This window comes from Culex pipiens, chromosome 3 (genome assembly GCF_016801865.2).
Source record: "Culex pipiens pallens isolate TS chromosome 3, TS_CPP_V2, whole genome shotgun sequence".
Classification (NCBI taxonomy): domain Eukaryota; kingdom Metazoa; phylum Arthropoda; class Insecta; order Diptera; family Culicidae; genus Culex; species Culex pipiens.
In genome coordinates this window covers 136,766,122-136,909,742 of record NC_068939.1, presented here as the reverse complement: position 1 = coordinate 136,909,742, position 143,621 = coordinate 136,766,122, and the positions used below count along the sequence as shown (strand labels likewise).

The window sequence follows — 143,621 nt, the reverse complement described above, 5'->3', positions numbered from 1 at the left end:
CCCTGTTACATGTTGTTTAAAAATACTTGAAGATTCTCTCTTCGCCATACTGGACGCCATCTTGGATAACACGCTCCTGGGTCGCCGTGACCGTTTTTCATGGTCATATTCGAGTTCAACGACCCCAAATTAGTTAAATTTGATCGGTTATAAGCATGTTACATGTTGTTTAACAATTTACTAATTTTCTCCAATCGCCATATTGGACGCCATCTTTGATAACAGGCTCGTGGGTCACCGTGATCGATTTTCATGGTCATATTCTAGATCCATTAAAACCTGGCCTATTACACGATTTGCCGTGAGACATTTTTTTAAGTATCCTATAAGTTATTGTGTTCCATTTATTTACAGGACTTTTAAAAAAAAATCCCAGTTTAATCAGAGGAAGTTTTTTTTTTTTTTTTAATTTAAACCGAATTTCGCACTTCACAGCGTTGATTGCTGGAAATATTCACCTACTCTTTTTGAAGAGTTAGGCTCGGAAGCTACGTATTTTATTATTTTTAACAATCATTACTGTTAGCACTTTGCAGGTTGGCAAATCCCAGTGAGCTAAGCTCTTTTAAGGGATTTTGTTGCCATTTTTTACAACTAAATTATTACTATTCTTTTACTATTCTACTGTGGTTGCGTATATGGTGTGTTGGGCGACTGTTGATGGGTTGTTTGCGGTGGGTGGTGTGTGGCGGGCGGTGGGTGGTGGGCGGCTGGTGGCAGGCGGTTGTTGGTGGGTGGCTGGCGGCGGGCGGTGGTTGGCAGGCGGTGGGTGGCGGACGGTTGGTGGCGGAAACGAAAAAGCATAATATTCTTTTAGTGTGAGCTTCTTGGTAGATAAAGTGACACTTTCGACTTGAGGTGGGCGCGCAGGATTTTTTTAAAGTTGATAAATGTAGGTGAGTCTTTACAGGACTGTGGGAGGGCGTTGTATAGCTTGCTTCCGATGAACGCAATCTTCTTGCGGCCGAATTCGGTTCTGGCTCTGACCAAATAGAAGTGTCCAGCTTGTCTACTCGCACGACCTTCATGCATTCTTCTCCGGACAAGTGTAACGTCGGGAGAGTTGATGTTTTTCCTAATGTGCAATAACATTTGGAGCTCGTGCATTGCTTGTACAGGAAGTATAGAATCTTTCGGATCATTATACAAAAGGCGGGTAGGATAGAGGAAGGGTCTTCGGAACACGATTTTGAGGCATCTGTTTTGGATTACTTGCAGTTTTTGAAGGCACGATTCTTGGGCATGTCCCCAATTGGCGATTAGGTATTGCAATCTGGAGTGGATCAGCGCAAAGTAGAGCTTTTTCAGCGCAGATGTCGGCAAGAACGATGATGTCTTCCTAAGCACGCCGCACAGGGATGACAGCTTGCGCTTCAGAAGATCCACGTGAGCTGCCCAACTCATGGTGCTGTCCAGCGTTAGTCCAAGGAATTCGAAGCTGAAGACTTCCTCGACAACTCGGTTACAAACAATAACTGGTTCGTGAGCGGGGATCGGTATCCAGGGCGATGCATTTTCAACTTTTTTCGTGTACATTTGGGGTGAAATGACCAAAAAGATTTTTTTCGATGCCCCACCTAAGTGTTAAGAACACAACAAAGAATTGATTGTTCTTACCTTGGACCATATCCAACTATGATCTTTCGACTTTTTTTGAAATTATGTCTAGACGTATGGAATGTACACAAATACATCAGACTGGAGAGCTTTTTTCCGTTTTTTGAGATAAACACGGCGAACAATTGGTTTCATTTGATCTATGAACATTCTGCTAAAGATGAATGAATTTGTATTGTGACTGATTGTTCTAACCTTGTTCTGTAGAGGACGAAATTGATCAATGCAACGGATTATTGAAATTTGAAAAGACACTTGACAACACAGCTGTTTGATTTCCGTATTTCATTTCATCAGTTTTTATATTTTTTTCTATGATGAGAGAAACATTTTATTTGCTGTAGATTTCGTTATAAAAACGCTGAACAACGCAATGATCTTAGCAGTTGCTCCCAAAATGAACAGCTTAAGCCTAATAGTGATACTGGTCGTGTTGGTCGGACTGGGGTTGACCCACGACTACCGTATTCCGATCAGTAAAAAACATCGCCGTGGTGAACGAAATTTTGCGACCAGACCGTACGCAGAAGTTGGTTAGTTGGATAAAGTGTGGCTGGAAGAATGACCATGACTTATGGATTCTTGAATCCGTTCACAGGACGTCGTCATCGCACCTATAAGCGAGGAGTGAACAAGACTCATCCGTTCGAGCTTGGAATCGGTTACTACTACCAGATGGATATTATGCTGAAGCCGGAGGTTGCCCAGAACGCTATTCCAAACATCTACACAAACATTAGATGGCCGAACGCCATTGTCCCTTACGTGATTACTGGAAACTTTTGTAAGTTCATGTGGATTGATATGGAGAATTTGAGTTACTAAAAGTTGTACATTTAGCTGCCACCGAAGTCTCCACCATCCAGCAGGCAATGACCCAGTACGCTCAAACAACGTGCGTACGGTTTGTGCCCTACACCAACCAGGCTACCTTCATCACCATTGACAACAGTGCATCCGGATGCTGGTCGTACGTGGGTCATAGCACGAACAACAGCTACAACCACGTGAACCTGCAGACCCCGAGTTGCCTGACTACGGGAACCGTCGCCCACGAGCTGATGCACGCCATCGGATTCTACCACGAGTTCACCCGGCCGGATCGTGACGACTGGGTGACGATCGACACTGGAGCATTGGCCACTCAGTATCAGACAAGTATGAACTTTACAAAATGGGATCGAAGTTTTTGGTAACAAGATTTCAAAACCAATTTCAGCTGCCTTCTACAACGCAAACTTCGCCAAAATGTCGGCAGCGCAGGTTGAACTGTACGGAATTCCGTACTACTACGGTAGCGTGATGCACTACTCCAAGTGGGGAGGCGCCGTGAACTACAGCAGACCGGTGATGAACAATATTGTAAGATTTCTTTGATTGAACTGAGTTCAAGTAAAAGCGAGTTATTACTTCTTTTTTTTTTCTTGTGATACCAGCAACCGTGGACCGGTGACTTTGGAAACAAGACCGGACTGTCGACGCCCGACATCCTTGCAGTCAACTACATGTACTGTAACAACACTGTAACAACCACCGCTGCGGTAAGATCTTTTCACATTCGATCTCTTATCAACACTGCATAAAGTATGAAGTATGAACAACTTCATTATCACTCAAACAACAAGCAATGATTTTTAAAAAAACGGCTTCTGAAAAATACCTTGTTGTTGTTACTATCACTAAGCTCTGATCTTTTTCGCAACACTTTTTTACTTACGTTTTTAACAGTCAAGACCCGAAGAAAAAAATTTCCCTGTACAACCCGAAGCCTGCAAAATGCGTTACAGTAAATTTTCGCAGGCTTGGGAAATATGCAAAATAGCACCAAACTTCAATGTTTTATAGTGTTTTGGAATCGTCAGAATGTCTTCTTTAAGGAAAAAATATGCAAATTAGTGGATTTTTGGGCGGGGCTCGGGGGGGAGGGGGTGAACGAAAAAATATCCGAGCAAAATGCGTTACAGTAAATTTGTAAAATTTATTTCTTATGCAAAACATGACCAAAACTCAAAGTTTTATAGTGCTTTGGAAAGGTCTTCACATGAACTTTATGTTAAAAATATAAAAAGACTACGTTTTCCATAAAGTTTTACTAAAAAAGTTATGTAAACATTTATTGTTCTATATACTAATATCAGTAAGAGAATAAAAACATGACTTTTCATTAGAAACATAATCATGCGACATATCTAACTTCTCCAAATTTCATGAACAGTCATTCTGCAACAAAATTGAACCGATTCAGCTGAACCGGTTCACCCAACCGGTTCAATAGTTGTACCGGTTGAACATTTCTGGCACAAAATGTATCATGCGACATATCTGACTCTTTCAAATTGCCTGAAAAGTCATTCTGTAGCAAAATTGAACCGATTCAGCTGAACCGGTTCATCCAACCGGTTCGATAGTTGTACCGGTTGAACATTTCTGGCACAAAATGTAGCATGCGACATATCTGACTCTTTCAAATTGCCTGAAAAGTCATTCTGTAGCAAAATTGAACCGATTCAGCTGAACCGGTTCATCCAACCGGTTCGATAGTTGTACCGGTTGAACATTTCTGGCACAAAATGTAGCATGCGACATGTCTAACTCTTTCAAATTGCCTGAAAAGTCATTCTGAAACAAAATTGAACCGACTCAACTGAACCGGTTCACCCAACCAGTTCGATAGTTGTACCGGTTGAACATTTCTGGCACAAAATGTATTATGTGACATGTCTAACTCTTTCAAATTGCCTGAAAAGTCATTCTGTAACAAAATTTAACCGATTCAGCAGAACCGGTTCATCCAACCGGTTCGATAGTTGTACCGGTTGAACATTTCTGGCACAAAATGTAGCATGTGACATATCTAACTCCTTCAAATTGCCTGAAAAGTCATTCTGTAACAAAATTGAACCGATTCAGCTGAACCGGTTCATCTAACCGGTTCAATAGTTGTACCGGTTGAACATTTCTGGCACAAAATGTAGAATGCGACATATCTAACTCTTTCAAATTGCCTGAAAAGTCATTTTGTAACAAAATTTAACCGATTCAGCTGAACCGGTTCATCCAACCGGTTCAATAGTTGTACCGGTTGAACATTTCTGGCACAAAATGTAGCATGCGACATATCTAACTCTTTCAAATTGCCTGAAAAGTCATTCTGTAGCAAAATTGAACCGATTCATCTGAACCGGTTCATCCAACCGGTTCGATAGTTGTACCGGTTGAACATTTCTGGCACAAAATGTATTATGTGACATGTCTAACTCTTTCAAATTGCCTGAAAAGTCATTCTGTAACAAAATTGAACCGATTCAACTGAACCAGTTCACCCAACCGGTTCAATAGTTGTACCGGTTGAACATTTCTGGCACAAAATGTATTATGTGACATGTCTAACTCTTTCAAATTGCCTGAAAAGTCATTCTGTAACAAAATTGAACCGATTCAACTGAACCGGTTCACCCAACCGGTTCAATAGTTGTACCGGTTGAACATTTCTGGCACAAAATGTATTATGTGACATGTCTAACTCTTTCAAATTGCCTGAAAAGTCATTCTGTAACAAAATTGAACCGATTCAGCTGAACCGGTTCATCTAACCGGTTGAATAGTTATGCTTCCTTAAATTCTTAAATTTTTTTAAATTCTTTATATTCTCTAAATTCTTAAAGAATTTAAAGAATTCAAAGAATTTAAAGAATTTAAAAAAAAATCAAGAATTTAAAGAATTTAAAGAATTTTAAAAATTTAAAGAATTTAAAGAATTTAAAGAATTTAAAGAATTTAAAGAATTTAAAGAATTTAAAGAATTTAAAGAATTAAAAGAATTTAAAGAATTTAAAGAATTTAAAGAATTTAAAGAATTTAAAGAATTTAAAGAATTTTAAGAATTTTAAGAATTTTAAGAATTTAAAGAATTTAAAGAATTTTAAGAATTTAAAGAATTTAAAGAATTTTAAGAATTTAAAGAATTTAAAGAATTTAAAGAATTTAAAGAATTTTAAGAATTTAAAGAATTTTAAGAATTTAAAGAATTTAAAGAATTTAAAGAATTTAAAGAATTTAAAGAATTTAAAGAATTTAAAGAATTTAAAGAATTTAAAGAATTTAAAGAATTTAAAGAATTTAAAGAATTTAAAGAATTTAAAGAATTTAAAGAATTTAAAGAATTTAAAGAATTTAAAGAATTTAAAGAATTTAAAGAATTTAAAGAATTTAAAGAATTTAAAGAATTTAAAGAATTTAAAGAATTTAAAGAATTTAAAGAATTTAAAGAATTTAAAGAATTTAAAGAATTTAAAGAATTTAAAGAATTTTAAGTATTTAAAGAATTTAAAGAATTTAAAGAATTTAACGAATTTAAAGAATTTTAAGAATTTTAAGAATTTAACGAATTTAAAGAATTTTAAGAATTTTAAGAATTTTAAGAATTTAAAGAATTTTAAGAATTTTAAGAATTTTAAGAATTTTAAGAATTTTAAGAATTTTAAGAATTTTAAGAATTTTAAGAATTTTAAGAATTTTAAGAATTTAAAGAATTTAAAGAATTTAAAGAATTTTAAGAATTTTAAGAATTTTAAGAATTTTAAGAATTTTAAGAATTTTAAGAATTTTAAGAATTTAAAGAATTTTAAGAATTTAAAGAATTTAAAGAATTTAAAGAATTTAAAGAATTTTAAGAATTTTAAGAATTTTAAGAATTTTAAGAATTTTAAGAATTTTAAGAATTTTAAGAATTTTAAGAATTTAAAGAATTTAAAGAATTTAAAGAATTTTAAGAATTTTAAGAATTTTAAGAATTTTAAGAATTTAAAGAATTTAAAGAATTTAAAGAATTTAAAGAATTTTAAGATTTTTAAGAATTTTAAGAATTTTAAGAATTTTAAGAATTTTAAGAATTTTAAGAATTTTAAGAATTTTAAGAATTTTAAAAATTTTAAGAATTTTAAGAATTTTAAGAATTTTAAGAATTTTAAGAATTTTAAGAATTTTAAGAATTTTAAGAATTTTAAGAATTTTAAGAATTTTAAGAATTTTAAGAATTTTAAGAATTTTAAGAATTTTAAGAATTTTAAGAATTTTAAGAATTTTAAGAATTTTAAGAATTTTAAGAATTTTAAGAATTTTAAGAATTTTAAGAATTTTAAGAATTTTAAGAATTTGAGGAATTTTAAGAATTTTAAGAATTTTAAGAATTTTAAGAATTTTAAGAATTTTAAGAATTTTAAGAATTTTAAGAATTTTAAGAATTTTAAGAATTTTAAGAATTTTAAGAATTTTAAGAATTTTAAGAATTTTAAGAATTTTAAGAATTTTAAGAATTTTAAGAATTTTAAGAATTTAAAGAATTTAAAGAATTTAAAGAATTTAAAGAATTTAAAGAATTTAAAAAATTTAAAGAATTTCAAGAATTTTAAGAATTTTAAGCATTTTAAGAATTTAGAGAATTTAAAGAATTTAAAGAATTTAAAGAATTTAAAGAATTTAAAGAATTTAAAGAATTTAAAGAATTTAAAGAATTTAAAGAATTTAAAGAATTTAAAGAATTTAAAGAATTTAAAGAATTCAAAGAATTTAAAGAATTTAAAGAATTTAAAGAATTTAAAGAATTTAAAGAATTTAAAGAATTTAAAGAATTTAAAGAATTTAAAGAATTTAAAGAATTTAAAGAATTTAAAGAATTTAAAGAATTTAAAGAATTTAAAGAATTTAAAGAATTTAAAGAATTTAAAGAATTTAAAGAATTTAAAGAATTTTAAGAATTTTAAGAATTTTAAGAATTTTAAGAATTTTAAGAATTTTAAGAATTTTAAGAATTTTAAGAATTTTAAGAATTTTAAGAATTTTAAGAATTTTAAGAATTTTAAAAATTTTAAGAATTTTAAGAATTTTAAGAATTTTAAGAATTTTAAGAATTTTAAGAATTTTAAGAATTTTAAGAATTTTAAGAATTTAAGAATTTTAAGAATTTTAAGAATTTTAAGAATTTTAAGAATTTTAAGAATTTTAAGAATTTTAAGAATTTTAAGAATTTTAAGAATTTTAAGAATTTTAAGAATTTTAAGAATTTTAAGAATTTTAAGAATTTTAAGAATTTTAAGAATTTTAAGAATTTTAAGAATTTTAAGAATTTTAAGAATTTTAAGAATTTGAGGAATTTTAAGAATTTTAAGAATTTTAAGAATTTTAAGAATTTAAAGAATTTAAAGAATTTAAAGAATTTAAAGAATTTAAAGAATTTAAAAAATTTAAAGAATTTCAAGAATTTTAAGAATTTTAAGCATTTTAAGAATTTAAAGAATTTAAAGAATTTAAAGAATTTAAAGAATTTAAAGAATTTAAAGAATTTAAAGAATTTAAAGAATTTAAAGAATTTAAAGAATTTAAAGAATTTAAAGAATTTAAAGAATTTAAAGAATTTAAAGAATTTAAAGAATTTAAAGAATTTAAAGAATTTAAAGAATTTAAAGAATTTAAAGAATTTAAAGAATTTAAAGAATTTAAAGAATTTAAAGAATTTAAAGAATTTAAAAAATTTAAAGAATTTAAAGAATTTAAAGAATTTAAAGAATTTAAAGAATTTAAAGAATTTAAAGAATTTAAAGAATTTAAAGAATTTAAAGAATTTAAAGAATTTTAAGAATTTTAAGAATTTTAAGAATTTTAAGAATTTTAAGAATTTTAAGAATTTTAAGAATTTTAAGAATTTTAAGAATTTTAAGAATTTTAAGAATTTTAAGAATTTTAAAAATTTTAAGAATTTTAAGAATTTTAAGAATTTTAAGAATTTTAAGAATTTTAATAATTTTAAGAATTTTAAGAATTTTAAGAATTTTAAGAATTTTAAGAATTTTAAGAATTTTAAGAATTTTAAGAATTTTAAGAATTTTAAGAATTTTAAGAATTTTAAGAATTTTAAGAATTTTAATAATTTTAAGAATTTTAAGAATTTTAAGAATTTTAAGAATTTTAAGAATTTTAAGAATTTTAAGAATTTTAAGAATTTTAAGAATTTTAAGAATTTTAAGAATTTTAAGAATTTTAAGAATTTGAGGAATTTTAAGAATGTTAAGAATTTTAAGAATTTTAAGAATTTTAAGAATTTTAAGAATTTTAAGAATTTTAAGAATTTTAAGAATTTTAAGAATTTTAAGAATTTTAAGAATTTTAAGAATTTTAAGAATTTTAAGAATTTTAAGAATTTAAAAATTTTAAGAATTTAAGAATTTAAGAATTTAAGAATTTTAAGAATTTTAAGAATTTTAAGAATTTTAAGAATTTTAAGAATTTAAGAATTTTAAGAATTTTAAGAATTTTAAGAATTTTAAGAATTTTAAGAATTTTAAGAATTTTAAGAATTTTAAGAATTTTAAGAATTTTAAGAATTTTAAGAATTTTAAGAATTTTAAGAATTTAAAGAATTTAAAGAATTTAAAGAATTTAAAGAATTTAATGAATTTTAAGAATTTTAAGAATTTTAAGAATTTTAAGAATTTTAAGAATTTTAAGAATTTTAAGAATTTTAAGAATTTTAAGAATTTTAAGAATTTTAAGAATTTTAAGAATTTTAAGAATTTTAAGAATTTTAAGAATTTTAAGAATTTTAGGAATTTTAAGAATTTTAAGAATTTTAAGAATTTTAAGAATTTTAAGAATTTTAAGAATTTTAAGAATTTTAAGAATTTTAAGAATTTTAAGAATTTTAAGAATTTTAAGAATTTTAAAAATTTTAAAAATTTTAAGAATTTTAAGAATTTTTAGAATTTTAAGAATTTTAAGAATTTTAAGAATTTTAAGAATTTTAAGAATTTAAAGAATTTAAAGAATTTAAAGAATTTAAAGAATTTTAAGAATTTAAAGAATTTAAAGAATTTTAAGAATTTTAAGAATTTTAAGAATTTTAAGAATTTTAAGAATTTTAAGAATTTTAAGAATTTTAAGAATTTAAAGAATTTTAAGAATTTTAAGAATTTTAAGAATTTTAAGAATTTTAAGAATTTTAAGAATTTTAAGAATTTTAAGAATTTTAAGAATTTTATGAATTTTAAGAATTTTAAGAATTTTAAGAATTTTAAGAATTTTAAGAATTTTAAGAATTTTAAGAATTTTAAGAATTTTAAGAATTTTAAGAATTTTAAGAATTTTAAGAATTTTAAGAATTTTAAGAATTTTAAGAATTTTAAGAATTTTAAGAATTTTAAGAATTTTAAGAATTTTAAGAATTTTAAGAATTTTAAGAATTTTAAAAATTTTAAAAATTTTAAGAATTTTAAGAATTTTTAGAATTTTAAGAATTTTAAGAATTTTAAGAATTTTAAGAATTTAGAGAATTTAAAAAAAATAAAGAATTTAAGGAAGCTCAACTTTTCAACCGGTAAGATGAACCGGTTCAGCCGAATCGGTTCAATTTTGTTACAGAATGAAGCTCAACTTTTCAACCGGTAAGATGAACCGGTTCAGCCGAATCGGTTCAATTTTGTTACAGAATGACTTTTCAGGCAATTTGAAAGAGTTAGATATGTCGCATGATACTTGTTGTGCCAGAAATGTTCAACCGGTACAACTTTCGAACTGGCTGAATGAACCGGTTCAGCTGAATTGGTTCGATTTTGTTACAGAATGACTTTTCAGGCAATTTGAAAGAGTTAGATATGTCGCATGCTACATTTTGTGCCAGAAATGTTCAACCGGTACAACTATTGAACCGGTTGGATGAACTGGTTAAGCTGAATCGGTTCAATTTTGTTACAGAATGACTTTTCAGGCAATTTGAAAGAGTTAGATATGTTGCATGCTACATTTTGTGCCAGAAATGTTCAACCGGTACAACTATTGAACCGGTTGGATGAACCGGTTCAGCTGAATCGGTTAAATTTTGTTACAAAATGACTTTTCAGGCAATTTGAAAGAGTTAGATATGTCGCATTCTACATTTTGTGCCAGAAATGTTCAACCGGTACAACTATTGAACCGGTTGGATGAACCGGTTCAACTGAATCAGTTCAATTTGGTTACAAAATGACTTTTCAGGCAATTTGAAAGAGTTAGATATGTCACATGCTACATTTTGTGCCAGAAATGTTCAACCGGTACAACTATCGAACCGGTTGGGTGAATCGGTTCAATGTTGCTACATAATGACTTTTCAGGCAATTTGAAAGAGTTAGACATGTCGCATGCTCCTTTTTCTGCCAGAAATGTTCAACCGGTACAACTATCGAACCGGTTGGATGAACCGGTTCAGCTGAATCGGTTCAATTTTGCTACAAAATGCCTTTTCAGGCAATTTGAAAGAGTTAGATATGTCGCATGCTACATTTTGTGCCAGAAATGTTCAACCGGTACAACTATCGAACCGGTTGGATGAACCGGTTCAGCTGAATCGGTTCAATTTTGCTACAGAATGACTTTTCAGGCAATTTGAAAGAGTTAGATATGTCGCATGCTACATTTTGTGCCAGAAATGTTCAACCGGTACAACTATTGAACCGGTTGGATGAACCGGTTCAGCTGAACCGGTTCAATTTTGCTACAGAATGACTTTTCAGGCAATTTGAAAGAGTTAGACATGTCGCATGATACATTTTGTGCCAGAAATGTTCAACCGGTACATTTATTGAACCGGTTGGGTGAACCGGTTCAGCTGAATCGGTTCAATTTTGTTGCAGAATGACTATTCATGAAATTTGGAGAAGTTAGATATGTCGCATGATTATGTTTCTAATGAAAAGTCATGTTTTTATTCTCTTACTGATATTAGTATATAGAACAATAAATGTTTACTTAACTTTTTTAGTAAAACTTTATTGAAAACGTAGTCTTTTTTTTATTTTTAACATAAAGTTCATGTGAAGACCTTTCCAAAGCACTATAAAACTTTGAGTTTTGGTCATGTTTTGCATAAGAAATAAATTTTACAAATTTACTGTAACGCATTTTGCTCGGATATTTTTTCGTTCACCCCCTCCCCCCCGAGCCCCGCCCAAAAATCCACTAATTTGCATATTTTTTCCTTAAAGTAGACATTCTGACGATTCCAAAACACTATAAAACATTGAAGTTTGGTGCTATTTTGCATATTTCCCAAGCCTGCGAAAATTTACTGTAACGCATTTTGCAGGCTTCGGGTTTTGACTGTTAATAACCTTTAACAATATTCTTTCAGCCAATCACTACTACCACAATTTTGCCAACCGTAAGTATCCTTTCTATTGCATAGCGTTTGTATTTCGAATGCACTTTCATAACATTTCACAATGCAGACATTTGATCGGTTCCACTATTAAGTCGAATTTACTGTCCTACTAATAAAATATTTTATGCATTCAAAATAAATAACATCAACATCGTTATTTTTAAAATAAAATTACTGCCTTTCAGACCACAACGACTGCATCTACAACTACTACTACCACAACTACAACTGCCAAGGTAATTGTATCCGTTTAAGAATCGTATCAATTATTCTAATTGGTTGTTCTTTCACAGCCAACCACTACAACAGCAAAGGTAAGTCATGTTCTTAGGTCATTTCAAATTTTACTTATACTAAGTTGGGTAATTCTCCGCCAACTCACACAGCAGTTGCCCCCTGATCACGAATCCGAGGTCCGTGACTGATATCTCGTGACGGAAGGGCGGTACGACCCCTTCTATATTTGAACATGCGAAAAAAGAGGTGTTTTTCAATAATTTGCAGCCTGAAACGGTGATGAGATAGAAATTTGGTATCAAAGGGACTTTTATGTAAAATTAGACGCCCGATTTGATGGCGTACTCAGAATTCCGAAAAAACGTTTTTTTCATCGAAAAAAATACTAAAAAAGTTTTAAAAATTCTCCCATTTTCCGTTACTCGACTGTAAAAAATTTTGGAACATGTCATTTTATGGGAAATTTAATGTTCTTTTCGAATCTACTTTGTCCCAGAAGGGTCATTTTTTCATTTAGAACAAAATTTTTCATTTTAAAATTTCGTGTTTTTTCTAACTTTGCAGGGTTATTTTTTAGAGTGTAACAATGTTCTACAAAGTTGTAGAGCAGACAATTACAAAAATTTTGATATATAGACATAAGGGGTTTGCTTATAAACATCACAAGTTATCGCGATTTTACGAAAAAAAAGTTTTGAAAATGTTGGTCGTCATCGATCATGGCCGTTCATGGTCACCCGCGACAGACACGGACGACGAAACAAAGAGAAACGCAAAAAGTAACTTTTTCAAAACTTTTTTTCGTAAAATCGCGATAACTTGTGATGTTTATAAGCCAAATATATTTTTTGTTATACATGGGGTACAGAAAATCGCTGATCACAAAAAATGGAATTCATTGAGAAATTTGGCTAATTAATAACTAATAGTGCAGCTACCTACAAAACCTACAAAAATATGATTACTTTTTATTCGTATTTTTTTTAATACGGAAATGTCCTAAAATTGGCCTGGAGGTTAATAGGCACACATAATTAGACACGTATTTTTTTTTTGGTCTGTGGTCCAAGCCGGAATGGGATGGTTCCAAAAATTTGAATTTTCGAAAAAGGTTAAAAAAATCAATATATCATAACTTATCGTCGGTTTAACCGATTTTTTTCTGTTTTGACACAAATGACATGTTATTAATTCGTTTTTTTAAGGAAAAAAAAAAAAGTTGGATGATCTTAAAACCTTGAAAAGGCTAACCGTGTCTGGACCAAAGATCCTATGTCATTTTGGTATCGTACCCGGGGAATCGTTGATAGGATTTTAATTTATTTTTTTAACATTATTCAAACCGCAAGACTTGTCTCAAAATTTATACTTTTAAAACATGTACTGGGGTAGGCCACACAATATTTTCAATAAATCAATATTTTTTTAAACATTAGGATTTTATAGGAGAATTGTAACTGTGAGTTTTGCATTAAAACTTCTATTTCCCTTTCTTTTCATTATGTAGCCCACAACAACGGCAGCACCAACAACGGTAAGTTGAAGTTTTTAAACAACTGAAATGTTAATTAATGTGGTCAATCATATAGAGTCTGTTGCCTTTACAGCAACACACCATTTACTTTAATTTGTTTTCCAAGGCAATGGATAAATTGAAGACCGTCCAATTTTACCTTAATATATATTTTTTTTGTCATTTCATCATTATTTTGACAGACAACTACAGCGAAGCCTACAACCACAGTGTCGACCACCACCGTGAAGACTACGGTGAGCATTTTGGCAGTATTTCTGTTGAATCCACTAGTTAAAATATTCTTTTTTTTTTTGTATATAGACCCCGAGGCCGAATGATTGGTGTCTTCGGTTCTGAGGATTTTTCTGAGCCTTCTTCTGAGGAACCTGTTACTTTGTTCTGGCAAAAGGCAAGTTCTGTAGAAACAAATGCAACAAACGAATCTTTTTTTGTTTATATGAATAAAATCTGAAATAAAAATAATAATAGAAAATTTCATGATATTTGTTTACTATCTCATTTCCTGTGAAATTACTTTTCTTCGATACCAACTCGCAGCAGCAACTGGGTTAGATTTTCCATGCATAATGAATCATCTGGTCCCATTTCCAGCCAGGTAGGCCCTCCAAATCACATCATCTGGGATGAGCATAATAGAGTTGATTTTCCTGGCAACCTTTTTTTCGAGGATGTTGCCACCCGTTAGTCAAAAGCCAAACCCTAATGGCCATTTCGGGGTCGTTCCCCTCTGTAGGAAGCCATATCGTCCACCTTTTGTGTAGATTCAAAAAGGATCCTACCTTGGCCCTCACCTCTGTGTGTTTGTGTGATAATAGGAAGCAGATAAAAGTCAGACAATAAAATTCCAATTACCAATAAATTATTTCTAATGCGAAGGTTGTTTGCTCCTAGTGGTGGCAATAAAAATGTTAGAATAATGAACCCCGAGGCCGGACTGTCTGACCAGATTCCAGTCATCCGGAATGGAACGAATCGAGTGATTCAGGTGCTTTACCTGGGATTATGTGAACATCTTTCTCGATGCAAAATCTGTGACTTTTTCTCCTCATTTCGTATTCTAAGATCTAGTCAATTTGTCCCATCATACTCGATCCCTGAAAGCAATCACAAAGCCCTATAATCCCATCCAAAGTCCAAGAAGCAACCCCGAACTTTTCAATTTCGATCCCACCGCCAATCTGTCCACCTTCCGTCCGATCCCACTCCCAGTTTGGTCAGTTAAGCCATATTGACTTTCGGGGTAGCCCAGCGGGGCATCGATGATGCACTTGCTCTGGACACTCGATTCCGGGATGACCATCTGCCAACAGACAAACACAGAGAGAGAGAGAGAGATAGTCTGCGGTTAACACCAGCAAACTTTCCGTCCAGCCGGTTCAACCTTTCCCCCCGTATTGTGGCCATCTATATATGATTTCAATACGGGCTCAATCAAAACCCGGTGCAAAGTTGGAAAATTGAAACGGTGAGAACTTTTCCTACAGTTCGGATGGGCTACGTGGGTTAAAAAGGGGTAGCTTTTAGAATTTTATCTCCAATCATTTTGATGCTTCAACAAAGTTTTTTTTCAATCAAATGGATTTTGTACACAAACTTATTTCAGATCAAGTTTTTGAAAGTCATGTTATCTTTTTTAATTTATTTAAATATTTTCAAGAGATATGCTCATTTATCTACACAGAGAAAAATCAGTTCTTAAAATCAAATTCATGAGTGCTTGTTCATGATTTTGGGAACTGATTTTTCTCCGTGTATGAAATGGAACAAAAATGGTAAAAAAATGTTGTTGTTAATTTGATTACCGTAGAAAAATATAAAAAAAAAAACAAAGATATGGACTATTTTTTGCTCGAGAATCAGTCAGGGCAGTGGGGAGGGAGGGGTGGATTTTATTGATTTGGTAAATGGATTACGTTGGGGAGGATATTCTTAAAAATGGCAAATTTTGTAATATTCACTATTTTACGCTTAACCCGATCCGTCCTCAAATCCACCTAGCTCATACAATACTCTAGATGAAGTGAATGTAGGAAACCTCAGACGAAAAGTCAATCAGATCAAATTTATAATCACCAGCCCAACCTAGTACTTTATAGAAGAGTATAGAATGCAGTTGGTGTGCGGTTTTTGGTGTGCACGTGTGCATATGTGTGTGAGTATGACTAAACCAAATACCGATTTTTTCCCCATGAACTAAGAGCTCTCTCAGCTTTATCATTCTCCCCTTTTCCCCCTGGGAAAATCTGCAAGTGGCGTCATCGGTTTCACTTCAATTTTCCAATCGTGCAGATTTGAAGTACCCATTTCCAATCAGCGGATGGCCAGAGTTAATCGGCTTACTTTCGATGCCTGATTTAGGCAGATTTGAAACATATTATTGAAGCCCACTGATAGCGTATGTAGTCGATAGAGTCGTTTTGGAAAGGATACTTTATTATTGTTATAATGAATACATGTTAAGATTAAACACATTTTCATATTTAATTGAATAGTTTATTAATTTATTTAAATTGTAAATGTTGAACCGCCATAAAATTTCAAAACGTAAAAGCAATCAATCCATGGTTGAACGTCTTCAATCGTTCTTTTCCACAGATTATTACATTCCTCCCCCACGCTGAATGAGCCCGAAATGACGTCGAAATAATTTCCAATCAAATGTGACAATTGTGGGCTGCCCGGTGATATTTTATTCTATTCCACCACGGTAGCATGACCCCCCGAAGAACCTGTGCAACCGGAAACCGGAAACAGAACAAGGAGTGGTGCGCCTTAATGGAATTCCGGATTACTTGGATTGCGATTGTGACGACGCTCGTGGCACAAAAAGACGCTGCTGATGACGGAGGGTGGACCGCGTGCCGCAACAATCGAACTCTATTAAAAAGTACCACCAGCACTTCCGGCCACCGACGTTCGTTTGTTACCACGCCGGAAGTCATGCGCTTACCGTTTGCTTTTAAGAGGGTGCACCGTGGTCTTTGATTGCGCGTTTGGAAATCTTTGACGGTTGAGTTTTTTGTGTTGCTCCATTAACCTTAAACCTTAAAATGTGTGTTCATTGTTTGGGTGAAACGATACATCGATCAAGAAGTTTTAATTTTTTTATTGGTTTTAACAAAATGATGATCAAGAAAGACACCAAATCACATATTCTGTTAAAAACGCTAAAGGAGGCTTGTACGATGAAAATAATTATATAAAAAACTATGGATCTTTATCAAAAGAAAATATGTTGACGCCCACCAAGAGAAAGGATCAGAAGGGATAATAGCTCTTCTCTCTCGCGCACGAAAGATCAGTTAACGGAATCTCAATTCCAATTCAGTTCAATTAGTGGTTATTAGAATTTAACAGTTCTGTTCCAGGATGTTACATTTGCAATTCAGAGATTTGGAGAACCATTCAACTGAGATCAATTCATAAGCCTTTACAGGAAGGGTATATATTTCTAAGTTTAGATTTTTCCAGCTGAGTGCTCTTTTAGGGAAAATACATTTCGAGAAAAAAACCCCTAGGTCTAAAAAAAATCATCATCTTGATTTTTCAGCAGAAAATCTTTTTCACTACTACATGGGCTATTTTTGTAAACAAATCGAAATAAAAAACTTTAAGTGGTGCTAATAAGGAAAATCAGAAAAAAAACATCTTCGTCAGATTGATTTTATTCGAGTAGTTTAAAATTTATTTTCTTTTGCGTGTTTCGCCTCCTCTCTTTTTCGCTTGGATGAAATTTCGCTAGCGAAAATATTTTTTCATCATTATTCAATCCCTGCGAACTATTATTTTCCGAGATACAGCCTCACAAAGAATATTGGACCGATTTTCAATGTTAGAAATTGAAACTTTTGCGCAACATTAAAAATATATTTGGTCTAAAATATGATCAAGCAAAATTATCCGTTTCTGCTCCTTTTCGAACTATTGGCTTGATTTAAAATAAGTTTATTTTTTTATTGAAGAGTTCGGAACATTTCCCAAAAGAAACATTATTTTATCATTGAAATTCTAACTAATACTTTCAGAGATATCGTCAGTTGAAAACAACAGATTAGTTGGGTCCTAAAATGAAGCTTAGATTGCTGATATTATTGTTCACAGCGATAAAGCTTATTTACAATGACCCTTTGTACGACCACAAAAAGTTTAAAATGAATTTTTAAATCAATTTTGACAGAAAAGCTCCTACTTGACAGCTCGTTCCAAGGGGACCATAGTTGATCCATCGAAAAAAGGTTGCCTTGTCAAAAAAATTGCATTAAAATGAAAAAAGTGATCAGAAATGGTTTTTAATCGTGTTTTTAACCGTTGTGCATAAAAATTTACATAGGTAGTACCCAATTAAGTGAAAACAAAAAACGCATTGTCATAGGTTCGAATTCTTTGTGAAGCTGTCCGATTTTTAAAGTCCCAGAGAGAAAATGGTAGGATTTTTTTTAACTTTTCCATAAAATTATTTCTGGGATGCGTTTCTTTCCAAAAATATTTTTTTAAACTTAAAACCTAAAAAATATATTTTTTTTTACCTGAAATTACACTATTTGAAAAATAGAATCTATGAAATTTCCCCGAAACCCACATTCCCGAAAAGACATTTCCCCGAATGCCACATCTCCGAAAAGACACTTTCCCGAAATGTCATATACCCGAAAATCATTTCCCCGAACAATCCATTTCCCCGAATGGCCACATCCCCGAATGGCGACTTCTCTTAAAAACCATTTTCCCGAATGGCCACTTTCCCTAATTTTCCACATCCCCGAAAATCATTTTCCCGAATGACCATATTCCCGAACGGCCATTTCCCCGAACGCCACTTCCCCGAACCCGGTCAGGCGGGTATGCCCGTTGCCCAGAACCGCGCGCGCGGTTCTGGACAACGGGTATACCCGCCTGACCGGGTTCGGGGAAGTGGCGATCAATGAAGTATCATGTCCACAATTGAACGTTCAAAAAATTACGAGTTTTTTTACGAGCGTTTTATTCCAGCTTCTCTTAAATTTTGAATATTTTCCTGGTTTGTGAAGTTAAAGGATTCGAATTCCGGATTCTGAGATTTAGTTACTCCAACTGCCTTTCAAAAAGAACTGACTCCGCCGAATCCAACAAAAACTCCGACTATGACAAATGATGTACACAGAAAAAAAAATCATGGTAATATTACATCTGGGAAGGGGTACATCTTTTATGTCAGAAAAAAGGTGTAATTTTACCTCTGGAAATGTGTAATTTTACCACTTTTCTGTTGTAATGTCACTTTTTCAGTCTAAATTGAGGTAAAATTACATCATAAAAGAGGTAATATTCAACCTTCCAAAATTAAAGCTTCCAAATTTACATTGTTTTTTCTGTGTACAGAAGGAGAACATCTTGAGCCGAGTACATATTTCTAATGAACAAATCTAAATAGCTGCGTGATACTAACTTGTCATACGTCGATTTTGGGCCAAATTGAATTAAGAAAGCCATTTTGTGCAGCTCACAATGCCTCTTCTTTTGACCTACATTGATACCCAAATTCGATTTCAATTCTGAGATATTCAATAAAAACCAAAAAAATTCGTCTCGTGCTAACTTGACACACTCTGAACATTTCTATAGGTGCGACAACAGGCCAAAGAGGTTTCAGATCAGAATGCGTTTGACACACGTACATGTCCGACTACCGTGAACGTTCGTAATTATAACTCGGGACCTCAGCTACCAAATTCAAACAAATTTCAGGACAATGCGCCGAATGGTCAACCAAATAAAACGTGTTTGTTATTGTTTACATAGCGTGCTCTATTTTTCGTTTATTCAAGGTCAAACACTAACACGCGTTTTTCTCGGAACGTCAAAAAGCGACAAACGACAATATAGCACGACAGCGTCGATTTGATACATTGATCATTTCGCTTTTTTGCATTTAGTTGAAAATCAAAATACAGTCCAGACTCGGTTATCCAAAGGCCTTGTCAAAAGATCACTTCGGGTAATAACCCCTAAACTACTTTAAAGTGATTTAGTAATTTTAAACCCAAAATAGCGGTGATGAAATATTTAAAAAAAATGCATTTTGTAATTCAATAATCAACTATTTAGATTTAACTAAAAAGTTAAACTAAATCTAGAACAAACTGATTCCTGCGCTTCAAGTCGTCGCATAAAGATATCGTTGCTGTGCAATCCTTACCACGTGGATACCGTTTTGGAAAATTGTGCTTTGCTGAAAATTGCCTATACAAAAAAAATCTTTTTTATTGAACGCTTTCTTGATGTTTTCACGTAGTTTATGAATGGCGTTCTTCGGTTATTTGTTTTTTTTTTTTTATATTTAAACACACCTAGGAGAGTTTAATATTAAGGTCAGACTTTTGTAAAAATATCCGTAAAAAAAACAATTTAGTTTATATCTAAATTAATATCATTCGGGAAAATGGAACTTTCGGGAAAATAACCATTCGGGTATGTGTAAATTCGGGAAAACGACAGTTCGGTAAAATGGCCATTCAGGTATATGACATTCGGGGATATGGAATTTTCGGGAATTTGATTTTCAGGGATGTGGAAATTTCGGGAAAATGATTTTCGGGGAAATGGCACTTTCGGGGAAATGATTTTCAGGAATGTGGAATTTTCGGGGAAATGATTTTCGGGGATATGGGATTCGGGAATGTGGGATTCGGGAATAAGGGATAAAATCGAAAAATATCTCTTCGATTAGATTTTGCCCCAAAACATGTATTTTTTAGTTCCCTCCTTTTGGAAAATCAACAGTTAGTCATAAAAAGTATGATAAAAATATGAGATTTCCCGTGTACCTATTTTTCTGAAAAAGTCCTAGCAATCAAGACACCACATCGGAAAATCTCTTCTAAAGATACGGAATTTCGTACATTTTTATACCCATTTTGTATGACCCCAAAATTGTATGGAAACTTATATGGGAAACCTAATGATGTTAAATTACTTGCATAGCACAACTTTAAAAACAGAGAATTTTAGAGTAATGATAAATTTTCTTTGAAAATGATCAACGGCTCCATTTTAAGTGCGAAAGGGTTTTGAAGTGGTTAAGTTTACTAAATAATTCATGCAAAAAAAATAATATTTTGAAAATATTTTTTTTTATTAAATGTTTGCTAACGTTTTTTTATTTCACACGTTTGATCTAATAGAGCTTTTATAGCCAAATATAGCAATACATGCTGAGAAATCAACCGCCTTAAAATGAAAGTAATTTACAGATTTTTTTTGATATCAACGTTTCCAAGTTCCAAGTTTTAGAAGTGCATGTCTCGGATAAGTTTTCAAAAAGCCGTAAGAGCCAATGGTAAACAAAGCCTTTTTTTCTCGGTATTCGACCTACTTACGAAAACCCAATTTCAAAAATGCTTAAGATTGTTCATCTACGCGTCTTTCAAGCACCCCGGATTAAAAAAGAATGAAATTTTGTTACAATTTGGAGACAAACGAATATTAGTGTCGGAGGTCACGGTGGCTCTTACGGATTTTTGAAAACTCATCCGAGATGTATAACAATCCAAATTCCAGCGGGAACAATCGTGCAAAGATGACGTGACATAAATTTATTTACTCAACAATGCCACCCAATCTGCCATCTGATGTTTGCATTCATAAATCGGAACCAAAGATTCATAAAAGTTTCCTTTTTTCCACATGAATAGTTCCCTGCAAACGAGCGGGTGTGATGTGGTACTGTTTGTGCTTGTATTATCCCCAGAGGAATGGTGATGGGAGCAAACTTGACTGATTTTCCTGAAAAGCACACCCCCGGAGCCGAACATAAGTTCAGCGATGTATGCAAATAAATGCCTTTCGCCAAGAATGCCAGAGCAGAACAATATTAGATTTTCCGCACGAACGTTCGATGAAGTGTTGTGTTGTGTTTTGCCTCCCCCAGCTGCTCTTGCAATCCAAATACATCTTCATCAACCAACCGACAACACTTCTGCTGCTGCTGCTGCTGTTGTTGGCGAGGAGGAAAAAAAATGGAAAATCCATCATAATGCTTTTGAGCGCTTGGCTGCAAAAAGGAGGTTTTTCCTTTCACATTTCGGTTCGTCGCTGAGGCGAGAAAAGTGTTTATTTTTTGACAGCGTCGTGTCAGAGCTCTTATCGTCAGCACCCGGGCAGAAAACAGTGCAGCAGCAGCAGTGTTGCCAGCTGATGGAAGCTCGCTGGGTTGGACACGATGCTGAGATGCTGAGGATGCTGCAATAACAAATTGGAAGATTTTTCCTTTTTTTTTTTGTTTGAAAAGGACCCTCGACAGCAGTGTTGATGCAGGTAGCAGCTACAAACATCTTAAGACCTCTGAATTTTTATTATGCAAACGAACACAAATCAGTGTGACAACAGCACTTGTTATTTTTTATATTATGTGGGGCTCTGTTGGGTTTGAGCGATTAGATTCAATTCTATAGAAAACTCGTCTGCTGTGGAACCCATGTTCTACCAAATAAAAAAATACTTTATGCACCTCACCAGGTTAATGTAAACCAAATTCACTCAAATTTGGCACAGCGTATTATTCTAAAAGGGTGAATATTTCGATCAAAATAAATAATTCTCCTAGCACGTTTTTCAGAAAGGTTCAAGTTATTGCAAGTGCTTATTTTGACATAATGCATGGGTTTGGTAACGAACCCACCTAGAAGTCAGATCCATAGAGTCTTCAGCAAAGTTGTTTCTGTGACTAATACTAACAACTTTGTCGACGACACCAAAATTCGAAATGTTGACGATTTTGGAAACATTTTCATTTTATCGAATTCAACAACACAGCTTTACCGGATTAGCCAACAGAATTTCTACCCGTGTAAACACACTTCAAGACGTGAATTTTAGTGAATTTCCTACTAATAAATAAATCAAAGAGTTAAAAAATGCTACCGAATCAGCTTTAGCAATCATGCGCACCCCTATTCATCTGTAAAGAGTAGAGCGTCCCGGGTTTTAAATTACCCGGGAAAACGGGAAAAATATTTTATGATCCTGGCAATTCCCGGGCTCCCGGGAATTGTTTTGAAACAAATATAACATCTATGTTTTTTTTATATTTGTTGTGTCTTTCAAGCTTAAAATCATAGAATTAACACAATGCTAATAATTGGTGATAATCATCACTTTAATCTAAACAAGACAGCAGTTTTTGATAGTAAAAAGGAAATTTAAAAAAGTTTTTTAGTGTTCCTTGTTTTGGTTTGGATTTTTAATGAACCTAAAATTGGAAGCCAATGTGATTTAAATTAAATGATTCCCTTACGAATATATTGTTCATTTATTTTATTAGGAGTCATGACAAGAGAAGCTTCAAAAATTTCTTTAAAAATGTCTAAAAGAAACAAGAAACGTCAACAAATATTTATACGTACAACAGATTTTAAAATAATAAATTTGGAAATCGGTTTACAAATTGTTTTGTTCTGTTTCTGTTTTAACCGAAATCAATCAAAAAATCAAACCATTATGCGAAAAATTTGGCTTTAACAGCTGTCTTAATTCGTTACATTTGTCCTGATTTATATCACGGAAGAACGTATATGACACGGGGTTTCAAAAAGTGAAGCAGGTTTTCTTTTAGTTCTTCTTGACGAAAACCTGCGCAAGCGATATCGCTTACGTCAAAATCTTCGCGCCACGTGGATTAAAACGGAAACAAAGCTAGCTGATGAAGCAAACTCATTTTTTTATATGGTCGTATGAATTGACATATATGACAACAATGCACGGAAATTTTTTTTTCGTTTTTTCTAATATCTCAGGTTCGAAATCAAATTTAGGGATCTGTAAAGGTCAAAAGGTGAGGCATTGTGAGCTGCACAAAATGCCGAAATGGTATTTTTAATATGAAAGAAGATTTAAAAGGTCAACTATTCAAATGTCTTGGGTTACGCATTTGATAATTTATCATTACACTCAAACCTCGATGGTTTGACACCAACTGTTGTCAAACGAACAGGGTCACTTTAGTTTGACACCCCTTTTATACGGAGTTCACACACACTACCAAACGTGTGTTTTGACAGTGTGCGTGAACGCCGTGTAAAAAGTGACAGTTCGTCACTTTTTAGTTTGACTTTGACCAACCAACGGAGTACAAATAGCACGACAATGGCGAATTGTAAGGATCTGGTCTATAGTCCTTAGATGTATAAAAAAATGCCAATGCGACATTTGTTAGAAAAATCTTTTTTTTTCATATTTTTTCAAAAGTGACTGCTTTTGCCTTCCTCATCTAAAGAGGAAAGGCTATAAAATCACTCGAAAAATTAAATTCTCAATTAGACCTACGGATTTTGTCCGTTTTGGCCTCATTCAATCCGTCTTGGGGTCTCATAAGTCGCTATTGAAAATTATGCAATTTCGTTTAGAGGTACTTCAAAAATTATGCTAAAACAACGATTTTGACTTAAGTCCGGAAGATTGTAAAAAGGATGGTTATTAGGGTGCCTTGAAGTTGTATGGGAAAATTTCAAAATGGACTGATTCAATCAGAACAGGCATTTCCGGTCCCATTTGGGCCCCCAAACAACCCCCCAAAATTTGGGAGCCTAGAGGTCGTTGACTCAGTACAGGTCGTCTACACAGAAAAAAAAATCGGGTAAATTTACATCATTTATGATGTACCAAAAGTGCACGTCATTAATGATGCAAATTTACATCAAATTCATTGGAAATTTACATGCCATCCGATTTAAACGTGCGGTACAAAAAGGGCTTTGAAAACATGTAATTTTCCGATGAAATCGATGTAAATTTACCAAAGCAAAAAAAAAATTTCCTCGTTGAATTTAGAATCCGATGTAAATTTCATAATATTTGGTTTTATGCGGTACTGCGGGCAGCATACACATTCAAATATTTTGAAATGTATATCGAACTCTAAATTCAACGAGGTGAGAGAATCTTTGGCTAAAAATGACAATTCATATTCATAATTCCAAGAATGAGTATTCACGATTTGTTTTCCCATCGTCATCTGTTGACCCTTGATCGAGTTGATCGAATTATTCCATCGGCTAGCCGGTGAACAGATTCAGTCCGATGAGGTCCTCGCTTAGACAGCTTTCCTCCTGGTAGCGCACGACGGTGACCTCTGCATTAAAACCGCAGCCGTTCCTGAAACCAGTTTCCGTCGTTGATCTAGTCCGTCACGGGTGTCGTCTTAATTTGGGTGAAGTGGTAAACTTGTTTTCGGCGCTTGTCCGAGGGAAGATTTGTCCATTTGGTCAAACGAGTTGAGGGCGATTTCACCGCTAGATGATCCATGTTGGGACGCATAATAGACCCCAGAATATCAGGTCAATGCACTTTTGTGTAATGACGACGAAAGTTGTGCGCGAATTACTTACGTTTCCCTGGCTGTTCGAAGGACAGGTCCACCAGCCTCAGCAATTCTCCCGTAAGCAGCACTGCCTTGGTCGATCCGTGGCCGGTCTTATTTTGGTGGCACAATTGTAAACATTCTAAAACGAAAAATAAATTAAAAAACAGCTCATCCAAATCCAACCGTAATTTACCTTATCGTGCACCAGCAAAACTAGTGAAGCTTTAATGGCACTATTTAAACTCCTACGCCAGGTTCTGGAGGCAACGGAATTTGTGCGGTTGCCGTTCATCAGACAGATGACGATCTCGATGAGGTACCCGTCGATGTCGATGCGGCACTTGCCGGGCAAACCTCCTGCTTTCCGCTCCCGGGCTGAGTCCGGCACACAGCAACACCTTGTCAGTATGTCGATCATTCCCAGCACCATGGTGATGGACAAGATTGCCACGTTCATGTTCGGGAACTGAAAATGGGAAAACAAAATTATTTAATAGGTTTTTTTTCCAAATGATTTAAAATTTCGCAATCACCCACCTTACTTTTTGAGGTGTTTTCGTGGCCGCAAAATTAAACTTCTGACGTTTTGGCTGTCGGTGATCTGGTATACTGTTATACACATAGGAGCAGCTGTCAGAGAAGTCTGTACCATGGAAAATTTACAGACAAATGCTACAGACTCTTCATCCCGAACATGTAATAGGGCTCTAAAGCCATTTTTTCAAGAACGGGTATTGCGGCGTTTTTTTCCCTCAACGACTACGGTAGACGATTGACCCATTTCATTTCTTGAGTTTTTTTTTGAAAAGGTCCAATAAGCTATTGTCTTCCATATGTGTATAGAACCTATTAAAAAAAATCTGGATTTTGAAATCGCGATTTTTTTCTGTACGGTAAGGGTTAAAACAATTTACAGGCCCTGAAAGATTTTTGATAAAATAAACTTTATTTGATATTTTTCCATGGTTGCCTCAAAACCCAATTAAAATTAAGTTGTTTTATTTATAAATCTCATATTTTAAACCTTCTTATTATTGGGCAATACGGAAACTTAAATTGTAAATCAAACATTGCTCAAATATGTAGTTTAGAGTGTCTCAAAGTTTATTCATAAGAACTTTGATAGAAATGTACGTAAATCTACCGATTTTCAGAAAATTTTCAAAATTTCAAAATTGAAAAAAAAAATGCCCTATAACCTCTATGAAATACTTTGATTCACACCGCAAAATGTAAGGAAAGATCTCATCTTTCATGGTGCCAAATATGAGACTTGTCGATTTTTTGTATCTTAATGTTTCTGGACAAACACACCGTGTATAAGATAATTCTAAGGCCTCTGCAAATTAATTTCAAGTTTTGGTCCCCCAATCCCCTCAAAATTTACTCAAAAAATCGAGCGACAAACAAAATTATTTCCATGTTGTTGATCAAAAAAACTTTATAAATCGATTGTAGACTCACGTTTATTTATGGCTTTCGAAATATTTTTATAAATTATGAATTTTGGGAACACATATCGGAAAAGACGTGAACCAAAAGTATTAAATTATTTTCACAAATTCATTGATATCAACTCAATCGGAATTCTGAAACGGAATTAAATTCGAATCGTTAACGAATTCCGTTTCAACCGCAACAACCGGTGCGTAGATGGAACCGGTTGTTTAGTTTGAAACGTATTTCGTAAACGATTCTAATTGTTTCAGTCGTTTCAGAATTCTGATTGAGTTGACTAGGACAAAAAGTTTAAATAATATTTGTACCAGATTTACTAAAAGTTGTAACCTCGGTTGTAACGTTCTATTAAAATATATCTGTTAACAAAATCGCGCGAAACGTTTGAATCAAAACTGTTATACTGAAGGAAACCCGACTGGAGTGGGTCAACTATAGTCTTCTCATCAAACGTGCACGCCATAGAGTAATCTACGTGCGCATGTATTGCGTGTACGTACATGAAAAAAGTGAGGTTAAATTTTGTACCGACTAGCAAATCAAATGGTGTGCTAGTGTGCGTGAGAGCGGGCTTAGATAACTCTATAGAGTTATCTAAGCCCGAGCTCACGCACACTATCACACCATTTGTTTTGCTGGCCGGTACAAAATTTAACCTCAATCTTTTTCGTGTACGTACACGCAATACATGCGCACGTAGATAACTCTATAGAGCTATCTAAGCCCGATGTCACGCACACTAGCTTACCATTTGTTTTTGCTGGCGGGTACAAATTTTAACCTAGAAATCCTTCGTGTACGTACACACAATACATGCGCACGTAGATAACTCTATGCACGGCATGCCAAACTGACAGATTACATAAGATAAAAAAAAACTGCAGGACGGAACGGAAGGGAGTGGAAAAGTCGATGGCTTCGAAGACGATTCGGAAGTGGCAATTCGCGAGCGGAATTGATACGACATCAGGAGCGAGGATGGTCCGCCGAGGGTGCGCAGGAGAAGGCGTTATACGTGAGTATTTTGGAAGGAGGTTTGTTGTAAAGTGTTATTTTTAAAACTGAAATTCCCCTCCAGCCGCGGTCCCAACAAGTACACTCGCAACTGGGAGGACGAGGACGTGTACTCCAAGTCGAACAACGTGAACAAGCACACACGTCCGCGCAAGTCTCTCCCGCGGCCGGAGGAATTCTCCGAGCTGGGCGGTGGCGTCGGCGGCATGAACAACAGCAGCAACAACAACCAACAGCCTCAACAGCAGTGGCAGCGTTGGCAAGCCGCGCTCTAGCCAAAAAATGCACCGCGCCAGTCGGCAGTCCCGGTGAGCGATCGATGAGCGGACCGGTGGAGGTCGTCCGAGGCCGCCGGCTGACCAGCGTCGGGTTGATCACGATCGTGGTGGCATGGAGAGGGAGTACGATCAACAGGTGCAGCAGCACGATGGTCAGTATCGGGATGGTCGTAACGACGGAAGTCGGTACAGCTCGGACAGGATGGCGAACAATAATAACAAGAACAAGCTGTTGAACCAGAGGAGTAGCAAGGAGAAGGATCGTAGAGGTAGTGACTGCAAGGTGACCACGTCGCTGCAGTTCAAGAACCAGACCAGGAACAAGACCAACCAACGAAGGTGGTTTGCCGATGGTTGGTCCGGGAGGTGTTGCCGGAGGTCAGGTCGTGCACAGCAACAGTGCAGGAGCGCTGTCCGGAAGTGTCCAGAGCAACAAGATGAACAACGCAATTGTTTTACCAGTAGGTGGAGTTCCGGAGCGAATGTTGGACCAGCGACCGGTTCAGCAGCGTTCGAACCAGCTCAGATGATTCCGCAGCAGCCTCCGCCGCATCTTCCCCAACAGCAGGCCCCGATCCAGCAGGCTCAACCGCAGCCGCAGCAGATCCAACAGCAGCAGCTCCATCAACAGCAATCGCCCTACAACGATCACCACGATTCGTACGGGGATTCGAAGAAGCCATGTTCCCGTACAATCCGCCTGCGAACGCCACCATCCAGTCGGTCGAGATTGGAAAACGGACATTCCTAAGTACCCGCCGCCGCAGCCGCAGCCGCAGGCGCAACGCCCCAGCAAAGATTGTCAGCAGCCGCTTCCGGCAGACTTTCCGGCAACCCGCCCCGCCAGATCTTTGCGACGCCGCAGCAACAACAGTTGTACCAGCTTTTAATTATTATTCTGTAAGTGCAATCACAATTTCTAATATAATATAATTTACAGATATAATTTTCAAGATCTTTAAAATTTGGTGCTGCTCCTGACGGCACCCGCAAATGAACGCCTCAACTTACCAGCTTGATAATTCCAATCGTAAACAATCGACGTGTTCGTCAATCGTAAACAATCGTCATTTACTTCAATCTCCAATCACTAAACACACCACTTTTATAATTAAGAAAACTTCAAAACATTCCTGCACTCTTCCTCGGAAGCATCATGAAAAATGAACTGTCATTGGCAACAACAATCTCTTTGAATTGAAATTTACGCTTTTAAAAACATTTACATTGAGCAAATTTTACATTTAATATTCAAATACATGCTTTTCAGATTTTCAAATTCATCATTTGACAGGAATAAAAAATCTATTCGCATGAGATTCATAAGATACGTTCAATCTAATTTTACATGAAGGCTCTTTAAATGCAATATAACTTTTTACAATGAATTTCAAATTTACATTGAGCATGTTTACATTGAAAACATGGTTTCAGTGTTGGGTAAATTTACATTTTTTTTCTGTGTACCTGGGTTGGCAGTTGGACTCACAATCCAAAGGTCGTCAGTTTGAATCCCGGGCTGGGTGGAAGCTTAGAAATAAAAAAAGGTTCAGATTATCTCACAGTTTCAAACCTTCGGACACCAAGTTTCGAGTAGGAATCTCCCAATAGAGAACGTCAAGGCCATAATGTAGAGCGAACAATTTGATTTGAATTTTTACTTCTGGCTAGACTAAACCGGAGTTTAGTTTGGAATTGTAGAAATTTGCTTCAGCTATAAAATTTTAGATCGAGCTCTTATTGTGAAGTGAACGAAGTACAGGGCTTCAAAAAGGAAAACTTCCATGTCTAAATTGTGATATTTGACTTTAATCAATTTAACTTTAATTTGAAAATCAAGTGGATGCACTTTTCGACTATTTATTCAAACCTTCTGTACTGGACCATCATTTCGAGCATCTTTGCAGGATATTTGCCCATCTATCCCTTCACGTAACGGTCCCTTTCAGCTTGAGTCAATATCACTTATTGAAAAGCGCCCATTCGTTCGTATATGCTCTGCAACCGTCGTCGTCGTCATCAGTGTAGAACAAAGCAACTCAAACACAAATCCCACTTTGTTCAGCTGCTCAACCTCCTCGTGGTGGCGATGGCCATATCTAATGACAACAATGTGGTTTCTTTCGGGCCAATCCCAAATGTAAACCACTTGCGAAAAGTACCGCAAAAACCAGCTGCTGGATGCTGAATGGAATTGGCACACATTTGCATAACTTATTCAATTGGTCTTTGTGTTTCCGAAAGGGGGGGGGGGGGGGAGTGGGGATTCCCTCACTAAAACCAATTGAGTGCTCGGCATGGAGTTGGCGAACGTTCAGGACGTCCTTAATCATAATTTCGAGCGAAATTTTAGAATACTCTCTTTCTCTCCCTATCTGGATGGATGCAGCCATGCATGGAAATTTCGAGTGGGACGAAGGATTTGTTAGTTCGGAAAGGTTAGGGATTCAGCGAAATGCATTTGCCGAAACCGTGAACTGAGCATCCTTTACGAGAAATCGCAGAAAAGAGTATGTAAATCTACGTTTTACGCTACAGCAATAATCTGGTTGCACATCAAATATGGTTTTTCTTCCGCGTAACTCACCGTCTTATCCCAGGCTCCCCTCAAGCTCACGTTCCTTCATTCTGCATCATAAAACACTAAAGTAAGTCTAAGGAAAACCTCCGTGAACAGAGAGCCAGAAAGGAAAGCAAAACCATCGGTTCACGCATTCGTGAGATAAGCAGCGTAAAACTTAGTGTTCCATACGGTTGAGCGTAGGTTGCTTGAAGGGATCGTTCCAAAATTACGTAGCACGTTTAGCTGCTATGCCACATGATTTAAAATTAAAATTTGCAGCAAATTTTATTTGATTATAAGACAAAGGAAATCAAAAAATATCAAGATCAGCGTTGCGTAATACATGAACTACCCCCTAAAGAGACCATACCCAAGAAATGAATCTTGAGCGTGCCGGAAAAGTTCCACGGAATAGCACGGCCCACGGCACTTTTTCCTCTTAAAGAGGGGTCCCTTTGGGCGCGTGGTTTGGGGCGGAACAAAGCTCAGACCGACTTGTTGGAAGAGGGCTGTGTGTATCAAAATCATCTCTTCGGAAGAAAGAAATCTGACTTTCCTTGGCCGGATCTGGAAATCTCCGGGAAAGGCCATCAAGTTATTTCACCTCCACAGTCTAAGATGTGAATGCTGCTACTGATGGCATGTGCACGAGGGCTACTGCACCGTTGGGTGGGGGTACTTTGACCATGTCCATGGACTTGAAAGTTGGAAATAAATAAATAAATTCACCATTAGAAAAAAATAGATTCGGAAACTTGGATATTTTCAATCATAACTAAATCCGTTGCAACTTTTTTTCAAAATTTATGTCACCCCAAAATTATTAGACTAGTTAAATCATGCTTAAAATGATTACTAACGCAGAAAAATGCATTTTAAATTGTACGTCATACCAAAATTGCCAATATTAATCCAACGTCTGTCCCAGTGGCAGTGGAACTCGCAATGAAAAGGTCTTCAAATCGAATCCCAAAGTTGAAGATCCATGATCCTGATCTCGAGCCAAACATTTCATTAGGGCACAAAACCAAAACGTAAACATTCGGGATTATTCCACTATTCCATTCATTAGTACACTCCCTACATGTCCTCCAAGAATCAGATTGATAACAAACAATTTCCTATTGAAAAAATCAAAAGCATGAAAGGGCACATAACCATGATCACTGCAAACCAAAAAAAAAGTTCAAATGTGCCCTTTTATTTTTCGTTAGGTTCTCGTACTTGCGGAACTTTTTGTGCTATAAAGTGAACTTTTTATACAATCTTAACACTAATTCACTTCAAAAAAAAGTTTGGTTTACTTTTCACCTAGGATTTCTGCAGAGAAAAACTTCGTCAAAAAACAATACTTAATACGGTCCCGCGGCTGCTGTTCAGTACACTTTTGAAGAATTTTTATGTTTCACATACCTTATCTACACTATTCAATCACAAAACTTCACCAATAATCAAAATTCCTACTGAATTCCTCATTATTTCTCACTAAACAAAAGGGCCCGTAAATATCATTCAAAACAACAATCCGGTGACAGCGCATTAGTGCCCTTTCAGCTCTCTTCGAAATTGCAATTAGAAAGGGCCCATTATGAACAACAGCTGGAAAGTTAAAAGGGCCCAATATCGATTTTTTTTTAATTTTAATTTTTATTGAGAAAATCAACAAAAATTAAGAAGCATTTAATAATGATGTGTTTTATCGTATCATCAGTAAAAATACCATCAGTCAAGCTTCTTTTTTTAAACAGCAATTGAAACAAGTTGTCCACTTTTTGCAAGCGATTTTCTCGAATAGCGGTTTTTGGTTTTGTGCCCTAATGAAATGTTTGGCTCGATCTATCCGAAGTAAGAAATTTGAAGCCCTTTGCGTTAAACAAAAAAATGCTTAATGTTAAGACTTTGATAATTATTTTCAACCTTTGGAAAAAGCTTAAAATTTCTTAAGAATAATTTAGCATAAAATTTGCCTAGAAATAATAGATGTTTGGTCCACTTTTCTCATGGCTCGTTTTTGAGAAATTATTTTAAAAGATAATAGAGATTCTGATTTTCGTATAAAAACTAACTGAATTGACAACGGTGTACTCTATCAAAACTGTGTAAAATAATGCAAATATATAAATTTTATGAAAAAAAATACTATAAAAACGTTACTTAATCCACCTTTAAGTGGTTGGTGTCTTCCTTGCATTCATAAAATGAATACACTACATAGCCTCAAAAAAGTGTATAAATAACACTTATTTTTATCAAAATATCTGAGATCCGGGTTCAAAAAAGTGTATTAAAAACACTAAAGTACCTATAAATTTGGATAGGGTTGTCAGATCTTCAATCTTTTGTGCTAGTTGGAAAGGTCTTTTGATAACCTATCCAACGATGGGTCGCATGATAGATCCGGACAACTTTTTCATCAAAATATTTGAGATCCGGCCTCAAAAAAGTGTATAAATAACACTTAAATGCTCATAACTTTTAAAGGCGGTTGTCAGATCTTCAATCTTTTGGACGCGTTGGAAAGGTCATTCAAATACCTATCTAACAATATATAGCATGATGGGGTTTCTTACAAAAACCACCCTTTTTACAATCCGAAGTATAGCTAAAATCGTTTTTTTAGCATAACTTTTGAACTTCATAATATTAACTAGGGTCTTGTGGGACCCCAAGACGGATCGAATGAGACCAAAACGGTCCAAATCAGGCATTTGTTCAGAATTTGATTATGAGTCGATAGGTATACGTGAAGGTGGGTCTAGGAGGTCAAATAAAGAAGTTTATTTTTCAAGTGGTTTTATAGCCTTTCCTCATTGAGGTGAGGAAGGCAAAACCATTAAACAATGTCAGGGATAATTGCTCGGTTTGGCGTACAAAAAAAAAACAAAATTTCCGAGTCAACACCTTTCCCCCCAAAAAGTCTGTGCTAAAAATAAGTTTCATTGGATTTCACCTAAATGAAAAGTTTGAAGCATGTTTCGAAAAAAATGTGATAGTTTGAACATGTTTATGTTTTGTTTTTTCTACAACTTTTTAGAACATTGTTACAATCTAAAAAACATAACAGCATATTCAAACGAAATTTTGAAGAAGAAAAATGTAATTCTAAATGAAAACATGACCCCTTTCTAACCCTTCTCGGTTATTGCAGATTCAATGGTAGGAGGGAGCGGGGAGACTTGATCTCTAGCCAATCCAATCAATTGGGTCCTAAAATTAAGCTTTAATTTGTAATATTATTGTTCACAACGATAAAGTTTATTTTTTTGAGTACCGTCAGTGGGGGTGACTATGGGTCAAAAAACAATACAACTCTCGTAATTTCTTAATAACAAAAACAATTTAAACAACATTGAAAATCTTTCAACGTAGATTTGTTCTTAGATAGTTTACTGACATTTTCCCAAAATATGGTGGATTTTGATGAACACTACCTTGAATGCCAATAGTTTGAAAATTGACCCAATCTCACCCCTTAGAGGGGGTGACATTAGGTCAAATGAAACTAAAATGATGCTCAAATACAACGATATGGTAAAAACAAGTCATCCAACGGTGTTTCTTGTTCGAGGGAATCGTATTGACATGCTACAATGTTTGAAGTGGAGATTTTCAAACATTTGGGTAGTTTTCGAGCAATTCTAACAAACGTATTAGAAAAATGATTTTTCGAGAGGTCATTTTTGGCCAAAAACGTACCTCAACTTTAGACAGCTGCCAAAATAACAGGATTTGTTCTAGGAACGAGATTTTTTCAGCGAAGTCATCTTAAGATGTCCCCTACACAACCCTTTTAACAGAATTCAGTTTCAATGAAAAGAACCTGAGAAATAGTAAAATCCGTAAAAAATCACTTTGACCCAATCTCACCCCCCAGACCCAATGTCACCCCCACTGACGGTACAATGACCCTTTGAACGAACTCAAAGGATTTAAAATTGAGTTTTAATTAAATTTTTAAAAATTAACTTCGCAGCCCTTCTCAACAGAAAAGGTTCTACTTGACAGCTCGTTCTAAGGATATCATAGTTGATCCATCGAAAAAATGTTGTCTTGTCAAAAAAAATTGCGATTAAATGAAAAAAGTGATCAGAAATGGTTTTTAATCGTGTTTTTTATTGTTGTACATAAAAATTTACATAGGGCTTTAGTACCCAATTGCCTTTTGGGAGACTTGACCCCTGCATACAGTCACTGAAATTAGCTTTAAATTTCAAACGGAATCGACGTAACACCTTATAATGTGGCCCTCTTAAACCTTGCGGTTTCGTCAACGGATCCACAGGTGTGTATCGTTTTTTTTGCGACAAGACTCCGCCTCCCGGGTCTCCTAAGTGTGTAGGTATGGCACGGGGAGAGGGCACCGAATACCTATATTTTACACTTAGAATTTTTTGTGTCCGCCTCGGGATTCGAACCAGCGACCTCTGGATTGTGAGTCCAGCGCGCGGACCGATTGATCCACACAGGCAGGCAGCTTTAAATTTTAATGATTGGTTTAGTTATTCGCAAAATGATTTTTTAAGGTATAGTTGACGATTACTTACTGCAGTTTGAACCATTTTAGAAAGCCTTGTAAACAATAAAACAGCTTTTGCAGACATGCAAAATGATGGTCCAAATAAGAATACTCTAGGTTTTTCTATATTTTTTATACTAAACTCGGAATATTTTGAAAACAAACGTTTAAGTACGTACAATGTTTAGGGGAACCAAGTTACACCTAATATTTTGAAAATTACGGATTAAAATATTTTTTACAAAGCTTGACATGATTCGAAGAACTCATCTGATTAAAAACTCTTATCAGCCAAACATAGTTGATCATTTAAGCTTTGAACTCTACACAAAGTTCACAGTTTTGTGACAAATTGAGAGAGCTATGCTGCTCATGTTCGCATAAATGTCCCATATTCAAAACCATCAAGCCGAGATAAACGCAACACAATTTTGTCCCACTCATAAGGATTTCCTCTATATTTCGAGAACAAGGCACAGTTTTTTTTTGTTTTTCTGAAAGAGTAAACGATTTTTAACCACAATGCATCAATAACTCAAATGTGATGAAAATGCACATGGGATATTTATGCGAACAGGGACAGTATGTGCGATACAAAAAAAGGGATCAAGTAGTCTTCCCACTACCTCATACTTTGAATTTCCCTTATAGTGACATGTCCCAAAAATTTTAACAGTTGAGTTATGAAAAATGGCAGATGATGAAATCTATTGTTTGTAGGTATTTTTTTAACGAAAAATAAAAAGTTTAAAAAAATGATGGTGGTATTACATCTCGGAACAGATACATCTTTTATGTCAGAAAAAATGTGTAATTTTACCTCTGAAAATGTAAATTTTTACCACTTTTCTGCTGTAATGTAACTTTTTCAGTTTTAATTGAAGTTCCAAAATTCAATCTTCTAAATTTACACAAGTTTTACTGTGAATCTTTTTATCTGAATTTTGAATACGCCATCATATCGAGCGTCCTTTGAACATAAAAATAATCAAATCATCATCATTTCCGATTGCAAATCTCTTTTCGAATGTTCAAAAATTGAGGAAGTCGTGCCGTTCCCCCATCCCAAGATATCAAAAAAGGATCTAAGGTTCGTGATTAGGGTCCAAAATAACCCCTTAGGGCAAAGTTTCATTAATATTTTTAACAACAACTATCATACTTGCACTATGCAGTTTTAAGCAAAACTGAAAATTGCCTAAAAATGAACCCAACGTGTCTTCCCTTAAAAATCAAAAATAAAATGAAGAAAGAAAAACAATTTCCATCAGCAGGCCTTTGAAATGTGTTTAAGTTGTTTTATATACTTCAGCTTTTTTACAGTGAAATTTAAAAAAATGTGCTGAATATTCACGGAAAGTTTAAGTTGAATGAATATCAAGATTTTTTTCTGTCCAATCTCACCCAACACCACGGCGAGGCTGCTACCTCCACTTTCGAAGCATTTCTCATATATTCTCGAGCCCGACACAGGACAGGACGAGCCCTGGCCCGGAAGTATAGCGAATAAAGATTCCTTCCAAACTACCGGCGCCACCACCACTGCCTGGCAAACTCGACGGCAGCGACTAAACGTAAAAAATTCAATCCGCATACAAAGCATTACTCATTTTACTTATTCACAATTTTCTTGTTCATAAGGCTCAGAGCCGTAACCGTATGTGTGTGTGTATGTGTGTCTGTGTGAAGATATGCAGTATGTATAGTGTGGTTTTGCGAAGAGAGCGCGAAAATTATAAAGCTCACAAGTTTATGGCAAAAAGTGCACTTAAGATTTACGGAAACCACGGAAAACCTGCTTGAGACGCAAGGTGGGTTTTAAATGTTTGTTCTTGGTTTTTTAAACAAGTATTATTTTTTTTTATTTGTAATTTGTAACTTATTGGAAACGACAGCCTATTAGTATAACACTTTGTATCAGATTAAGGAAGGATGTTTTCTAATATAAACATATTTATTAATAATCCAACCCACTGTAAAAATCGGCAACCTAAATAAAGAATGCCCGAGCCATCCGGCGCAAAAGACACCTACACAATGTGGTTTGATCACGTATTGAGAACCAGCCGTCCGGAAGTCCACCCCCTTTAAAATTTTATTTGACGTCGAGGAATGTCTACCCCCTGAAACACGATGCGCCAGATTTCCGGGAAAACTGCATTATGCGAATAAGAAAAATTTAATCATACTTTTTCCCTCGTTTGAATATTTATCATTCCTGCCGCCTCGTCAGAAATTGACTGCCAATAACTCGAACTCGGAGCGGAATTTGTAGTTTTTTTCCTTCGCCATTCCTCATCACAACATATCGTAAGTTCAAACCGGTGCAAATATTTACGATAATGGAAGCAAAATGTAGAAGCTTTTTAGAGCTTTTCATGCGAGGCAGATAAAATGAGCGCAGCTCACTGCTGAGTGATGGGTATTGGCTTTTTAAATCAAATGAAAACGAAAAAATAGTGCTGAGCACTAAACAGGTGAAGGAAGGTATTTTTATTCACAACCAACACTCAAACCCCTCAACGGAAACGGGAAAAGCAATTTTGAGGAATTTTATACTCTCACGTTTATTTTCCGCAACCGGAAACGGCACCTACAATTTAAAATTGGGGTTCTGTGTGTTGTTATGTATGTGCATATACTTAATGGTGGAAACGTGCCGTTTTCCCACACAAAATTACACTTTCCAGCAGTTCCGAGTGTGTAATGGAGCCGGGTGTCTTCCGGTAATGCCACAATATGCACTTTGCCGTCGCCGCCACACCTCCGGAAGTGACAGTACTTTGCGGGGGTGGAAATAAATCAAAATACCAGTGTGATGGAAAGCATTCTTTCGACCTGGGAAATTTTCAGTGGTACATAGAAGATTGTTAGTATGTTTTTATTGCATTCTTACTTTTTTACTTAACATTTGAAACTTGATTTTTTTAAAACTGCAATGATACGGTGGCTTGGAAGGCAGCATTTCTCTAAGATTTCGGTCATTTGATTTTTTTTGTATTTTTCAATCCGGCTTAAACCCTTTACTACCTTCGGTATATCCAAAGAAGCCATTTTACATCATTAGTTTGTCCATATAATTTTCCATACAAATTTGGCAGCTGTCCATACAAAAATGGGGTGGGTCTCGTGGCGCAGGGGTAGCGGCTTCGGCTGCCGATCCCGATGATGCTATGAGACGCGGGTTCGATTCCCGCCTTATCCACTGAGCTTCTATCGGATGGTGAAGTAAAACGTCGGTCCCGGTTTCTCCTGTCTCGTCAGAGGCGCTGGAGCAGAAATCCCACGTTAGAGGAAGGCCATGCCCCGGGGGGCGTAGTGCCAATAGTTTCGTTTTTCCATACAAAAATGATACATGAAAATTCAAAAATCTGTATCTTTTGAAGGACTATTTGATCGATTTGGTGTCTTCGGCAAAGTTGTAGTATTCGAAGATCGAAAAATTTCACGAATGTTCCATATTTTAAGATTGAAATTTAGACAATGGTGGGTTGTTTGTGTGAGACTTAGAAAACATCAATTTTCGTGTTTTTAAACCTTTGCATGGCAGTAACTCAGCAACTAAGGGGCATATTGACAAAGTTAAAAATAGCAAAATAATGATAAAAAAAATGGCGAATGTTTCATATATTAACATTGAAAATCGGACCATTAGTTGTTGAGATATCGTCATTAGAAAATGGTGGGCTGTTTGGGTGAGACTTAGAAAACTTCAATTTTCGTGTTTCTTTTTCTTTAAGCCGCTGTATCTCAGCAACCAAAGGTCCAATCTTCAATGTCTCTTAGACAATTTTATAGCAAATTTTCTGAACTTTTCAAAAAATATATTTTAAGAAATGGTCACTCATGGTCACTATTTTTAAAAATTGAAAAACTGCAAATATTTCGCTAAAATCAAACTTTCGGTGGCTATATCTAGAAAACGGAGCCCTTTATCAAAAAATATGTAAAGTACTTTTTGATTGTAAATTCAATTTTGCATTAAAAAATAATGTCAAACTTGTTTTTGCATGAAACTTCGATTTTTTCCAAAAATCACTATTTTTTCAAAAATTCATAACTCGGCGGCAGATTTTTTGACCATGTTTCTCTATGGCTCAAATGTTGCGGATTTTTGTCCCCTAAAACATATCAAAAAATCTCGAAAATCAAAAAATACGTATTTTGGGAAATTGAGTTTTAGTGAAAAAAAAGTTGATAAAAAATTCCTCAAATTTTTTTTTCCGTGTACCTATTTTTTTCTCAATAGTCCTCAACAATACCTACAACTTTGCCGAAGACACCAAATTGATCAGAAAATTCACTCAAAAGTTACAGCTGTTTGAATATTTACATACCATTTTTGTATGGACAGCTGCCAAAATTGTATGGAGACTTGTATGGGTGAACCAATGACACAAAATAGCATATTTGGTCATAGGGAAGGCCCCCACAAAGTGTGAGTCAAATCAAAAAATACAAAAAATAAAATTGGTCGAAATCGGCCGATTTCGTAGAGAGTTGCTCTACAGTACTTTTTGGTTGCAAATTTGATTTTACATCAAAAACTGAAGCTGACAATTTTTTGTGTCCAATATTTCGATTTTTTAAATAAATCAGTATTGATTCAAAAATTCATAACCTAGTCAAAGATTTTTTGCACAACCTTAAAATTTTTGAAAAGTGAGTTCAATTAGTTGGGTGGTGACGCGCGGTCAATTATGTGGCATTGTGTGTGAAAAGAAAAGAATTTTATTTCGTGTTTCATCCTGGTTGGCTTGCCCACAAGCAGAAGAAAATCAGTTCAATTAGTTGGGTGGTGACGCGCGGTCAATTATGTGGCATTGTGTGTGAAAAGAAAAGAATTTTATTTCGTGTTTCATCCTGGTTGGCTTGCCCACAAGCAGAAGAAAATCAGTTCAATTTGTTGGGTGGTGACGCGCGGTCAATTATGTGGCATTGTGTGTGAAAAGAAAAGAATTTTATTTCGTGTTTCATCCTGATTGGCTTGCTCAAGTCCTTCCTACATCATCGTTGATCGGGAGGCACGACGTCGTGTGAATTGTTGCAATAAAATAAGTTTAAGTGTTACTGTAAATGACTGTAGAAAAGTCCTTCCTATATCATCAATGTCGTCTGGGTAATCGTGATGAAAAATTACATTTATTCAGTATTTAAATACCTGTGCGCGAGTGTTTTGGTGTGCTAATTAGAAAGACCTTCCCATAGCATCGTTGCTCGGAAGGCTCGCCGACGGGTTTGTTATGAAAGTCCTCCCCATAGCATCGTTGCTCGGGAGGCATCGAAAAGCCAATACCTTATCCTACTAAGACAAAAAAAAAATAATCACGTGATGCTTGAAGGAGATGCTGTGGATTCAACGGTCTCAAGCGGTATCAACAAGTATATAGCGAAAAACTATGTGCTTGATGAGTCTGCAACTTCAACTATCGGACTAACATTCCTCCCTTTTGTTGAACTGCAAGCTTCTTGGGAGGGCGCCGGTATTGACTAATAAAGTCGGGGTCTTCAGGGGTTAAACAGTGAACGGATGGTTGGCTCCCACTGATCATTTTTGATTCATTGTTTAACTTCAGCTGATCTGTCAATAACGAAGTAGCAGCTCATTGGCAGTCAACCATGCTCATGCTCATGCTCATGCTCACAACCTTAAATTTTTTGAAAAGTTGGCATTTGATGTCCCCTGAAACATATAAAAAAATTTAAAACATTGTTTTTTTGCAAATCAAATTTTAGTGACAAAAAGTGAAATTAAAAATCACCAGAAAAATATTTACCGTGTATCTTTTTTTTCTGCGTAGTTCTAATCTATACCTACAACTTTGCCGAAGACACCAAATCGATCAAAAAATTCTTTCAAAAGATACAGATAGAGCGTCCCGGGAAAAAAATTCCCGGGATTTCCCGAAAAAAAAATATTTCCCGTTTCCCGGGAAATTTGTAAATTTCCCGGGAATTCCCGAAATTCAAGCGGAAGTATACATTTTCTTAAATTTTTGGAACTATTTTTTGAAAATGTTCTGAAAAAATAATAAATTAACTAACTCAACATGATTTTGTTCTATGAAATGTATTGTTTGGTTTATATATAATTAGGTAATCAGATTATTAAAAATTATGATATCAGAATTATTTCTGATAATATTAATTTTTGAATCAACTAGGAATAGATCTTGCTTAATGAGTATTAAATTATTACAACTAGGTAAGCTTTTAACAGGTTGATGTTATTTTATCAAAACAATATTAACTCGAAAACGAAACTATTGGCACTACGCCCCCCGGGGCATGGCCTTCCTCTAACGTGGGATTTCTGCTCCAGCGCCTCTGACGTGACAGGAGAAACCGGGACCGACGTTTTACTTCACCATCCGATAGAAGCTCAGTGGATAAGGCGGGAATCGAACCCGCGTCTCATAGCATCATCGGGATCGGCAGCCGAAGCCGCTACCCCTGCGCCACGAGACCCACCATTAACTCCACTATTAACTCCTTACCTTCAAATTAAAATTGAGATTTTTTTTACGTTTTTGTTTATCATGATCAAATGAGATGAAAATCGAATTTGTGCAAAAAGAATTGATTCAATTGGTTGAATACCTAGTACTAAAGAAATTTCAATTTGAATAAAAGAATTATGGAGTGCTGGTGCAACTTTAGGTTAGAGGGTTAAATGTGGAAAATAGAAGATTTTTTGTGGAATGATGTTAATTTATCGTATAATTTAAATCATGTGGCATACCAATACAAAAAAAAAATCCTTGAAAAATTACTTTCTATTGTTTGTTCTCAAAAAATGCAAAAATATTATCAAAGCTTGCTTCAAATATTTGAAAACATTGGGTTGTTTGGAGGAAAACTAACACTAAAAGGCTTTACCATTTGTTCAAGAGCTGAAACCAGTATTGGTCATGAAAAACATAATTTCTACATGTATTTTTTCTCACTTCAATAAACTGGTCAAAGAGGCAAGTTTAAAATTTCTCATCAAAAAATACCAAAATACATTTTCTTGTAGTTGAATGAGTTTTTCATGCAGTCAAGCTGTTAATTGATCTTGACATTTATTTAAACCATTGATGTTGATGTCCTATACAATTTTTTTGCATAATATTAATTAAAACCAAGATCATAACAATTTTCAATAAATTTAAAATTTCCCGGGAATTCCCGGGATTTCCCGGGAAATTGACTGAAAATTTCCCGTTTCCCGGGAAATTTGTATACCCGGGAAATTGGACGCTCTAGATACAGATTTTTGAATTTTCATATATCATTATTGTATGGACTGCCAAATTTGTATGAAAAATTATATGGACAAACTAATGATGCAAAATGGCTTCATTGGGCATACCAAAAGCACCAAAAAATTATAGCCGGATTAAAAAATACAATAATTAAAATTAAAAAAATACCGATTTTGTAGAGAATTGCTCAAGAGTAGAAGGACATGACATTCCACTAAGCATACCCGGGCAGACAGTAATAACAAAATTCATGCCATTTCTATAACAAATATTGTTAAAATAACAGAAAGTGTTATGGAATCTTCTTGAAAAATCCATTTTTGCATAAGGGTTTCATAAAAGTTTATGTTATAATAACAAAATTTGTTATTGGTCTGATTTTGGTTGTAAGCCAAAACAACTTTGGAATAACATTTTTTTGTTATGGAAGAATACCTAAAACTGTTATTGGGATGATCGGATTAGTTGTTAAAATAACAAAAAATAATAGCAAAGTTTTGTTCGAAGAATAACTAAAAATGTTATTAGTCTGTTATTACAATAACAATCCAATAACAAAAAAATCATAACGACGAATAACAAATCTTGTTATAAATAACATAAAATGTTATTGGCCTAGTATTTTCAAATATCAAAAAATGTTATTACCAAGTTATTTCCGTCTGCTCGGGTAAGAGTTGGATTTTTTTTCTCTTCATCCATGATTCCATTTTTAATCACATCAAATTTTAAATTTTTCCCAAAATAATTTTGTTTTGTAATAAAATAGTGTTTTACTGCGCAACCTTTATTACATTTTTTTATTATTTCAAAATGGTACAAAACCACGATGCAATAACGCAAAACCACGATTTGGTTACCAGGAATGCAATTGTACATTTCAGCTTAATTAAGCTAAAACCATCGTCCAAGCACAATCATCACTTTTTGTGCAACTTTATGACTATATCAAATAAACTAACGAGAGACAAACAAAAACCGAACTTAATTCGCCCACATAGCAAACCATCAATCAACGCTGTTTTTTTTTAATAATTCACCAATCATTCCACTAACGCACTGTAAAATCACATCAGACAAACACACGCACCGTACGTGAAACGAGCCAAAAAATTTATGCAATTTTCCGGACTGTCTGCTGGCAAAAAAAGGATCGATGACGGCGGTGGAGAGCGTGTTTTCACCGTAAATAACCTAATCATAACGGATGGTAATGATAACATATTTGGCAATGAACATTTTACAAGGGCGTATCGATAATGTTGACGAAAAGAGAACCCCGCTCACAAAAAAAAATCAAAAATCAAACCATCCACATTAACGACCCCCGGGTCTTTTGTGGTCTCTATTGCCAGTTTCTGCTCGAACCTAGGAGTCCGAAGGCTTGAATGGGGAGAACACCCAAACCTCTTTTTACTCCAAGGAACCTTCCACCCCAGTGTTTAAACTGACGACTTTTGGATTGAGAGTCCAACCGCCGCCATTGATTCCACCGGAGTAGGCTTGGTTTGGTGTGCTGTTTGTACTTATGACATGGAGACAACTCCTACACCTGGAATGACTTAACGGCCTAACAACCAAGGCCGGGACCGACATTTTACTTCGTCATCCGATGGAAGGTTACAGCAGATGGGAATCGAACCCAGAATCATCCGCTTGCAAAGCGGACAGCGTAACCATTCGGCCACGCACTGCCACTGTCAACCCCGCTCACAGCCTATGTAAAGATGCACAATTTAAAAAAAAACTAACTTAATCCACCTGTGTGGTTGGAGCCTTCCTCACTCATTACCAACAATGGCTGATTTGATGGGGTTGTACACAAATTTCATCTATTTTTTAGATCCGGAATAAAAAAGTACATAAATATCACTCAAGTGACCATATCTCGAGACAGGATTGCCAGATCTTCAATGTTTTGGACTCGTTGGAAAGGTCTTTCAACTACCTAACCAACGATGGGTCGGATGATGGATCCGGACATAGTTTACATACATTTAAGTGAGATCCGGCTTCCAAAAAGTACATAAATATCACTTAAATGGCCATATCTCGAGACAGGGTTGCCAGATCTTCAATGTATTGGACTCGTTGGAAAGGTCTTTTGATAACCTATCCAACGATGGGTCGGATGATGGATCCGGACATAGTTTACATACATTTAAGTGAGATCCGGCTTCCAAAAAGTACATAAATATCACTTAAATGGCCATATCTCGAGACAGGGTTGCCAGATCTTCAATGTTTTGGACTCGTTGGAAAGGTCTTTTGATAACCTATCCAACGATGGGTCGGATGGTGGATCCGGACATAGTTTACATACATTTAAGTGAGATCCGGCTTCAAAAAAGTACATCAATATCACTTAAATGGCCATATCTCGAGACAGGGTTGCCAGATCTTCAATGTTTTGGACTTTTTGGAAAGGTCTTTTGATAACCTATCCAACGATGGGTCGGATGATGGATCCGGACATAGTTTACATGTATTTAAGTGAGATCCGGCTTCAAAAAAGTACATCAATATCACTTAAGTGGCCATATCTCGAGACAGGGTTGCCAGATCTTCAATGTTTTGGACTCGTTGGAAAGGTCTTTTGATAACCTATCCAACGATGGGTCGGATGGTGGATCCGGACATAGTTTACATACATTTAAGTGAGATCCGGATATATGTGAAAACACATTTTTATACATAACTTTTGAACTACTTATCGAAACTTCAATCTGTATAAAACTCGATCTATGGGACCCTAAACCAAGTCGAATGCAACAGGTTCGGGTCAAATCGGTTCAGCCAGTGCTGAGAAACATGAGCTAGTTTGTTGGTCACATACATACATACACACACACATACACACAGACATTTGTTCAGTTTTTGATTCTGAGTCGATATGTATACATGAAGGTGGGTCTACGACGTTTTTATACAAAGTTCATTTTTAGAGCAGGATTATAGCCTTACCTCAGTGAGGAAGGCAAAACTGATGTGCCCTTATGGAAAGTTCGTCGCGATTTGACCATCAGTGCAATTTTATGCGTGCAGGACAGTTTTATGACGATGTGACCAAGCCGCAAGGTAACCGGTCAACTAGTTAGTTTTTGTTCAGGTTTTTGGCATTTGCCAGACGACCGGAGTTCAACCAATGCACAATGCATTTTTGTAGAGTCCAATGTTTATTTAATTGATTTTGATAAACTTTTTCAACTTAAAATCTTAAATATATATTTTTTAGTACTTTTGACTTAAATCTTAAAAATAGCCTAAAATAGCGATTTAATGTCCAAAGACCCAAAAAATACTCAAGAGCCCAGTAAAATTTATGGACATTCACATTGTGAGTAAAATACACTGAATGTTATTTAAAAATAAAAGTCCATCAGAATTATTTTTGACTCACGATCGGATATAACTCTCTCTTTTTTGTCCGAAGTGAATGAGATGCCTTAGGGGCTGTTAAAACCAACAAAGCACAAAAATATGAACAAACAACAATTATGCAGCTGTGGCTATCCCACCTTTTTTATTATTTCCAGCTGAACGTTGGCAGAACGATGTAGCCTATAGCGCTAACGCTTCCGCCGCGTAAGCAGAAGATCGAGAGTTTAATCCTCGGTTCGATTCAACACAACTTTGGAACTGAACTTAATCTAGACATCTATCAGATGAAAAAAGTTCGAACTTGTCCAAATCCTCATCGAAGTGACGACTTTCTTTTCTAAAGTCTAAGTATCACCCCGCGTTCTCTGTCGGATCAACTCAGCTCAGAAGCTAGCATACTTATTTTAATGAGAATTTTCCCAATTTTTAAATCAGATGGCAAAGCAGCTCTCCCTTTCAGGATAATTAGACCAGCTTGACGTTAGAGTCCGCTATTTTGCGATAATGGAGAGAGGGAACACCATTATCCACCCTGTTCGATAAGTATTGGTTCCTTCGAGAAACTAATGAGCAAATACTGCTACGCTGTCCTGAAAGTGGTCTAAGCTTTTCATTGCATGGGTTTTCCATACCGGAAAGAGCTTAGTAAGATAAATTAATTCACGGCGTGTTTTCTGGGCAACCTTAAGAAGAAAAAATAGTCATCGCTACTTTCAAAAGTATCTTATAGGAAATTTTCTCAGCTTTCCAATGCTTCTTAGAGCAAAATGTTTCATCGGGAAATTTCTGAGATATCTTTATTTTAAGTTTTTTGTTTTAAAATCCTTAATCTTTTATTGGAAATTTTTAAATAACAATCCAGGAAACTTGTCAAATGATGTGTTTTATGTGTCATTTACTCATGAAAATGTGCAAAATAAGACAAGAAACAACTTTGTAGAAGGTTGCAAACCGCTAAACATTTTGAAAATGAAGTTTTAACCGAATTTTTGAATATGTGGGATTTATTCAGAAATTAAAATCATAAAACCGCATATTATTTTTACAAGAACAAATAGATTATTACATAATTGTTGTGTACAAATAACACCTGTCTGCTCCGTCTGCTCTGATTCAGCTTGGAATTAGCTGATATAGCCGAAATTTTCACAGGGTTGAGATTGATAGGGTATTACAGGACTTTTAAAAATAAATAACATATTTCCTTAATCAAGTATTAACCAGTTTCATGGATACAAAGCATGTTTAATATTCGAAATTGAACTGCAAACTACTGTTGCAAGCTTTAGGAGAAATACTTTTCATTAGTATGAAATGATTGGTTTAGTATTTTTTTGTATTAAATGATCAAGGAATCAGCAATATTTTAGAAGTTTATAAGACTCTAATGTTCTATTTCTTGATTTTTGTTCAAATAGTTTGGAAAGACTTTGTTTTGGTTTTTCTAGTTAAAATAATAAATAATATTGCTCAAACAAAAAAAAACAGTTTGTGACGGTGTTTTCAGCATTCTGAATTGAAAGACTCGAGTTTAATTGCAATTTTCAAGTGCATTTTCAACAGTAAACATTTTATAAAAATTTATATTTATTTTATACTCATGAAAATATGACTTTTGAAGCTTGCAACAGTAATATGTAGTACATTTTCGATTTTAAATCATATTTGTATTTATGTTCCTGGATAATGTTTGCATTAGAAAATATCAAATTCATTCATCAAAATTCAATAATACCATTAACAATCACAAACCTGCCAAAGTTTTGGTTGAACAAGCTAAATCAAAACAGACACGTGATATTTGTACACAAAAAATATATGCAATAATCTGATAAAAACATATTTTTGCATTGTTCTTTGATTTTAATTTCTGAATAAATTCCATATATTCAAAAACTAAGACAAAACATAATTATCAAAATGTTTAGCGGTTTGCAACTTTCTACAAAGTTGTTTCTTGTCTTATTTTGCACATTTTGATGAGTAAATGACACATGAAACACTTCATTTGATATGTTTTCTGAACTGTTAGGATAAAGTTTCCAATAAATAATATAGAAATTTAATACCAAAAAACTTAAAATAGAGATATCTCAGAAATTTCCCGATTAATAATTTCGCCCTTAGAAGCATTGGAAAGCTGAGAAAATTTCCAATAAGACACATTTGAAAGTAGCGATGACTATTTTTTCCTGAAAAGTTTGTTCTAGAAAACAGGCCGTGAATTACTTCGATTTATCATTTTTGTTGGATTGGATGTTTGGTAAACTTGTTTAATCCTTTAATCAATAATACTATAGTATACTAGAGTATACTCTTTCTGCTAAACATGAACATTACTAAAGCAACACGAGAAAAGTGCGGATGGGCATGAGCTTGAGCAGAGCGTGAGCATGGTTGACTGCCAATGAGTTGCTACTCTGTTTTTGACAGATCAGCTGAAGTTAAACAATGAATAAAAAATGATCAGTGGGAGCCAACCATCGATTGTCCAAAAAAGATTTTATTTGTATGGAAATTGTCCACGATGGGGGGAGGGGGTTGAGATTTCCAAAAAAGTGTCCACGTGGTTTGTGGATGGTCCCTTACCCAGACGACTAAAACCGACAGCGTGCCATTCGATCAACGATGATATCTAATGGACTTCTTACAGTTATTTAAAGACTTCAAACACTTAAACATCATTTGCTTATGCAACAATTCACCTGACGCCGTGCCTCCCGATCAACGATGATATAGGAAGGACTTTTTTACTATACCAAACAATTAGCATTACAATCACCCAACTAAGTAATTCTGTTCAGCGTCCGCACGTTCCAATTTTCCACAACCAACTGAATCAGCAAATGAATCAACACTAATCACCCGGCAAAATAACGCGCAAACAGGAATAATCCTGTTCAGCGTCCACGCGTTCCAACTAAGCAACACAAGAAAAGTGCGCATAAGCATTTTTAAAGTTTGAACTGTTTTGCTAATTCTAAAGCTCATTTTAACTTTTTCATAAACTAACATTGATAAACATTAGCTAGCCTCTCCAGCTACCTTCCAATACTGCGGGTTTTGTTAAATAGTGACCTGTTGTTTCGGAGTTTGCAAAATTGTTCCAACTGTCAAAATGCGCCCTTTTTAAATATTGCTCCAGATTAGGTCTATTTCAAAGAATAGGCTGAAATATTTTCTGAGACATTGGTATTGAAAAAACTAACTTAATCTACCTGATTGGTGCCTTCTCATAGATCTTTACACTTCAAGACTCATTGGAAAGGTCTTCTGATTACCTAACCAACGATGGGTCGGATGAGGGATCTAGACATAATTTACATACAAATAAGTCAGATCCGGCTTCAGAAACTACATAAATATCACTCAAGTGGTCAGGGTTGCCAGATCTTCAATGTTTAGGATTCTTTGAAAATGTCTTTTAATTATCTAACCAATAATAAGTTGGGTGACGGATCTGGACAAAGTTTACAATCAAATAAGTGAGAGTCGACTTCAAAAAAGTACATAAATATGACTTAAGTGGTCATATCTTGAGACAGGGTTGCCAGATCTTCAATGTCCATGACTCTATGGAAAGGTCTTTTAATTAAATTAAATGTTAAATTAATTTTAATTAACCATGTATAACATGGTCATATTTGATACGATTTCAGGTCATTTATCTTACATCCGGATTTTTGCAAAAACATATAACTTTTGAACTTCCTATCGAAACTTAAATTTTATTGAAACTCGATCTATGGGACCCTAAACTGAGTAAAATGCAAACGGCTTGGTCTGAAACGGTTTAGTCAATGCTAAGTAAACGTGTCCATTTTGGTAACACACTTACACACAGACACACAGACGGAGAAAGCCTTTGTTTTCTTATAATATTTGGATAGTACAAAATAAGGCTTAAGTGTTCAAAATAAAGCTTAAGGCTCATTTTATCAAAATGCATTTTTCCTAGATCAGTAGTGTCCATGCCAATGATTTGCACCTATGATAAAGTATGCTCTATCATTTCGTTGTTTTTGTTGAAAGCTTAAAAAAACTTGTTTAAGTGGGGCAAGTGTATCACATGGATTTTAAGTATGGATAAAATTACAAATTGCTGCAAAAACATATTTTTTGGGGATTTTAATGCTTAAAATTACTTAAAAACTGATAAAAATTGCTTAAAAATTTTCATTAAAAATATACACAGCAAAAAATCCGATGGTAAAATCGCATGCAAAAGCATGCACATCACCTTCGTAAAAAAAGACACTTAATATTACACGCTGCATGTACAATTTTTGTGAACACAAAAAAAAAATTGCAACCGACAGGACTCAAACTTAGCACCTACAGAAAGGACTGGCGCCTTAGCCCGCTCGGCCATCAGACCGATGTAAAATGGAAAGGATAAACGTATATGTGAGCTTGACATTTCGGTAAAGTAGGTTTCCCATACTGATGGGCTACATATTTTTGGGTGTAATATTGCACAGAATATCATAAAATAATGCAAAATTTATTTTACATCCAGGCCTTTTACACGCGGCTGGATTACTACTTTATTTGCTGTGTAGTGATAGTATAAAAAATTGCCATTCATCTTCTAAATAATATTTTTTTCTTAGAAAAGCGATCAAAATACTTTTATGTTACTGAAAATGAAAGAAACGTGTCAAATTGATAAAAGTTATTTTTTTAGCAAATTAACATGCTATTTTATGCATTGTTCCTCTCGGCCCAACGGGTTGTTCGTCTTGCCCTACTAGTTGAGCAGAATGTACTGAAAATCAATAATTTTTAAATCAATTTTTAATCTTGAACAACTGGATTTTTTAGAAACTTGCTTTATCAAAGTCTTAGTCAAGACCTGCGATAAGATGATTATCAAAAAATCCGACTGATTAATTTACATTTAACAATTTATATACATGATTTGATTTGGTTTTTTTGTTTACATCTAGCTTTTCCTTAGCTTGTTACACTTGCCAGAAAAGTAGACTTTTTATCGTTCGAAAATAACAAGAAAAGTACCACTTACGACGGAATCGCATTTTTTTTTAAACCAGAAATGCAAAAAGTACTCCTCTGTGACTCAAAAGACTTTTTTTGTTCCCCTTAAAATCTAAAAATACAGACTTTGGATATTCGACTTTCAATGATAAAAACCAATTCAACCCATTTTTGTGGTTGGATAATATAAAAAAAAGTTACTTTTAATCCACCTTTAGGTGGTTGGTGCCTTCCTCTCATTTATAGAGTGATTACAATCCCCTAAAGTGTCCACATGGTTTATGGATCTCTCCTAACGTAATTGCAGCACCTAAGAGGTCCTAATAAAAATAAGTGACGAATAAAGAAAACAGACTTCCTACAGACTTTTTGTCAAGATTATACAGACATTGCCTTTCAGGAAAATGGTATCCCTCTACAAGGCTTTTTTCGTGGTGATTAGACGGGACCATTTGAGGTTATGTAAATTCAGACCATTTTTTAAACTGCTTGTAATTTTAGATAGGTAAGTCAGATCTTGAACATTCTTAATCCACAAGAAAGGTCTTCTCATATGCTTTCTAAAAATATATAGCATGTGAGGGTTTCGTTTTTTCGATCAAACTGCATGAATTTACCCAAGTAGCCCTCATAACTTGTCGTCTGTTGAATAATTGTTAGACAGCTATTTTTGATCAACATACGAGAAAAAAATTCAACGTTAGTTAAATAACAGTTTGTTTCACTACTTGTATAACTGACTCATGTAACTCTTGAGATGTGTGCCACACAAGTGTTAAAACACAGTCAACTTCACTCTTTTCCAACTTTAACACACAACATAGGGAATATTTTCACATGTTTGGGAATCATCCAATTTGATGATTTTCACTATTCAAACAATTTTTGTTTGGAACACTTTTGATAGAAACTTGTTTGCTCACTTCCTATTGAGCTATTTATTACTTTATTACACTTGAAAACACTTTTTATTAGCTGTAATTGAACGTCAAAGTGCTGATATGCCAAGATGCTGTTCCCTCATCTGCAATGTTTTACTCGAAAACAGTTTGTTGAATAAAAACAATATTGCACTGTTTGTTTCACTGCTTATCCAACATTGTCATGTGACGGCATCTTCTAAAAAATGGGCGTGGCCAACCATTCTATAAATAACCTTAGGTTTTCTCGCTTTGTTACACAAATGTTATCGGAGAATAGATTATATAACTGATGCTCAACATACATACTCAACTTGACATTGCGTGTTGTTAGGTGGTGTAAATTTGTACATGAGAAATTTAGAGTTTCAAAAATGTTTATATATTGAAGATTGCAATAGTTTTGATTGTTGACCGATTCATTTGTGAACATATCGCTGGTAAAAGCTACACAAATTATCAGCTTATAGAGTTTATGATAGAGAAAACAACAAATCAAAATCATACGACTTTCAATATTACTCCGTGGTACGGTAATCGAAATGACAGTTGAAGCTGTTTGTTATAACAAAGTTATATAGTGGAGTTATAAAAACTGATTTGAAACAAACTTATATAACTTCAATTCCAATGACAGCCTTCGTTGGAGTTAAGTTCTTTAGCTAACAAAATAGACAGCAGCCTTCTTATTGACGCTTGGGCCAGCTTGTTTACTATGAAGCCCCGTGGAGGGATGTGGAAGCGCGCCTGGACCTGCCGTGGAGATAACAACAAATCGTTGAAGTCATCGGATCGAATCTTGGGACAGAGGAAGTTCATCAAAAAAGGAAAATCTAAAAGTTCGCCATGCAGGGAATTTCACACTAATCACATGCGCGCCATGATTGTTTTTCTTTTTTTAAATTCAATTTCAAATTATTTTAAATGAATCAGGCAGAAACAAGCGTACTTTTTATTAGCTTTGTCGTTGATTGAAATTCTAATAAGAAACGTTTGTTTACATGTAAGTTAGTCGACGGTTAGTTAGCTGTTTTAGTCTAACTTTCCTTTCCAGTGTGCGCTTTGGTTTGACAGCACAGCCGTAAACCACGCCCCCTTTTTTCGTTGAATCTCTTGTTAGATGGCACAGTGTTGTCAAATACATTTGTACAACTTACTCTGATAACTTGCTTCTTTTTCTGTCAAGTTATACAACAAAAAAAGTGCGCTTTTTCCAGTTCACAGGAGTTGTAGAACAAGCTGTGGTAACGAGGCGGATTGGTTATACAACCAGTTAGGAAATACGTTTATCTGACAAAGTGTGTTGCTTGGGTAAATAGCAACTTAGGGGACGTTAAGACGGATCGATCAAAACCATTCCGGCCAAAATCGGTTGAGCCTGTGACAAGATATTCCAGTGACATTGATTTGGTCCACATGTCTACATACAGCCAAACACACATACATTTGCTCAGCTGGTGATTCTGAGTAGATATGTACAAATCAAGCAAAACAATGCCAAAGGGCCGTTGTGGGTTTGTAAATAAAGAGTGTGTCCTGCTCACGCTAGAGGATGTTTACATCTGGCATGAAAGGGATACACTCTTTGTTTACAAACCCACAACGGCCCTTTGGCATTGTTTTGCTTGAAATGAAAGTAGGTCTAGGAGGTCTAACTAAAAAGCTCATTTTCCGAGTGATTTTATAGCCTATCCTCAGTAAAGTGAGGAAGGCAAAAACAGAAATACACTTTATTTTTTTCCTGCTTGGAAATGAATTAGATAATATCCGGCTTAAAAAAAATTAAATGAATCTTTTTGAATATTTTCGCAAAATTTTGTCACATTTAAGATTTTTGATATTACTTGAAGTTTGAACTGGATTGTTCAACTTTTCCGTGATTGTCCTGGAAACCCTTGCCCAACTGCTGCATCGTAAATATTGATAATTACGAAAACCGGCTTGGGAAAATTTCATTAACTCTGCCTAAGATGCCTAATAAGAGAGCCCGTGCTTCTGTTGCTGTCCTCTCAACGGCACCGGGACTTAGAACCCGACGTCGAAGGCCGAAAAGGAAGCTGACAGCTGTTACAAGTCATCTTATGGCCAAGACTACGCCACTCTACGCGTAACAAGCGGAAGACCCCAACCTCCGAAAAAAAGCTCTCTTCCTAACCATTCCTCGCAAGAAAACGGTTCTACCCGGAGAGGGGAAAAGGTTTGCCCAACTTGTACCCTGTTAATGGTGTGTGCACCCGAGAAAAGCGAATAAATGTAATCATTAATTATACAGCGGCGTGTACCGGCGAGAACCGGCCGTGGGGACCTTCTGGGAGGCTGAAAAACGACGGACGAACCGGGTTTCTTCAGCGACCAAGACTTCGACACCCTCGGCGGCCACTCCGGTCTATTGCGTAAAGCACTCGTCTCACTTTGGACGGGACCATGTCTTCGGAACGGGGTGGAAGGGGAAACGACACTTTGGGTGTGAAAATTTGCAACTAGATGAAAGTTTCGTCAGTTGAAAAAGGACCAGGAAAATGGAGCGCTAGCGCCCCTCGGTAAAGTGGGAGCTTTTGGGACGATATTAATCGTAGATAGCACTTGTTACCACTATAAATCAAGAAGACCTCGGACCCCGATCCCCCCGGCCAACAGTTGCGCTGTTTTATTAGATTGCCATGGTGCAGAAGAAGCTGGCCGAAATTAAGAAAGTTTGGAAGTTTATTTGGACCGTGCAGTAATTGAATTAGGTTGCCGGCTAATTTATTAAATCGAAATTTGTTTAAATTTAGAAGTGAAAAATGATGCTTTTGCAAACGTTACGGAATGAGTGAATGAACGGTTTTTTCCCAATCATCAAAAACGAACGTTTTCAAATTTTCAAACCATCCATTCTTATCACCATCTGTGGAATTGAACTTGGGCCCATTTGGGGCACGCTGCCTTCATGTTCAAAACTGGGAACGTGCATTCATAGACAAAGGCGATTGTGCTTTTATCAATTCAAGTGTTTTCCGAAAGATTATAAGTACTGCGCTGCTGGTGCTCCTTCAAAACCACAAGAGCTTTCTGTTAGATTGGGGAGTTCATAAACCACTCACAGTGATTATTTTATCGTAATGTTATTGAAAACCAATTGAGATTTTACGAAAACATACTACAATAGGTTATTTTATCTAAAATCTCAATCTCATCTTTTATGCAAAAGGTTATTTTATGTGCGGCATAATGCCGAAGACGGTGACAAATAAATGTTTTATGTTTTATGTTTTATGTTTTATGTTTTATGTTTTATGTTTTATGTTTTATGTTTTATGTTTTATGTTTTATGTTTTATGTTTTATGTTTTATGTTTTATGTTTTATGTTTTATGTTTTATGTTTTATGTTTTATGTTTTATGTTTTATGTTTTATGTTTTATGTTTTATGTTTTATGTTTTATGTTTTATGTTTTATGTTTTATGTTTTATGTTTTATGTTTTATGTTTTATGTTTTATGTTTTATGTTTTATGTTTTATGTTTTATGTTTTATGTTTTATGTTTTATGTTTTATGTTTTATGTTTTATGTTTTATGTTTTATGTTTTATGTTTTATGTTTTATGTTTTATGTTTTATGTTTTATGTTTTATGTTTTATGTTTTATGTTTTATGTTTTATGTTTTATGTTTTATGTTTTATGTTTTATGTTTTATGTTTTATGTTTTATGTTTTATGTTTTATGTTTAATGTTTAATGTTTAATGTTTAATGTTTAATGTTTAATGTTTAATGTTTAATGTTTAATGTTTAATGTTTAATGTTTAATGTTTAATGTTTAATGTTTAATGTTTAATGTTTAATGTTTAATGTTTAATGTTTAATGTTTAATGTTTAATGTTTAATGTTTAATGTTTAATGTTTAATGTTTAATGTTTAATGTTTAATGTTTAATGTTTAATGTTTAATGTTTAATGTTTAATGTTTAATGTTTAATGTTTAATGTTTAATGTTTAATGTTTAATGTTTAATGTTTAATGTTTAATGTTTTATGTTTTATGTTTTATGTTTTATGTTTTATGTTTTATGTTTTATGTTTTATGTTTTATGTTTTATGTTTTATGTTTTATGTTTTATGTTTTATGTTTTATGTTTTATGTTTTATGTTTTATGTTTTATGTTTTATGTTTTATGTTTTATGTTTTATGTTTTATGTTTTATGTTTTATGTTTTATGTTTTATGTTTTATGTTTTATGTTTTATGTTTTATGTTTTATGTTTTATGTTTTATGTTTTATGTTTTATGTTTTATGTTTTATGTTTTATGTTTTATGTTTTATGTTTTATGTTTTATGTTTTATGTTTTATGTTTTATGTTTTATGTTTTATGTTTTATGTTTTATGTTTTATGTTTTATGTTTTATGTTTTATGTTTTATGTTTTATGTTTTATGTTTTATGTTTTATGTTTTATGTTTTATGTTTTATGTTTTATGTTTTATGTTTTATGTTTTATGTTTTATGATTTTCCCTTTAAAATGTTCAAACGAAATTGGCCTTGCCTATGAATTACCCCTGGATGGACGTAACCACATCACTAAAGCTTGTACCACTACTACTGGAACAACTCCTCCGACGATAACCCTCCAGCAATGTTGAAACACGTGGCTTGTAGCCCGAGCTTTCCCCCGCCAAATGGGGGTTAATGAGAAATAGGACCTCTTTGTGCCACCAAATCCCAAACAACGGAGCTCAAAGGCAAAAAACAGAGCAGCAACTAGCAGATACCTCGGATGGGCAAGGCGAAAGCGATTGGACCTCTTTCGGATCTAAGATTTTCAAACTTCACTACAACACTTAGCCATGGCCAATAACAGCACCGTTTACCCCAAAAATGTAGTGTGGTTTATTGTTATATTCGCTTCGACAAAAAACGGCTTCAATTAAAACATGAGCTGCATGGTAAAGTTTAGCTGCAAGCGCCAGAGTGGATTAGGCAACCGGGTGGAGAGCATCAGCTCGTCGGGATTCTGACAGACCGAAGCAAAAGGCCATGCCAGAAGGACCTGCTCGTCTTGTTGGGGCTCAGTACACAGAGGATAAATACTTATCGCCGGAGGAAATCTGAGAGCGTGAGCCGTGCACCCCAAACTGCCAGTGCAGTGTAAAACGGGTAGCTTTTGAAGGCAGCTATATCGCAAGCACATTGTAGTGCCAGAAGCAGTTGTTTACACTCGTGCCCGACATTTTGTCTAATAGCGCAATACAGATCCTAGACAAATCCTTTGACTTATTATATGGTCTATTCTGTTATGTTTTTTTTTTTTTTTTCAGACAGAAAGTGGAACGCAGAAGTGAAACCGAACAAAGATAATAAATTATTGTAAAAAATTGCAACTATGCATTTGAATTAAAAAAAAACACACTTTTCCGCTTATGAGGTCAACAAACATCGTCTTATTTGTCTTGTCATCGTATCTGCACGGAGAAACAAGAGTTCCCAAAATCGTAATAAAGCGTTCATGAAAATGTTGAAAAACGTACCACGGCATTTGAACACTTTGTTCGTGGTTCCCATTTTCCGTTCCCATTCACGTTTTGGCGAACTAATGTCAGTCGGTGTTCTCTGAACTTTTCCTTTTACCTTAATTGGGTACTAAATCCCTATGTAGATTTGTATGTACGACGGTACAAAACACGATTAAAAACCATTTCTGAACACTTTCTTTCATTTTAATGCAAAAATAAATATTGACAAGGTAACATTTTTTCGATGGATCAACCCTTGGAACGAGCTGTCAAGTAGGATCTTTTCTGCCAAGAAGGACCGTGATGTTATTTTTTTAAATTAAATTAAAAATCCATTATAAATCGTTTGCGGTCGTTCAAAGGGTCATTGTACTCAGAAAAATAAGCTTAATCGTTATGAGCAATAATATCACAAATTTAAACTTCATTTTAGGACCCAATCAAGAGACATCAAAAATTAAGCAACTCTTTTATGTTTCTTTTTTTCTTTTTTGCCTTCCTCACCTTACTGAGGAAAGGCTATAAAATCACTCGAAAAATGAACTTCTCAATTAGACCTCCTAGACCCACCTTAATGTATACCTATCGACTCAGAATCAAATTCTGAGCAAATGTCTGTGTGTGTGTGTGTGTGTGTGTGTGTGTGTGTGTGTGTGTGTGTGTGTGTGTGTGTGTGTGTGTGTGTGTGTGTGTGTTTTTTTTTTTTTTTTTTTTTTTTACAACAACGGAATCTGCTACCAGACACCTGAGAATTCATTTCTCAGGTAGTGTGGGGTTGGGAAAACAAAAAAAAAAAGAGTTTTCCCGACCCACTAAACCAGTCCTTGAACGCCGTGCCCTTGTCCCCCCGGGACCACCTTTCGGTATAACTTCGGGGGGAGGCGTTGCATTTTCTGCACTAGTCTACTTACAGGATCCATGCCGGGTGCTAGAACCATTTCCTGTTCTACATACATATGAGTCCATGCGAGGGTTTAACCGCGCCCAAGAATCGCGTTGCTTTTGATCGGCTAGTCATATGCAGCCCTCTCCTTGGACCATCGAGACGTGTACCGATTTGGTAGAGCCAACCGTCATAACGTGCTCTCCTTCACAGCCACACTCGTGGGTTCTCGACTCCTGTGACCATCGAGACGTGTACCGATTTGGTAGAGCCGACCATCGTAACGTGCTCTCCTTCACACCCACACTCGTGGGTTTTCGACTAGGCTCCTAGTCGTTCCTCCTCTGATCGTCTGGAGAGCCGAAGTGATCTGCGTCACCGCTCCGACGACCGCATTCCACTTGGCGATGTCGCTGCACATTCTTCGCACCACATTATCCGGGCTGGTGTCCGCTCCGATAATGGCCAGCATTTCGCTTCGCGCTGCCTCGAAGCGAGGGCAGGCGAACACCACGTGCTCCGGTGTTTCCTCGCAATCCACGCAGTCCGGACAGAGAGGAGACTCTGCATGTCCAAACCTGTGGTGTCCCACTCACGTTGCCACCTTGCCAGCGATTCGGCTCTCGCAGCTTCCCGGATACCTCTCGTGCCTCTCCGGTAGTAGCGCACGGTGTCCTCCTCCAGTGTGATGCAGATGGGGATCATTCCGGCTATGACGCCAACTGCTTCCGACGAAATGGTCCTGTACGCGCTTGCAACCCGCATGGCCATCAGTCTCTGCGTTCTGTCGAGCAGCGCTCGATTTCGCTTCGTCCCCAGCGCCGTCCACCATACCGGTCCGCCGTACCTAAGTATGGACGTCGCGACACTTGCCAAGAGGCGGCGCCTACTGCTCCTGGGTCCAGCGTTGTTCGGCATCATCCTCGACAGTGCCATGATCGCCTTAGCCGCCTTCTCGCAGGCGTAATCGACGTGGCTGTTGAAGTTCAGCCGGTCATCCACCATCACCCCGAGGTACTTGAGCGCTCTCTTCGAGTGCACGACGTGTTCTCCAACGTGTATCTGAGCCTGCTGCACCTTCTTGTGGTTACTAACCAGCACCATCTCCGTCTTGTGGTGAGCGATCCGCAGCTTCACCTCGAGCATCCAGTTCTCGATCATTGCGATTGCCTCCATAGCCAGCACTTCGACCTCCTCGACATTTTCGCCGGTTATCGTCAGCACTATGTCGTCTGCAAAGCCAACAATCTCTACGCCGTTGGGTAGTCCCAGTGTCAACACTCCGTCATACATTCCGTTCCACAGTGCTGAACCCAGAATGGATCCCTGCGGAACTCCCGCGGTAACAACAACGGTTTTTTGTCCATCGGCAGTGTCGTAGACCAGCACGCGGTTCTCGAAGTAGCTCTTCAAGATCCTGCACAAATAGTCAGGCACCTTCATTTTGTGCAGCGCTGCTGCTATGGCCGCCCAGCTCGCACTGTTGAACGCGTTCTTGACGTCAATCGTGACTATTGCGCAGCAACGGTTCCCCCTGCGTTTTTTCCTCCGCGCTTCGTCGGCTTTCTCGACCACTTTCCGGATGGCGTCCACCGTGGATCTCCCTTTACGGAAGCCGAACTGCCTCGCTGCTAAGCCATGCTCGCTCTCCGTGTACTTGGTCAGCCGGTTAAGGATGATCCGTTCCAGAAGCTTTCCGAGGGTGTCCAGCAAACATATAGACCTATACGATGATGGGTCCCCCGGTGGTTTGCCTGGCTTCGGCAGCAACACGAGCTTTTGAACCTTTCACGGGTCGGGGAAGTGTCCTTCGTCCAGGCATTTCTGCAGGACTGTTCGAAACCTGTCCGGGAGTGCTAGAACCGCCGATTTCAGGGCGAAATTCGGGATTCCATCCGGGCCGGGAGCTTTCTTCACCTTCAATCTCTTCGCTACTGCCACAAGTTCTTCGTTGGTGATCAGATGACCTTCGGCGTTGCTACCCCCTTCGTCGTTGTACGGTGTAGGAGGCCATGTCGTTGGGTCATGTCTTGGGAAGAGCCCTTCCACAATGACCTTCAGCTTGTCGGGACACGTTTCAGCCACCATCGATGGGCCTCTGATCTTCGCCATCGCGACACGATATGCGCTCCCCCAAGGGTTTGCATCAGCGTCTTGGCATAACTCCTTGAAGCAGTTTGTCTTGCTGCATTTGATCGCTTTCTTGAGCGCGGCCTTTGCAGACCGGTACTCCTCTCTGCACTCCTCTCTAGTTGCTTCGGATCTTGCTCTCTGGACTCGTCTTCTGGCGCTGAGGCAACTTGCCCGAAGGGTACCGAGTTCTTCATTCCACCAGTAGGCTGGACGACGACAGTTCCTTGGCTCCAGTCTCCGCGGCATGGTTGTGTCGCATGCTGTCACCAGTTGTGCTGTTAGCACGTCGGCACTCAAGTCTTGGGGACCATCACACCAATGGAGCGCTTCCACGAAGAGACCCTCGTCGAAGTACTGCAGCTTCCATTTCCTTCCGTAGGACCGGCTGCTCCTATCTGGTACAGGGGCTCGTCTCCCGATGCTGTACCGGATCGCTTGGTGATCGCTATGGGTATAGTCCTCACTCACCCTCCAGTTCATGTCGGCCGCCAGTCGCGGGCTACAGAACGTAACGTCGATAATGGACTCACGACCGTCTTTGCGGAAGGTACTGCTGGTTCCGCGATTCGCCAGCCTAACGTCTAGCTTTGCCAGAGCTTCCATTAGGCTATGCCCCCTAGCATTGGTGCATCTGCTACCCCACTCGACCGCCCACGCGTTGAAGTCACCTCCGATAACGATCGGGCTTCGTCCGATCAGTTCATCGGTCAGACTATCCAGCATCTGCTGAAACTGCTCCAAGGTCCATCTTGGGGGAGCATAGCAGCTACAGAAGAAGGTCCCGTTTACTTTGGCGATCACGAATCCTTCAAACGCCCTCGAGACCACTTCCTGTATGGGGTACCGCCCCATCACGTGTATCGCCGCCATTCTTGCTGTATCCGCGGCCCAGTTTCCGTTGTCGTGTGGAACTCGGTACGGTTCTGCAATAATTGCCACGTCACACCCCGTCTCCGCGGTCGACTGCCACAGCAGTTGCTGTGCAGTGTCGCAGTGATTAAGGTTCACCTGGGACACCTCCCACACTCCGTGTGTGTGTGTGTGTGTGTGTGTGTGTGTGTGTGTGTGTGTGTGTGTGTGTGTGTGTGTGTGTGTGTGTGTGTGTGTGTGTGTGTGTGTTTTTTTTTTTTTTTTTTTTTTTTTACAAGGTCGGAATCTGCTACCAGACACCTGAGAATTCATTCCTCAGGTAGTGTGGGGTTGGGAAAACAAAAAAAGAGTTTTCCCGACCCACTAAACCAGTCCTTGAACGCCGTGCCCTTGTCCCCCCGGGACCACCTTTCGGTATAACTTCGGGGGGAGGCGTTGCATTTTCTGCACTAGTCTACTTACAGGATCCATGCCGGGTGCTAGAACCATTTCCTGTCCTACATACATATGAGTCCATGCGAGGGTTTAACCGCGCCCAAGAATCGCGTTGCTTTTGATCGGCTAGTCATATGCAGCCCTCTCCTTGGACCATCGAGACGTGTACCGATTTGGTAGAGCCAACCGTCATAACGTGCTCTCCTTCACAGCCACACTCGTGGGTTCTCGACTCCTGTGACCATCGAGACGTGTACCGATTTGGTAGAGCCGACCATCATAACGTGCTCTCCTTCACAGCCACACTCGTGGGTTTTCGACTAGGCTCCTAGTCGTTCCTCCTCTGATCGTCTCTCCATTTCCGCTGAAGAGCCGAAGTGATCTGCGTCACCGCTCCGACGACCGCATTCCACTTGGCGATGTCGCTGCACATTCTTCGCACCACATTATCCGGGCTGGTGTCCGCTCCGATAATGGCCAGCATTTCGCTTCGCGCTGCCTCGAAGCGAGGGCAGGCGAACACCACGTGCTCCGGTGTTTCCTCGCAATCGACGCAGTCCGGACAGAGAGGAGACTCTGCATGTCCAAACCTGTGCAGGTACTTCCTGAAGCAGCCATGGCCCGACAGGAACTGTGTGAGGTGGAAGGTGACCTCTCCATGCCTTCTGCTCACCCACGTGGATACGGACGGGATAAGCCGATGCGTCCATCTGCCTTTCTCCGTGGTGTCCCACTCACGTTGCCACCTTGCCAGCGATTCGGCTCTCGCAGCTTCCCGGATACCTCTCGTGCCTCTCCGGGTGTAGCGCACGGTGTCCTCCTCCAGTGTGATGCCGATGGGGATCATTCCGGCTATGACGCCAACTGCTTCCGACGAAATGGTCCTGTACGCGCTTGCAACCCGCATGGCCATCAGTCTCTGCGTTCTGTCGAGCAGCGCTCGATTTCGCTTCGTCCCCAGCGCCGTCCACCATACCGGTCCGCCGTACCTAAGTATGGACGTCGCGACACTTGCCAAGAGGCGGCGCCTACTGCTCCTGGGTCCAGCGTTGTTCGGCATCATCCTCGACAGTGCCATGATCGCCTTAGCCGCCTTCTCGCAGGCGTAATCGACGTGGCTGTTGAAGTTCAGCCGGTCATCCACCATCACCCCGAGGTACTTGAGCGCTCTCTTCGAGTGCACGACGTGTTCTCCAACGTGAATCTGGGCCTGCTGCACCTTCTTGTGGTTACTAACCAGCACCATCTCCGTCTTGTGGTGAGCGATCCGCAGCTTCACCTCGAGCATCCAGTTCTCGATCATTGCGATTGCCTCCATAGCCAGCACTTCGACCTCCTCGACATTTTCGCCGGTTACCGTCAGCACTATGTCGTCTGCAAAGCCAACAATCTCTACGCCGTTGGGTAGTCCCAGTGTCAACACTCCGTCATACATTCCATTCCACAGTGCTGAACCCAGAATGGATCCCTGCGGAACTCCCGCGGTAACAACAACGGTTTTTTGTCCATCGGCAGTGTCGTAGACCAGCACGCGGTTCTCGAAGTAGCTCTTCAAGATCCTGCACAAATAGTCAGGCACCTTCATTTTGTGCAGCGCTGCTGCTATGGCCGCCCAGCTCGCACTGTTGAACGCGTTCTTGACGTCAATCGTGACTATTGCGCAGCAACGGTTCCCCCTGCGTTTTTTCCTCCGCGCTTCGTCGGCTTTCTCGACCACTTTCCGGATGGCGTCCACCGTGGATCTCCCTTTACGGAAGCCGAACTGCCTCGCTGCTAAGCCATGCTCGCTCTCCGTGTACTTGGTCAGCCGGTTAAGGATGATCCGTTCCAGAAGCTTTCCGAGGGTGTCCAGCAAACATATAGGCCTATACGATGATGGGTCCCCCGGTGGTTTGCCTGGCTTCGGCAGCAACACGAGCTTTTGAACCTTCCACGGGTCGGGGAAGTGTCCTTCGTCCAGGCATTTCTGCAGGACTGTTCGAAACCTGTCCGGGAATGCTAGAACCGCCGATTTCAGGGCGAAATTCGGGATTCCATCCGGGCCGGGAGCTTTCTTCACCTTCAATCTCTTCGCTACTGCCACAAGTTCCTCGTTGGTGATCAGATGACCTTCGGCGTTGCTACCCCCTTCGTCGTTGTACGGTGTAGGAGGCCATGTCGTTGGGTCATGTCTTGGGAAGAGCCCTTCCACAATGACCTTCAGCTTGTCGGGACACGTTTCAGCCACCATCGATGGGCCTCTGATCTTCGCCATCGCTACACGATATGCGCTCCCCCAAGGGTTTGCATCAGCGTCTTGGCATAACTCCTTGAAGCAGTTTGTCTTGCTGCATTTGATCGCTTTCTTGAGCGCGGCCTTTGCAGACCGGTACTCCTCTCTGCACTCCTCTCTAGTTGCTTCGGATCTTGCTCTCTGGACTCGTCTTCTGGCGCTGAGGCAACTTGCCCGAAGGGTACCGAGTTCTTCATTCCACCAGTAGGCTGGACGACGACAGTTCCTTGGCTCCAGTCTCCGCGGCATGGTTGTGTCGCATGCTGCCACCAGTTGTGCTGTTAGCACGTCGGCACTCAAGTCTTGGGGACCATCACACCAATGGAGCGCTTCCACGAAGAGACCCTCGTCGAAGTACTGCAGCTTCCATTTCCTTCCGTAGGACCGGCTGCTCCTATCTGGTACAGGGGCTCGTCTCCCGATGCTGTACCGGATCGCTTGGTGATCGCTATGGGTATAGTCCTCACTCACCCTCCAGTTCATGTCGGCCGCCAGTCGCGGGCTACAGAACGTAACGTCGATAATGGACTCACGACCGTCTTTGCGGAAGGTACTGCTGGTTCCGCGATTCGCCAGCCTAACGTCTAGCTTTGCCAGAGCTTCCATTAGGCTATGCCCCCTAGCATTGGTGCATCTGCTACCCCACTCGACCGCCCACGCGTTGAAGTCACCTCCGATAACGATCGGGCTTCGTCCGATCAGTTCATCGGTCAGACTATCCAGCATCTGCTGAAACTGCTCCAAGGTCCATCTTGGGGGAGCATAGCAGCTACAGAAGAAGGTTCCGTTTACTTTGGCGATCACGAATCCTTCAAACGCCCTCGAGACCACTTCCTGTATGGGGTACCGCCCCATCACGTGTATCGCCGCCATTCTTGCTGTATCCGCGGCCCAGTTTCCGTTGTCGTGTGGAACTCGGTACGGTTCTGCAATAATTGCCACGTCACACCCCGTCTCCGCGGTCGACTGCCACAGCAGTTGCTGTGCAGTGTCGCAGTGATTGAGGTTCACCTGGGACACCTCCATTACTTTTTGCCCGAGGCCAGCTTCTTGTACACCGGGCAATTAAAGCCACCCGTCGCATGGCTATTGCCGTCGCCTTCTTTACAGAGCACGCACTTCGGCTGATTTTTGCAGTCTCTTGCCATGTGGCCTTCTCTACCACACCTTCTGCAACTGTTGGTTCGATCGGGACCGTCGCAATTTCTCGCCTGGTGGCCGAAGCCCATACAGCGGAAACACCTCTTCATCTGCTGGGTCACTCGAGGAACAGGCCTCAGTGGGCACACCGACCACCCTACTTTGACCTTGCCGGTTTCCAGCAGCTTAGACGCCGAAGGCGTCGATAGTCGGATCGACGCAATTTGCGTGCCGCCGTAGGCTTTCCTCAACCGGATTGCCATCGGTGTCGTACGGTCATCCAGAAGAACGATCAGCGCATCTTCTAGCTCTTCCTCCGTCGTGATCTCGTCCAGGTTCCTGCACTCGATCGTTGTCTCCGGTGATAGCGCTCTTACCTTCGACTCGTAGCCTACGGCTTTCTCGACGAGGGACTTAAAAGCTGAGCTCTTGACCGCGGGATCCTTCTTCAGCTCAAAAAGCATCGCTCCGGTTTGGGTGCGCCTGGTTTTAACCACGTTCTCGCCAAGCTCCTTGAGTTCCGGATCGGTTCGTACTTTCCGGAGGAGGTCTGCGTACGAAACACCTTCCTTCACCTCGACCACCAAAGCCTCGCCTTTGTTACGCTCCCTGCGAAACTTGGGTTTTTGGGTGTCCTCGTTCTGCTTCCCTTTTTTCTTCCGCTTCTTCTTCTTGACCTTCTCCCATTCCTTCTCCTTCCCTGGGGTTGGTTCTGGTTCCTTCGCCGGGTCCGGACTGTCTCCATTCCCCTGCTTCTGCTTCTTTGCGTCCTCCTCCTCTCCAGGCGTTTCCCTGTCCCTTTTAGAGCTTGGGCCGGGCGGCGTTTTCGGTTCTTTCTCCCGTAGCGCTTCCTCCTCCAGTTTTGCATTCAGCGTTTCTTCGGCTCTTTCAGCTCTGAGCTTCAGTGAATTCCGCGTCACCACCAGCGAGTTGTTTTCGCGCTCTGCGGCATTCATGGCTGCCTTGACTCCATTCACCATCTGCTTGATTCTGGTGTGGACGTTGTTTTTGTCCTTGATGAAATCAAAGAGTTCGTTGACCCTCCTCCTGACCTCCTGTAACGCGGTCCTTCCAAGCAGGACTCCGTCCTGAGGGGTACTGCCGGCGAAGTTCAACAAGGATGACTTGGGAGTCTCCTCTCCAATTACTCCTATCTGCTGACTCGAAGCAGCCGCCTGGTTCAACACTGGGGATCTCAACACCTTCCCGCTTCCACGGAACGCGCTCGCCACTCCGCCTGCTGTGTCGCCGCCGTTTGACTCGCCTCCTGCCATTTCGACGTTTGCGTCCTCTTCTACCTCCGTGTTTTCCGATGCTTGGGGCGCATCGGGACCCTTTTGTTGGTTTGTTTCACTTGTCTTCATTTTGAATCCCACGAGTCGCTAGGGAAATACGGTCCGCTGCGCCAGTGCCCTGCCGTGACGCAGTAAGGGCAAATTACGTGTGGGGTTCGCCCCTGTGCCCCACAGGCTCCGTTATCGACTGGGAATTTGTTAAACCCCCCCAGCCATGCATCCCTCGACACGGGTCGCATCACATCTTGGATTCGGGGTTTGGTGAGGTTTTGGGCTAAAACACTTATAGCGGCGTTCGATCGCTTGACAGAGGTGTTTACGGACCCATGTGGGTTTTTCGAAGAAATTAAACAGTGCCCTTGTTCAATTCCGCCACGTCCTAGACATCCTCCCGCTGCTGGTCCGGGGGCGATGCAATGAATGTATGCAATCGCCGACAGCTATCCGCCTACTGCAACCCGCCCGGTAGCTGGCAGCTAAGCTCCGCAGGGACCCTCACCTGTCCCCACGGTTCACGGGTGTGTGTGTGTGTGTGTGTGTGTGTGTGTGTGTGTGTGTGTGTGTGTGTGTGTGTGTGTGTGTGTGTGTGTGTGTGTGTGTGTGTGTGTGTGTGTGTGTGTGGGTGTGTGTGTGTGTGTGTGTGTGTGTGTGTGTGTGTGTGTGTGTGTGTGTGTGTGTGTGTGTGTGTGTGTGTGTGTGTGTGTGTGTGTGTGTGTGTGTGTGTGTGTGTGTGTGTGTGTGTGTGTGTGTGTGTGTGTGTGTGTGTGTGTGTGTGTGTGTGTGTGTGTGTGTGTGTGTGTGTGTGTGTGTGTGTGTGTGTGTGTGTGTGTGTGTGTGTGTGTGTGTGTGTGTGTGTGTGTGTGTGTGGGTGTGTGTGTGTGTGTGTGTGTGTGTGTGTGTGTGTGTGTGTGTGTGTGTGTGTGTGTGTGTGTGTGTGTGTGTGTGTGTGTGTGTGTGTGTGTGTGTGTGTGTGTGTGTGTGTGTGTGTGTGTGTGTGTGTGTGTGTAGGGATGTGGGTCTGTGCACCAAAAAATTGTCACTCGATTATCTCGACATTGGCTGAACCGATTTTGTCCGTTTTGGCGTCATTCGATCCGTCTTGGGGTCCCATAAGTCGCTATTAAAAATTATGCAGTTTTGTTAAGTACTTCAAAAGTTATGCTAAAAAACAATTTTGACTAAAGTTCGGAAGATTGTAAAAAGGGTGGTTTTTGTAAGAAAACCTGTCATGTTATACATTTTCAGAAAGGTATTTAAAAGACCTTTCCAACGCGTCCAAGACATTGAAGATCTGACAACCCTGTCAAAAGTTATAAGCACTTAAGTGTTATTTATGCACTTTTTGGAGGCCGGATCTCAGATATGTTGATGAAACCGTTGTCCGGATCTCTCATGCGACATATCGTTGGATAAGTAATCAAAAGACCTTTCCAATGCGTCGAAGACATTGAAGATCTGACAACCCTATCAAAAGTTATAAGCACTTTAGTGTCAGTTATGCACTTTTTTGAGGCCGGATCTCAGATATTTTAATGAAAACGTGGTACGGATCTCTCATGCGACATATCGTTGGATAGGTAATTAAAAGACCTTTCCAACGCGTCCAAGACATTGAAGATCTGACAACCCTATCAAAAGTTATAAGCACTTAAGTGTCATTTTTGCGCTTTTTGGAGGCCGGATCTCAGATATTTTGATGAAACCGTTGTCCGGATCTCTCATGCGACCTATCGTTGGGTAGGTAATCAAAAGACCTTTTCAACAAGCACGAATTGGTTTGGGGATCTGGCTACCCTATCAAAAGGTGTAAGCATATAAGTGCCCTGCAATATGAAGACTATCCAATCTAGTGGTATGAATAAAACACTGAAAAACATCGCCCTTTTGTGTCTATTTTGGATAGCACCCTTTAAATGTGAGGAAGGCACCAACCACCCTAGGGTGGATTAAGTTACGTTTTTTCTAATGGTATTAGGCATTTTCTACAACTTTCAATCGAATTCTTTTGCCTTTATATAGTTGCCAAGTAAAGTAGCTATAACGTCACTTTCTTTTTTATTTTCTATGATATGTAAAGGATCAGATTCTAACTTAATTTTGTGAAGAATAATGTATTTGAAAAAAAATGCTTAAAGTTCTTGCTGCAAACGATCTCTTAAGATGCACTACCAGGAAACTAATCTCACAAAAAAACGTCTATTCCAGGTAAATACACCATCATGTCCAAACGAGAGTGGCTTGTCCACTTTCTTCCATATCGGGAGAGCTCGTCTCGCATGCAGTGTCAGTGTAAAGGAACACGTCCGGAAACATTGTCCCGAATGTGGATCCCTGGGCTGTTCCGGACACTCACACAGTACAGCAGGTGCGGCCGTGGTAGAGGGGGGGGGTCAGAATACTCTGGAACTTGATTATTGTCATGTCCCTGGCGAAGGATGCAATGTTATTTCGAGTCGTCGTCGCCCTGCACAATAATGTGTGTAACTTTGTGAGACCGTCTGGACAGGTATACCTACCTACTGCAGATTCCACCGAGAAGGGTAGCAGCATCAGCAGCCATGGGCAAATATTAAATTCAATGACAATTCAATTTCACTGTTTGCCGGGTACTTTCCTGAAAGGTATTTTTCCACTTTTGCTTTTCCTTTGGCTGGTTTTGCTACTTCCTCCGACGACTGCACTTCGGGAAAATGCCACACAGGAGTGACATGCAGCTCGGAGAAAGGGAATCTTTGCTCGCTACTTTACAGACTTATTCAGTAAAAATGGGGAAAAACCATTGGACGGTTGAGAACGGGTTGGGAATGTTTACCAAATTGCTCTCGAAGTCTCCCCCGAGGGACTCCATAGCATGGCCCGGGTTCCAAGAAGCCAGGGCATCCACGGGAAGGAACTTGGAGAAAAATAATCTGCACGCCCACCAGGGACATGAGAACCAGTGCAGTGCCACTTCAACCGAAATGACATTTCTGAGATCTGGTTTCGAGCGATGTACACCGCCGCCATGCTTTCAAGCGGTTTCCTTTTTTTTGCGCGGAAAATACGACCGTGTCGGTGCGAGCTGGGTGGTGCAACCCTCTGTCACTGCCGCCATGTTTATGAAACCAAAATATTCGATGACGAACATCAAGAAAACAATGAAGAAAACCAAGATGTCTACTGTCAGATTTTGAAAAATAAACAAAGTGCAGAGACGTTTTTTTAAAATTATTTTCCTTTTTACATGTTACACTTGCTGCATGTCCAGGACTCTTTAAAGAATGTTAGTTCCGAGTGGATTCCAAGAAATTTTCGATCCCCGGTCCCAGATTTTCCCGGTCGAATCGGAATTTTTCTTTTGATTGGCTACTCTTTCTTCTCCGGCTGCTCATCCCGCCATCCGATTCAAGAGCTCCTTCGACTCCAGCCTCATACACACACATTATATGTCCGGAAATCTGCCCAAGAAAAACAGGACCACTCGCGTGGCCACTTAAACCGAATTTTGTAATAAATTTACACCAAAATATTATTTTGGTTAACCTCATTCACTTCATCCAAAGCTTTGTTGATGGTGGGCTCTTCACACATACTTATGCACATTCTCTATCCAATGCATTGTTTATGGTGGGCTCTTCACACAAACTAATGCGTGGGCTCTTCGAGGTTTTGGTGACTGTCAAACGTTCTAGACATTTACAGTGGTGCCAGAGGGCTGGGGTGGTGCATTCAGCAGAAGTGAACTGTCAACTCAATAAGGGCTTCAAATTGGTTCAGTTTGGTAGTTTTTATGGTACCGAATGGGTGTCAAATTTGATGATTTTCGATTTAGATGCGAGCACCAAACAGTGTGGCAATCAAGAAATAATAATAGACAAATAGATTGCTTTTAGCAGCTATGTCGCTATCAGTTTTGTAACAAGATGAAACAATAGTTGAAGAAGACATTCTCAAATTTATATATTTTTTTAATATATTTTCCGCATCTTCATTTACGAAATAATTAGAAACCTATTTTGATTTTTTTTTTCTTTTTTAAAAGCATTGATCTGTTTCAGTTCCCGGGCAGGCGGTAATAACAAAATTAATAATATTTCAATAACAAATCCTGTTAAAATAACAAAAACTGTTATTATTTTAACCTGAAGTTCAACTTCAAGAAGAAAAAATAATAACTGTTTCTGATAAAATAACAAAATTTGGTATTGAAGTAATATTATATTGAAAATGTTTAATAACACGCTAATAAGAGGAAGTGTTATACATTTCAAAAGCTCTCCTAATAACAAAATTTGTCATTCGTTCGGAATACTGACTTATAAATAAAATTACCATAAATTGCACAAATGGAAAAGTTTCTAAGTGTCCATAACACAATCTGTTATTATTTTTTCTTTTGTTAAATATGCTTAGATCTTTGGAATAATTTTGTCTAATTTCGTCGGGGTCATTATTTTGGCCATGAAATGGGGTCCTTAAGCTAAAATTATACTAAAAAGTTGAAATTTTGGAAGTTGATTTTTTTAATTATTTGATATACCCCCTAAGGGACTTTGCTAAAATTGGCTAGAACTATGGGATAATTTTGACCAATTTCTTCGGGATCATTATTTTGGCCGTGAAATGGGATCCTTAAGCTAAAATTATTCTAAAAAGTTGAAATTTTGAAAGTTGATTTTTTTAATTATTTGATATACCCCCTAAGGGATTTTACTAAAATTGGCTAGAACTGTGGAATAATTTCGGGATTTTTTATTTCACCATGAAATGGGGTTTCAAGCTAAAATTAATGCGATAAAATTAACTTTTGAGAGTTAATTTTTTAAATTTTGTTATATTCCCTAACGGAATTGATTTATTTATTGAGAATTTTTGAAGTGTGAATAACAAAAACTGTTATTATTTTCACAGAGCCTGGAAGTCAGAGCTGACGTTGAAGTTCGAGCTGGAGTGAGACCTCGGAGACTGCATTGGATTCAGCAAATTTTCAGCAACTTTTACTTGGAGTCGGAATTTGTGATGTCGAGTATTTTTGGAGAGCTGAAGTCGTCGTTGACGTCATATACTGCATCCAGAGTCGGAGTTGTCTTCAAAGCATGGATTCAAAGTCGCTTGGAGGTACCCGACTCTGCAGCCCTGACTAGTACAGAGGAGTTATGGCAACTGCAGGTTTATTTGCAAATTACAAATAAACCAAAACAATAACTTTTTTTGTTATGGAGACATACCAGTTCAATAACAATTTTTGTTATTATGCTGCTCCACCTCTCCGCACAAAATAACAAATCTTGTTATTCCTTCATGATTCCTTCTGAGTTATTGGTTTGTTATTGCAATAACAACATAATCACAGTTTAAGTTATTCTTCGAACAAATCTTTGTTATTGATTTTTGTTATTTTAACAACTAATCCGATCATCTGAATAACATATTTCGATCTTCTCACAATATCAAAAAATTACCTTCCCAAGTTATTTCCGTCTGCTCGGGTTGTTCGTTTCTATGGACCTATGCATTTATGCTATAAAATTAAATCATTAGTGTACAGCAGAGATGGTAAAATGCAAAAAGACATCGCGAATCCCTCGTTTGATTTATTACCTTCTACACGCATGCAATTTACTATAATCATGTTTGAATCAATCATAGATTTTGTACATACGATCAACTTTGTAGAACATTGTTTTGTTCCTAAAGGATTGCTGTTGACACTAGAGCGTAAACCATGTCAAAAAATGCCACCATCGGCTTACCTCACTCGCGATGGTGAAGAGATTTTTGTTCACGCTCTAGTGTCAACAGCTTTCAGTTTAGAACAAAACAATGTTCTACAAAGATGCTCATTAGTAAAATATCTACAAGTCGTCGCTGTCGTGCTAACTTGTCGTACATGCATTTGGGGCCGAATTGAGTTAAGAACGCCAATTTATGCAGCTCAATCCTGAGATATTCAATAAAAACCGAGAAAACTATGTGCAATTTTGTCATTTTTCATATGAAAAAAATTTCAATCTGCTTTCTTCACACACCCTTAAAATTGCTGTAAGTGTTACAACTAACCAAAGGGATTTTCTGGTCAGAACGCGTTTGACACACGTACATGCCCGACTACTGTCAACATTTGTAATTATAACTCGGAACTCCAGCAATAAAATTCAACCAAACTTCGGGACAATGCTCGGAATGGTCAATCAAACAAAACGTGTTTGTTATTGTTTACATTGCGTGCTCTCGTTTTTGTTTATTCAAGGTCAAACATGAAAACGCGTTTTCTCGGAACGTCAAAAAGCGATGTGCGACAAGGTAGCACGACAACTTCGAAATTCTTGTTATTATTTTTTGTTCGATTTTAAATTATTTCAGAAGCATTGATTTTTTTTCAATTTAAGGGTGCACAGCAACCAAGGAAGATGTTTTCTTCTTATTTCAAAATTTTCAAACTTACGGACCCAATCCTGCAAGAATCTGATTGTAAAAATAGTCGAACTTTGTTGTGAATAACTATGAAGACAGTAATTTAGTTGGTGAATAAAAAATTATATCGATAGTTCCCGTAGTTTTGAAGATACTAAAATGTCTGTAACAGAAATCTGGGTACAAAAGCTATGGTTGATGTGTACCGTGAAGGTTTTGTTTACTCTTGTTAAATGTTATGCAAGATTCAAAAACGACCTCCTCAACACAGCTACAACAAGGTCTTCGCCTTTCAAACTCAATAGAAAAAGATCCACATTAGGATGTAACAAAATGGGTCATTTTTGCGAGAATTTCAGGGCATGATTCGAATCCCAAATATGGACTAAATTGGTTGCGACATGATCTGGTGCATTGGTTTTGAAGTTTAAACGGGATTTAACCCGTGAAATTGTTGCGTTTTGGTTTTCCCCAGCTTTGAGCCTCTAAAAACCTCACCATCACCTCCATTTTGTTACATCCTACTCCACATACCATCGAAACTTTTCCAATATACAATAACCAGCAAATTTAGTTGCCAACAAACATTCATGAACGAAACCACCCTGGCCAATAATACAAGTGCATGTGCACTTTCACGCACCGAAAACAACAATTCAAAACCAGCAAACTCTGTTCGACGCTTTTCCAATATTATTAATAAAACTTTTTCAATAATATGGGGCAGAAAGCAATGCATACATTATTCTGAGAAATAGAACTTTTGCGAGCCCTACAGCTTGAAAGGTTCCGTAGAAGTTAAATTATTGCTTATTTACAATCCTCACTTGTTAAAATGGCAGTCGTACACGATCATCAAACTATACGATAGACCGGAAAGTCTTCAAAATAGTTATGCAAAAATGCATAAAATGGTTACGTGTGTTGTGATTTGTTCTTTTATTAACATTTCAAGGATATGTAAGAGCAGATGATTTTGAACACGGATACCAGATCAATACTTTTCTTGCATTTTTGTTTAAAATTTATTGGGTTTCCTCTCACACAGTCGGCCTGGGTTTGATCCCAGAAGGGCCCCGGTGGCCGTCAGTTCGAATCCCGGGGTGGATGGAAGCTTAGGTGTAAAAAGAGTATTGCAATTGCCTCAACAATCAAGCCTTCTCACACCTAGTTTCGAGTAGGCATTGCCAAGGCAATGCTGTAGAACGAATAGTATGATTTGGTTTTAATATATAAATAAGTTTAAAAATAGGAGATTTTCTTGCAAATTACCGTTTTGTGTTTGAAGATAGCACTGACTAAATTAAGAAGGTAAATTTTTAAAGATTTTTTACTTCTGTTCCTATCATTTCCAAGCCACCTGGAAGATAAAACTGAGACTAAACCCTCAACATAATTCAAACAAACTTGAAACGAAAAGCTTTTATCCACCCAAAGCTTCACCAGTATCCCAAAACATTAACTAGCTTTTCTCAACCCCCCCATCGTGAAACCAAGGTGACCACGCACCAAAACTCACCACCACCACCCCCAAAGCTCAACGCCTGTCAAAATCAGCCCAGTTTCCTTCAAACAATCAGAGGCGCCAATCATGCGCACAACCCCCGTCGATTTCAGTTCAGTGTCGGCGCTCGTTGTGGGCCCTTTATTGATAGTCGTCGCACACAAACAAGAGCAGAAATGAAAACATTGGAAATCCAATCGCTGCTGATAGCTCCATGCACCACTACCACTACCAACGCTGATGTTTGTTAATAAAATCCTTTTTGTCACTTCTAGTGCCTCCCTTTTTGGAAGGCTTACCAACACAAACGCGGGTGGGTTTGTTGAACACAAAGAAGGAAATGGTTGGAAATGAGAGAAGATTTTTCCTGTGAGAAGCTGAGGGATGATCATGTTAACGGTATTTGAAACACTCTATAATCAATATTTTAATAACAATGCTTCTTGATATTTTTTAAAATGGAATAATGTTCAGATTTTCAAAGGATAATAGAAAAAATAGAAAGTCAACATTATTTGCAAAAAATATCTTAAGTTATAAGCTTAAAATAGTAAAGAAGGTTACCAACTGTAAGGTTTTTTTCCTTCCCATACGGATTTTCGACCCTCTTTGAGGATTTTTAACAATGTGACAATGACTAAGGTATGTAGATTAGATAAGGTAAGGTGGAATTTCCCAGCTGTCTAAATAACCCGGTTTTTATATGGAGCTTTTCAGAAAAGTAAAATTTTGACAAATTTCACCGGATTTTTTGTTCTGTATGGTTGTAAAGAATTCCAAACTGAACCGAAAACGCGTTTAGTTGAATTTATTTTTAATTTAAAAAGTTGAAAAAATATTTTTGTTTTAAAAGCGTATTTCGGTTCAGTTTGGCATGCTTAACAACCCTACAGAAAAAAAACCTGTAAAATTTGTCCGGAAAATGGTAAAAGTTTCACTTCTCTGAAAATCTCCATATAACTAACTATTTTGACAGCTGGAAAACCCGCATTACATTACTTATCTACATACCTTGGACAATGACAACTTTTTAAATTGAATTGCTGTTTCAATTTGGCCAATGCTTTCCTAGTTAGAAAATTTTATTGAATTGTCAGTTTTGTTTTTGAATGATTATTTGGATAGTTTTCTAGGTATGTTTCAGTTCCAAGTTGATTATTAATTATTGTTCTATTCAAATTGATTACAACATATATTTATCCAATAAAAGATTCAAAAGCTATCTAAAGCTTGTGAAAACCTGAGAAAATCTGAATTAACAAATGATATTAATACATACCTTTATGGTGATATTAATACATACCTTTATGGTCCATAAAGGTTTTATTCAGCAAATCAATGTTTATTTTGAGAATGTTTTTAGCAGGCACTCTTAAAGCAAAAGTGCGATTTATATGCTGTAAATACGACACAGTTTCATATATTTAAATCCAAAATTCATCTAAATAATGTTTAAAGGTGATGCAAATCCACGTGTTAACTATTTTCATTAGGCATAGCATGCTCAAGAAAATTTGATGCTTTCCTGGGGAAAACCGTTGATTCCGAAGATCCCAGGTTAATTTCGTTGTGTTCGATCAGGGTTGAACGAATCGACCAGGTCTCTTTGGGAAATTTGTTCACTAGGCGATTCCGCTCATGCCTGATCTTACTAGAAGTTGCTGATTATTTTCTCTGACCAGTAGGAGAGATTGAACAAAAAATCAAAATTTCGCATAGTAATATTCATGTAAACTTCAACATTAGCGACAAGCCGGTTTTCAACCAACTGAGCTGATATTTGAGATGCTATGGGTGGGTATGCCCTACAAGGGGAAAACATTTCAAAATCCGTATTCATCCTAATGTACAGTTCAAACTCGATTGTCCAAAGGCCTTGGAAAAATTTCACTTCGGATATTTGAATCAGTAAAAAAAATCTTTTTCTTATTTTTTATTTCTCAATGATGGCCTGATGTGCAATCACTGATGTGTGATCACTGACTCAATGATGGCCTATGTGCAATCACTTTACTTAGAATAATTAAGTTGCGTAGAAAAACATGCAATTTTTTGGGGTTATCTACAATCAACATTTAAAACTTGGTCTTTTGTACGTTGCTAAGCAGTTGTTTGTTTACCTTTTATATGAAACGACAACTTACCGTAGATTTTGAAATTTTGCAAACCGTACGTCGATTACTTCATGATTGTAGAAGATCAGATTAATTTCCATTGATTCAAATTCCTACGCTAAGTGCAATTTTCTAAGTAAAGGGATTGTAGATGGGTCATAACTACGGTTAGTGAAATTTCACGATTTCGCAGACATCGTGAAATCCGTGAAATTTGACTTTTTTCGTGAAATCCCGTGAAATTTTATGTTTGCGTGAAAATGTAACGATTTTTCTCAAAATGATTTCAAATCAAATCAATTTATTCGCTCTACAGCATTGCCTTGGCGTTCTCGATTGCGAGATTCCTACTCGAAACTAGGTGTCCGAAGGCTTGATTGTTGAGGCAATTGCAAACCTCTTTTTACACCTTAGCATCCATCCACCCCGGGATACGAACTGACGACCTTTGGATTGTGAGTCCAACTGCCTACCAGCGACTCCACCGAGGCAGGACCCAGGGAGACGACACCTACTCCTGGATTGAGCTATCGACCAAACCCTCTAGGTTAGACCGGGGCCAACATTTACTTCCTATCCGACGGAAAGGGTGATCAGACAAATCTCGTCTCGAAAAATGCCACCGGGACCGTCTGGGATCGATCCCAGGCCGGCTGGGTGAGAGGCAACCACGCTTACCCCTACACCACGGTTCCCAGTGATTAATCAAACTCAAATAAGAGTAAAATTAATCTTATGAAATGCTGTAGAATTAAGCGAGTGAATACCCTAATTACTAACATAGGGTTAGTGATTTTTGACGATTTCGTAGACGGCGTGAAATTCGTGAAATTTATCAATTTTCGATTTTTTTTTTCAAAATAACGAGATAATAAATATTTTATCCATACAGACTATTGAAGTAAATTTTATTTGTTTACAATTGAAAAGGTTGATATGAACCATTTGAAGAATTGTTTAAATTTTTAAGGTTTTTTAGAAACTAACTAAGTTTAGCAATATTTTCATTTGCTGTAATAAAAATTTAACTGCTGTTTTATTTATTTTTTTAAGAAATTAAAAGACTCAAGCTTTGTTTTATTCAAATTAAAATGAAGGGTATTTTTTTATCTTTTAAATCAACTTTAAAAAAATCAGATTTTTCTGAGTCCTGTTTTATTTTAACGATATTTGGGTGGATAACTCCTGAGAAGTTAAAAAATACTAGCGTCCCGCCAACCTCCAAAGACTTCGAGCACGAACGCTGCAGCAGCTGGCGGCGGAGCGGTTCCATCGACCAACCCAGCGTTCCCTCCCGGTTGGGGAGGTTCGTACGCTAGAGTAGCCGCTTCTGGGAGCGGTACTTCACCGGGACAAGCAGACGTTACCGGAGATGACCTCTTCACGCTTCCAGAGTTTTTCGCTCTTGCTGGAGAGATGCTCACGCGTTTTCGTGCCTGCCGGAACAAGGCAGAACAATTCCAAGCTCTTAGTGAGCTGATGATGAAGTACATCTACAACGGATAAGCTGCCGTGTGCAGCGAAGTTTTTCGACGTCAAAAGACAAAACAAACTGTGATCTAGTTTTAAGCTTTTCTATTTCTATCCTTTTCCTTAGCAAATTTCGAAGGTTTTTTTTTAAATAATTTTTCCTTCTGTTGACAAATCCATTGTTAGAATATCCAATTGCATCAAAATGAACTAAAGTACAAATCATAGTTGAAAGGTACTCCAAAACTCTATTAGGCTATAAGAATTACGAAATTGTGAATTGATTATTTACTAATAAAAACTAATTGAATTGAATAAAAAATACTACTTTTTTGTTTTTTATTTTCATTTCGAATAAAAATTTCGATTTTGTTACAAATATATTATTTTGCAGATTTTTTTATTATTTAAATTTGGAATAGGGTTATGAACACTTAAAAAAAATTAATGTGCTAAATGGCTGGACAAGATTGTCAAATTTTGCTTTGATATGAAATTCAATAAAATGAAGCAAATCAGCGAAAACTTATTAGCTTTATGAGTCGAATATTTAAAAAAAAACCGTTTAATAAATGAGAAAACGCATGCCCTAAACTTTGTTTCAAAATATATATTATATATAGAGCCCACCCATAAACCAGGTGGAATGTTTTTGAAAAATAGTAATATATAATGAAGCATAAAAAGCAGTTTCTGTGATTTAAACATAAGATTTTCCGAGTTATTTTAACATTTTTCACGTTCCACGAAATTTGCGTGAAATTTGGTGTTTTGAAATTGAGGTTTCGAGCGTGAAAAATCACAAAACCTAGTCATAACCCTGAAACTACTCTGAAGTTATTTAGAATTATAAGATTAAAGATAGTGGTGATGAAATGTTGACCAATTTTGTTACGCTTTTCAATGTAACATGCAATGAGCCATTCAAATTTGACTGAAATAGGGTTTTAAGTAACCGGGAACCGTGGTGTAGGGGTAAGCGTGGTTGCCTCTCGCCCAATCGGTTTGGGTTTGATCCCAGACGGTTAGGAGCCGTCTCTCTGAGTCCTACCTCGGTGGAGTCGCTGGTAGGCATTTGGACTAACAATCCAAAAGTCGTCAGTTCGAATCACGGGGTGGATGGAAGCTAAGGTTTAAAAAAAGTTTGCAATTGTCTCAACAATCAAGCCTTCTCACACCTAGTTTCGAGTAAGAATTTCTCAATCGTGATTGCCAAGGCAATGCTTTAGAGCTAACAATTTGATTGGATTTTTGATGATGAAACATAGATTTGAGACCGCCAATTATTTTTTAAGATTATAAGGATGCCTGCAAAACAAATAAAAACCGAAATATCTTTCAAAACTTCACCCCTGAATCACCCCCAACACAGGCACACCCTCAATCCACCCTCCACAACTCAACACAATCACGCGAGAACAAGCAAACACACACGCAAAAAAACGGAAAATTGAGAGAAAAACTCCCTCTTTCTCCCTCTCTGGTTATCTTTCCATAGTGCATGGCAAAGGGAAAACCATACTTCACACGCACACAGCCGCACGCGTCGTCGTCGTCGTCGCCATCAGGAGGAAAATCCACTGCCTGCTACTGCTACTGACTGTGACGTTGAAAGTTTTATTTTCCATCAATTTCGGGCCGAAAAAAGAACGCAACCTGAAGCGATCCTCGCAAAAGCAATAGCTGGCCACCGGAAGCCCCGGAACGAGTAAAGCACGGATTCGCGAACTCGGGAAAAACTGTGTGCGTGTGAACAAAAGTGCGAACTTCGGGATGGCGTGAAAATCACGAGCCCTGCAAAGGAATCCCTCTTTTGGGGCAAGTTTTTCACCATCACCCCCGTTCCCCTCGGTATTGGGACTCCGCAAAGGGGCATGGGGTTTCTTTCTTCTTCGTGGTGAAGGGAATCTGTTCCGGAGTTCCGGACGACGGCCGGAAGCGGACATTGTGCTGGCGAGTGAGTTTGCACGAGGCAGGATTCAGTGGAGAGTCCGATTTTTTTTCGGAGGGTGGCTTTTCCGAGTAATTGACTCCATCACAAGGATAGGGGAGTAATGAGAAAATATTTTCACCTCGAAAGGATTGGGAAAATCCGCACCTCTTGAGAGGCCGTCATACGGTTGGGAAAACCCAGGAAGAATCCTTCGCGTAAAAAAGCAATAGAGTGGTGTTGCTTCCCGATGGAGCAAAGGATTGAAGCATATTGTGAACGGTGGCAGTGGCGGCCGTAACGGTGGGATATATCACGAAGGATATGTGGAGTTAGCAGAAGTGGCAAGTCCTTTCTTTAGAAGCCTGAAAAGGACAAGTGTGTAACAACAACGACAACAACAACTTCGAGAAAAAGTGTGTGCGAGAGTGAAAATTGGCCAAGGGCAGTGGAAAGGGTTTAACCATTTTTTTTTAAATACACAATTTTTGTTCGCCTTTGATCGATTTTTTCTAATCTTCGGAGGGGCAAAGGCAACGACGCGCAGTGTTATTGTTGTTGTCGTCCTCTCAGTAGTGTCGGATTCCTGCTGGAGCACGGAGTCAGTGTGCCAGCAATGTGCTGTAACACATATTAGCGTGTTGTTGTGGCACATACCGTCACAGTCGCCAGCAGATATGTGGGCGTTGAAGGTGGTGGTGACACGGCGACTTTCGGTTCTCTAGACAATAAGGATATGTCTTCTATGGAGGATTGCTCCGACTACGGCAATCCCCATCACCATCCGCAGCAGCAGCAGCAACAGCATCAGCAACACCACCGCCATGGACACCAGCAACAGCAATATCACCAACCCAAGCACTCATCAACCTCCGGTGGAACGCTAAGCCGCGGCAGTCGCCGCTCCTCGTACGGCCACAGCCACTACGCCCAGCAGCTGATCCCGCAGCCCATCAACTACCACGATGGTCTGTCTGCGGGGTTGGACAACATCTCCGTCGGAAGCGTCGGCAGCATCATCAGCAATCACTCCGGTCAACGGTACGTGCCGGACCTGCAGCAACCGCCGACAAACTATGGAACCCTCGGCCATCACCAGCAGCATCAGCGGATGTCGGTGCACAGTGAGCGGTACGCCATCGAGGACAGCAGCTGTCTGCAGCCGCCGTCGCCAGCTCCCAGCAATGACCACTACAACGTCATGGGAATGCCGTCGCCGGGGCCGGCTTCGGCGTCGTCCTCGTCGGCCAGTGGCTACGGCACAATGGATCGAGGTCGTCACTACGGCACGCTGCAGCAGCGAACGATGAGTCCATCGAACAGCAGGTACAGGTGAATAGATGTTTGCTTCGTTAAGTGTTTGCTTGAAATTAGCCTAAGTCTAGTGCGATAATTGAGTAAATCAACCGTGCGTCTCTGTCACCGGAAGTCTAGATGACAGTAAAACACTGGTAATACGATAGAACCCGGTCCGCTCGACAAAATTGAACATCAACTCAGTCAGTGAAATTAACATTCAAAGTTTAATTTAAAGTTTAAAAAATCTAAGTTGATTTCACGCGTATTTACTTATTTTTGTTACATTTTGTTACCCCATTTTTGTAACATCCTAGTAGGTATTCATTAGGGTCCCCAGAAAAAATGACCCCCTGCTCCACTAGCAGAAAACGGGTTTTAGGGATATTTTAAGCAGCTGTGTCCTTTTTGAGTGAAATTGTTTAAGCTGTAATGTTTGTTTTGATAGTGTGCGTGAGCGCCGTGTAAAACATGACAGTTCGTCACTTTTTAGTTTGACTTTGTCCAACCAAAAACAAACTAAAAAAGTGTCAAACGAAAAAGTGACCAACCAACGGGGGTTAAGTAGTGTATTTCTGGAGTTTTTTTGAAAAGGTCCAATAAACCAAATTTCCAGTTTTTGCTTTTTGGGTGTTTTTTAATACCCCTGACTCAAGGCGGTCCATCCTATCTTGAGAAAAAAATGTTCACAAAGTTTGACAGTTTGATTTGCGCATGGCAAAATTTTGGGCTTAAATCGTCTCTTACTCAGTTTAATAATGAAATATCTTCATGAAACTTTCAGGAGTGATCATCTTTCAAGTGGATTTAATAAATTTGGTTTTTTATTCTGCTTTGGCCAATTGGGGAAAACCGGGACTACAGTCTGAATAGTTTAATATATTCTATTCAATTTTTAAAATTATTAATATTCAAAAATGTAATAACCAGTCTTTTAATAATATCAAGAGATAAATAAAAAATATTTACAGCACTAGGAATTTTGTGAATCTCAAAAAAAAAAATCAAATTATTCGCTCTACAGCATTGTCTTGGCGTTCTCGATTGCGAGATTCCTACTCGAAACTAGGTGTCCGAAGGCTTGATTGTTGAGGCAATTGCAAACCTCTTTTTACACCTTAGCATCCATCCACCCCGCGATTCGAACTGACGACCTTTGGATTGTGAGTCCAACTGCCTACCAGCGACTCCACCGAGGCAGGACCCAGGGAGACGACTCCTACACCTGGTTTGAGCTAGCGACCTATCCCTTTAGGTTAGACCGGGGCCAACATTTACTTCCCCATCCGACGGAAGGCGTGATCAGACAAATCTCGTCTCAAATTTTGCCACCGGGACCTTCTGGGATCGAACCCAGGCCGACTGGGTGAGAGGCAATCACGCTTACCCCTACACCACGGTCCCAGACAATGAATCTGTAAACTCAAATTTCAACAATTTTCACTTATAAGCCAAATTAATGCTGATATATGCCGAATAAAATTGTTAATTCTTTTAAATTCTTATCGATTATTATGTATTCAACTATTAATGTATTTCTACAAAAAAAAATATATTTCCGGGCTAAAATTTGATTTTTTTTCGATTTCGGGAATTCCCGGGACAAATTATAAAAAATCCCGGGATTCGGGAATTCCCGGTTTTGGAAAAATCCCGGGATTTTTGTCACGGGAATTCTGGGGATGGACGCACTACTTAGTATGCTAGTATAGTGAGGAAGGCTAAATCGGCTAAATAAGACTTGTTTCGGTGACTTCAACCCTCCAACGCCCAGAGCTGTTGCAGGAAATACCTACAAACATCGAATCTGTGCAAAATAGTTTAACACTCAACTGCCCAAATTTTTTAACGGAAAACTTTACTTTTCTTTTTTTTTTGTTTGTCTTGTTTCATTTTTAGTATTTTAATTTGCATTTATCTTGTTAAGTTTATATTTGTATTTGGTAGCATTTGGCCTATTCTACCACTTCCTATCATTACATTTTGCCTATCTAACTTTTTCATGTTTTTACAGTCACTTTTAAATTATTTTTTTTATTGTTTTCCACATTATCTGCTATAAAATGGCACCATTATCATTTAAAATGTAAAAAAATGCGTTGAGGCATAGTTTAATATTTTAAGAGTTCTCCTTTCCAATACTTTTTAAAGATCAAAAATTGGTTGAAAAATTGATTTTTGGTGATTTTTTTAATTTAAGCCCGTCTTAAGGCGGTGTTAATTTGAAGTGCAGTGTTTTTTTTTTAACTTTTGTTAAAGTCACAAATGACACACCAATAATTTTATTTCTCAGCAAATTTTGATTCTGCCAATTTTGACGGGCTTCCGAAAACAGTTCTTATTTATATCATGTAAAATTTACCCATTTTTGTTCAAATTTCGCCATGTAACTTTGCTCGTACTCTGGATGTGTCTGGTGTCAGTGATTGGCGGGAGAAGGTTGAAAAAAAATTATTTGTGGAAAACGGACAACCACATGAAAAAAACTCATTTTATTCCAAGTTTGCTGTGACGTTTGTGTCTCTTGGATAACTTTAGGTGGGAAGAAAAAATGGTCTTCCTAAAATAAAGCTATGATGCAAAAATTGTTATAGCACACACGTAATTGGAAGTGATGCGGACACAAATAAAACTCCTTTCACGCAAACTTATCACAGGACTATCAGTATATCAATTACGAAATTCGGTCGAAAATAAACATAGCAGAATAAATTGCCAAGGGAATTGACGCGCTAGTTATTGCACAAAAGCCAACGATAGACATAACGGATTCCGGAATACACGTTTCTAAATTTATTCTCATAGTGACAACACTAAAATTCTCAGATTAGTTTTCAGAAAGACGTAAAATGGTTAACATCGCCTTTTTTGCTTTGGTATTTGACCTACTTACGAAGACCAATTTCAAAAATGCTTAAGATTGTTCATGTACACGTCTTTCAAACGCCCCAAACTAAAAATAAATGAAACTTTGTTACAATTTGGAGAAAAACGAAAATTAGTGTCGGAGGCCACGTTGGCTCTTACGGCTTTTTGAAAACTCAACCGAGAATTCGTGATTGTATATTTTTTCAACTGTTGTTTAACCATTTCAGGCCCGAAATTTTTGGAAAAAAAATATTTTAATTGTTAATTATGGATAAATTATTCTTATGACCATACAAATATTATAGGCTGGTTTTGGAAATTTTTATTTTTTGGGTTAAGAGAGAGTCCACGAACATAGCATACCCCTTTGTTAGGGACGTCGTTAAAACCTCACCAATGTGCCTAAAATTGTCAGATAAAGCGTTTTTTATTTGTTTAACTGTCGTCTACAAGCTCCAGGTCGAATTGAGTGGATTTCTGGTTGGAACACCTTTTTATCAGAGCTTCAAAATAGTGTTATTTATTCACTAAATTGCTTATATATCCATTAAGATTTAACCAATAACGATGCTTACCATTAATTTAGCTGCATTTTTAGCCCTTTAAGGTGCTTTTTGATTTTTGATATGGGTAATTCTCCGCCAACTCACACAGCAGTTGCCCCGACCCCTCTTCGATTTGCGTGAAACTTTGTCCTAAGGGGTAACTTTTGTCCCTGATCACGAATCCGAGGTCCGTTTTTTGATATCTCGTGACGGAGGGGCGGTACGACCCCTTCCATTTTTGAACATGTGAAAAAAGAGGTGTTTTTCAATAATTTGCAGCCTGAAACGGTGATGAGATAGAAATTTGGTGTCAAAGGGACTTTTGTGTAAAATTAGACGCCCGATTTGATGGCGTACTCAGAATTCCGAAAAAACGTATTTTTCATCGAAAAAAACACTAAAAAAGTTTTAAAAATTCTCCCATTTTCCGTTACTCGACTGTAAAAAATTTTGGAACATGTCATTTTATGGGAAATTTAATGTACTTTTCGAATCTACATTGTCCCAGAAGGGTCATTTTTTCATTTAGAACAAAATTTTTCATTTTAAAATTTCGTGTTTTTTCTAACTTTGCAGGGTTATTTTTTAGAGTGTAACAATGTTCTACAAAGTTGTAGAGCAGACAATTACAAAAATTTTGATATACAGACATAAGGGGTTTGCTTATAAACATCACGAGTTATCGCGATTTTACGAAAAAAAGTTTTGAAAAAGTTGGTCGTCATCGATCATGGCCATTCATGGTCACCCGTGACAGACACGGACGACGAAACAAAGAGAAACGCAAAAACATTGTTGTGCTTAAGTGCTTATAACTTTTGATAGGGTTGTCAGATCTTCAATGTTTTAAACGCGTTGGAAAGCTCTTTTAAATACCTTTCTGAAAATGTATAGCATGATGGGTTTTCTTACAAAACCACACTTTTTACAATCTTCCGGACTTTTGTTAAAATCGTTTTTTTTAGCATAACTTTTGAAGTACTTAACTAAACTGCATAATTTTTAAAAGCGACTTATGGGACCCCAAGACGGATCGAATGAGGCCAAATCGGACAAAATCGGTTCAGCCAATCGAGTGACAAATTTTTGATCAACATCCCTCCACACACACCGACATTTGCTCAGAATTTGATTCTGAGTCGATAGGTATACATGAAGATGGGTCTAGGAGGCCTAATTGAGAAGTTCATTTTTCGAGTGATTTTATAGCCTTTCCTCAGTAACGTGAGGAAGGCAAAAAAAGGTCCAATAAACCAAATTTCCAGTTTTTGCTTTTTGGGTGTTTTTGAAACCGCCTTGAGTCAGGGGTAGCATAGCATAGCATAGCATAGCATAACGGGTCTGCACCACGCTGTAGGGGGTGCCACAATGGTCAATTCAATATTCTTAGACAATTTGCAGTGCGTGGCCGAATGGTTACGCTGTCCGCTTTGCAAGCGGATGATTCTGGGTTCGATTCCCATCTGCTGCAACCTTCCATCGGATGAGGAAGTAAAATGTCAGTCCCGGCCTTGGTTGTTAGACCGTTAAGTCATTTCTAGGTGTAGGAGTCGTCTCCATGCCATAAGTACAAACAACACACCAAACCAAACCTACTCCGGTGGAATCGCTGGCGGCGGTTGGACTCGCAATCCAAAGGTCGTCAGTTCAAACACTGAGGTGGAAGGTTCCTTGGAGTAAAAAGAGGTTTGGGTGCTCTCCCCATTCAAGCCTTCGGACTCCTAGGTTCGAGCAGAAACTTGCAATAGAGACCGCAAAAGACCCGGGGGTCGTTAATGTGGATGGTTTGATTTTTTTTGATTTTGAGACAATTTGCCCGGTACATCCAAAAATATCTAAGAACGTAAATTTCCACACTGTGCTCCAAGGCTACGCCCATACAGTCCCGTGGGGATTTGGGAGGGGATGTTTTTGTTGTTCACTAGTGGCAAAAGTGCAGGGAACCCATGCAACTTTTAAAAGTGAACGGAATATTTTTGGGAGGTTTGGAATGGGGGTTAGGGGCATTTCATCGGGCCGATGAAAATGGTTGAATTCGTAATGTATTAAATGATTTGGAAGTTTGTACGTGTAAATGTGAGTCTTTAGTGTATTATATAATAAGCATGCAGTTTTGTAAAAATAATAAACGAAACAAATATAATACATATAATAAATATAATAAATAAAATCAAGATGATTCCAGGAAGCTGTAAAAAAATGCAGTAATTTAAAATATAAATGTCCCAGATGGTTCCCATGAGGTTCTAGAAAATTTCGTTAATTTAAACAATTTGATCATATATGGTATGAGGAAATGGTATGTTACAGGAAAGGAAAAGGATGAGGAATAATATAAACAATTAAATAAATCATATAGTGTGTTGATAAATTTGCATGCAGACAGTAAAATTACCACAATCTCTCACCCCATACGAACAGTGACACAAAAGCACACACAAACAAAATTCACCGCCTTGAGTCAGGGGTATTAAAAAACACCCAAAAAGCAAAAACTGAAAATTTGGTTTATTGGACCTTTTAAAAAAAAACTCCAGACATTCACTTATGGTGATGATGGTTCCATAAAGTTTATGTTATTTATGGCGAAAAAAATCTCAAAATTCGAGTATGAACGATAACATTTATCTAAAAAAAAAAAACAAGCACCTCCATTGATCTCTCCATACTAGAATGTTTTCATGGAGGTGCATGGTTTCTTAGAGTGAATTGTTACTTCCGAAATTGATGTGAATGCTTTTTTTTCATGGAATCATAATGTTTCATTCCATTATACCGTTACAGATATCGACACAGCTTGACCGACAACTACCGCGACATCTCACCCCAATGCGACCGTTACATCCCTCCCCCGGCGCACTTCCTCAACACCACGAATCCCCTGGCCGCGACCGACAGCTACGGTTACTTGAACTCCAACGTGCACACCCCCGTCAAACGGTATGTCCCCACGCCCCCACCCCAGGAGCCGACCTACCAGCCGCAGACTCAGCTCATGACGGCACTGCTGACGCAATCGGCGGTCGCCGCGGCTTCCCAGCAAAGGAACAGTCACCTGACCAGCACCCTGCCGTACCGGTTCCGAGTCAAGTCCTGTCCGAACGAGCAAACCATTTCGCCGCCCCAGGGCTTCGATACTTCCGATCATTATGCCACACCGCCACGTGTTCGTCCTCCAAAATGTCCGTCTTCCCTTACCGCCAGCAATTCCGTGCCCAACTCGGCACTCTCCTCCCAGACCATGAGCTCGGGTCGACAGTCCCGCCAAAGTACGGAATATCTGATTGCACGAACTCCGAGCGCCGAATTCCTGGACCAGCCAACCACGTGTCGAGTGTCAACGCCGGTCAGCGTGATGAGCGAACCCAACGGCAGTGCATCGTGCCTGCACTGTAGTACACTGCGCAGGACGACCGGCGTCCACCAGACGACTCAAACCAGTGGCCCGATAAGTCCACAGCCGCTATCGATCTCGTCGGCTACCGAGTCTACCGGACGGCAGTCCCCGATGAGTCCGGCGTCCATGTTGTCACCGATGACCACGGCACAATCATCCAATAGTTTGCAACATCCGCAAAACAATAGCCATCATCACCAGCAGCAGCAGCAGCAGCAACAGCAAATACCACCGCAAGCTTCATCCAATATGTTGACCGCAGCACAATCACAGCCACAAATAGCACTAGAGAACTACGGTAGCATGGAGCCACGTGACATCTCCACGATTCCGAGAAATCACGCCAAACAGTCAACGCAGCAACTCCAGCAACCATCGGCGAACTCTTCCGAGCAGAGCATCCTCAGCACCAGCAATAGCCGCGCGATACTGTTTCAATATCAGCAGCAGAACATTCATCAGCAGCCACCGCAAATCATGCCACCCCCACAAGCACAAGTACAACCACCTGTACCACCGCAGCAACAAGGACCTCAACTCCAGCAACCTCCCCAGTCACAGCAACAGCAACCCGTCGTAGCAGCACCAGGACCGTCTATGCAACAACAACAGCTGCAGCAGCCGCAGCAACATTCACCACCCGTGAGCGATTCGCCGGCGTCCACGTTGCAGCGGAACGCCCAACAGATTCTGCGTCCCTTTGGGCCGCACTTGTCCCGCAAGCAACGCATCAAAGAGTACATGAGGCACGAAACGGCCAAGTTCTTCGGCGTGGATAACCTGAACGAGGAGTACGAACGGCACAAGTGGGACGATCGTCAGAAGCGGTTCGCCATTCGGCGGTTCGGTCAGCTCAAGGACGAGTATGACTTTTCATATCGCAACAACAACGCCGCGAGCAACGCTCCGGAGGAGAACGCACCACCGGTGGACCGGCCGGATGTGCTGCCGGCGCAGAGCCAGGACGAGCGCGACACCGAACAAAACCGGCGTCAGCGAGCTAACCCGCACTACGCGTACGACAACGACACGGACAACTTTATGGTGAAGGTGGAGCGCAAACCATCGGTGCCGACCGTCATTTGGAACGGAGTTTCGTTCGTTGTCCAGAGCATAACGAGGAAACGAATGCGCAAACAGAAGCAGTGGTCTCGCAGCTTCGCTCCGGCACATGTCGAGCTGACCTCCGAAGACGGTGACCTGTGCGATGGTCTGGCCCCCATCCAGGACGAGGAAACATTTTTCGACACGCCGGCAGCGGCACCGCCGGTTCCGCAGCCTGCCAACCCCGGCCAAATAGTGGACAATTCGCGCCAACTGTTTGTATCCGATGGTGATCGCGGTCTTGGCGGACCCGCCGGCAGTGGCATCATCAACGGCTGGCGCACCAAATCTTCCGAGCTGCAGCTGCAGGCCCGAGACGGCGCCGCCAGCGGATCCACGCTCGGGCAGCGCATTTCTTCGCACATCCTGGACGGTGTGCTGGACAACTCGATGCGACCCATTGGAAACAAAATAAAGCTGCTGAGGCCGAACCTGCTGGACGACCGGTACGACTACCGACCGTTCTTCACCTACTGGATCAACACGGTGCAGGTGCTGGTGCTCGTCATTTCGCTAATCTGCTACGGCGTTGCACCGATCGGGTTCGGCAGTGACTACCGGACGGCACAGGTGCTGGTCACCAGCTTGAACCTGCAACAGGTAGGTTTTTAACGTGGTTCTGTTTTAAAAACTCCTTTAAAAACAATCTTTAATATTGCCCCGACCAGGTTCACCACCAGGAGACGCGCAACATCTGGATCGGGCTGAAAAACATCGACATCGTCCATCTGGGCGCCAAGTACGGCGCGTGCATGCGTCGTGACGCCCGCGTCAACGAGGTAATCATGAAAACGCGCAAACAGGAACGCGAAACGGCCTGCTGCATCCGGAACGACGACTCCGGCTGCGTGCAGAGCTCCCAGGCGGACTGCTCGATGCGCGGGCTTTGGCCAACGGTGAGTTCTGGTTTTGAGCTGGGTGACATAGAAGGTTAAATATCACCGCTTCATCTTACAGAAGACGATCGCCACGTGGAAGAAGTGGTCCCCGGGCGAGTCCGGGCCCGGTGGGCGCATCTCGGGCAGCGTGTGCGGCCTCGATCCAAAGTACTGTGACGCGCCGGCCTCGATAGCGCCGCACGAGTGGCCCGACGACATCACCAAGTGGCCAATCTGCCGCAAGAACAACCAGTTCTCGCAACGGTTCCGCTTCAAGGATCACACGGCCGAGCACATGGTGTGCGAGGTGATTGGCCACCCGTGCTGCATCGGCGTCTACGGCGAGTGTCGCATCACCACCCGGGAGTATTGTGACTTCGTCAACGGGTACTTCCACGAGGAGGCGTCGCTCTGTTCGCAGGTAATGATGATCGCTCTACCATATTGCACTACTGCAGTTGGTAACGCGCCTTTTTACTTCCAGGTTTCCTGCCTGAACGACGTGTGCGGAATGTTTCCGTTCATCGTCGCCGACTACCCGGATCAGTTTTATCGTCTCTTCACGTCGCTTTGTCTACACGCAGGCATCATACACTTAGCAATCACAGTTGCCTTTCAGCATGTGCTGATGTCGGATCTGGAGCGGCTGATCGGGCCCCTGCGCATGGCCATTCTCTACATCGGGTCCGGGATCGCGGGGAACCTCACCAGTGCAATCTTCGTGCCGTACAAGGCCGAGGTGCGGTGCAACAACCACAAACACAGGACCATCAACGTAATCATTTTTGTTTTGTACATTGCAGATCGGTCCGCTGCCGTCGCTGGCTGGCGTTCTATCATCACTGATGATACAGCTCGTGCTGTGTCACTGGAAGAGCTTGAAGAAACCGCACGTAGCTATGATCAAATTACTAGTTATCGGGTGTACATTATTCGGGTTGGGCACACTGCCCTGGCAGCAGAACTTTACCGGGCTGATAGCGGGCCTGCTGTTCGGCATGGCGCTCACGATGGCGTTCGTGCCGTTCGTGAACGTGACGGCGGAGCCCGGCAGGAAGAGCAAGGTAATGACTGTCCCTGTGCACAGACAGGCCGCATGAAATGGCTTCTCTGGCCGAATCTCGCCTGCGGTCTGCAGGTTGGGCAGCCCTGTTAAATTGTATTATAACAGAAAAAAATTAATCTCAGATAGAAGATTTAATTCCTGTATGCTAAAATATGTCAACTCTCACTTTTTTCCTAACAGGTCAATCTGATATGGACGTGCATGGTGGTGCAGTTCGTCGTTTGCGCCGTCATGTTTATCATTTTCTACGTATTCCCGACGCTCTTTTCCTCGTTGAGCTTCATCGACGGGAACCAGCTGGACCAGAACACGGTCCACAACTACCATGACCACTACAACCTGTACGAGGGGGGCGGCGGCGGCGGAGGTGGTGGCTACCAGAACTTCAACCCGGGCCACAACCACGGCGGCGGGGGTATCATCAACGGGGGAAACCACATCGTAACGACGTACAACGTAAACAACAACTACAAATCTCCGACGAGCGGCCACGGCGGCGGGATTCTGCACAATCATCACGAGTATGGCGGGGGTGGCGGTGGCGGTGGCATCAGCATGTCGGGCGGTATCAATAGAATTAGTAGTAGTAGCAACAATAATAAGAATAATAATCTGATAAAAGGTATGAGCATGTGTGAGAAGGGTCAATGTGTCCAGCGTCAGCCGCGCAGTGCCGACACGAATGCATGACGTCGATGTTTCCTGCTGTTCACCTCGTTGGAGTTACTTTACGTCTTGTTTGTCCTTTTGGCCCTGTACGATGTCGATGATTTCCAGGTCATTTATCAGTTCATCATGTGATACAACAAATCAACCAAAAAACAAACAAACCGAAACAAAACAACGTAGTACCAAAGTAAACACAATTTTTTATATCGCTATTTCCATCGAAAATGTGATTTTGAGTCGTATCTTAGTTAATGTCACCTAGTTTAATCATGGCGTGTAATACAAAAAAAAAAACATATTTATATACATACAAACAAACAGCCGTCAAAAATCAAAAAACGAATTATGAAAACGATATGATATTTAGCCCTATTAACAAGCAAAACACACAACCCACACATAATCCGTTACGTTTACGTTTCCTTACTCTTTAAGTCACCCTTTGTCCCCTAACTTTACTCGAGTTAAATGAAATACATAGCATAATTAAGCATAAAAAAAAATATTGACACAAAAAAAAACAAGAAAAAAAAACCAGCGTAAATGAAGAATGTGAGTAACAACAAGGCAAAATAAAACCAAAAAAAAAACACAAAACAATTCTTAGAATTGCCCTCAGTTAGTTCGAAATAGCTATCCTTCTATGAGATTGATTGAAAAGAAAAGAATATCTAGTAAGAGAGAGAGAGAAAAAAAACCCTTTCACGAAACAAACAAAGCAAACAAAAGAAAAGAGAAGACAAATATGGAAAACATTTAAAGAAATCTTATTTGTAAAATGATAACAAACACACTCACACACACAACAATTAATAACAACAGCAGAACCGAGTCACACGGATGAAGTGTAAGCAAATTCTAATAAAAACCTCTATTTCAATTTAATGGTGTGCGTTTTATTAGTTTGTTTGAAGAAAAAAAAGATTTGTTTCGTCGGTTGAATGCAATTTGCCGTCAAGATAAGTGACTATCTTCAAAGCAGCACCAAAGAGTATTACTACATTTTTGCTACGGTTAAGTGTTCCCATCACGACGAAGCAGTTAATGTTTGTCGTGTACCTATTCCAAACACAGAATGTAATCACAACGTGTTTGCTATACCTTTCTACGATCAGCTACGAAACAACATCATCGCAAAGTTCATCCGACACGAAGTGCTGATAAGTGCGGCTTATTCGCAATGTCTCAAAACGTATTAGTTGATTTTCGGCAGTAGCCAGGATGAAGTGCGGAACAGTTCTCGTAGTTATACTCGTGATGGCCGCAATGGTCGAGGCAGACTTTATAACCGGAATGTACCAAACGGCCAAAGATGTCGTCAAGGCCAAGGCGCGCATCGGCGAGCGGCTCATCTCGAACGTGCCACTGCTGCTGCCAAGCTTCGAAGAAATTGGCGAATTCGGCAAGCAAACCCTGCTGGGCTATCCCCTGGAAGCGATTGCCGCTGGGATCCACAGCTTCTGCTCGGCCGCCGTCGCCACCAACGGAACGGAACCGTTTTTCGAGCCCGATCTTACGCGCATGAACTACGTGCTCATGACGGACCTCGGCAACTATTCGTACCCGCTGGCCCAAGCCGGTCTGCTGTGGAGCAGTCCTCTGTTCTACAAGCACCTGGACACGGTGATCCTGGTGACCGGATGGTTGACCACCATCGAGGAACCCAACGAGGCGGCTGGTGCCCTGTATCGAGCGTACCGCGCCCGTGGCGAGTTCAACTTTGTGGTGATCGACACCGTGTCACTGCTCAACACCCTGTACACGTGGTCATCGTTCAACACGAACAATCTCGGATCCGCCCTGGGCGATGGCTTGGTCGAACTGGTCGAGTACGTCCCGGTGCAGTCGATCCATCTGATTGGCCACAGCTTGGGTGCGCACATCAGTGGAGCCGCAGGACGACGATTCCAGGAGGTGAAGGGATTCAATTTGCCACGAATCACCGGCTTGGATCCGGCCAATCCGTGCTTCAACGAGGGTGAAAATCTGTCGGGGCTGAGTCGAGGAGATGCAGATTTGGTGGATGTGATCCACAGTAACGTGCGCGTGCTGGGGAAGCGAGATCCGATCGGGGACATTGACTTTTATCCCAATGGGTAAGCAAAAGGGTGGCAAATCTCGAACATTATTTTAAAAATTTCAAAAATATGCATTTATTTAGTTTTGCCTTCCTAACTGAGCAAATGCTTTAATTTTTCGAAAAAATAACTTCTAGAATAAGCCTTCTAAAATATACCTCATGGCTTTATTTGCTTATTTATAGATCTCGGAATCAAGAAGCCTACAGCTTAAAATATTTTTTTGTTTGATTTATTAGAATGATCCATGTAACCTTTCCAAAAATAGTGAATATCCATTAACAGGATACTGAGATTTTAAAAATCGAATTTTGGTATATAAATCGAACTAAACGTACCATACTTCCCCACAGAAATGTGTTCCCAGTTCATTTTACTGGAGGCGCATGATGCTTTTGTATTGTTGAAAACTAATATCGAGCCAAACATTTCATTAGGGCACAAAACCAAAACGTAAACATTCGGGATTATTCCACTATTCCATTCATTTTTTTATATATATTTATTCAGTTTTATTTTCCATGTACATTCATTCTGTTAAAATAATATTGAGTGTCCAATCACAATCGATGACTTTTCACCTCAATTTTAAATACTAGCAACTTTCATTTATCCATGAAATATTGTAGTTTTCGCTATTCAGTGATTTCAAAGTAGGAGGTCCTACATGTATAAAAGGGAAAAGGGATTAACCTTAAAACTAACTTATAAACTATATAAAGAGCGGATCAATGCAGCTGAAGACTGCAATGATTTTTGTCGAAATGCATCAATTATCCTATTGGACATAACATCCAAAGTGTCAACTTCGGCTAATTAATGAAGTTCACTGGTGCTGAACCAGGGAGGAAGTTTCAGAGTCATTTTCAGAATTTTGTTCTGAATCCTCTGAAGTTTTTTCTTCCTGGTTAAGCAACAGCTTGTCCAGATCGGCACAGCATAAAGCATGGCAGGTCTGAAAATTTGTTTATAAATTAACAGTTTATTCTTGAGACAAAGTCTAGAATTCCTGTTTATAAGTGGATACAAACATTTAATATATTTGTTACATTTAACCTGGATACTTTCAATGTGATCCTTGTAAGTAAGGTTTTTGTCAAAAGCAAGTCCAAGATATTTCACTTGATCCTCCCACTTTAAATTTACCTCATTCATCTTTATAATGTGATGACTTTTTGGTTTAAGAAAATCAGCCCTTGGTTTGTGAGGGAAAATAATAAGTTGAGTTTTTGCAGCATTTGGAGTAATTTTCCATTCTTTCAAATAAGAATTGAAAATATCCAAGCTTTTTTGTAATCTTCTTGTGATGACACGAAGGCTTCTACCTTTGGCGGAGATGCTTGTATCATCAGCAAAAAGTGATTTCTGACATCCTGGGGGCAAATTAGGCAAGTCAGAAGTAAAAATATTGTATAAAATTGGACCCAAAATGCTTCCTTGAGGGACGCCAGCACGTACAGGTAGTTGATCAGATTTGCTATTCTGATAACCTACCTGCAGAGTACATTCCATTCATTAGTACACTCCCGACATGCCCTCCAAGAATCAGATTGATAGCAAACAATTTACCATTGAAAAAATCAAAAACACAAATGGGCACATAACAATTTTCACTCCAAACCAAAAAAAATGTTAATATGTGCCCTTTTGTTTTTCGTTAGTTTTTAGTAGTTGTGGAACTTTTTGTGCTATAAAATGAACTTTTCATACATTCTTAACACTAATTCACTTCAAAACAAAGTTTGGTTTACATTTCACCAAGCATTTCTGAAGAAAAAAACTTCGTTGAAATACAATATTTAATACGATCCCGCGGCTGCTGTTCAGTACTCTTTTGAAGAATTTTTATGTTTTACATACCTTATCTACACCATTCAATCGCAAAACTTCACAAATTATCAAAATTTCCACTGAATCCCTCATTATTTCTAACTATACAAAAGGGCCCATAAACATCATTCAAAACATCAATCCGGCGACAACGCTTTAGTGCCCTTTTAATTCTCTTCGAAATTGCATTTAGAAAGGGCCCATTATGAACAGCAGTTGGAAAGCTAAAATCACGAGATTTTTTTAAAATTATGATTTTTATTGCGAAAATCGACAAAAATTAAGGAGAATTGAAGCAGAGTTCAGGATAATGATGTAATTTATCGAATCATCAGTTAAAATGTCATCAGTCAAGCTTCTTTTTTGAATAGGAATTGAAACAAGTTGCCCACTTTTTGCAAGCGATTTTCTCGAATGGCGGTTTTTGGTTTTGTGCCCTTATGAAATGTTTGGCTCGATATAAAGAAGCCAACATTTTCAATGTTGATGAATACCGTTATAACAGTTCAATGGGGTGAATCTGCGTTTGGAAACAAGCAGTCTATCCCCCTCTTACTTTACGTTAACTGTCACTTGAGCAAAAGGGATTCGCCCTATTGAGCTGTTACTACGGAATATAACAAAATTTGATAATTTCTCTGAAACAGGCTATCGCGAGCAAAACACACTTTTTGGAATTGTCGATGTATAAAAGTAGTTTATGTAACAAGTTGCAAGTAGAACTTTTCAGCATTTATTTTGAAAAGTGTTGCTATTCGATTCTGTTTTTTTTTTTTTTTTTTTTTTTTTTGGTACAGAAAAGTAGGCTATTTTGTCGTTCATGAATGACAGGAAAAGTAGGGGAAATTCTCGTATGTTTGGCAGGTTAAGCACTCGCTCCTAACTCCATCCAATTTGCTGATTTTCACTATTTAAACAACTAATTTTGCAAAACTTTTGATAGAAACTTGCTTGCTCACTTCTTATTGAGCTATTTATCACTGGATTTCAAATGAAAACGCTTTTAATTAGCTTTAATTGAATGTCAAAGTTCTGACCTGCGAATCTATGACATTTCCCCGAAACCCATATTACCGAAGGGACATTTCCCCGAATGCCACTTCCCCGAAAAGACACTTTCCCTAATAGTCATTTCCCCGAATTCCATTTACCCGAATTTCTCATTTCCCCTAATCGTCCATATCCCCGAATGCCATTTTCCCGAATGGGCCACAATCCCGAATGCCACTTACCCGATTAGTCATATCCCTGAATAGTCATTTCCCTGAATGCCATTTCCCTGAATGCCATTTCCCTGAACGCGGTCAAGCGGAAATGCCCGGTGCCCCGGAGCGCGCGCGCTCGTGGGCACCGAGCATTTCCGCTTGACCGCGTTCGGGGAAATGGCATTTTAAAAGAAAAAAAATGATGACAATTTTTATCACATCAAACAACATATTTAAAGGTTCGCATTGACCTTGAATGATCAACTTTCTTTTTGGCTTCATTCAGAACAGACGTAGCATTTTAGGGGGGATTCAATACAAATTCAAATACAACGAATATTGTTACAGACCTTTTTTTTATACATATATTCTCAAAACAAATACTTTTTTTTATAGACATGATAATAATAATGCAAAGGAAGTTTTGTTATTTTTTATGATTCAAAAAACATATCCTGCGATTTTCGTAGTACAGAACCCCGTACACACTGATCATTTTATTCACATTGCTGGTTTGGGATTTGGCGAAAAGTATAATCAACAAAAACTTTAAATAAAATTTGAACCAGCCTTATGTACCTATTTGTCCGATTTTTGGGTTCTTTGACAAAATTCGAAAAAAGACAAATTTCCTTGCAAATTTCTCAAAAAACATCTAATTATGCGGTTGAATAAAAAAAATCTAGTACAGTCCAGACTTGATTATCCGAAGGCTTCGGAAAAATTTCACTTCGGATAATCGAATCACGAAAAAAAAAAATTGTTATGCCTATTTTTTATTGTCGAGCGTATTGTCCCCTAAACTACGTTAAAGTGATTTAGAACTTTTAAATCCAAGGCCAATATGGCGGTGTTGAAATATTTAAAAAAAGCATTTTATTATTTAATAGGCAATCAACTATTCAAATTTGACTAAAATGGGGTTGCAGAACTCAAATTTGAAAAGAAGAAAAAGAAAAAGAAGAAAAAAAACGAAAACAAAATTTTGTTTTTGATTCGATTATTCGAAGTCCCATACAAACCTTCGGATAATCGAACTTCGGATAATCGAAACTTCGGATAATCGAGTCTGGACTGTAATTGGGTCCTAAAATTAAGCTTAAATTTGTTGTGGTTTGGTTGAGCGTTTTAGCAGAATGCATTACTATGAATACAAAGAGAAGAGTTGCTCCTTTTAATTCCGCTATAATTTGTGATATTAGGCCGATGCAAATATTTAAAAAAGTTTTTGTCCCTCGGCCCTGGCCGAGGTCAAAGGGGGGGGGGGGCAGAAAAATAAAAAAAATATAAAAATTTAAATAACAAGCCATAGTCTTCACATTTAAATGAAAAAAGTGTTTTAAAATGCATTTTACACTAGTTCAGTTGTTTTGCAATCATTAGTTTTCAAAAAATCTAAGATCTGACAAAAACAAAAATTGGGTCCTAAAATGAAGCTTAGATTGCTGATATTATTGTTCACAGCGATAAAGCTTATTTTTCTGAGTACAATGACCCTTTGTACGACCATAAAGAGCTTAAAATGGATTTTTAAATCAATTTTGAAAAATTAACCTCGCGGTCCTTCTTGACAGAAAAGCTCCTACTTGACAGGTCGTTCCAAGGGGACCATAGTTGATCCATCGAAAAAATGTTGTCTTGTCAAAAAAAAAATTGCATTAAAATGAAAAAAAGTGATCAGAAATGGTTTTTAATCGTGTTTTTACCGTTGTACATAAAAATTGGCATAGGGCTTTAGTACCCAATTGTATCGAAAAAAAAAGATTTTGCATCGAAAATTTTCAAAAAATCTTAAGATTTTTTAATAAACCCAAACATGCTAAAAATGATTTAAAACGCAGAAGAATGTATTTTAATTTAATTTCAGCTGGTTGCACTTGAATTTTCATTGAAATTTTGAAGTTTATTGTAAAAATTTTTTTTTGCCCCCTGATTTTTCGGGCCAACTTTGAAGGGGGGGGGTGACAAAAACTTTTAAAAATATTTGTACCAGCCTTATTGTTCACAACGATAAGGCTTATATTTCTAAGTACAATGCCCTTTGAACGACCGCAAAGGATTTAAAATGGATTTTTAATTCAATTAAAAAAAATCACTTCACGGCCCTTCTTGGCATAAAAGCTTCTACTTGACAGCTCGTTCCAAGGGGACCATAGTTGATCCATCGAAAAATGTTGTCTTGTCAATAATTTTTTATTTGCATAAAAATGTATAAAAAAGTTATCAGAAATGGTTTTTAATTTTGTTTTTTACCGTTGTTCATAAAAATTGACAAAGAGCTTTACTACCCAATTTACAACATTTAATCAACAGCGTACCCAAAAAGTTGTTTGTTCGGTAAAATTGAGAAAGAAAATAACTGTTAGTCATGGAAAAGGCTTTAGCGAAAATGATGATTAGGGGATATGAAAATTTAAATTTAAATAAACGGCAATTGGCGTAAGTGTCACTTCGGGGAAATGGCATTCGGGAAAATGGCCGATTAGGGGAAATGATATTCGGGGATATAGCCGATTAGAGGAAATGATATTCGGGGAAATGACATTCGGGGATGTAGCTGATTAGGGGAAGTGGTATTCGGGGATGTGGCCATTTAGGGGAAATGATTTCCGGGGAAATGGCTTTCGGGGAAATGTCATTCGGGGAAATGAGCTAGACCCATTTTTTCAGCACGAGTCGTACATTTATCCAACGAGGTTCACCGAGTGTTGAAAAAATCAAGTTTTGCAACGAGTTCCATGCAACATTTTTTTGCAATTCCGAAAACCACCCTTTGAACAGAATTCTAGGTCAAATGTCCATGCACTGAGTCAATATATCGTTTAAATCAAAAAGTATTACTTTTCCAAACAAGTGCTGAAAAGTTCAACTTTTCTGCACCCATTTCAGTGTTGAAAAGTAGAACTTTTCAGCATTTATTTTGAAAAGGGTTACTATTTAATTCTGTTATTTTTGGTAGAGAAAAGTAGGCTATTTCGTCGTTCGAGAATGACAAGAAAAGTAAAGAGTTTTACGACGGAACTGCAAAAAATAAATATTGTCACTCAATTATCTCGAAACTTGCTTGCGCTCCTACAGGTTTGGAAAAATTAAGCGCCCACTTCTGGTATGGTCAGGCCTAAGGGGAATGGTCTGGAGAACACTTTTCCCCAAGAGAGCATATGGATTCGTTGCACCTAGAGCTGGCGCATTGGCAAAACATCCGATGTCTCCGGAATCAACGGGTTTCCCTGCAAAAACATAAAATTTTCCTTAGCATGCTATGTCAGATTGATGAACACCGCGACGCCATATGTCAGGCAGATTTTTGCCCGGATTTCTTTCATTAGGGGAATTATACCCATTTTAATCAGTATTTAATAAGCCGTTCGATAGCCGTATTTTAATAAGCCGTTCGACCAATTCTAATCACTTTTGCAGTTTTCGGCGCACAGCCAGAAAATATTCACACCTCAAATATGCACACATCAGTATGCACACCCCCTCTCCACCCCGCTTGCTTACTGTGGTGAGTGTCTAGGATAAAAGCTATCATCGATTTGAAGCAAAGCTTTTGAGTGTGTGTCTAGAGCAGTTTTTTTTCTGCTGGGGCCCAGTGCATTTTCGTCAGATTAGAATACATCTGTGATTTTTTTTTTTTTTTTGAGTGCTTATAAAAGGAATAGAATAACTTTTAATCAAATTAAAATTCAACAGAAATGTTCACGAATAGTTGCTCTACAGGTTGGTGTACTTGGTTGTAGTAAATTTCATAGAACACTCCAGATTATCCAGCATCATTCAAACACGACCGCCTAATATCTTATCTCTTTTCCCACTTTCCCACAGCCTAAACTCGATCCAGCCGGGCTGCTACACCATCACCTGCTCGCACAGCCGCGCCTGGGAGTACTACGCGGAAAGTGTCGCGCCCGGCAACGAGCGCAACTTTGTCGCCGTCAAGTGTAACGGGCTGGGGGCGCTCATCAGCGGTCTGTGCCGCAAGCGAACCGCCGTAATGGGCTTCGCGGTCGGCACCAACTCCAGCAGCATCACCAAGGGCAACTTTTTCCTGCGCGTCAACTCGGCTCCGCCGTACGGCCGGGGAGAAAATTACTAGAATTTGAGGGCTTTCTTTTTGTTCTGGGACGCGAGAGCGGACATGGTTGATTGCGCAATTTAAAGAATTTGTTTTATTTTCGATTTTAGAGTAAACTTAGTAGTTATAAACGTGATCTAAAGTGTGCAGTTTCTCAACTATAAATCTTCACATCTAAACTGCAAATCGATGATGGGATTTCCTTATTAACTCTGTTACGCTTCATTGCGATTACGTCAAAATTGAAACAAAAAAAAACACATAAACCACTAAACGCTAATAAAATTCATAACAATTTTGGATCAACTTACAATAAAATACAAAAGAAAGCTCCTTCAACCATACTGTACAATGCCACCCGATCAATGACCATCTTAATACGCGAGAAAGAAAGAAAACCCCGAACGAAGAGCTGCAAGAGTGTGGCGCGGCGAAAAGGCAAGTCCATGATGCTACCTGCTACTACATACTACTTACGCATAGTACGAGGGCGGAATCGTCAGGTCGCTCAGCACCGCCAGCTGATCCTCGGTGAACTTGAGCTGGTGCACCTCCCAGTTGTCGTGGTGGGTGCGCTTGAAGTCTCCCATCGTCTTGCGGATCGTTGCCTGAAAGGGGATTTAAGATTTCAGTACACGAAGATCTCAACCAGAACAACAAATTAAGACTTACCGGAATCGGCTGCGGATCGTTGAGGTGAGCGCCCAGGTGTTCAAACACGTTCGGGACAAACTCAGGCACTTCGTACGGGTACGCGGAAATAAAGGCACATAGTCCTAGGACGCCCGAGTGGCGGGCGCGAACGGCGTTGCCCTCAACACTGCAAAGAAAAAAGACTCATGTTGAACGACAAAGCCAAACCAGACTCCTCCCACGACTTACCCATCGCTTCGCTGGACCTCGCTGGAACAGTTGGACGCCGACGTGGCCGCCACCTGCAGCCGCCTGTTGGCCTTGATCATCTTGGTGCGGCACTTTTTCTTAAACAGCTCCAGCAGCTCGTCGGTGGCCGTCAGGAACGAGCAGTGCAGCAGTCCGCACAGCACTTCGGCGGCCTTCTCGCGCACCTCGACGACACTGTCCTCGAGCAGCCGCAGTACGATCTCCAGCACGCGCGCCTTCCACTGCTCGTTGCTCAAGATTATGGTCATATTGTAGAACACCAGCACCTGCAGCACGTCGATGACGGAGCGGCGGGCGGACCAGGACGTCATTTTGGAAATGTCGTCAATCTTGGCGAGTGCGGCGTCCATGCAGGGCACCAACGTTAGCGCCTGCGAAATCATCGCCAGCAGCGAGGTGCAAATTTCCGCCAGCTCCTGGTCCTGCTCGGAACGCTCCAGCCGGCACGCGATCGGCAGCAGCTCAAAGTACTCGATCTCGTTGCCGTTCGAGCAGCGGTTGATGGCGCAGGTCAACCATTGGGCCACTACAAACAAAAACAACGTTAAGAAAACTTCGCCACACAAAACCAGAGTTCCCAAATGAACCGGTTAGGCTAGGTTCACCTATAAACTTGGTTCGGCTTAAGCCTCCCTTTGTGGTTCAATCCTGGTTCAGTGAACCATGAACCATGGCTTAAGCCAGGCTAACCAGGCTAATAAAAACCATAGGAATAATGCACTGTGTAACAATTCTTATAGTGTAGCAATGTTACAATGTAACATTTATTACACCGTAACATTGCTACACCGCAACATTTATTACACCGTACCATTGTTACACCGTAACATTGTTACACCGCAACATTGTTACACCGCAACATTCGTTACACCGTAACATTGTTACACCGTAACATTGTTACACCGTAACATTGTTACACCGTAACATTGTTACACCGTAACATTGTTACACCGTAACATTGTTACACCGTAACATTGTTACACCGCATCATTCGTTACTCCGTAACATTCGTTACTCCGTAACATTCGTTACACCGTAACATTGTTACACCGTAACATTGTTACACCGTAACATTGTTGCACCACAAAATTCGTTACACCGTAACATTGTTTTACCGCAACATTTATTACACCGTAACATTGTTACACCGTAACATTGTTACACCGCAACATTGTTACACCGCAACATTGTTACACCGCAACATTCGTTACACCATAACATTGTTACACCGTAACATTGTTACACCGTAACATTGTTACACCGTAACATTGTTACACCGTAACATTGTTATACCGTAACATTATTACGGTGTAAGGAATGTCACGGTGTAATGATAGCTACGATGCAACGAATGTTGCGGTGTAACCATGTTACGGTGTAACAATGTTGCGGTGTAATGAATGTTACGGTGTAACAATGTTACGGTGTAACAATGTTACGGTGTAACAATGTTACGGTGTAACAATGTTACGGTGTAACGAATGTTGCAGTGTAAACACCGTAATATGGTTACACTGCAACATTCGTTACACCGTAACATTGTTACACCGTAACATTGTTACACCGTAACATTGTTACACCGTAACATTGTTACACCGTAACATTCATTACACCGTAACATTGTTACACCGTAACATGGTTACACCGCAACATTCGTTGCATCGTAGCTATCATTACACCGTGACATTCCTTACACCGTAATAATGTTACGGTATAACAATGTTACGGTGTAACAATGTTACGGTGTAACAATGTTACGGTGTAACAATGTTACGGTTTGAGCATACTACGGCGTAACAAAGCTTGCCGTTTAGCCTAACATTCTTTGATCAGGTTCAAGCCAGGTTCAAGCCTGGTTCAAGCCAATGGTTCATTTTGGCTAGCCTCGCCTGGTTTGAACCAAATGAACCATGGCTCACGGCACTCAGTGAGCCTGAGCCGACGATGCTTGCCGACGTGTGGTGTGAACCTGAACCAGAAAAATGAACCTAGCCTAGCCGATGGCTTAGGCTCGTGGGAACACTGCACAAAACACTTCCTAGCCAAACTCACCCGTCTTGAACAACCGCACCGCGATCTCGTACTCGCTCTCCTCCTTCTTCGAAGACCCCTCCGCCTCGACGACTTCCATTGGTTGGTCCTCCCTGAGCAGTACCGCCAGCTTCGGCGTCACGTACGCCACCATTTCGCTGATCTTGGGCGAGAGTTCATGGCCGCGGTACCCGACAAAGCGCAGGTCGGCCTCAAAGATGTTGATGAGCGTGCTGCCGAGCCGTTCGCGCACATTCTGGAACGAGTGGTTCAGGTACGGTCGCAGGTACTCGAGCAGTCGCTTTGCTACGCTGGTCATTCGCCAGACGTGCTGGTTGAAGGCCCCTTGCAGGCAGTACAGCCGGTTGCAGTCAATGAAGCTGGTCGTTTCCTGCAGTGGATCTTCCAACAGGGCTTCGTGGAGCCAGTATTGCTTGAACGGGTCCATGTACTCGGCGGCAGTGGCAAAACAGGTGCCCCAGTACACGTCGGTGTCCACCGTGACGTTGTTCAGGGCAAGCCGAATGAGCGGCACCAGTTCGGCGTACATCTTATCTGTCTTGTCGTACGGCCAGTGCTTGGCCCCGCGCATAATCCCGGCCATCAATTCGGCGGCACAGCGATGGCTACTCTCGGAAGTTTTGTCGTCGATCAACGGTCGCAAATGGCGCACCAACTTGTCCAGGAAAAGATCCCCGAACGTGTTCATCAGCCCCTTGATCAGGCAGAACCGACTCCGGTTAAACTTGTCCCGACCCTTCTTTTCCTCCAGCGACCAGTACTTGATCAGCTTGTCGAAGTTTTCCTGCTGCGTGAAAAACACGTACATAATCCTCTCGCACTCGTTCATCTCCTCCGCGGTCCGGTCCAGCTTGGGTTGATCGCTGCTCGGAGCGTACACGGCAAAGTCGCTGCTCCACCCGAAGAACCCGTCCGTTTTGTACATGTACCGCGGCTCGTCCCAGTCCTGCTGACCTTTCGGAACCTTCTCCACATCGTACTGCAGCCAGAGGTTGTCTTCCCGATAGCCCGGCTGCACAACGGAACCATGCGCCGGTGTCTTCCCGGCGATCCCAGCAATCTCGTACGGATTGATGGCGATCTTGACGTGTTCGCGCTTTTGCTGCCGCAGGATGTGGTTCAGCAGATTGATGGCCATCTTGCGCTCGTCTAGCGAATCGTGGATCAAGTTGTTCACCGCAAACTGCGCCACCGACGCGGGGAACTTGCTCAACGGGTGGACCAGATTGAACAGCATCGTCGAAGCCATGTAGTGGTACCGCCAGTGCAGCTTGTCGTTCTCCACCGTGGACAGAATCTGCGCAATCAGGTCGTAGTAGAGGTCGACGTTGCGTTTATTTTTCGCTAGTCGCGCCTGCAGTCCAGTTTCCAAATCGAGCACGTCTTCCCGAGTGCGCAGCGCCAACCCGCAGCTCACACACGCTTCGTGGATCTCGATCTCGGTCGTGGTCGTGGGAAACTCGTTGTTGATCACGTCGGTCACCGCGTCGAGGAGTTTCACAACCGATGGCTTTTCCGAGAGTTTGGACTGCAGCAGCGTCACCCAGATGCGGTTGAGGAACTCCCAGTCGTGCTTGATGATCAGCCGGGAGCGCCGGTTCGAAACCAGGATGTACAGGATGCCCTTGAACTGCTCGTGATGTTCGTTCGAGTCTAGCCGGAGGTTTTCGATGATCTTTTCCGCGAGGAATTTGTAGCTGTACGAAAAGGTAGCCAGCATGGTGAAAAGTTTGGCCTGAGCCGTGGCTCGAACGCTGCTGTAGTGGGACGTGGAAAGCTCGAGCAGGTTCATCATCACCTCCAGATGGGTGGCGGAAAACAACGGCTGATCGATCTCGTCCCGACAGTCCTGCTGCATGATGACGCGCGTTGCGACCACGGCCCGTACGTCGCGCTTGTACCGCGTCAGCTTGTACGTCTGGAACTTTTTGGTGTTGTTAAAGTTCTTCACCTGATTGTCGAACGCGCTGTTCGAGTGCTTCCGGAAGAAGATCTTCTCGTACAGCATCAGGATCGACTTGAGCGATTTGATGTCGTCTTCGCACTTTGCCAGAATCGCTCGCTGCAGCCCGCTGATGCTGCGGATGATCGCCTTGCGGACGTTTCCTCCGTCGGGCATTTTGATCTCCATGCCGTCGAAGCCTCGCGTCACGTTCCACTTCATTTCGGCCCGATCCAGGCATGATTCGAACATCTTCAACGGCTCTTCGTCGTCCCAGTTGGGCAGAAAGTTTGAACATCGAATCAGCGACTGCACGATCGTCACGTCCCGGTTGATGTCATCCCGGCTGAGTTCCAACTCTCCGGCGCTAAACTTGTCAAAGTTGGTCAGTATCGGCACCAGGTAGCGATGCATCAGCTTCTCGCACACTTGGAGCGAGCGTTCCCCTGGAAAGCACCAGTCAATCTTCCCGTCTGGGCCCATTTTTTCACCCCAGCTACGGACGGGGAGAAACTCCGACAGTGGTTTTTCGAAGCTGTCGGGACTGTTTTTCACGTCCAGCGTTTGCATCGTGGAAAGATTGCTCATCAGGTTCGCCACCAGGGTGGAGCCAAATTTGTTCGTTTGTTTGCACTTGAATTTGAGCATCTTGTCCACAATGGGCAGCACATCGTCGACGTATTTCACGACCTCCGCGGGTTCGCCCCGCATGAGGTTGGTCAGCAGCAGGAAATAGTAGAGCATTTCATCGCTTTGCTTCTCCAGCTCGGCCGTATCGTCGTGATCTTCCATGTAGCGTTCGATGGTCTGCACTACGTACGGTAGCAGCGCCCGCATGACCTCCTTGCCGTGGATTCTGGAAAAGACCCGCACCAAGCATCCGACCAGCTGGCCGGCAACCTTCGGCTCGAGCAACCGCGTCTTGACAAAGTCAACCAGCTTTTTGGAGGCCGCGTTTAGAATGTCCTTCGAGCACTGGCCGAGAATGCCGTGCGTACACGCCTGGACCAACGCTTCCGAAATCGACTCCAGCTTGGACCGCATCGAGTCGGAATCGGACTGTTCCATGCGTACGTTATCCACCGAACTGCTCTCAATCAGCAGGAATATCCGGTCCATGTACTGCACCACGAAGCTCTCAAAGTCCGCCGTCTGCTCGCACAGCAACCGCTCGTCCTCGGTCAGCTCGTGAAACTGGCCGGCCTTCGAGCAGTCAATGATCGGAATGAGGAACGAAATCGACGTCAGAAAGTGGAATGTTATCGAAGTCTTTTTAAAGTCGTTCGGATCGATTCCGGGCAGTGTCGCGAAGAAGATCGGTATCACGTGGTTCCGACCCTCGGTGTACCCGTTATGGCCGGATACGAGCGCCCGCGACACGCTGATTAAGCTCTGCAGCGCGGCGGTCATTTTGTGCGGCTCCGTCAGCGAATCCAAACTCGCGTACACCCGATCGATGATGGTTGGAATGATCAGTTCCGGTCGGAGGTCGGCCAGATGCTGGAATATCTTGCCCACGTCCTGCGGGTTGATGCGCGAGTACATCGCCTGGAACGCGACCGGCTTCATGCTCTCCACGAACGCCGTTACGCACTCATCGGTCAGCTTGTACGCCTCCGGGATCGGCTTCCGGTACGGATGCTTCCGGTAGCGCTCCAACACCAACCGGTCGAAGAAGTACTTCGGCAGCTGGATCAATATCTCCCCGATCATGGACACCCACTTGCCCATGTTGGCCGGATGCAGGTACGACTCAACCGTCGCCATGAACTTGTTCAAGTACTGCTGGGCGGAACTCTTCGGTCCGAGCACCGCCACGATCCAAATCGCGATCGCCTGCGGTGTCAAACTCTGCAACTTGGAGCTCTTGGTGCTCTTGTAACTCACAGGGAAATCGATCGAACGCAAAATCCGCGCAAAAATCGTCGGTATGTGCTCCTCCCAGTCGATGTAACCGATGTTCTTAAACCCGACCGTCGCGTACAACGTCATCATGTCGATGCTCCACGGCGGGTTGTGGTACGCGTTCCAGATGGACATGAACTTGTCGAACCACAGCTCGTAATCATGCTCACAGCTCAAAAACGTGCACAGCATGCCGAACGTATCGAAACTCTTGCCCGTGTCCAGCGGCTGCAGCTTCGGAAGCAACTCGTCCAGAATCTCCTGCGTCGAGCATCGAGGAAAGTATCTGCACCAGAAAGTACAAATTCAGTAAATTGTCTAAACCAACAGTCGATTGAAATTACTCACGGAGCGCAGTATTGGATCACAAACTGTAGATTCGTCTCCAGGGACCTGCAAAACGAAACCATTCATTAAAATCAACACCCCCGAAATCAAATGTTTCCCAGCGATGGCCACCACACAGTCATGAGAGTCCCAAACAAAACAAAAAACCCTCAACCGTTTCTAAACACTCTAGCATACGGTATCTCCGGGTCCATCGGCGTGCCGGCCAGAAACGAGGACACATCGTAACCCAGTTCACGCGCCTGGTCCAGCAGTTTGGCCAGCGGAGACTGCTGCCCGGGACAGGTAGCACTGCTCTTCCTACTATGAAGAGTGGTGGGGATAATCGTTGCGGTGTCGCCGAAAGGGAGAAAGATACTCACGCAAAATACCGGTACAGATCGCCCTTGCTGCTGTTTTTGTTCAGGATCAAGTTGCACAGCTTGTACAGCGGGCGCCACTCGATCTGGATGTCGTCCGGGCTAAGCCATTCGGGTTTTCTAGGAAATAGACAGAATTATTACAAAAATGATTACAGATTTTTAAACCATGGTACGAACCTCAACAACGTAGTGATCGCGTAGCAAAACTTGTTCACCTTGTCCGGTTCCAGGTTGGGAATGTTGATCAGCTCCAGCAGCAGCTTGACGAACTTGATGTGGTCCTCCTTGGAGAATTTCATCCCGTACAGTTTGATGTATCTGGGGAGGGGCGTTAAATTAAGAAGAATGTTTAAGTCCAATGCAAATTTATTTCAGATTTTTTTTTTACAAGGAGTTGGGAAGATTGAATCTAGACTGTATTATAACAGCAATGATGGACAAAGTATTTAGTAATACTTTTTGTTACAAAATTATTAAATTATGTTTCAGTAGGAAATGTTATCAAACCACTCGACAAAATTGACGCTTTTTAAGGTAATTCAAAAGACGTTACCAATGAGGAAAATAAATTGAAAATCTGGTAACACTCTCAAATTTAATGAGCACTTGAGCAAAATTTATTTACAAAACTGGAAATCATTAAATTGAATGCAAATAACTTTCAGAACCTCCTTACTGCACATTGTCCTGTTAGGCAAAATACACCCATTCCAACCACTCTAAGCGGGTATGTCTCAATTATGCTGGATAATCTGGAGTTTTCATTGAAATTTACTTAAACCAAGTACACCAACCAGTAGAGCAGCTTTTTGTGAACATTTCTGTTTAATTTGACTTTTACCAAAGTGTAGCAGGCCTTGACCTGCACAGCTGATGCAAGTCAGTTCAATCCCGACTAGCAAACCAGTCAGATGCAAATAAACAGTTTTTCCGCTACAACTAAACTGTCTTTTAGTAGCCTAGCAACGGCTCTAACAATTGGCGACGAGGAGAAAAAAAATTTCTCGGAAAATTCTCGAAGCTCTCAAACCCTCAAGAAGTCATCAAGATGACCGATCCGGACTTGAAGAACGCGATTTTGCGGCTGACGGACATTTTGGCCAAGCAGCAGGAGACCCTCGAACGGTTGCAGAACCCAGGTCATCCGACTGGCGGCGCAGAACGGATCGTCGAGTCGCTGGCAAGCGGAATTCAAGAGTTCCAGTACGATCCGGATGCCGGAGTCTTCTTCGATGGCTGGTACGGGAGGTACGAGGACGTTTTCACCAAGGACGGCAAGGACCTCGACGACCCTGCTCGAGTGAGGTTGCTTCTACGGAAGCTCAGCACGCCCGTCCACGAAAAGTACACCAACACGGTTCTTCTAAACCATTCCCGGGATTTCACGCTGGCGCAGACCGTCGCGAAGCTCAAGAAGCTCTTCGGCCGGCAGAAATCCGTTTTCCACGCCCGTTACCAGTGCTTGCAGTACGCCAAAAACGACGCGGATGATTTCACGACGTATGCTGCCACGGTGAACAAACACTGTGAAGCGTCCCAGCTCTCCAAGCTTTCCTCGGACCAGTTCAAAGCGCTCCGGTTCGTCTGTGGACTCCAATCGCCACGGGACGCGGACATACGAGCCCGACTGATCTCCAAGCTTGAAGCCGACGAAACCGCAGCTGTCGAAGCAGCCGCAGCAGGCGCTGCCGCCGGCGACGCTGGCGCAGCAGGCGTTGCTGTCCAAAGCAGGGTGACCCTGGAGAACCTCGTGGAAGAGTGCCACCGTGTGGCCAACTTGAAGCAGGACACGCTGATGGTGGAGAACAAGGATGCACGCAACGTCAACATTGTGTCTCGCAACCAGAAGAAGCCTGCCTCGCAGGGGAAACCAAAAACCCCAAAAACGCCCTGTTGGAAGTGCGGGGACAACCACTACGTTCGAGAGTGTCAGTTTGCTTCGCACACCTGTTCCAGATGCAAGCAACAAGGACACAAAGAGGGCTATTGCTCCAGCAACAAGCCCACCACCTCGAAGCAGACGAAGCCCAAGGAGAACGTAAGGTCGAAAGGTATCTTCACGGTCTGCAACATAGGAAGCAAGCGGAAGTTCGTTCCGGTCGAGCTCAACGGCACAGCAGTCAAGCTCCAGCACGACTCGGCGTCCGACATCACCATCATTTCGCGAGAAACATGGACCAGCATCGGACAGCCAGCCGCTCGACCCACCGACGAATCTGCTGTCACGGCTTCCGGAAGCAGCCTCAACCTTCTCGCCGAGTTCCACACCGAGATCACCATCGGAGGCGTCACCAAGCGTGGACGCATCTTCATCTCGGACAGCGCCGAACTCAACGTCCTTGGCATCGAGACGATGGATCTTTTCGATCTGTGGTCTATTCCGATCAACAACTTGGTCAACGCCGTGCACCAACGCCCCGACCAAGTCATCGAGCAACTCAAGCAGCAGTTTCCGGAGGTGTTCCGAAGCACGCTGGGTAGATGCACCAAAGCGCAGGTGAAGCTGTACCTCAAGCCCGACGCACGTCCAACCTACTGCCCGAAGCGACCAGTGGCGTACGCCGCTCTTCCGAAGGTGGACGCAGAACTGCAGCGGCTCCAGGACAACGGTATCATCTCGCCAGTTCAATTTTCGGACTGGGCAGCTCCGATAGTCGTCGTGCGCAAGGCGGACAACGTCTCCGTCAGGATTTGCGGTGACTATTCGACGGGGCTGAACAACGCGCTGGAATCTGACCGTCACCCGCTGCCTCACCCCGACGACCTCTTCGCGGAACTGGCTGGCGCACACTTCTTCACACATCTCGATTTGTCTGACGCCTACCTGCAGGTCGAGGTCGAAGAGGAATCGCGCAAGCTGCTCACCGTGAACACGCATCGTGGCCTGTTCCAGTACAACCGACTGCCGCCTGGAGTCAAGCCGGCGCCTGGAGCCTTCCAGCGCATCACCAACAGCATGGTTGCCGGCATTCCTGGAGTCAAAACGTACCTGGACGACATCCTCATCGCTGGCCGCACCAGAGAGGATCACGATCGCAGTCTTCGCGCTGTTCTCGAGCGCGTGCGTGAGTATGGCTTTCACTTACGCATCGAAAAGTGCCGTTTCGCCCTGCCACAGATCAAGTTCCTCGGACACATCGTGGACAAAGACGGCATTCGGCCCGACCCATCCAAGACGGAGGCCATTGCCCAGATGCAGCCGCCGAAGGATGTCCAGCAGCTGAGGTCCTACCTCGGCGCAATCAACTACTACGGACGGTTCGTGAAGCAGATGAAGCAGCTCCGGGCTCCCCTGGACAACCTGCTCAAGAAGGACGCACCCTGGCGCTGGTCCGCAGAATGCCAGAAATCGTTCGAGCAGTTCAAGGCCATCCTGCTTTCCGATCTGCTGCTCACCCACTATGACCCGTCCAAGGAGATCGTTGTCGCAGCAGATGCATCGAAGTACGGCCTCGGCGCCGTCATCATGCACCGATTCCCGTCCGGCGAGGTGAAGGCCATCGCGCACGCCTCTCGCTCACTGACGCCAGCGGAGATGAATTACGGACAAGTGGAGAAGGAAGCCCTGGCCCTGGTTTTCGCTGTCACGCGATTCCACAAGATGCTGTACGGACGCCACTTCCTCCTGCAAACCGACCATCAACCGCTGCTCAAGGTATTCGGCTCGAAGAAAGGCATTCCTGTCTACACGGCGAATCGTCTTCAACGCTGGGCCTTGACGTTCCTGCTGTACGACTTCGACATCCAGCACGTTTCGACGACGGCTTTCGGCTACGCTGATTTCCTCTCCCGGCTGATGTCATCCCAAAGCCGGCCAGACGAGGATTACGTGATCGACGCCGTCTACGTCGAATCCGAAGCCAGAGCCATCCTCGACGACTCAATCAGCAATCTTCCAGTCACTCACAAGATGATCGTGGCTGAGACGCGAAAGGATCCAGTTCTCCAGCAAGTGGTGAGTTTCCTCAACGAAGGTTGGCCAGCGAGCGCCAAGCTGATTGCTGACTCTGACGTCAGAAAGTTCTTCGCTCGGCGCGATGGACTCCAAGTCGTCGACGACTGTGTGATGTTCGGCGATCGGATCGTCGTGCCCCTCAAGTTCCGCAAACGGATCATTCGCCAACTGCATCGTGGACACCCAGGGATGGACCGCATGAAGTCTCTGGCCCGCAGCTACGTTTACTGGCCGAACGTAGACGACGATGTGGTGCAGTTTGTTCGCCAGTGCAAATCGTGCGCTGCTGCAGCGAAATCCCCGACGAAGGCGACCCTCGAGTCGTGGCCTCTCCCGGACAGGCCGTGGCAACGTGTCCACATCGACTACGCTGGACCAGTCGATGGTTACTACTACTTCGTCATCGTGGATGCCTACTCCAAGTGGCCCGAGATCTTCCGCACTCGTGCCATAACCGCAACTGCAACCCTGGACATGCTTCGTGAGACCTGTTCCCGTTACGGCAACCCGGACGTCCTGGTCTCAGACAACGGAACGCAGTTCACCAGCGGGCAGTTCGAGGAGTTTTGCCGTGCGAATGGTGTTACCCATCTCCGCACTGCGCCCTACCACCCGCAGTCAAACGGCCAAGCGGAGCGATTCGTTGACTCACTCAAACGTGGCCTCAAGAAGTTGAGTGAGGGGGAAGGCTCGCCCACACTGGAGCACCTGCAAACGTTCTTGTCGGTGTACCGTTCCACGCCCAACCGGAACACACCAAACATGGCGTCTCCAGCTGAAGCATTCCTTGGACGACCGGTGCGCACCACACTGGACCTGCTGAAGAAGCCTGTTCCTGCCACACCGGTCGCCGTCAACCACAAGCAAAACGAGCAGTTCAACCGTCGGCATGGAGCCGTCAAACGCGAGTTCAAGGACGATGACCTGGTCTACGCCGAGTACCACCAGCGCAACACCAAGTCCTGGATTCCTGGCCGTGTCGTCGAACGGAAAGGTTCCGTTAACTACATCGTGCAGCTGGACCTGGAAGGAAGACAGAGGATCGTGAGTTCGCACGTCAACCAATTACGCCCTCGCTACGATGCTGAAGTTCCTGACCAAGTCCAACAACGTCTACCGTGGGAGATCCTGATCGAAGAAGCTCGACCGATGCTGTTAGCCGACCAGGAAGAACCTGAAGCTCCCATCGAGATCGACATTCCTGTTCCGGACAGTCCCGCACCACCGGCCCTGCCTGGAACCGAAGATCCACTGGAAGGTGGATCTGGCACAAACCACTTTGTGCTGCCTGAAGATGCCGTACCCACCGAAAAGCCCGTTACGCCGCCGAAGCCGCAGACGCCGATACTTCCTGTTGGTCCACGACGTCCCGTTCGATCGTCCAGGATTCCACGGTGGCTGAACATGTACGACATCTCTTAAGGGGGAGATGTAGCAGGCCTTGACCTGCACAGCTGATGCAAGTCAGTTCAATCCCGACTAGCAAACCAGTCGGATGCAAATAAACAGTTTTTCCGCTACAACTAAACTGTCTTTTAGTAGCCTAGCAACGGCTCTAACACAAAGTTATTCCTATTCCTTTTGAGGGCATTTTGAAAAAAATATTTCCTAGGTCTATTCTAGTCAGACGAGAATGCACTGGAGCCCCCGCAATTTCTATTATCGGCCGAGTTCTTTTTCCTTTCAGCGTTCTTGTGTGGCTGCCCACTGCTGCCAGTTTATATCATTTGCACAACAACTTTTAGGTGAAAAGTAGTAGGGGAAATAAACCCATTTTAATCAGTCTAAGCCGTTTGACCAATACTCATCACTTTTGCTTTGCCGCTCGAAGCTAGTCCGTCCCATATATAATTTCGTCAATTTTGAGGTAATGCTGCAGTTCGGTTCAAAATCGTGTAAACTATCAGAAAAACCAATAAAATTTAGTACTTTGTTCTAGAAAACTGGAGAAAACCCACTTTTTCATAAAATTCTAACACGTAGCCTTATGGGCGGGACAAATTTAACATGCGTTTTTCTTGGCTTGCTGTTTTTACATATGGGACGGACTCGATTAGAGCGGCAGTGCTGTTATCTAACAAAAATGCCTAAGTTGTAATTCATGAAAACCACATCCAGTTTAAAGTTCAAAAATTATTTCTGGAGTTTTTTTTGAAAAGGACCAATAAACCAAATTTTCCGTTTTTGCTTTTTGGGTGTTTTCAATACCCCTGACTCTGGAAATTTGGTTTATTGAACCTTTTCAAAAAAAAACTCCAGATTTGTTTATTTTGAGCTTTTTTTGATACTATTTCAAACAATATGTTTGGCAAAGGTGACTCCATATGCATTTTTTAGCATAAGGAACAGTATTGCTAAACATTTAATAATGTTCATTAGTATACTTATTAAAACAGTGGGGTGGCCGTCTTACCCCCAGCTCCCCTATGAGCAATTCTCTGCGAAATCGGTCGATTTCGACATTTTTTTTATTTAGCTCAAACTTGTCTTCGGCAAAGTTGTAGGTATTGACGAGGACTATTCATAAAACAGTATGTACACGGATTTTTAATTAACTTTTTTTTTCAGCACATTCATAAAATCCGTATTTTTTATATTCGATATGATTTAGGGGGCAAAACCGACAAAACCCCACAATCTTCAATGATTCTTAGACAATTTTAAAGCAACCTTTTTTTGTGAGGGGAGAACGTAGTCCCGCCCGTGTGGATCACTCGGACCGCGCACTAGACCCACAATCCAGAGGTTGCTGGTTCGATTCCCGCGGCGGGCGCCCAAAAAAATTCTCAGTGTAAATATGGGTATCCGGCGCCGTCGCTCCGTGCCGTGCTCAAACGCTTAGGAGCCCAGGGCGGTTAAGTCCTTGTAGTTAAAAGGAAGACACTAGTGGTTGGTACTAGTAATGGTTGCCGACAGCTATAAAGTCAACTTCGTTTTAGAACGTTGTCTGTCAATAATTGATTATGTGTTACAATAGATATTTTAAAAGTAAAAAAATCCCTAAAATTTAAAACAAAATTAAAGCTGTCATTCCTATGTTCACCTCCATACAATCGGATTCATTTTCACAACATCAAACCTGGCAACTCTGTCACTTAAGAGGGGGTTGATTAGGAGAAAAATAAAAATCACCCAACGAGGAAGAAAAAACAACCCGAATGAAAGTGAGAGTGAAGCAGCAATTACATCAGGGGAAGGGGAAATCGTAACTAATCTCCAAGAAAACGTTCCGCAAACTTACTTCATCAACCGCGACACGTAGATGGACACTCCGGGCGTGATCTCCCGCATGGCCACCGCCTTGCCGAGATTGTTCTTGATGTTCTCGAGCATGGCCTGCGACTCATCGTCCAGCCGGTCCGCGTACGGCAGGAACTTGTTACAGAACAGCTCCTTCTGGGGCCGGAAGCCCAGCTTTTCGATGCGCTCGTTCCGTTTGGCCCGGCTCAACTCCAGACTGTCGCTGCTTTCGTCATCCATCTTCTGTCCTTTCGCACTTCTTCTGTCTCTTCCGGATTAACGGTTCTTCACAGTCGCCTTGCCCTCTTTCACAACCCGATCAAACTCTTTTAGCTTCCTGGTTGAACTAGTTCCCCTTCCCCTCCTTAAGAGTGTGTTTCAACAACGGTGGGAAAATTGCCCTTTCCACCACCCGCAAGCTCCCAGCACGGGCAGCAACACCACGGTTCGATCCGTCCACGAAGCTCCAAAACACAATGAACCCTCCTACTGCTGGCTAGCAACTTTCTTCCTCCACAACCTCCCAGGCCCCAGATACTGCCACACACTTGGAAATCCACCACTTGAGCCCGGGTCGACCCCGATTTGCATCCGCGCGCGCCTTTTTCGCTGCGTGATCCGTTGCACTTGGTGCTGCTCGTAATTTGCAAATCGAACAATTGGTTCGCGAATTAAAAAAAACGAATTAAAATTCGCTCAAAAACTTTCTGCTGCTGCTGGCTGCTGACACTGCTGATTTTAGAATGAAAAGTCATCGCTGTCACTCTGCGCAAAGTGGGGTGGGTGTCGTATCGTCTGTTTGCCCTTGTCCGACACAAAACAGACGTCTGAACACTCCGACAACGTCCAGGGTTGCCAATCGACACAGGGGATTCTTAGGTTAAAATTTCAAATATTTTTTAAAGGTGATTTTTTAAAAAGCCAATAAACCAAATTTTATTGCGCGTATTTCCGAAAAAGACACGCGACATATCAGCCTCGAAACGACGCGCCGCACTTTCGGCAAATGCGCGCTGTCAAATCCCATACTGCGCGTTTTGTTTTGGGACCATCCATAAACCACGTGGACCAAACCTCGTACAGGCTGATTCTACAAAACATTTTTCTGCGTGTATCTAAGCCCGATGTCACCGATGTCACACACACTAGCACACCATTTGTTTTGCTGGCAGATTCAAAATTTAACCTCACTTTTTTCGTGTACGTACACGCAATACATGCGCACGTAGATAACTCTATAAACGGCGTCCTACAGAAACAAACAAAATCAATCACAAAAACCACCAAACACCCATATCCAGAAAAATCAAACGGCACTGTATTATTTACACTGTGTTCGAAAAAGAAAACTGGCAACACTGAGATCTTCATGTTTTTGTTTTGCTTTTACTTGAGGCGCATGTGGCAAGGAATAACATTAAAAATACGCGAGAAGTCGTTAAGCGCATACTAGACTAGTAAAATCGCAAAGAATAAATAATTATTACATAAATCTAGCGCAAAATCAAGCAATTAGATAAACAAAAAGAGGGTAAGTTTGCACACCTAATAGTTCGAGGCGACTATGTAATCATGTTGAATAATAGCTCGTCACCAGACTCAAGATGCTGCGCGGTCTCCTATCCCAAGCCGCCAAGCTTTACTCCAGAACGACGACCTCCCAAATTCGATTCACGGGCAGCAACGTTCCGTCGAGTTTCGACCTTCACCCAGCAAATGCCACCACTCCGACCGAAGTGTACCTGAACGCGCTAAAGTGCGCCACCGACACGAAACAGGTGCTGGAGCTGATGCCCGCGCTGGACAAACGAAAGTCGGACCGCCAAACGTTGACGCTGGCCGCCCTCAAGGGTCTGTTTGAGCTGCACAAGCAGAACCGTACGACGCTGCAGAGGCAGGACGTGCTGCACCATCCGAGGTTTGCCGAGCTTTGCAAGGCGCTCAAGTACGAGTCACGGGGGTTGGTCATGAACGACATTACGGAGAGCTTGAAGATCCTGACGTACTTTGGGGTGCGATCGAACAGCGAGATTATGACGGTGCTGCTGCAGCTGTTGAGGCATCAGATTAACGACGTAACGTTGGACCATGTGGTGTTTCTGGACTTTATTTTGAAGAAGATGGACCAGAGTCCGCTGGTGGAGGCGTTGCAGTTGGCGCTGCCGATGCTGCTGCAGATTCAGATTTCTTACAAGATGGACCACGAGAATGTGCAGCAGTTGGTGGATCTGTTTGGGTTTATTTCGCAGCATCGCGTGTCGGACCGGTGCGTGACGAACGTGGTCAGTGCGTTGATTCTGCACGGGTCAAACTTGAGTGGGCACCAGGCGGCGGATGTGCTGAAGGTGCTGGTTGACTTCAACTCGTTTGAGCCGCTTCATTTGAAGCTGTTGGAGAACGTGTTTGGGGCGTTGAACGGGAAGATTGGTGAGATCGGGTTCAAAATGATGAATTTCATAATGAAGAAGATCGTTTCGAAGAACCTGGACAAATACCCGATGCTGTACAACGAGGAGTTCTTCCAGCGATGTGCGCAGTTTGTCGTGGAAAGCGACGTGGGACTGCTGAACGCACTTTACTTCCAGAAGAAGCTCAACAAGGTCGCTTACATTCACGTCCCGCTGCTGGACTACATCAGTTCGATGGCCACCAACTTGTCGATCGTCCCCACAACGAGCATTCTCGCCATCGTTGGGGCCTTCTCGAACGCCAACTATCGCCCTACCAACTGGGACCAGGTCAAGGTGGAAATTGCCAAGCACTCGTCAATCTCCAACCCGGCCATCCCGTGGATTCGCTACAACCTGGAGCTGCTCTCGATGGACATCTTCAACGATGCAATTCTGAAGCAACATCTGGAGCCGGCCGCGCTCGAGAAAAGCATGGCCCGGAACACCATCGTAGACTACCTGCAGCTACTGGAGCTAACGCAAACGCTGCAGCTGCTGCACCCCGGCTACGATGGTCCGTTGCCCGATCGGCGATATCTGGACAAAGGCACGGTGCTGCTCTTCCAGGACAACGATCTGCCGCTGCAGAAACCGCTGGAGTTTGCGTTCGGCGGCGAGGGTAGCGTCCTCACGCAGGTCACCTCCAGCCATGGCCACGTGCTGGACCACGTGATCGTGTTTGGGCCCGATGGACAGGTCGTGCGACAGCCGATCCAAAACGAAGACGACGATGACCAGCGGGTGCAGGCTCGGCTCGAGGACCTGAAGCGGGAGGGGAACAAAATGTGAGTTGCACAAGTTTGTATTTTTAAACGCGTAACAAATCGATCTTCCCATTTTCCAGCGTGGTCGTCCTCTGCCTGTCCCGAAGCTACTACGCGCTTAACGTGAACCGACTGCGGGGCCGATTCGCCATGTACGTCCGTACGATCGAAGCCCTCGGCGTCCGGGTGGTGCCCGTTTCGTACCAGTTTTGGTCCAACCTGCCCGAGCACGAGCGGATCCCTTATCTGGAGCGGGAAGTGCGAATTAAGCTAGAATCGTAGTGGCCGAGTTCGGATTAGCAATAAACGAGTCAGAAAGGTTACATTTTGTTGGATTTTCTTTATTTCGATATCAGTGCTCGTGGCGCAGCTAGATAGGTGCCCTGGAGAAAGAAAGCCTTCCGGCCAAAAACCTACACACATGGAAAACCGCACTCGAGAGCGGCTGGCTCGATCGAGTTTGTTGGCTTTTTCTACACAAACATACACGAGGAATTTGGAGTTCGGGGGGTTCTTCCCCCGGCGTGGAATGAGGGGGGGTCGGAGTGTTTGAATTTGGAGTTGCTGGTGGATTTATTCAACATCTACTGTGAAGGGGGAAGAAAAAACACGACACCGAATGTGGTTTGAATACTAAGATTTGAAGCTGCTTGGCGGAACGAGACTAAGCGGCTCGTCCCGGTCGTAGATGTGTGTTGATTCAGTTTCCACCGCGAAGACGAAGGACCAAGTGAAGGGTCGACTCCTTCTGGATGTTGTAGTCGGACAGAGTACGACCGTCCTCGAGCTGCTTTCCAGCGAAGATCAGACGCTGCTGGTCTGGGGGAATTCCCTCCTTGTCCTGAATCTTGGCCTTCACGTTCTCGATGGTGTCCGAGGGCTCGACCTCCAGAGTGATGGTCTTACCGGTCAGCGTCTTCACGAAGATCTGCATGCCACCACGCAGACGCAGCACCAGATGAAGGGTCGACTCCTTCTGGATGTTGTAATCCGAAAGAGTACGACCATCCTCGAGCTGCTTTCCGGCGAAGATCAGACGCTGCTGGTCTGGCGGGATTCCCTCCTTGTCCTGGATCTTGGCCTTGACATTCTCGATGGTGTCCGAGGGCTCGACCTCGAGGGTGATGGTCTTGCCGGTCAAAGTCTTCACGAAGATCTGCATGCCACCACGCAGACGCAGCACCAGATGAAGGGTCGACTCCTTCTGGATGTTGTAATCCGACAAGGTACGACCATCTTCGAGCTGCTTTCCGGCGAAGATAAGACGCTGCTGATCTGGGGGGATTCCCTCCTTGTCCTGGATCTTGGCCTTGACATTCTCGATGGTGTCCGAGGGCTCGACCTCCAGAGTAATGGTCTTACCGGTCAGCGTCTTCACGAAGATCTGCATACCACCACGCAGACGCAGCACCAAATGAAGGGTCGATTCCTTCTGGATGTTGTAATCCGACAAGGTACGACCATCCTCGAGCTGCTTTCCGGCGAAGATAAGACGCTGTTGATCTGGGGGGATTCCCTCCTTGTCCTGGATCTTGGCCTTCACGTTCTCGATCGTATCGGAAGGCTCGACCTCCAGAGTGATGGTCTTACCGGTCAGTGTCTTCACGAAGATTTGCATTCCACCACGCAGACGTAGGACCAGATGGAGCGTAGACTCCTTCTGGATATTGTAGTCGGACAGAGTACGACCATCTTCAAGCTGCTTTCCGGCGAAGATCAGACGCTGCTGGTCTGGGGGAATTCCCTCCTTGTCTTGGATCTTAGCCTTGACGTTCTCGATGGTGTCCGACGGCTCGACCTCGAGGGTGATGGTCTTACCGGTCAACGTCTTGACAAAGATTTGCATCCTGCAAAACAAAAAAAAAGTTTAAATTTCTGCTCAAAAATCAACTTTCATCGCAAATCGAAATCGAACACGTTTCTCGGACGTGGCTTGAGTGAGTCATTTTGCCGTGTAATCAACCATGACTAATCAGATTTCCCTGTTAGACAACCTTCACTGCAGCAACAGTGGCAAATGGAGCTTTCGCCGCGCAGTTTACACGCGCACCCACCTCTGCTGCGGTAATAAAAGTATTTTTAAAACAGAAAACCGCATCAAAATGCTGCCAATCACAGCCAGTCAAGCCAAACATTCCAATAAACCTTGGCGAAAATCGAAATCAGCTGATTGCCTTGGCGTGAGCGCAAATAACAACAAAACAAAACAACGAAAACTTTTGAGGTCAACTGAAATTGACAGCAAATCAAGACAATGTTTTCGTTAGGACGCAATCAAAAATGAGTCAATATTGTCAAGTTTTGAGAAACTCCTTTAAACTTGCAATTTAAGCAACTAAATAACTAAAAATTTAACTCAACTTTGAAATTGCGCTCTTATTAAACGTTAGGCTTGACATTTTCAAAACTCTCAAATCAAAATAAAAACAATCATGCAATCGCAGCAGACGCTGATCTCATTTTTTACATCAGGCAGGGAGGGGGGCAATCAATCGATTCGTGCTCTGGTTGCTTTGATCACAACAAAAATGGAATCGCAGCTGACTCCATTTTTTTTCCTTCAACCAACAGCCACGGCCATCTTGACCCCGTTCGGCTCTTTGTTCGAGCCTGTTCGAACTGGAACAAAGGAAAAACGGTCGACGCCATCTTGGAAACTTCTGGTAATTTGTGAAAAATTGCCGTTTTCCACGAAAATATCAGTGAAAAATTAGATTTTTGGCTAGTTTATCGATTTAGACAAATAGTTAAATAAATTTCAAAGACAAAATCATGGAAAAAATAGCCAACAGGCAAAATAAAACATTCTCTCGCACGTACGAAAACTTGGAAATTTCCAGAAGAATCAGTCACCCAAACTTACCTCAAAAGTTGGCGAATTTACGCGCAAACGATTTAAAGGAAAAACTGCTACTTCTTGCACCTGAACACACAAGAAAAGAATTCACACAAAATGGACTACTTTTTTTTGTTCTTTGTTGCAGAAAATACCGTGCACTTTCCGAGAGCTTCGATTTTTCACTACTGTTCTTCTCGCTGGCTGAAAACTGAATGCAGACGAAGTCTCGGTCGGCTCGGGGATTCGGCGAAGCGACAGTCGACGTCGAGCAGCAGTGCAGCATAAATCCGTTTAACGGCAGCATAGCTTTCTGCAGACTTTTGTTTGGGTCAAGATGACGGAGGTGAAAACGAATATAGTTGCAATCACTAAACTATGACTCAAAAATGTCAGATTTTTTTTACAAATGGAATTAAAACAAATAAAATACACTCAAACCCCGGTCGTCGGTCAAAAAATCTCAAGAGCATTCAAGAAAAATTTTCAAAGGGTTTCTTAAATTCTTAAATTCTCCTATTCAGATAGAAAACCCCTGACTCATAGCACAGACAAACAGACGTAAATCATTGAACTAATTTCGCTAAAATCCATCAATCACTAAATGCAACAAAAATTCAATAGTAACTAGCTCAATCTGGTGGCCAATTCTAAAATTGAGTGTTGCTATACAAAAGAGAAAGTGAAAGTGTTAGTACACGCAATCTTTCATGTGGTAGTGAGAGTACCCTGACTGAAAAGTCCGTCAGACGTCCGTCGTTTGTCGTCCGTGCAATTGTACGACGTCGCACGACAATGTCGTGCGACTTTCGCACGAATGTCATACGTTTTTGCACCAAAATGTCGTATTTGTCGTGCGATCGATGATCGAAATTGTACGACATTGTCGTACGACATTCGACTGACGTCGCACGGTTTTGTTATTTAGAATGTCGTGCTATTGTCGTGTGCTGTCATTTCGGATTTTTAGGTTATGTTGCAGTTGAAAAAAACTGTTGTTTTGTTTTTGTTGTTTTTTTTATTCAATCTGTAAAAATTTTACAAAAATATTCACTTGTTCACCTAATTTCACTTGCGAATCGCCGATTCTTCTCCAACTTGGCTTTCTTCGGGATTTGCCTTGACCGCAGCTTCCGGCTTGGATGTTGGTGTTCTTCTGAGGCGGCCGTGGCAGCATCTTGGTCGTGTTGGACTTTTGCTCCTCGACGAGCTGATCGAAACCCGGATGCGACGCCAATCTTGGATCTCCGACGGATTGATGTTTACCGGAGTACGAGACAACGTGGGTTTGTGGAGTATGAGTACGAGAAAACGTGGCTGCTTCCGTAAGTTCTACGAAAGCCACGCGGGACCACACGGGGACGCATGGTTTCCGGCAGGATCAGATTGGAATATGTTTGTTGCCTGAAAAAATACATCATCAGTAAACAATTGGCAAGAATTTATAAATTAAATTCTGATTTCAATAATAATAATAATAAAATTTCAAGACAATAAAATTTCAAATATGTATTTTTGAACTGTAAAAGAAAAACTAAATTTATGAATTCTTGCTTACTTTTACAAAAGGTCCTATGTACATAGGAAACCCATGGCGCATTGGTTGTTTTGAAAAAGTAATCAATTCTAAATGAAAACATCTAAAATAATTTAATACAAAAACGTACAAAACTCAGATTATTGCAAATAGTTTAAAAATCTGAAAATATTTTTTTTTTAATTGTACCAAATTTGAGAATGCTAAAAACATTTAATGATCAAACGTTTACAAATATCAGCATTTTTATATGACCCAATCTCATCAATCAAATCATCATCTCATCCTAAAATTCTAAAATTCTAAAATTCTAAAATTCTAAAATTCTAAAATTCTAAAATTCTAAAATTCTAAAATTCTAAAATTCTAAAATTCTAAAATTCTAAAATTCTAAAATTCTACAATTCTAAAATTCTAAAATTCTAAAATTCTAAAACTCCTAACTCCTGTTTTTTATTAGACCATTTTTTTATTTTTACATTGTAAAATCCTTGAAAATTTTCAAAAATGATAGATTGTAGATTTTTTCAAATGTAAAATTTTGAAATTTAAGAATTTTCAGATTTTTTAAAAGAATTTCTTAATATTAAAAATATTTAAATGAGATTAAAAACTTTAACATTTTTAAAACTTAAAAAATATATTTTGTTTTTTATTTTTATCATTTTTGTACATTGTATTTTTTTCATTTTTCAAATTTTTATAATTTTTAGAATTTGTATTTTTTTATTTAAATTTATGAATTATTTGAATTGTAGTATTTTTAGAATTTACAATTTTTAGAATTTACGAATTCAAAATTCCAACTCGTGCGATTAACGTTTTGGGAATTTAAGAACTTTTTAATGTTAGATTTTTATTATTTATGAATTTAAGAATTTTAGTATTTAAGAATAAGGGATTTTTAGTATTTAATTTTTTGTCAATTTCTTAATTTTCATATTTTAGAATTTCATTTTTTTAATATAAAAGACTTTGAAAATTTTAAGAAATAATAAATTCAAAAAAAAAAATTTAATAAATTTGCACAATATCAAGAAATTAAATAAATTTAGAATTTTCAAATTGTTGCATTCTTAAGTTCTAGAATGCTAGAATTTTAAATAAGGAAAAACAACTTTATAATTTAATTTTACAATTATCAAGTCAAATCAGCGTTGAAGTTTTTTTTAAGCTTTAGTATTTTAGATTTTTTTTATTTCTCTGTTTGAAATTATTGGATTGAAAAGTTAAGAATTTGTGATGTTCTATTCATCCTATTTTTAATTTCGATCGTCCAATCGCCCTTTCAGCACACCTCCTCCATCGTTTCTAAAACATGACTCACCAACCGCTTCCTCGATCGCAAACTGGTTCCTTCCCGTCCCGTCTACTGGAATGGCCCGCCGAGTAAACCATATTTCCCGTCCTCCTCCTCCTCCTCTTCCTCCTATACCGCTACGAAGACCGAAATCTGGAATACAAGACACTTTGATTCGGTCGGTCGCCCACTCCGTCCGGAACTTTCCAGCTGAAAAAGTAGTTCAACCCAAGGGGTTGGAAACTCTTAGAGCTATAATTATTATGTTAACCAGTATATCAAAATATATGTTAGTATACTTATTATTTCCTTTACATATCGCCAGTATACTTACAAATACTGAGAGTATCTTAATATACTAACAGTTTATTGTTTTTCGGTTAGTATACTAACAAGTATACTGGAATATCGTTGAGCATGAGCATGAGCATGAGCATGGTTGACTGCCAATGAGCTGCTACTCCGTTATTGACAGATCAGCTGAAGTTAAACAATGAATCAAAGATGATCAGTGGGAGCCAACCATCCGTTCACTGTTTAACCCCTGAAGACCCCGACTTTATTAGTCAATACCGGCGCCCTCCCAAGAAGCCTGCAGTTCAACAAAAGGGAGGAATGTTAGTCCGATAGTTGAAGTTGCAGACTCATCAAGCACATAGTTTTTCGCTATATACTTGTTGATACCGCTTGAGACCGTTGAATCCACAGCATCTCCTTCAAGCATCACGTGATTATTTTTTTTGGGTTAGTAGGATAAGGTATTGGCTTTTCGATGCCTCCCGAGCTACGATGCTATGGGGAGGACTTTCATAACAAACCCGTCGGCGAGCCTTCCGAGCAACGATGCTATGGGAAGGTCTTTCTAATTAGCACACCAAAACACTCGCGCACAGGTATTTAAATACTGAATAAATGTAATTTTTCATCACGATTACCCAGACGACATTGATGATATAGGAAGGACTTTTTTACAGTCATTTACAGTAATACTTAAACTTATTTTAATGCAACAATTCACACGACGTCGTGCCTCCCGATCAACGATGATGTAGGAAGGACTTGAGCAAGCCAATCAGAATGAAACACGGAATAAAATTCTTTTCTTTCCAAACACAATACCACATAATTGACCGCGCGTCACCACCCAACAAATTGAACTGATTTTCTTCTGCTTGTGGGCAAGCCAACCAGGATGAAACACGAAATAAAATTCTTTTCTTTTCACACACAATGCCACATAATTGACCGCGCGTCACCACCCAACAAATTGAACTGATTTTCTTCTGCTTGTGGGCAAGCCAACCAGGATGAAACACGAAATAAAATTCTTTTCTTTTCACACACAATGCCACATAATTGACCGCGCGTCACCACCCAACAAATTGAACTGATTTTCTTCTGCTTGTGGGCAAGCCAACCAGGATGAAACACGAAATAAAATTCTTTTCTTTTCACACACAATGCCACATAATTGACCGCGCGTCACCACCCAACTAATTGAACTGATTTTCTTCTGCTTGTGGGCAAGCCAACCAGGATGAAATACGAAATAAAATTCTTTTCTTTTCACACACAATGCCACATAATTGACCGCTCGTCGCCACCCAACAAATTGAACTGATTTTCTTCTGCTTGTGGGCAAGCCAACCAGGATGAAACACGAAATAAAATTCTTTTCTTTTCACACACAATGCCACATAATTGACCGCGCGTCACCACCCAACAAATTGAACTCACAAGTATACTGGAATATCGTTAGTATACTAAGTATTCCTAAGTAATATTAGAGTTTCCAGCCCCTTGGTTCAACCTAGAACGCAACTTACCTTTAAACTGTCCAAAATCCTCCCAAAGCCTAAAACCAACAACTCGGTTCGACTCGGTTGCAATCAAGTCCAAACAAGATCAACTGAAGAGAACTGTCAAACTGTTTGCGTCGACGATAATCGACGTCGAATTGAAGGTAAATCGATGGAAAAAACAATGTCGGGCAGGTCGAGTGTTTGTCGTACGTTTGTCTTCCTTTCGACCAATCGATATCGAAACGGTAAAATCAAAACCGTGCGACAACTCGTACGACGTGCGACATTTTTCAAACAGGGTAGGGAAATTTGTTTACTAAAACCAACATGTGGGTGGAGCAGCAGCAAGGACAGCCGAGCTATTTTGTTTCAGGACAAATCGAGAATTCAAAATATAACAGTCAGCACCGAGGTCAGCACTATTGCTGCTAGTGACCGGCGTGACCGGTTGATTGGCTTCGGAAGCCCGGTGAGTGCGATCGGTTCCTCGCATGATCAGGACCAGTCTTCTCCGAGAGGCAGAAACGAACAGCAAGTGTTTTAATTTTCCTCTGCCAACAAAGTGTCCACTGGATAAGACTCTACCGACATGTAAGAAAATGGTTTTTTTACGAGTCAAATTGAATGTTTTCAGAAGAAGGTTCACCTCGCAGGAAGGTGAGGAAATTTTTGGGTGGCAGGAAAATGGTTAAGCCGTTATCAATAACATGTCTGGCGGAGATTCCCGATAGAAGTCAGATAACTTAGCCCTGAAATCATTATCCGATTATGCGTGCGGAAAACCACCCGTCGCGTTCCGTTCCCGATCTTACTCAATGCACTATCGTTAGCATTATTTCGTTTTCGTATAGCATTAGTCTTGATTGCAATGTATACCCGATTTTTCCAAATTCTAACACGAAGTTTGGATCAAGATGCAAAACATCGTTGAACAATTTTTCTCTGCATGTCGTTTCTCATCTTTCACTGTCGACAAACAAAGGCAGAAATATTTTGGCGCGCTAGCTGAAACGTCAGTGTGATATGCGCTCTGACTGTAGCGCCATCCCTTGCTGGTGGACGTTCCGAAAACTTCATATAAATTCAAATCAGCCGTTATATTCCTGATTGATGAACATAAAAAGAGATTTACGTCTGTTTGTCTGTGCTCATAGGTTGTTTGACAACCCAAGTAACCATCCAGCACTTAAACTCAGCCACACTTCGGCATTTAATGCGCTTTAACAGCTGCGAGTAAAAGCTAACCAGTTTTTACGTCAGCACTAACAGCTACTATAGTGCTGAATAATGACCGCAATTGGACTTTACTCGGCTGGTTTAGTGCTGGCCTCGACTGTTTTTGCCCACCCCTGCGGAAAATGTCAAAACAAAAAAAACAGAGAGCAAAACAAAAGTTGCTCTCTCTCTCTGTTGAGTTGAAGACTGCGCGCAATCAAGTAGGCACTGTGTGCCGGCAGCTTGGTTACAATTATTAGTTGAATAAACTTACTACCGATTGGACGTGTTTTATAATCCACTGCATTCTCATTACTCTAACAAGAGGTTATGGGCCCAGACGTGCGCGAAGACTAGCGGAAGATGTCCGATCGGAATTACGGGATCGAACGGCTGGTCGGTCGGGAGAACTGGGCTGACTGGAAGTTTGCGGTCCAAACCCACCTCGAAGTTGAAGACCTGTGGGATGCCGTCGAACCGAAGGTGAAGGCAGATGGAACGGTGGAAGCGGTCGACCCGGCCAAGAGCAAGCTTGCGCGAGGGAAGATCATCCAGTTCCTGGAACCGGTAAACTACTACCACGTTCGCGAAGCGAAGACGGCGCAAGAAGCTTGGAAGAATCTGGTCAACGCGTTCGAGGAGAGCGGACTCACGCGGGAGGTCGGATTGCTGCACAAGCTCATCAGGACCGATCTGGACAGCTGCGGAACGATGGAAATCTACGCGAACCAGATCATCTCGGCGTGCCACCAGCTGAAAAGCATTGGATTCCCGATTCCAGACAGGTTCGTAGGAGCGTTGCTGTTGGCGGGGCTGCCGGACCGGTTCAAGCCCATGGTGATGGCGCTCAAGAACTCCGGAATGGCGATCACGGGGGACTCCGTGAAGACGATTTTGCTGCAGGAGGAGGACGAGCTGTTGCCAGGTGAAAAAACTTTCGTTGCTAAGCGGCGAGTCAACAAGCCAGGTGGTTACCGACGCAACAACCAAACAGCGGGCGGTTTCCATGGCGACGACAAAACAGCGAGCGGCTCTCGTAGCAACCACGATTCGCGAAAAAGTCAGCCGGAGGAACGCGGCCCACGATGCAGGAAGTGCAACAAAATTGGCCACATCGCGAAGCACTGCCCCGAGAAGGATGCCGTGCGCGGTAAGCAAGCGTTGTGCACGGTGCTGTCAACATTCAAGTCGGCCGGGACGGACGACTGGTACCTGGACTCAGGTGCGACACAGCACATGACGCGGAACCTGGAGCTGCTGGAGGACGTGCGGGACAGGAGCGGAACGGTTATAGCTGCCAACAAGGAGTCGATGGAGATCCAGGCATGCGGAACGGCCACGCTCTTCCCGTCGTGTTTCAATGGTGAGGAACCTGTTCCGGTAAGCGATGTGCACTTTGTCCCCGATCTTTCGACAAATTTGCTGTCGATCGCACAAATCGTACGCAAGGGCAACACGGTGCTGTTCAACGCGGACGGCTGCATTATCCGGAACGCTGATGGCGGCGTCGTTGCGACCGGTGTTATCGAAGATGACCTGTTCAAGGTGGACCAGCGCAAGAACAAGGCGCTGGCGTGCTCGCGCGTGGAGACTCTCGAGACTTGGCACAAGCGCCTGGGTCACCTGAACGTGAGCAGCATCAAGAAACTGGCCAACGGTGTAGCCAGCGGTGTGCAGATCAACGGAGACGGCATGGACGATTGCCAGGTTTGCCCGATGGGGAAACAAGCTCGACTACCGTTCAGCAAGAGTGGATCCCGCGCCGAGGAGTTGCTTGAGGTAATTCATTCCGATATTGCTGGCCCGATGGAGCTGCCGTCCGTCGGCGGTTGTCGGTACTACGTTTCGTTTATCGACGACAAGTCCCGACGAGCGTTTGTGTACTTTCTCAAGACCAAGTCGGAGGACGAAGTACTGGCTTGCTTCAAAGAATTCCATGTTCTGGCGGAGCGCCAGACAGGCCGGAAGTTGAAGACGTTGCGTACGGACAACGGCAAAGAGTACGTCAACAAGGGATTCCGGGAGTACTTGAAGCGGATGGGCATCCAACACCAGACCACCAACGACTACACTCCAGAGCAGAACGGGATGGCCGAACGCTTCAACCGGACAGCGATCGAGCGAGGGCGCTGCATGTTGTTCGAGGCCAAGCTACCGAAACCGTTCTGGGCCGAGGCGGTGAATGCTGCAGTTTATCTCATGAACCGATCGCCAACCAGCGGTCACAGTCTCACACCGGTGGAGATGTGGAGCGGAAAGAAACCGGATCTCTCTCACGTTCGCGTGTTCGGAACGAAGGCGATGGTGCAAGTGCCGAAAGTCAAGCGCAAGAAGTGGGATTCGAAGTCGCGTGAGTGTGTGCTGATTGGATTTGAAGAGCACACGAAAGGGTACCGCCTGTACGACCTCGCGAGCAAGACTTTCCTGAAGAGTCGCGAAGTGACTTTCATCAACGAAGGCTTGGGCGAGAAAGCGGCTGTCACGAAGAAGAAACCGGAGGTAATTTCCCTTGACTTCGGTACAACTCCGAAGGTTGATGCCGCGCAGCAGCCTGGACTGGTTCCGCCGGAACCGGATGCCGTTGAGGAGGAGCAGCCTCTCGATGTTGATGATGTCCTCGAAGACGACGGCCACGAAGAGCCTGTGGTGGATGCTGCGGTCCCTGGGCCTAGGACCGATGCTGTGGTCGATGACCAAGTAGCTAGCAGTAGTTCGACCATGACCAACGTGCTCCCTCCGCAAAACATTTCCAAACCACCCGGGTCAGGGGTGTTGGGGCGCAGCGGTCGGGAGCACATCCTTCCAGGCAAGTACAAAGACTTTATCGTTTCTGGCAAAGGTCTACCCGTGTCCACCATTTCTCAGGCACTCGAGGACGATTCGAGCGACTCCAGCGAATACGATGATGCCGACGATGTTGAGTTTGGAGGGCTAGCAGCTCGCCACCGAGATGATCCACTTGCGGAGCCGCGGACCTACGCGGAGGCGATGGCGTCGCCGGACGCGGAGCGCTGGAAGCAAGCGATGGTCGACGAGCTTGAGTCGATCAAGGCCAACGAGACGTGGACTCTCGTCGACCTGCCCCCGGGTCGGAAGGCTGTTGGCTCGAAATGGGTCTACAAAATCAAGCGGGACGCGGATGGTCGCGTGTTGCGGTTCAAGGCACGGTTGGTTGCACAAGGATTCAGCCAACAATACGGGACCGACTACGACGAGGTGTTCGCGCCGGTGGTGCGACAAACGACCTTTCGCGCGCTGATGGCTGTTGCTGCGAAGAAACGCATGACCGTGAAGCAGTACGACATCAAGACCGCCTTCCTGTACGGCGATCTTGAGGAGGAGATTTACATGCGTCAGCCACGCGGATTCAAAGGCGCCAAAGGCAAGGTGTGCAAGCTGAAGAAGAGCCTGTACGGACTGAAGCAGGCGGCGCGGTCCTGGAATCAGAAGCTTCACGATGCCTTGAAGCGGCAAGGATTCGAGCGGTGTGTGGCGGACACGTGCCTGTACCGCAAGCGACGAGCTGGACGTTGGTGCTATGTTCTTGTGTACGTGGACGACTTGATTGTTGCGAGCGAAGATCCGAAGATGATCGAGGCCTTGGCTGGAGCGCTGCAGCAAAACTTCGAGATGAGCGTTCTGGGAGACATCCGGTTCTACCTCGGCATGGAGATCGAGAAGAACGCACAAGGTGATTACTTCCTGAGCCAACGGAAGTACATCGGAGAAGTCGTCGAGTCGAGCGGACTTGCGGACGCGAAGGTGTCCACTGTTCCGCTGGATCCGGGGTACGTCAAGCGCGAGTCGAAGGAGGAGCCTCTTCCGGACAACAAGGAGTACCAGAAGTTGGTTGGGAAGCTGCTGTATATTGCCGTCAACACGAGGCCGGACATCTCGGCGGCGGTGTCCATCTTGAGCCGCAAGACCAGCAGGCCAACGCAGGACGACTGGAACGAGCTGAAGCGGGTCGTGAGGTATCTGAAAGGAACAAAGGATTACCGATTGCGACTGAGCCAGAACGGAACCGACAACGGGATCGTTGGATTTTGCGACGCCGACTGGGCGGAGAACCGAGAGGACAGGAAATCTAACAGCGGGTTCGTGTTCAAGGTCAACGGCGGAACTGTAAGCTGGGCATGCAGGAAGCAGAGCTGTGTCTCGCTTTCAACCGCCGAGGCCGAGTTTGTATCGCTTTCCGAAGCGGTGCAGGAGGCGCTGTGGCTGAAGGTGCTTCTGCGAGAGTTGAACGACGAGCAGCAAGTCGTTATCCAGAAAGACAACCAAAGCTGCCTGAAGATGTTGTCTGCCGAGAAGTTCAGCAACAGGACGAAGCACATTGCCACGCGATTCCACTTCACGAAGGACCAGATCGAGAAGGGGGAGGTAAGCTGCGTTTACTGTCCAACGGAGGACATGGTGGCGGACCTTCTCACGAAGCCACTAGCCAGGATCAGGATGGAGAAGCTTGCTGGGATGATCGGCTTGACCGCAGCAGTCTAGGAGGAGTGTTGAGTTGAAGACTGCGCGCAATCAAGTAGGCACTGTGTGCCGGCAGCTTGGTTACAATTATTAGTTGAATAAACTTACTACCGATTGGACGTGTTTTATAATCCACTGCATTCTCATTACTCTAACAAGACTCTCTCTTCCCCTTGCCTTCCCGAATTCTATTCTATTTTTGGAATGTTTATAACTGCATTACCGACTTGTGATTGTGCTTTGATGATGATGCTCTGCAGAGAAGTATGGAAGTTGACATCGCTGTTGTGGAGATAGTCCTGAGCCCGTGTCCTCACGGCTAAGTGAGTAGCAATTTTCAAGTGCGATTTCAAAGCATGTTGTTGTTTACTGTTTCAGACCAGGCCATTTTGATGTATGCTGTTCTTGATCACATTTAAAAAGTTTTTTTAGTTTTCTTAAAAGCAATTGACATACTTTATTAATTATACATATTTATATTTCATATTATTACATAAAATAAATCACTTTTTACACAAATGCATCCTGCAAGTTTGCTTCAATGTAATCTTCAACTACAAAAATTCCTGCCCCCGGCAAATTCCGTAAGATCAACTGCTTTGTTGATCATGTCGTCTTTGCCGTGCTGCGAGGCCTTCGGTGGCGCATCTGACGTTGTGGGTAACTGCATTCTCTTGCAGGTTCCGGAAATCCCACGGGCCATCGTACACTGAAGATTATCCGGACGGGGCTTGCCAACAAGCAGTTGCTGGAACGGTTGCTTTCTATTCTTCCTCATGGTGACGGTGCAGAGTTTAGAAAATGCTGAAAATGAATAATGCAACTCTTTAAAATAATAATTCATCCAATTATTTCACATACTTACATGAAAAACCAATTAAAAAACTTAACCAAAACGAAAAAAATCGATGCTCATTTCAAACAAGACGACGAGTGAGCGAGAAGTTTGTTTTTTTTTTCTCTCTCTCTCTTTCACTCTTCACTCAAAACCAGAATCGTGTTGCCAGTTTGATAAATAATTTTGAAAGTGTTGCTAGGCGTAGCTCTAAATCAGCATTATAACAGCTATTGACTGTGCTGTTGAGTCAGTGCTGATTTGCATTAACAAATGCTGTTGGGTGGCTAATCAGCAATAGTGGTGCCAATATCCTGCTGATTAATGACTTTAGTTAGTGCTGGATGGTTACTTGGGAATTTATTCTAAAAATCAATCTAACAATTTAAGAATTTAAAAATTTAAGAATTTAAGAATTTAAGAATTTAAGAATTTAAGAATTTAAGAATTTAAGAATTTAAGAATTTAAGAATTTAAGAATTTAAGAATTTAAGAATTTAAGAATTTAAGAATTTAAGAATTTAAGAATTTAAGAATTTAAGAATTTAAGAATTTAAGAATTTAAGAATTTAAGAATTTAAGAATTTAAGAATTTATGAATTTAAGAATTTAAGAATTTAAGAATTTAAGAATTTAAGAATTTAAGAATTTAAGAATTTAAGAATTTAAGAATTTAAGAATTTAAGAATTTAAGAATTTAAGAATTTAAGAATTTAAGAATTTAAGAATTTAAGAATTTAAGAATTTAAGAATTTAAGAATTTAAGAATTTAAGAATTTAAGAATTTAAGAATTTAAGAATTTAAGAATTTAAGAATTTAAGAATTTAAGAATTTAAGAATTTAAGAATTTAAGAATTTAAGAATTTAAGAATTTAAGAATTTAAGAATTTAAGAATTTAAGAATTTAAGAATTTAAGAATTTAAGAATTTAAGAATTTAAGAATTTAAGAATTTAAGAATTTAAGAATTTAAGAATTTAAGAATTTAAGAATTTAAGAATTTAAGAATTTAAGAATTTAAGAATTTAAGAATTTAAGAATTTAAGAATTTAAGAATTTAAGAATTTAAGAATTTAAGAATTTAAGAATTTAAGAATTTAAGAATTTAAGAATTTAAGAATTTAAGAATTTAAGAATTTAAGAATTTAAGAATTTAAGAATTTAAGAATTTAAGAATTTAAGAATTTAAGAATTTAAGAATTTAAGAATTTAAGAATTTAAGAATTTAAGAATTTAAGAATTTAAGAATTTAAGAATTTAAGAATTTAAGAATTTAAGAATTTAAGAATTTAAGAATTTAAGAATTTAAGAATTTAAGAATTTAAGAATTTAAGAATTTAAGAATTTAAGAATTTAAGAATTTAAGAATTTAAGAATTTAAGAATTTAAGAATTTAAGAATTTAAGAAATTAAGAATTTAAGAATTTAAGAATTTAAGAATTTAAGAATTTAAGAATTTAAGAATTTAAGAATTTAAGAATTTAAGAATTTAAGAATTTAAGAATTTAAGAATTTAAGAATTTAAGAATTTAAGAATTTAAGAATTTAAGAATTTAAGAATTTAAGAATTTAAGAATTTAAGAATTTAAGAATTTAAGAATTTAAGAATTTAAGAATTTAAGAATTTGAGAATTTAAGAATTTAAGAATTTAAGAATTTAAGAATTTAAGAATTTCAAAAAATAAATTTATGAATTCAGGTTGTTGTTGTTGTTGTTGTTAATTTATTTATTTCTGGCAGCTTTAACCTTCTTGGTAATTCGTCATCATTCAGGTAATTTGAGTATTTATTTCATTTATTTTGTTTGAGAAAGTATCGAGTGGCTTCCCCTTCGCATTGTTTCAGCAAAATTTGTTTCGTTATCACCTTTTTCTCTTGGCCTTGTTTGCCGTTTGTCAGCTGGTTTTGACAGTTTGCGAGCATAAAAGTATGCTTCCGCAATCCGTTATAAACAAAGCAAAGCAGGCGCGCACGTTATGTTTTGCCGTCGATTTCCAGTTCGGTTGCTTCTCTCTTCGGTTGGCCTAACACGATCCAAGGTAAGTTTTTGCACCAAGATTTTTTTTAAATTTTATTGTACAGTTTCGACATTTAGCGCCACTTTGCCCACGCCCGCTGGTCGGAGTTTATCGCGAAGCGCAGGATGGAAGCGGTGGCGATTGCGCGGCCAGATCCGGTCGTGATGAAAGTCGACACGCCCGAGTTCCGGTCCATCTTCACCAAGGAGCTGGAGGACCTGATCGAGCTGTTCCGGCGGTACGACCACGAGATACGGGTTGCCGGCGGGGCTGTCAGGTACTATGGATGGATTGTCTGGTTTTGAAAATAGTTTTACAACTGGAAATGTATGTTTTAGGGATATCTTGATGGGGTTGTGTCCCAAGGACATCGACATAGCGACAACGGCCACCCCGACGGAGATGAAGGAGATCTTTACCAAGGAAAACATTCGGATGGTGAACATGAACGGGGAAAAGCATGGAACCATAACGCCGCGGATCAATGACCGGGAGAACTTTGAAATCACCACTCTCCGGATAGATGCTGTGACGGACGGGCGGCACGCCGAGGTCATTCACACCAAGGACTGGCTGCTGGACGCGAATCGGCGCGACTTGACCATCAACTCGATGTTTCTGGGCTTCGATGGCAGCGTGTACGATTACTTTTACGGGTACGACGATCTGCAGAAGCGCCGGGTGGCGTTCGTCGGTGACCCAGATCTGCGTATCAAGGAAGATTACCTGCGTATTTTGAGGTATTTCCGGTTCTACGGCCGAATAGCCGAGCGCATCGACAACCACGATGAGGAAACGTTACGAATTATCGCCAAAAACGCTTCTGGACTGGCGAAAATTAGCGGGGAACGAATCTGGCAGGAGTGGAAAAAGATTATGACGGGAAATTTCGGGTGTGACCTCACCGTTAAGATGATCAACAGCGATTTGTCGGCGTCGATTGGTAAGATTCTGAATAAATTCTTCAACACCTCAGTCTAATTCCATTCCATTTTGCAGGTCTTCCTGAGAAACCAAACGTCGAAGAGTTCGTTCGGGTGTTCAAGAACATCGAATCCGTCCAGGGTGGTGACATTCAACCGATCACCCCCTTGTCCGCCCTGCTCCACACGCCGGAAGATGCCATAACGCTAAATTTGCGTTTAAAGTTTACCGTTTTCGAGCGCGAGCTGGCGTACTTTCTGACGCAAAATCGGGACGAGTTCGAGTCGGTCAATGAACTCTTGTAAGGCTTCGACTTTACTTTCCCGCCAAACCCAATCTTACCCCATTCTACTTCCAGACCCTTCCAGCAGCTGTCGCTGCATACGCTGGGCAGTACCAAGCTCAAGAAAGAGTACGTCCTAGAGCTGTTGCGCTACCACGGCAAGCGCGAGCTGTACGGTCAGCTTAAGGAGTGGCAAATTCCGGCCTTCCCCATCAAGGGCACCGTACTGATCGAACACGGTGCCCCCAAAGGACCAAAGTTGGGTCTCGTGATGAACGAGCTGAAGATGGTTTGGGCCGCGAACCAGTTCGACATGAGTGAGCCCGACCTGCTCGGTCATTTGCCGGCGGTGCTCGAAAAGTTGGATTTGGCGCGAAAGAGTTGAATGCTGTAATGTTATTGAGGTTGCGAATAAAGTTGAGCAATGAGCTTAGAAAATTATATTTTTATTTATTTTTAGGCTAAAAAAAGAAAAAAAAAAAGATCGAGATATTATTACAATAACATTGAGATAAAAAGTGTTTTTTTAAGTAGGATTTTCTCAGTTGGCTCAAAATTGGTCCGAAAACTCAAGGGGAAAACATATATTTAAAAAAAACTTCAAATTCAATTCTAGAGAATTTTTTTTGAATGGTCCTAAATGCAAGAGGTGGGTCTGTGTGTGTGATGCCTTGGCACTTTTTTTGTAATGTTGAAACCATTGCGTGTTTTAACATTTCGGACATTCGTAAGGCCATCTTCGCTCAAAAATCTGGATTGTGTTCATATATTTGTAGCACCTCTTTAAAAACAACTCTAGAATTGCAGTTTTCTGCATTGATAAAGATATTTAACTTTTTGTGCTCATTTAAGACTACAGAGCAAACTCGTTAGTTCGAATTTTGCTGCTTCGAGTGTCCGCTAATTCGAAAACTCGCTAGTTCGAACGTATTCGAATTAAAAAGCACTCAACCCTCAAAACCAGTTGTCAAACTGATGTTGACGTTACAGTTATACATGTAGGGATTATGGGTTGCAGGATTGAATATGTAATAAATTTATCATGATTATTTATCATAAGATTGATAAATAAGAGTTTAGAGCGCCACAAATAGTGTGCACCTTCATGAATATTGGCTTGTTAGCTGACAAATTGCGTGCACATTTTTAAAAACAGATTTTGGAAATAAATAAAATAACCCACAACATTTTCTTGCAACCATCATTGTTGACGTTTGAGTGATTTTAAATTCGAATGCAATGGAATAAGCGAGAATTAGAATTAGCGGGTATTCAAAGTAACAAATTCTAATTTATCCAGATTTTTAAGCGAAGATTGCGTTACGAATGGTGCACGCTCGAAATGTCAAAATTGCGCAGTGGTACCAACATTAGAAAAAAGTGGTAGTCATGCCGTGGCACACTTTTTTGTAATGTTGGTACCACTTTCGGGCGTGCATCATTCGTAAAAACATCTTTGCTTAAAAATCTGGATAAATCGAAAGCGAAAATGGCAGCTCAACAATTCTTTGAGATTTCGGTCATTCGATTTTTTTGTATTCTTTAATCTGGCTGAAACTTTTTTGGTGCCTTCGGTATGCCCAAAGAAGCCATTTTGCATCATTAGTTTGTCCATATAATTTTCCATACAAATTTGACAGCTGTCCATACAAAAATTATATATGAAAATTCAAAAATCTGTATCTTTTCAAGGAATTTTTTGATCGGTTTGGTGTCTTGGACAAAGTTGTAGATATGGACAAGGACTACACTGAAAAAAGTGATACACGGTAAAACATTTTTTGGGGATTTTTAATTTCACTTTTCGACAGCTAAACTTGATTTTCAAAAAAGTAAACATTATTTTTATATTTTTTTCTGATATGTTTTAGGGGACATCAAATGACAACTTTTCAAAAATTTCCAAAACGAGCAAAAAATCTTTGACCGAGCTATGAATTTTTGAATCAATACTGATTTTTCGAATTATTGGTCGCAAAATTTTTTCAACTTTATTTTTCGATTTAAAATCGAACTTGCAATCAAAAAGTACTTTAGTGAAATTTTGTTAAAGTGCACCGTTTTCAAGTTTTTAGGTAATAGTAGTGGCGTAATATTGAATGTTTAGCCCATTTTAAATTTTAGTCTTGATTTAAAAAAATGAAAGTAATGTTTTCGAAAAGATCGCGATCACGAAAGTTTCATATTTTAACATTGTAAATTGGACCATTAGTTGCTGAGATATCGACATTAGAAAATGGTGGGTTGTTTGGGTGGGACTTGGAAAATATCAATTTTCCTGTTTTTTTTTATCTTTGCATAGCAATATCTCAAAAAATAAGGGTCGTTTCAACCAGGGGGGCGAAATCTATATCTCACTACAGGCAGCTCGCCCGTAGCCAACACAAGCTGTCAACTTCGGCACCAGAACAAAAGGGAAATGTCAACTTCGGCTCCAGCACAAAAGAACAGCTGTTCGTTACGGAACCAAAACAAAGCAACTGCGCACTGTAAAAAAAGTACAACAACTGCAGTTATAAAATGGAAATAAAGTAAATAATTATTGTTTTTATGTAAAATTTTACCGCAAAGTACGTTTAAAAGTTAGTGTATGTTTGTGAGGTGAGTTTTATCAATTTATTTGCAAAATTTAGCACACATCGGGCCGATGACCTCATTTAAAGTTGTACTTTTATCACATGAAACGTTTAACTTAACTACTGTGTAATTTGACTTTTACTACAGTAATTCTTATAACAAAAATTGAATTATTGAAATAAGAAATATTTTTCTTTTCACTGTGCACAGTTTGCGCGCGTTATCAATCTCAATCACCCAAGATGGTGTCCTTTAGCATCCCCCTGGTTTCAACAAATTTCAAAAAAGCTAAATATTAAGAAGTTTTTCAGTTTTTCAAAAAAAAAAATTTATTCAAAAGTGGGCAAACATGGACACTAATTTTAAAACAAGAATAACTGCGACTAACTTGAAAATGGTGCACTTTATCAAAATTGCACTAAAGTACTTTTTGTTTGCAAGTTCGATTTTACATCGAAAAATGAAATTGAATAATTTTTGCGACCAATATTTCGATTATTCAAAAAAATCAGTATTGATTGAAAAAATCATAACTCGGTCGAAGATTTTTTTTCCGTTCTGGAAATTTCTGAATAGTTGTCATTGTCATCAAACATATCAGAAAATAAATAAAATAAAAAAATAAATGTTTTCTTGCAAATCAAGTTTTAGTGACAAAGAGTGAAATTAAAAATCATCAAAAAATGTTTTACCGTGTATCATTTTTTTGTGTAGTCCTTATCCATATCCACAACTTCGCTTAGAACACTAAATCGATGAAAAAAAGAAGACAGATTTTTGAATTTGCATGCATCATTTTTGTATGGACAGCTGCCAAATTTGTATGGAAAATTAAATGGACAAACTAATGATGCAAAATAGCTTATTTAGGCATCAAAAAAGTTTCAGCCGGATAAAAAAATACAAAAATAAAAATTTAAAAAGGACCGATTCCAAAGAGAATTGCTCAGCTCATCAAAAAAGCGTTTTTGCCCGCATCTAAAAAACTAATGAAATTTGATTTTATAAATAATGTTGATCTTTTAAGAAATTCAGAAAAAAATCTGATGAAATGAAAATATTAGATATTATGGATAAATCGCTTGACAGCGTAACCTTTCGGAAAAACAAAAAAAAAAGCAGAAACAACTATATAGTAAAAATGGGCGAAAAAGTAATAATGATGTTAGAATAGTCCAATTTGCAATTAACGTCCTAAAATACCCTATGATACAACTTAACGGTGCATATATTCAACGGATTTTAAGCGACAAGACTTTGCATTTTTTTTATAAATTTGAAGCTTGGTTGAATTCGTTGAACAAATATTGGAAAATCCATACACAAAAAGCATACTAACCATATGGTGGATGTAGCGAAGATCACTCCTCCACCAAACTTGAGCGTATCAAAATGATTCTTCACCGATCGAGAAAAAGCCTTCCAAAATCGCCCTTCTTGGTCTGTAAAGAAAATTCATTCATACGGACCAAAAATGAAATTGAAACATGTTGGTTTACCATTTCACGCGTGAAAGAAAGCCACTTCAGAGCGTTTGGAAATGGTTCCAAAAGAAGACCACATGGCCCCGTTCGCGGCGCTTCGTTAAAAGGTGTAAAAACGCATAAACGGCAAAACGCCGACACGTGGCCAATACGTGGCTATGGTTCCGATGGGACAATTGATTTTGACTGACTCATTCAGGGCACACACCACAGGGTAATTTTTCATTCTTTAATTTGTGGCTGGAGTCGGCTCAATTTGACATGCATTTTGCACCTTTTGAATTTTATTTGCTCAAATTGGACAAAACCGTACCATGCCAAGTGGTGCTGCTACAGTCCAGAAGGGTTTGGCTTCAATTCTCGAATTAGTATTCAAAAAGCCGTAAGAGCCAATGGTAAACAAAGTCCTTTTTGCATCGGTATTCGACCTTCTTACGAAAAACCAATATCAAAAATGCTTGAGATTGTTCATCTACACGTCCTTCAAGTGCCCCAAACTAAAAATGAGTAAAATTTTGTTTAATTTTGGAGAAAAACGAAAATTAGTGTCAGAGGTCACGGTGGCTCTTACGGCTTTTTGAAAACTCACCCGAGAATTGATCGTGATCGATGAAACTTAACCAAACTCTAATTCCATCGGTTTTGTCAGCAAATGTGACCATGTGCATCGCATTGCAAAGAGGTCCCCTGTTTTCGAAAAGTCATCCCTCGGAGTGTGTAAAAGGTGTAAAAACGATCGTAAATCTTGTGGCCCTGTGTTCTATCGATGATGTTTTCCCTCGTATTTAGCGGACGAAAGCTGGCGCGCGTGTACGATTCGAAATAAATACCGAATGCCTCCTCTTTTTTTGGCACCTTTTACCAGGTAGAAGTTTTTCTCTCTGTTTTAAGGGTCAAATCACCCCGCTGATGAGGATGGGTTTCCGGATCAAGCAACGCCGGGATAAACAACGATACCGTTTTTTTTGGGAAATGTGATGCTTTATCTGATGGCATTTGGGTACTGGAACAAGAAAAAACAACAGAGGAATCTTGACCCAGCAGCTGTTGTGCAGTGGGTTCATTGAACTGGTGAATTGCATTTTCAACCAAGAACAGATATTACAAAAAAGATGTCAAGCTGATCATAGTTGATTAGAACGAAGTTGATTTTATAGATGTCGGCCACTATTGCTAGTACCAACCACTAGTGTCTTCCTTTTAACTACAAGGACTTCGCCGCCCTGGGCTCCTAAGTGTTTGAGTGCGGCACGGAGCGACGGAGCGCCCGCCGCGGGATTCGAACCAGCAACCTCTGGATTGTGAGTCCAGTGCGCGGTCCGATTGATCCACACGGGCGGGAACCATTAACTAGAACTTGCCAGATGTAATATTACCATAACAATGTTTAATGTTATTTTATTTTTATGTTTGAACTGTGTAGCACTGTGTAAACTTTAGTTAACGATCGGGAAAAGTCGCGAATGTAAAAAAAATCGGGAAAAGTCCAGAAATCTCAATATTTTTACAGTTTTAGCATCATTTTTGGTTTGCTTTCAGCTTTTCTGAATAAGTTTTTGACTACGGTCCAAACTCGATTATCCGAAGGCCTTGGAAAAAATTTACTCCGGATGATCGAAGTCTGGAATAATCGAGTCTGGACTTTATTCGCATTCGCATTCGCATGGAGATGGTGATCTTAGCGGGTTGCCGACTGGATTTCGTCATGTATATGTGATGATTGTCCAGCCCATGTTGCTTAGAAATTGATTAAAGGGAATTAAAACAAATTCTACCAGAACAGGACTGGCAGCACCATTGAAAGCCATCCATTGCCGGCCGCTCCCATCTCCACCATTCACCGGGAGAGGAATAAGGATTAGAAGCACGGGAAGTGTTGATGCTGAACTTAGGGGAGAGTGAGGAGACTTGATCCCCTTTTTTTTGTATCGCACATAACTCTGTCAATTTCTCACAAAACTATAAACTTTTTGCATGAATTAAAAGCTTAAACATTCATCTATGTTTGGCTAATAAGGGTATTTCATCAGATAAAATTTTCGAATCATGCCAAGCGTTTTAAAAAAATATTTTAAACCTGCATTTCAAAAATGTTAGGGCTAACTTGATCCCTCTTTCAACATTTTGAAGAAATCTTAAGCAAAATGTTTCTTATTCATCCAAACTTTCAATTTTCTAAAAGTTACAGCAATTTCACATAAAACCTGTACGTTTGTGTTCAAAATATTGCATGTTTAGTATGTAAAATATTTAAACACTGAATATATTATTTTTTAGACCAAAATTAGGCATGTTTACGAAAGCTGGAAATTTTTGTTTACAAAACTTATGAAAAAAGGTTCTAACTGCAGTAAGTTATGTACAGCTATACTAAAGGAAACTATTTATGAAAACCCAGCCCAATTAATTAATCTTGAGGCTGATTCCAGTGACTTTAAAAATGCAGGGATCTTGTCTCCCTAAACGCATATTTTTAAACAATTGATTGTAAAAATAGTATGACGATAAATTTAACATCAAATGCGTAAGGGTTTTAGAGTTGATAAGTTTATCAAACAATTCATGTATAAAAAATATTTTTTTGAATAATTTTTGAGTGTTTTCTATACATATCAAAACAAAGAAAATAAGATCTCTTGGAAGTTTTTTGCAGCACTTCTTAGAAAAATGTGTGTAACTCAATCTAAACATTTTTAATTTGTTTGCTTTGTTTTCTACAATGAGTTTTAGTTAATTTCGCACAACTTTCTAGAACATAGCTAATTGTTTTACCCACATGCTGACGAGATACAGGCTTGGGATCAAGTGTCCCCGGGGATCAAGTCTCCTCACTCTCCCCTACTTAGAAAAAGGTAGCGAAACCGCAGGCTCTTTTTCCCAACCTTATTGCGGAACTCGATCAAACTGACCGTTTGATCAGATTTAATAATCGAGTCTGGACTTTATTCGTGATAAAGTTGAATGTTGAAATATTCTAGTATTTTAGTAACCAAAAAAAACCTCTGTAAGGAACGAATTCATAAACTTCCTGCTAACGTTTTTAAACGAAGCAAAAACAAATTTTTAGATTCTTAATTTGTTTTTCAATTATGACGCTAAAATTGGCACAAGATCTTTTAATTGGTCATTTTATGATTTTTTTTAGTTGCAGTTTGTACAGAGAAGCTAACAATTATCTATCAGGATTAGTATGCAGATTAGCCAGTCCCATTTTGAGGTCATGTCGAGGAATTTCAGGTACTCTCTTCTTAAATGATAGATTATGGTGTTAGGAACAATGAAAAAATAATAAAATACTTTCTTGTTCCCCCTCTTCGATTTACTGAAAAAAGTCACTGTTTTGAACAAATTTTCTAAAATCGCTTGGAATCAATACAAAAACTGTTACGATCAGGTGTGTATTATTTTCAAACGATAGGTTTTTGTCCATAGATAATGATGCACTATCAATATTGGAACAAAATTTAAGTTTTTGGACTCTCCCAAGCGGATTTATGTTGAAAAAATCGCATTTTTTCGATTTTTTTTTCAGAAATGCTGATTTAATTTATGGTAGCCTATTTTTCTTAATAAAACGAATACATGCAACTTATAGGAAATTTCATGACAAACATTTTTCCCTCTGAGAAAATGCAATTTAGACACCCAAGAGCAGAGATATCTGAGTTTTAGTGAGAAAAAAAGGCCAATTTTCAAAATTTCTCAGAATTCAGAAGCAAGGCCTACTAATTACACGACGTTGCAAGCATATGTCTTAAAGGTCAGAATATGTTTGGCCGTTGAATACGAATCTAAAATCAAATTTTGTGTAAACAGTGATGTTTTGGAGCTACACCCTTTTGGAATTTTATGTATTGGTTTTACTGGAAAAAATAGGCTACCCTAAATTAAATGAGCATTTCTTAAAAAAGTTTCGAAAAATGCGATTTTTTCGACATAAATCCGTCTGGGAGAGTCCAAAAACGGGGAACGAGAATGTATTTTATTATTTTTTTTTGTCTAAGAAAACTAAGAAAACATTGTTCCTAACATCATAATCTATCATTTAAGAAGAGAGCATTTGAAATTCCTCGACATGTCCTCAAAATGGGATAGGCTAATGCAGATTCAACGTGCTGATTATTTGCCAAACTCAAAATTTCAAATAATAAAAAAGTGGGCAAATTGAACTAATAACGTC

At 40.5% G+C, this 143,621-nt stretch overlaps 8 protein-coding genes and 1 long non-coding RNA gene across 12 annotated transcripts; 6 read left to right on the top strand and 3 right to left on the bottom strand.

Annotated features, from left to right (window-relative positions):
• Positions 1 to 1,986: 1,986 nt before the first annotated feature.
• LOC120428115 (zinc metalloproteinase nas-14-like) lies at positions 1,987 to 14,055 on the top strand. The gene is made up of 11 exons (XM_039593098.2): positions 1,987 to 2,150; positions 2,216 to 2,401; positions 2,458 to 2,775; positions 2,837 to 2,979; positions 3,054 to 3,158; positions 11,777 to 11,806; positions 11,992 to 12,042; positions 12,100 to 12,120; positions 13,551 to 13,577; positions 13,760 to 13,813; positions 13,881 to 14,055. Exons 1-11 carry the CDS (start codon positions 1,991 to 1,993, stop codon positions 13,914 to 13,916), a joined length of 1,131 nt encoding a protein of 376 aa, XP_039449032.1. The 5' UTR covers positions 1,987 to 1,990; the 3' UTR covers positions 13,917 to 14,055.
• Positions 14,056 to 26,840: 12,785 nt separating this feature from the next.
• LOC120428112 (ATP-dependent RNA helicase ddx46-like) lies at positions 26,841 to 29,008 on the top strand. The gene is made up of 2 exons (XM_039593095.2): positions 26,841 to 27,388; positions 27,452 to 29,008. Exon 2 carries the CDS (start codon positions 27,778 to 27,780, stop codon positions 28,414 to 28,416), a length of 639 nt encoding a protein of 212 aa, XP_039449029.1. The 5' UTR covers positions 26,841 to 27,388; positions 27,452 to 27,777; the 3' UTR covers positions 28,417 to 29,008.
• A 49,830-nt stretch (positions 29,009 to 78,838) lies between these two features.
• Positions 78,839 to 91,772, top strand: LOC120428108 (inactive rhomboid protein 1-like). 2 transcript variants are annotated; one of them, XM_039593091.2, is made up of 7 exons: positions 78,839 to 80,542; positions 86,710 to 89,026; positions 89,095 to 89,322; positions 89,384 to 89,725; positions 89,789 to 90,043; positions 90,108 to 90,368; positions 90,551 to 91,772. In XM_039593091.2, the coding sequence occupies exons 1-7, from the start codon at positions 79,953 to 79,955 to the stop codon at positions 91,058 to 91,060; spliced, it is 4,503 nt and encodes a 1,500-aa protein (XP_039449025.1). In that variant the 5' UTR covers positions 78,839 to 79,952; the 3' UTR covers positions 91,061 to 91,772. The 2 variants fall into 2 exon arrangements, with proteins under 2 accessions (XP_039449025.1, XP_039449024.1); XM_039593090.2 differs by having other exon boundaries at positions 78,839 to 80,548.
• Positions 91,773 to 92,216: 444 nt separating this feature from the next.
• Positions 92,217 to 100,532, top strand: LOC120428119 (vitellogenin-3-like). Its single transcript, XM_039593104.2, has 2 exons — positions 92,217 to 93,135; positions 99,981 to 100,532. Exons 1-2 carry the CDS (start codon positions 92,261 to 92,263, stop codon positions 100,249 to 100,251), a joined length of 1,146 nt encoding a protein of 381 aa, XP_039449038.1. The 5' UTR covers positions 92,217 to 92,260; the 3' UTR covers positions 100,252 to 100,532.
• LOC120428117 (proteasome activator complex subunit 4B-like) lies at positions 100,298 to 115,685 on the bottom strand. 3 transcript variants are annotated; one of them, XM_039593101.2, is made up of 9 exons: positions 114,939 to 115,685; positions 107,920 to 108,060; positions 107,743 to 107,859; positions 107,558 to 107,683; positions 107,381 to 107,425; positions 103,186 to 107,318; positions 101,113 to 101,659; positions 100,903 to 101,050; positions 100,298 to 100,838 (listed from the first exon to the last, which is right to left on the bottom strand). In XM_039593101.2, exons 1-9 carry the CDS (start codon positions 115,175 to 115,177, stop codon positions 100,704 to 100,706), a joined length of 5,631 nt encoding a protein of 1,876 aa, XP_039449035.1. In that variant the 5' UTR covers positions 115,178 to 115,685; the 3' UTR covers positions 100,298 to 100,703. The 3 variants fall into 3 exon arrangements, with proteins under 3 accessions (XP_039449035.1, XP_039449036.1, XP_039449037.1); XM_039593102.2 differs by having other exon boundaries at positions 107,558 to 107,680; XM_039593103.2 differs by lacking the exon at positions 107,558 to 107,683.
• A 625-nt stretch (positions 115,686 to 116,310) lies between these two features.
• On the top strand, positions 116,311 to 118,745 carry LOC120428109 (FAST kinase domain-containing protein 2, mitochondrial-like). The gene is made up of 3 exons (XM_039593092.2): positions 116,311 to 116,468; positions 116,524 to 118,172; positions 118,232 to 118,745. The coding sequence occupies exons 2-3, from the start codon at positions 116,542 to 116,544 to the stop codon at positions 118,431 to 118,433; spliced, it is 1,833 nt and encodes a 610-aa protein (XP_039449026.1). The 5' UTR covers positions 116,311 to 116,468; positions 116,524 to 116,541; the 3' UTR covers positions 118,434 to 118,745.
• LOC120428110 (polyubiquitin-B) lies at positions 118,472 to 121,213 on the bottom strand. Its single transcript, XM_039593093.2, has 2 exons — positions 121,015 to 121,213; positions 118,472 to 119,998 (listed from the first exon to the last, which is right to left on the bottom strand). The coding sequence occupies exon 2, from the start codon at positions 119,995 to 119,997 to the stop codon at positions 118,852 to 118,854; it is 1,146 nt and encodes a 381-aa protein (XP_039449027.1). The 5' UTR covers position 119,998; positions 121,015 to 121,213; the 3' UTR covers positions 118,472 to 118,851.
• Positions 121,214 to 121,990: 777 nt separating this feature from the next.
• On the bottom strand, positions 121,991 to 124,216 carry LOC128093450 (uncharacterized). The gene is made up of 2 exons (XR_008212478.1): positions 123,852 to 124,216; positions 121,991 to 122,391 (listed from the first exon to the last, which is right to left on the bottom strand). It is a non-coding gene; the product is annotated as an uncharacterized LOC128093450 (long non-coding RNA).
• A 9,819-nt stretch (positions 124,217 to 134,035) lies between these two features.
• LOC120428111 (CCA tRNA nucleotidyltransferase 1, mitochondrial) lies at positions 134,036 to 135,818 on the top strand. Its single transcript, XM_039593094.1, has 5 exons — positions 134,036 to 134,194; positions 134,251 to 134,450; positions 134,512 to 135,116; positions 135,173 to 135,398; positions 135,456 to 135,818. The coding sequence occupies exons 1-5, from the start codon at positions 134,132 to 134,134 to the stop codon at positions 135,763 to 135,765; spliced, it is 1,404 nt and encodes a 467-aa protein (XP_039449028.1). The 5' UTR covers positions 134,036 to 134,131; the 3' UTR covers positions 135,766 to 135,818.
• Positions 135,819 to 143,621: the final 7,803 nt, after the last annotated feature.

Excerpts from the sequence above, each read along its gene's own strand:
- LOC120428115 (XM_039593098.2), top strand. The coding sequence starts at position 1,991 with ATGATCTTAGCAGTTGCTCCCAAAATGAACAGCTTAAGCCTAATAGTG. Across the intron at positions 2,776-2,836 it reads GGCCACTCAGTATCAGACAA|CTGCCTTCTACAACGCAAAC; the intron begins GTATGAACTTTA and ends AACCAATTTCAG. Across the intron at positions 11,807-11,991 it reads CTACCACAATTTTGCCAACC|ACCACAACGACTGCATCTAC; the intron begins GTAAGTATCCTT and ends ACTGCCTTTCAG.
- LOC120428112 (XM_039593095.2), top strand. The coding sequence starts at position 27,778 with ATGGAGAGGGAGTACGATCAACAGGTGCAGCAGCACGATGGTCAGTAT.
- LOC120428108 (XM_039593090.2), top strand. The coding sequence starts at position 79,953 with ATGTCTTCTATGGAGGATTGCTCCGACTACGGCAATCCCCATCACCAT. Across the intron at positions 80,549-86,709 it reads CCATCGAACAGCAGGTACAG|ATATCGACACAGCTTGACCG; the intron begins GTGAATAGATGT and ends ATACCGTTACAG. Across the intron at positions 89,323-89,383 it reads TGCGCGGGCTTTGGCCAACG|AAGACGATCGCCACGTGGAA; the intron begins GTGAGTTCTGGT and ends TTCATCTTACAG.
- LOC120428119 (XM_039593104.2), top strand. The coding sequence starts at position 92,261 with ATGAAGTGCGGAACAGTTCTCGTAGTTATACTCGTGATGGCCGCAATG. Across the intron at positions 93,136-99,980 it reads ATTGACTTTTATCCCAATGG|CCTAAACTCGATCCAGCCGG; the intron begins GTAAGCAAAAGG and ends ACTTTCCCACAG.
- LOC120428117 (XM_039593101.2), bottom strand. The coding sequence starts at position 115,177 with ATGGATGACGAAAGCAGCGACAGTCTGGAGTTGAGCCGGGCCAAACGG. Across the intron at positions 107,860-107,919 it reads GCGATCACTACGTTGTTGAG|AAAACCCGAATGGCTTAGCC; the intron begins GTTCGTACCATG and ends TCTATTTCCTAG. Across the intron at positions 107,426-107,557 it reads CCGATGGACCCGGAGATACC|GTCCCTGGAGACGAATCTAC; the intron begins GTATGCTAGAGT and ends TTCGTTTTGCAG.
- LOC120428109 (XM_039593092.2), top strand. The coding sequence starts at position 116,542 with ATGCTGCGCGGTCTCCTATCCCAAGCCGCCAAGCTTTACTCCAGAACG. Across the intron at positions 118,173-118,231 it reads AAGCGGGAGGGGAACAAAAT|CGTGGTCGTCCTCTGCCTGT; the intron begins GTGAGTTGCACA and ends CCCATTTTCCAG.
- LOC120428110 (XM_039593093.2), bottom strand. The coding sequence starts at position 119,997 with ATGCAAATCTTTGTCAAGACGTTGACCGGTAAGACCATCACCCTCGAG.
- LOC120428111 (XM_039593094.1), top strand. The coding sequence starts at position 134,132 with ATGTTTTGCCGTCGATTTCCAGTTCGGTTGCTTCTCTCTTCGGTTGGC. Across the intron at positions 134,195-134,250 it reads TTGGCCTAACACGATCCAAG|CGCCACTTTGCCCACGCCCG; the intron begins GTAAGTTTTTGC and ends TTCGACATTTAG. Across the intron at positions 134,451-134,511 it reads GTTGCCGGCGGGGCTGTCAG|GGATATCTTGATGGGGTTGT; the intron begins GTACTATGGATG and ends TGTATGTTTTAG.